Below are 124,095 nucleotides of genomic sequence, written 5' to 3'. Positions count from 1 at the left end.
ACATTTAAAATTTACATGCGCGCGCAGCTCCTGACTAAAACAATTCGATTGAACCGAATTGAATTTTTATTGATTTTAAAATAATTATATACCTTTGTGGTAATAAAAATAAAATAAAAATGAAATAAAAGCAAGCATGCAGAATGACACAGAATCCATGTAATTTGTTAAGGAAACGGTTAGTGTGTCAAAGAAACAATGTATTGAATGAAGGAGTGATTTTGTAATTGAGGCAACTCTTAAACATTTTAAGTAATATTTTTTTACGTAATTTTCTTTGATGGCTTGAATGAAAAATTCCTTTTTTCACTTTTGATGATGGCTGTGGCATTTTCATCTGCTTTTTTTGCAGTTCCTGTTCTTTGTTTATGAAATTCATGTTTACAATTGATGTTTCTTAATTAATTCTGTCGGCTTCCCGAAAGAAATTAAAAGTCTGAACCAAAGGACCCTCATCATGCACATTCGATCAATAGAATTCAAACGGGTATATGAAGGCGGTCATGAAATGACGTCATCATATGAATTCATATCGAGATAAATATGATAAAGTTGATTACTGTTAAATGCTCAATTGTCTTTGACCCGGGCACTAGCTGGTAATGGCAATGCTATCGCTTTACAATAAGCAGACTAAAGAGCGTCAATTGCAAACTCCGTCGTCTGGCTTATGGGGATTTCAATGAAAATGTCCTTGTACTCAAATTAGTCAGAAGCAGAAATGCCATCGAGTACCTACTCCTCAGAGTTTTTACTATTCGTACAAGCTAAAGTGCTTTTCTGTAAAGCAGCATTGTCCAATTGACAAGTCACATTATTTGACATTGATATGACAATACATGCATTAATGCAATTTGTCAAACGAACAATTATGACTTGAGTGCACTTTCTTTCTTAGGCTACCCTTCTTTGGATATGTGAATCAGAAAATCGACAACTCAGGTGTGAAAAGTGCGTTCATAATAAGCACGCAAAGGGTGTCCCGAATAAAAATTCTGATATCAGTTATACTGCATGATCATTGTAATAAAATATGCACCATACATGTAAATCATTCCAATGCTTAACGAATAACCCAGTACATTATAAGAATATAACGAACAGGAATCGATTTAAAGAAAACATAAACAATACATATGTAAAAAGGACATGAAACATGGATCCTTGAAGGTTGGATCAGTTGCGAAGAAGTAGTAAGCATCCTCTTTTGACCGGTAACACCCACCGTGAGCCTTTGAATTAATCAGGTCGTCGAAATTACTCTGCAGTCAAATTTAGTATTACTGTGAAATCTCTAATTTTCGTGGGGGTTTAATTTTTGTTGCTTTTGAGGTATGGAGAGACCTACGAATTTATGACCTTCAAATCTAGAATGTTATATGCATTACTACTAAACAGATTCCAACCACGAAATCAAATCCCCACAAAACAATATTTTTTCCTAAAACCTCGAAAATTTGACCCCACGAAAGTGTTATTTTACTGTAAACAAAGTCTACCCATTGATATGAAAAACGGCAGCCAAAATACCACCAATTGGTAAGTTATATTTGACAACTTAAAGCTGACTTAAAATCCCTGCAACACCAACTTTTTTCTTTTTACAGTAGAATCCCTTTGTGTAAAAATAGATCGCATTCAGAGCATGTTGCTTTGTATAGTATATGTTTGGAAGTTATAAACATCATATTCAGGTGCTTATAGAATATTACTACATAAATAAGGAGAGTTGGTCTTAGAAAAACTGAAGACATCTCGTTTGACAAACAGTTTAGTCCTTAGTTGGCTTTTGTTGCCCTATATAGTCAGTGAAACATCCAAATATGAATCAGACGTGGCGGATTTTGTAGTGTCTTATTTGAAGTTCACTTGGATATATTGAATCGATATATGAATGGAATTACAATTGTTGATTCATAAAACGTCATCCATTTATCTCTGAATATAGAATTGAAGACCTCAGCCGTTGTTTTCTACTCATGTTGAAGTTCTTTTAATGCATTCTATCACATAAGTTAAAAAAAAGCTAGCTGGTGAAAGAAGGTAATGAGAGCGACTAATACCCCATTCATACGACGAAAATTTACTTATGTGTGCAAATTTACATATAAGTAAATCTACACACGTAAGTAAAAGTTAATTTGCAATGCGTTCATATTGATGTACTGTAAGTAAATCCTTATTTTCATATAAAATAAGGAGATGGACAGAAATTTCTATGTATTTTCTTACTGTTTGGGTAAAAACCTAACTTTTGAATGTTCCTTAAAGACTACAGTGGAAATGAAAGAAAAGGAACTGAATGTTTTAATGACGAAGAATGGCATAAGAATTTACATACAAAGAAGAAGAAATATTAAAATTTTTCTTTACTGTAAGAGCCGTAGGATGTAAAGAAAAAGATGACTGTTGCCATCTACTGATTGACGTCTTCAGCAGAAATAGGACGATTGGAATCTTTTTGATGTTGGGAAATCTACAGTACATCAAATATGTGAGGCCATTATAAAATATCCTCTTAAATATGATACAGGAAGGATATGGAGAGAGAATAATATTCAATATCAAAGTCCATAAAACTGTACAAAATAGGAGCAGAGCAAACACGGACATCCAGAACATCAGAGATGGGATCACTTGCCATGGAGGAGTGAGCATCCCCAGCCGACCAGTCTCACCCGCCGTGTGTTCATTATCATGATCGGAAAATAACGGAAAAATCCGTCGTCAATTCAGTGAACATGTGTACACAATTGACTATCAATTAGTGTGAAAAACGTCAGTCATGTAATTATGTATTTTCAAGGGGAATGAATAGGATAATGAAAACTAATAGTTATCGATCTCAAAAAATCTTTAAACAATACAAATATGTTAAAAGGAAATGAACACAAACCCCTGGACATTATGGGGTTATGTGCCAAAAAGGATACTTACAAATGCTTACTTTCAACGAGTTTATTGAAATTCCTGTAACATTAACTTATATATGAGTAGCTTGCCTCGATTAAAAACAGAACAACTTGTACAGTAACTTATTGGTCCTAATTAGTTTATTATCTTTCAAGATATAAAAAAAGTTTGCCAGAAAGGGTGCAAGATGCCCTCGTTTTTGCAAATTCTAAAATTTATCTCATGGGAGATAATGGCTCATTGTTTAGAGTCTTGCCTTTTAGCCACCATGTTTACCAACTTATATTTTACGTACCAGTGCATACACAACCGAAACAACACTATTGATACGACAAAATTTACACACATGAACTAATAATTTGCTACAAAATGTATGCAAAAGTTAATTTGCACCTAGTCCTGACCAGGTGTAAATTTACTCCACTGTGCAGAATTTGCATATGTTTAAATCCGTTCATACGACAAAAATTGCACACGTGAGTTTTACTTATGTGTAAAATATACTGAGGTATGTAAATCATGTCGTATGAATGGGGTATTATACTTTGATTTACATACCTCAGTATATTTTACACATAAGTAAATTTACTCACGTGTGCAATTTTTGTCGCATGAACGGATTTAAACATATGCAAATTCTGCACAGTGGAGTAAATTTACACCTGGTCAGGACTAGGTGCAAATTAACTTTTGCATACCTTTTGTAGCAAATTATTAGTTCATGTGTGTAAATTTTGTCGTATGAACACGCAGCAAATTTACTTATGTATGTATTTTGTTTCGTTTATGGCATAAATCTCATTTTTAAGTGTTGTTTCGGTTGTGTATGCACTGGTACGTAAAATATAAGTTGGTAAACATGGTGGCTAAAAGGCAAGACTCTAAACAATGAGCCATTATCTCCTCTGAGATAAATTTTAGAATTTGCAAAAACGAGGGCATACCCTTTCTGGTGAAAGAAGGTAATGAGAGCGACTTAGTTTCCTAGACTATATTATGCTGAAGTGATCCCATCTCTTTAATGCATTTCGTATCTGCTCCTATACAGTTTTATGGACTTTGATATACGAATATTCCATATCCTTCCTGTATCATATTCAAGAGGATATTTTATAATGGCCTCACATATTTGATGTTAGATTTCCCAAAAAAAAGATTCCAATCGCTGCTGAAGACGTAGAAAAATTTTAATATTTCTTCTTCTTTGTATGTAAATTCTTATGCCATTCTTCGTCATTAAAACATTCAGTTCCTTTTCTTTCGTACCAATATATTAATTTGTGGATCGGATTTCCACTGTAGTCTTTAAGGAACATTCAAAAGTTAGGTTTTTACCCAAACAGTAAGAAAATACACTTTTTCTATAGAAATTCACAATTTTTAATCTGTCCATCTCCTTATTTTATATGAAAATATGAGGATTTACTTACAGTACATCAATCGCATTTCTTTTACTTACGTGTGTAGATTTACTTATATGTAAATTTGCACACATAAGTAAATTTTCGTCGTATGAATGGGGTATTAGTTTCCAAATACTATATTAGGATGTCGTCAGTGAGAAACACCAGCATCCTTTAAATATAAACTTCAGCGTACTTATGTTTAAATTCAGCGTACTTATTGCAAAAAAATTTGTAGATGACCATTTTAAAGATATGAAAATTTTATAGTTGATTTTTTTTTCATTGAAAAAGCAATTGTCTTTAATATCTACATGATCTACATACCTGGTTTTTTTTTATTTATCGTGAGGAATGTCTACATTACGTTTTAAAAAGTCATTTTGATGTTTCATTCTTTTGAAAAGTTCAGTGTTCTGAAATGTGTTTTGTTTTCAAGAATTCACATTTGATAAACACCAATTTATGAATATACTGTAGTACAGTTTGTCTGAAAATCCTCCTTTATAGCAGTTATTACAATTAGGGCGTAACTAGGCTCAAATTTTTATTGAGGCAAGGGATCTGGGGACAACTAAGCTGGCCCAAGGTGTTTCTGGGACGAGGTGGGGGGGGGTCTTGTAACCTTGGGTTTTAAACAATTTTATACACTCTTTGAAGTTTTCACATTTTTGATTATTTTTACTTTTTTTTCTATACGATTATAGTGCACCTGATGAGATGACCAATTCACAGAAAATTAAACAAAAGTTGAATGTCTTCATGTTGTACAGATACACAAAATTATTCAGGAAATCTCTAAAATTTATTGAGCCATTTACCTCATTTGCCTCTATGGTAGTTACGGCCTTGATTACATTCTTGTGGAAGGCTTTATAGAGCAGTTTAGTTTGAACATATTTTATTATGTAAGAAATACATAACCGGATTGGGCAGCAGGCATAGCCTATATAAGCCCTCTTTATAGAGCAGTTGCAGAACCCGGCAATGTATCTGTAAGGGTTTAATGAGGTTTACGAATCGATTACATGGGTTGGATATATTATATTGAACTCACAAGCTTACTTTCGTAGAATGGAATGTTAAAAGTTTTAAGGATTGAAATGCGATTTTGAACAATTCAGCATGTGAATAATGGTCTTATAATAAGTGTGAAAAAGCATTTGAGCAAACACGGACCTTCAGAACCTCATAGATGAGATTAGGTGCCATGGAGGAGTGAGCATACCCTGCCGACCAATCACACCCATCGTGTGCTCCTTGTCATGATTGGGAATTAACGGGAAAATCCGTTGTCAATTCAGTGTGAAAATAATAGCCTAACAATTAGTATGAACACGTCTGTCAGCATTTGACTTAATAAAAAATTGCATTTGATGACAAGATCATTGTATCGACCATAGAACTTACGAAATGATTACTTTAAACAAGACTGCTGATATTCTTGTCCCATCAACTTGTTTGTCAATAACTAACCTCGTTTAAGAAATTATTCATAGGTAGAGCATGCAGAGGCGTAGTCACAAACTTAAAAGTGAGGGGGCTCAAGTCCAGAAATTCTTTGACAAGCAAAAAAAAAAGAAAAAAAAAAATGATTAAAGTTCCCCAAACTCGAAAATCCTATTTCGTGGGGGGGGGGGGGGGGGGGGGGGGGGGTGGGGGGGGGGGGGGTGTGGACAACTTTTTTTTCAAAGGCAAGTTTTTTGACCCGCATTATAAAACTATATTACTTCAAGAGAAATGCTTACTCAGTTGTTGAACATAAAAAAAATGCCATAAAATGAGGTTTAATATTATTTCAAAATAGCTGTGATTTTGTTCTTCATTAAAAAGTGGGGGGGGGGGGGGGGGGGGGCACAGACATACTCTTGCCCCCCCCCCCCCCCCCCCGATCTGAAAGTGGGGGGACTAGTGCCCCTGCTGCCCCCTCTGTGACTATACGCCTATGGCATGTTCTTGCGGATCGAATCAACTGAGAGATATGAACCCTGTATGCAGGTGATGAAGGTTTATATTATTGCTGCGTAAGTAAAGTAAGGTAACTCGACGATAGAAAAGTTAAAGCCATCACGTTTATCATAGAACTTGGTTGTTAGATTACCATTAATGTCTTTTTCTAGTTAAATATCCAAATATGAAACAGGTGTATCAGATCCTGTGATATCTTTTTTTTTCAATTCAAGGGGATATATCATATCGACATAGGAATGGACATAATCAGTGTAAATTGACAATACGTCGAATATCTAAATATCAAGTTGAAGGCCCCAGTAAGTGTTTGCTAAATGTCGAGTTGAAGGCATCAGCAAGTGTTTTCTTTTAGTATAAGTTCTTAGGAAATTCTGCTTCATATGAATACAAAAATAGGTCTGCTAATAAAGCATATTGTCAAGCATGTTTGGGTACCATGGCACTGCTTCTAGCCGTTGATGACCATCATATTGTCAAAATCAATTTCATGCAATAAAAGCTCTGTTTCAATCCTAATTATGCACAACAAATACCCTGGTATTTTTTGATTGACATTAAAACATAAACTTATAACTTATAACTTAAAACTAAACACAGTGCATCAATGAAAAGGGTTGCATAATGACGAAAATCTATTCATTTATAATCAAAATTGAGAGCTTCAAATGTACATGTCAGGTGTCTTGTCGTGTTCTAGACCAGGATTTGCGTTGCACTTTTTAGTACAGCAAGTATGATTTAACATCATTTTTCTCTTTAAAATAAAATCTTCATGAATCAGCAGACAAAAAGCAGACAAAAAATCTAGAAGTGGATAAGAGTTGCAAAATAGTGAAGTGGCATGACTCTGTACTAGATCCTTTGCTTGCATTGTTGCTTTTGTTAAACAGTGCAACCTTTATTGGATACCTAGCACGGAACCTATCTGTTGCTTCTTTCCCCTATTATCCTGAGAATGGTTAGGGATGTGGATTTAATATTATAGCTGATACAATATCTTATGTGAGATACCAGGGTTATACTCATATCGTGACCCTTGAACCTGACTTTTTAACCCCCTCTCCCCTATTAAAGCTTTGAGGGTTGAAGAATAAAATCTACATGCTTTTGTATGCTTATTGTAAATCGATAGCATTGTTAAAACCCTTCCTATGTAGTTACCTTACTAGCTTGTTAATGTTAGATGCTTTCATTTCAAAAAAATGCATATACTTTATATTTATTTTAGTTTTAGATAAACTGTACCCGGAGAGTATGTCTTTAAAATTTATCATGCTGTTGCATGCTAATATACGAGGGCCGTTCAAAAATTACGCGGACTTGTCGCACAGAAGAAATATTTGACGACATAATCGGGCAAAATTTCACAAATAATATAAAAGAATCTTTACTTATAAGGTCTTCAAAATTTCATATCAAAATGTTGTAAATTGTTATTTATTTTGAGTGATTTTCAGGACATACCATTAAGTCACGGCGCAGCAAAATCTCCGACGTCACAAGCATTATAAAGAATATGTGATTGAGCTTTCATTTTCTAAAACACTTTCCCTTGAGTACCTGTATAGTTTGAGTTACCTTATCTACTCAACATCAAAACACTATTTCTTGTCAAGCTTAAAATCTATTAAACAAGTAAAGAATATTCTTAATTTGTTTTAAAACCAAAAACTACTTATGAGATATAGTGTGATATTGGTGACTCTCAATCACGTTCTTTACAGTCCGGATAAAGTTAACTTTTCGTCTATAATCTTCTTCCTGTCCTCCCGTATAGCCTTTTTACAGAGGTCTAACTGTCTAAAATTTCAATTTGCTTTTTGTGGGCGAATGTCACGAGTAGCCTAGTTTACTACATTGTACATGTTTTATTATTCATATTTTGGATCTATGTTGCCGATATCTCGAGCATTACACATATTTTAACAAAAGTGTGGTGCGCCGTCAATTCAGGAGACGTCATTTTCACAGTCGTTTTAACGGGAATTGCATCAGAGAAAAATCACTATATTTCTGTTAGTACTTCAAATATTACGTCGGAAATCTAAATACATAATAATAGAACAATTTAAAGGTACATTTGAGAAAATTGTTGAAAAATATCGCGAATTTTAGAAAATAAATGAGTTACATTTTTGAATCAACATGCTTTTGCTTCAATTTTTTTATCGTGCGCCGTACCTCTCCATCAAGGATATCAACATACCGATAATTTTAGTAGAATTTTTTTAAAATACAGAAATTTTGCCCCAAATTTATTGGAATCTTTAAGATACATATTTCTGTGAAATTTTATAACTATATGACGTCTGTAAGAGTAAATAATAGCACAGTCCGCGTAATTTTTGAACGGCCCTCGTACTCTCTTACTTGTATCATATAGGAAAAACAATATTATCACAGATAATTCAATTTATGCCGCTATGAGAAATATATTACATTTTACACTTAAGGATAATTCTGCATATCCCTGCGCAGTCTGCAGGATATGCGCCCTTATCGCAGCGCAATTATCATAGAACCTTTTATTGCGAAATCGCACCTTATTTTGCTTGACAGAGTTATCCAATCAAAATCCTTGATTTTGTTGCGCCATTTTTGTTAGCCTGGCAGTGCATTGAAGAAAAAAAAAATGTTTATGCAAAAAGGGACCTGTGTACATGTGGTCTAAGATCAATTATTGGTCAACTTCTTAGGGGAGAATCATCGGTGCCTGTAATTTATCAATTTTATGCCGTGGAAACTATCCTCGTATCGGGGAACCTATTTCGGTGGAGGCACAGATGGTGTTTTGGCAGTTGCTGTTTACTTCGACAACCCCCTATGAAGAATTTGAAACACGGGGACCGCTTTAGCCCATGCACTGGAGAAGTTCTAGGAATGCAGTGTTTGTGCATTCTCGTCAATTAAGGGCAGTATTGTTTTGGTCATTATAACAAAACAAATAATGTTTTAATTAGCAATGACAGGCATGCGCGAGTTATGGCACTTTCCTATTCTGCTCCATGCTAAATAGGTCATGTTTATAAGTGAATTAACAGCTTAAATTTCTGTGCATACTTTAATTTCTTGATTCAGATTAAAAGTTAAAAGACCATTTTGGATAATACATACATCGATTCCTGACAAAAGTGCGTAAAAAAATGCATAACACGAGATACTCGCACGGTTATATAGATAACAAAGACGTAATGGCGGCCATTATGTGAGAAAACCCTGATGTTATAAATAGGCATTATAATGCTTAAGCACGTGATATTAGACAGTCATATGAATGTTTTACGAAGGCTGAAAGATAGAGATTTCTAAAAACATCTTGGTTACGTAGATCAAGTCCCATAAATAGAAATTTAAAGCGAAAGTAGATGACATATCGTGTTCAACTTCGTTTCTTTCGTTAATTTGCCGTTTTGACAATACTTTGACAGCAATAAACAGAAGGAGAAATCATTTTTCTTTCATTTGGTATATAGTTTCTTAAAATAAATCGTTGCGCATAGGTGCGCAATGAGCTTTAACCAGTTATACTTGACAAAAACGTCGACATTTTTAACAGGGGCAGATAACTGAAATTCCCGCGCAACATCGGAGATTCTGAGGAGGCATTATTTCTAAGTTGTATATTTGTTGATCAATGTCAATCTCAAGCTGTTATATTCTTTCAATGCTAAAAAAAGATAATAAAGTAAATAAAATGCATGATTTTAATGAATCAGATCAGTATCACTGCATTCTGCAACTTTAGGATACCATTTGCAGTAATTGGTGTAATGTATGGATAATTATAATTATTATAATAGATCTATATGTTTTCATTTTTTTAAATTCATATATTTCTTTTAAACAATTTTTATAACAGAATATCAAGTGATTGAACAGATTAAGAGGACCTCGAGTTCATACTTGGAATTTCTTTTTCAGGAATTTTTTTTTTATCAGATTTATACACATGTACCAGTATATCGTACAGCTAGATTAGCATTATTTTAAAATTTGAATTGCTCTAAATAAAAACAATGACTGCTTATACTTTTGAAGTGTTGTTTAAATATTAGATTTATATATTAATCAAATTGTTTCAACAAAAAAGAAATAAAAATATTCTAACAATATTATTTTGCAATATTTAATAATACATTTTTATAACAACATATTTAAAGATATAATAATTTAAAATCCATGAGTATGTAAACAAAATCTAAATAATATTCTTTGCTGATGTGTACTTCATTAAAAGTACTCATGTTCTATCTTACTAAGTGCCTGGTTTCCCTATTTGGTATAACATTAAGTATAATTCCGAAGATCCTACAATTTATACTTATAAACTGAAAAATGATCTGGAATCAGGGGCTTGAAAACAAAAGTTTAATAGATTTTGCATTTGATTCTCAGAGTAAAATCAGCAGTAAATGCTGTCATTATTTAAAATTGTTTAAAATGAATATCAATTTACATTTCTTCAAGTGTTATTATTATTTTTTTTTACAACCGAAAAATTGGCAGAAAACACGAAATGCTACTGAATTTCAAATACTTATATCTTTTTTGTACATTGACCAATCTGAATAACCTTTACACCATTGAAATCCTTGTAAAATGATCTTTCTTTTGATGTAAAATAAGTGTGGTTTCAAAATTATTTTAAAAATTGCCTGTTATTGCTATTTTAATGTTTACATATTTGGACATGTGTTTGGAGCAGCTTTTAAATCATTATTTTATTCATACGTCATTATGGTTAAGCTGCATGCCTTTATAAAATACAGGCTAACTGGCGGTGCAACAGGGCAAATCATTTTCATAATTTATATTTTATTTACCATATGTACCTGTTACACTTCATGGGTTCTCCTGATGATTTGTCTTTCTGATGTTCAGTAAATACATAGTATGGAAATAATAGTATTTATGTCGAAACTGTTTTCCATTTAATTATTTAACCTGTATCGTTTCCCCCATTACGATACCCCCTTTTCATGGAGAGAATTATCAGTTGTCTCGGCATGTGAAATCTCGCTTGGGTACTTAATCTACATGCATTACAGTCATTCACTCATTGAACATTCCATTTGAATATTTTGCAGCTGCATCAAAATTGTGAATTTTATATGACTGTTCGATTCTGCAATTTTATCCATCCTGTTTACATTACTGGAGTTAATAACTTGCCTGATCGTGGAACCTGTTTACGCATAATTTATGGTATCCTGGTTGGTTTAGCGAATTATGTTTACACTTGAAATATTGGTTTGTTTACAAACACATGCACATGTTGAATCAGTTCAGCAGATGAAACTTTCTCAGATGGTTTAGGCCTATCTATGATAATTACTGAATTAGACATTTCTATACAGTGTGCCATTTATAATCGTTCCATCATTAGAACATTGGTTTTTTTTAACTTATGGGAATATATGTTGTGTCATTGTGATATGAATGCATTTCAATCTTCTGCATTATTCAGTATGCACATCTGAGAAAATAAAATAAACAGAGTGCAATAGATTATCTACACTAAATGTGTCAAAGGGGTTATCGCTCAATTAACCTGTCCGCTGATCTACACATGTTTGTATGTTTGGTTTTTTTTTTATGAATCTGTGTTCAAGGTCAATTGGGTCACCACGGGATGTCAGCTGCAGTATCGTTGATTGTACTCTGGCCTCACCAGGGGGTTCTCGGGGAGTCTCTCCTATCCTCTCTGATCCTGGCTTTGGATGGAGTCCACCTGCAGTAAACTTCATTCTTTGTCCAGCCTATGAGGAATGTTCTTTTGCTTGTGCATTTTATCATCTTTTCAAAGAAATAAGACCAGTACACTATTTTTTGTTCTATATTATTATTTTTATATAGCCTTAATTAAATTATGCTCAGCTCAGAGCTATATAAAAATTTGTGTACTGCTCCTTACAATACTTTGCATATCCAGTTAACAATTTAAAGAATGTTTAACACAGTTTCTCTAATGATGCAAAGATATCAATGAAGTTGATAATCATTTTTTGCAGCATTAGAAACAGGAAACATTTGGTAATTGCCATATATCTGAAGACATGTTAAGTTTATTTACTAGCTGCCTTACATATAATTCTTAAGAGGCATTATTATCCCTATAAGGAAGACTCTGCAATTTTAAAATGTATTTTTATGTTCAGTAAAATCCTTATTAGTGGGTTTTGCAACATTCAATATATCGTTTCTTTTTATGCTATTAGTAGAAACACTGGGAGAAAAATGGTTCCAAAAAAAAAAAAAAAAAAATCTGAATCAGGGAAATGTTTTAATATTGCAATCAATGTCAATTATATTTTCAATATTATATATTGTTTCACTTGTACAATGTGCAGTAGAAACTTTGGTAATTAATGTTTTCTATATTTCTTTTAAAATATTCTAACAGTACTATTTTCAATAGTATAGTATCAAAAAAAAAAAAAAAAAAAAGAATTTGGTATGAACATTAAGTATATGTTCAAGATACCTGTGAAAACATTCAATATATTGTTGCAATATTGGTGGAAACGTTCAGTATAATTTCGATTAGTTTTGTTTTGTTTTTGTGAATGTTTAAGGTTTTGATGGAAACATTCAGTGTAATGATTAAAAGTTTTCCTGGAAATTAAGTATTTTATACCAAAACTTTGGGAACACATTCAGTTCAATGTACCATTGTTGTTGTGCAAACATTCAGTATAATGTTTTAAAGTTTTTGAAGATACATTCAGTATGCTTCATTGTCTTTGTGACAACATTCATTGTAAATAATATTTCAAAGTTTTTGTCTTAAACATTCAGTATAATGTTTTAAAGTTTGTGTCAAAACGTTCATTATGATATTTCAAGTTTTGTGGAAACATTAAGTACAATGTTTCAAGTTTTTGTGGAAACATTCAGTATAATGTTTCAAGTTTTTTTGTGTAAGCATTTAGTTTAATGTTTCAAGTTTTTGTGGAAGCATTCAGTATAAAGTTTCAAAGTTGATGTTTAAGTTAAAACATTCAGTTTATTGTGTCAAGTTTGTTTTGGAAACATTCAGTAACATTCAGTTTAATAATTTGAGTTTTTGTGGAAACATTCAGTATAATGTTTTTGATTTTTTGTGGAACAATTCAGTATATTGTTACAAATGTAATGTGTAAGCATTCAGTAAAAAGTTTCAAGTTTGTTTTGGAAACATTTAATAGAATGTTTCAAAGTTTTTGTGAAAAATATTCAGTATCATGTTTCAGTCATGTATTAGTGTTTGTGGAATCATTCAGTAGAATGTGTCAAAGTTTATGTTTAAACAGTCAGTATAATGTTTAAGTTCTGTTTTGGAAACATTCAGTACAATGTGTCAAAGTTTATGTTGAAACAGTTAGTATAATGAATGAATTCTGTTGGAAACATTCAGTATAATGTTTCAAGTTTTTATGGAAACATTCAGTATAAAGTTTCGAAGGTTTTTTGGAAACATTCAGTATAACGTTTCAAAGGTTTTTGTGGAAACATTCAGTATAAGGTTTCAAGTCTTTGTTTAAACATTCAATATAATGTTTCTGGAAGCATTCAGTATAATGTTTCAAGTTTTGATGGAAACATGCAGTTTGATGTTTCAAAGTTTTTGTGGAAACATTAAATATAATGTTTCAAAGGTTTTGTGAAAACATTCACTATAATGTTTCAAACTTTTTATGGAAACATTTAGTATAATGTTTCAAAAGGTTTTGTGGAAGCATTAAGTATAATGTTTCAAGTTTTGATGGAAACATGCAGTTTGATGTTTCAAAGTTTTGTGGAGACATTCAGTATAATGTTTCAAAGGTTTTGTGAAAACATTCAGTATAATGTTTCAAACTGTTTATGGAAACATTCAGTATAATGTTTCAAGGGTTTTGTGGAAGCATTAAGTATAATGTTTCAAGTTTTGATGGAAACATGCAGTTTGATGTTTCAAAGTTTTGTGGAGACATTCAGTATAATGTTTCAAAGATTTTGTGAAAACATTCAGTATAATGTTTCAATGTTTTATGGAAACATTCTGTATAATGTTTCAAAGGTTTTGTGGAAACATTCAGTATAATGTTTCAAGTCTTTGAGGAAACATTCTGTATAATGTTTCAAAGATTTTGTGGAAACATTCAGTATAATGTTTCAAGTCTTTGAGGAAACATTCAGTATAATGTTTCAAAGGTTTTGTGGAAACATTCAGTATAATGTTTCAAAGGTTTTGTGGAAACATTCAGTATAATGTTTCAAAGGTTTTGTGGAAACATTCAATATAATGTTTCATAGTGTTTGTGGAAGCATTCAGTATAATGTTTAAAGCTTGTTTCAGAAACATACATTATAATGTTTCAAACTTTTTATGGAAACATTCAGTATAATGTTTCAAAGGTTTTGTGAAAACATTCAGTATAATGTTTCATAGTCACGTATTAGTGATTGTGGAAACATTCAGTCTAATGTTTCATAATTTGGTATAATGTTTAAAGTTTGTTGTAGAAACATTCAGTATAATGCTTCAAATTTTTTATGGAAACATTTAGTGAATGTTTCAGTGGTTTTGTGGAAACATTCAGTATATAGTTTCAAAAGGATTTTGGAAACATTCAGTATAATGTTTCATAGTGTTTGTGGAAACATTTAGTATAATGTTAATTATATCAGTAGAAACATTTTGTTTCATATTTCAATTTGATGAGGAAAGAACTTTCAGTATTATGAGAAACTTAAATAGATATTTCAATAATTCTTTTCATGCTGTACATGTAGCATGTCATCAAGTCTGTTCTGAAAAGTTCAATGTAAATTGTTTCTCATTTTGTTTGGGTTCCAGCATCTAAATATTCGTAGGCTTTAGTAGTGCATTACACTCGTACACTATTTACCATGGTATTCTGTTACTTGTAGCAGTACACCGATGCCAAGGGCCAACCTGAACTATAAAGGGATCAACACCTAACCTCAGTACCAACCAAGGCACATAATGGAGAGGCAATGTACCCTACAAATTTCAGTTCAGATGGCGGAAATTGTGCATTATTGGAACGTCATCCCAGCTTCAAAATTGAAAACGTGAAAATTAAAACCGTGAAATTAATCCCCTATACAGTATTCTGGACATGATGTCAGCTTCATAGTAAACTGTTGGAAAATGATGCCACCAAAGATTGAAACCCACACCATCAGGAAGGGCAAGCTACACACTTAAAATGCTCAAGCTCATCTTATGGATTCTATGTTGATATCTTTGTTGAATGGCAAATATCATTTTCTCCAACACGTACTGCCAAGGAACATCATATACAGTAAATCTCGGTTATAATGAAGTCGCTGGGATGCATGAAGTTACTTCGCTATATCTGTAATTTGTAATAACCGTACAAGAAATTTATAAAATTTATACAGCCTGGATCCAAATTGAATTCGCTGTATCCGTGAATTCGCATCATCCGTGTTCGTACTAAACGAGTTTCACTGTATAGAGTAGTCAGCACCTGTCATTCATTTAATGTGTAAAATAAGATTTTGCAATGTATTAGCTTCTTGTGTAACATTAATTGTTCTATCATTAATTTTGTAAATCTGGTCAGTAGTCCAGTAAAGTGTTTATCAAATATTCCACAATGTGCATCCTCTATAGGCATCAACTCTGTATAACTCAGCTAAATTTTAATGTCTTCATAATCGGCTTTCTAATATCAATGAGTTCAGCATTGAAACTTGCCTGCATAGTCTTTGAGCTACATGTAAGATGACGGCTACTCATTTAAATTGTATGTTGAAATCTGCCGGCATAGACTTGTGTTAAGATACATAGTTCAGCAGAGAGCTGCTTATGTAAATTGTGCTTCAAAATCTGCTTGCATAGTCTTGATTATGATACATTAGTTCAGCGGATAGCTGCTTATGTGAATTGTGCTGCAAACTCTGCTTGCATAGTCTTGAGTTAAGACACGAGTTCAGAGGATAGCTCCTCATGTAAATTGTTTGTTACAATCTGCTTGCATAGTCGAGAGTTAAGATACATGACTTCAGCGGATAGCTGCTCATGTAAATTGTATAATAAAAAAATGTGGCTTGCATAGTCTTGAGTTAAGATACATGGCTTCAGCGCATTGCTGCTCATGTAAATTGTGTGTTAAAATCTGCTTGCATAGTCTTAGTTCAACATACATGAATTCAGCGGATAGCTGCTCATGTAAATTGAATGTTAAAAACTCTGCCTGCATTGTCTTGAGGTTTGATGAAGACCTACCTAATTTAACATATATACTAAACATTCCTTGCAGTGATTTTGGCTTCTCTTGATCCACAATTTAACAGCTAACAGGTGAATGTTAATGTCTTTGTTGCATCAGTACTTGTTATTTGTCAAGAACACCTAGTCTAAAATGTATGTGATATCATATGAACTTCAACTTCAATGTTGTTTTATATATTTAAAAAAAATACTTCAAAAAATGCTGTAAATTTCAGTATTTTTACTATTTTTATAAATATGTTTTCTTTTGATTTTTTCTCCTTGTTTGGCGTCAACCCCTCACTGCGTGACACTGCGTGAGGGCTTGTGGCGCAATTGTTTGGACGCCTCCAAGGATTTACTCATTTATGTTATATTTTATGCATATTTACATGTACTCTGATATGTTCACTGCATGTAAATTTCTAGTCAGTCTCAGGGGGATCACAGTTGTACCTTTCACCTGTGTACATGTAACCTGTATTGTTTAATATTAGATGATCCCCCTTCATGATTTGTTATACATTTTACCATGTCATTAAATAAATGACATATTCGACAAAACTGCATATCTGTGTTTGGTTGTTTTTTCACTGCACTGTCAGGCTGATATTTCTCATAGGAGGCATAAAACAATATTATCACAGATAATTCAATTTATGCCGCTATGAGAAATATATTACATTTTACACTTAAGGATAATTCTGCATATCCCTGCGCAGTCTGCAGGATATGCGCCCTTATCGCAGCGCAATTATCATAGAACCTTTTATTGCGAAATCGCACCTTATTTTGCTTGACAGAGTTATCCAATCAAAATCCTTGATTTTGTTGCGCCATTTTTGTTAGCCTGGCAGTGCATTGAAGAAAAAAAACCACCACCCACCCTTTTGCCTTTTTGGGGTTTATGGTTTTATATTATTTTGCATTTTAGTCCAGATTTGTATTTTCCTAACTAACTTGTCATATGTTTCTTGATTGGCGCAATTGTTTGGACGCCTCCAAGGATTTACTCATTTATGTTATATTTTATGCATATTTACATGTACTCTGATATGTTCACTGCATGTAAATTTCTAGTCAGTCTCAGGGGGATCACAGTTGTACCTTTCACCTGTGTACATGTAACCTGTATTGTTTAATATTAGATGATCCCCCTTCATGATTTGTTATACATTTTACCATGTCATTAAATAAATGACATATTCGACAAAACTGCATATCTGTGTTTGGTTGTTTTTTCACTGCACTGTCAGGCTGATATTTCTCATAGGAGGCATAAAGGGTATTTTTTTCCTCTAAACGGTCATGTACGTATATCATGTTTTCATGTTAGATTTTTCAACATCAGTGGACTAACAGACCTCAGTCGGCGACCTTGTTTTCACATAAAATTAATGTCGTTATATTAAAAACATCAATTAGAATCTGTAGATATGACGTGACCTTTATACTATTGTAGGTAATGTATGTAGTGAAACTAATCCTTCAAAAATAAATTAATAATGGATCAATTAATTGAACATCAATCCCTTTCTGTGACCCGGATGCAAGCAATTTCCGGTATATTTTTTCTCTCAATATCACTCTTTAGAAGAACTTCCGAAACGTGGCCTTTTAAAACTATCTGGGGTATCTCTACAGAAAAAGGGAAAAAGTGACCTTTTAACTATGTACTGCTGCAGTGTACGTAGGATCGAGGAGCTGAAGTGATATCAAACTTAAGTCCGACAATATTCCTTAATCTGTGATGTAGAATTAGAACAAAATCCTCTTGTCCGAGTATGAGCATAATTCATCAGCTTGAATAGAAATGTTTTTAGATTGTGAACTAATACATTTAGCGATATTGATATTTTGCAACCCTTATAACAATATAGTATTTTAACGATATTGGTGTTTTGGTGCCCTTTTAAAAATTCTTCAATACATAAAATTAGTTTAATTTTTTTCATTTACTCAAATCAAATTTAAATGGAGAATTCAAAATATAGGAGTATAAACATTTCACATTTCATTTTGATTTTGAGATTTTAAACAGATTTTTAAAAGATTATTATATAGCAGTTGTAAACCTACTTTTGGACAAAACCTTTAATATTCTAGAAATATATGAGGGCATTGATTGTTAGATATGGAATTTATTCAACGAGTCGAAAGGATTTTTTAGATGAAATATTTGGAGAAAACGTACAGAATTTAAACTCAGAAGTCCATAAAACAATTCAGAATTTGTGCAGAGGAAACACGGACCTCCAAAACATCAGGTCGGATTAGGTGCCATGGAGGAGTGAATATCCCATGCCGACCGGTCACAGCCGCTGTGTATGGCACGCCAAATTCACAAAAATGAGATAAACCTAGTTTCACAATTGATAAACTAGGTTTATCGACTGTAAACTATAGTTTACAAACCGTAAACTATAGTTAAAGATTCGTTAAGTATAGTTAACGATTCGTTAAGTATAGTTTTCATCTGTAAAACTATATTTAACGGTTGTTAACTATAGTTTACGAATGATAATCTAAGTTTATCTGTCTGTAATAAGCGTTAACAATAGATTTTGTTGATAAACATAGATTCACGTTTGTAAACTATAGTTTACAATCGTAAACTATAGTTAAGAGTTGTTAATCATAGTTTCACAAATCGTGAAACTATATTTATCAGATCGTTAACTATAGTTAACGGTTTGTAAACTATAGTTTACAAATCTTGAAACTGTATTTATCAGATAATATATGTTTTGCAATCGCAAATGATTGTTTTCAGTGTTAAGTATAGGTTACGGTTGTGAAACATATATTATCGCGTTAACTATGGTTTATGGATGTAAAATATAGATTAACGTTGTTAACTATAGTTTACAGTCCGTAAACTATAGTTTACAACCGATAAACCTAGTTTATCGACTGTGAAACTATGTTTAGCTCATTTTTGTGAATTTGGCGTGCCATAGCTGTGTGCTCCTTGTCAGGATCGGGAAATAACAGAAAAACCCAATTAGTTTGAAAACGTCATTTTTTGACTTAAGGATAAATTGTATTTGCTGACAAGGTCATTGTATCGACCATAGAACTTGCGAAATGATGATTTTAAATGACTCTTTTGCGAGACTGCTGATATTCTTGTTCCCGGAACTTGTTTGTTAATAACTTAGTACCTAATTTTAATATTGTTCATATGTAGAGCATGCTCTTGCGCATCGAATAAACTGAGAGATTTAAACATATATGCAGGCGATGATGGTATATTGGAGCATAAGTATAGGGGAAGTCAACGATTGAAAAAGTTAAAGTCATGTCGTTTGTCATAAAGCTTGGGTTTTACCATTAGTGTCTCTTTCAAGTAAAATATCTAAATATGAAACAGACGTGTAAGACTCTGCAGTATCTTTTATTTCAAGTTCACCTGGGATATAGCGTATATAGACTGAAAATGGAAATAACCATTGTTAATTGACAATACGTCGTTGATATATCTAAAAGTCGAGTTGAAGGCCACAAGTGATTTCTTCGTTTCACGTATTATTACTAAAAGATTTTTGAAAAAAAAAATCTACTTCATATTAATACAAAAGTAGGTCTGTCCACGACGGGGCGAAATTGGTACCCATGGGAATTTCAATAGACGACTGGAAAACCTGGTCTCCAAAAACCACATTGTCAATCAGAAACTCAAACATCTTTTTAATAACAACTTCATAGTACTTGTGTGTACAATGAGAATGTTTTTTTTAAAATAATTTTGCGAATGACCAATGACAAGGCGAGTAAATTTACGAGTACCATTTTTATTGAAAAAGCAGATGTCAGTGATATCCAAAAGCTTTGACTTTAATTTATCTTGGGTAATGGTTATATATGGAAGACTCCAAACTGCGATGGTGACGCCAAAGTGCGATGGTCTCGCCAAACCCCGATGGTCTGCTCCAAACCCCGATGGCTCGCTGTCTTTACGGACGCCAAAGTCAGATGGTCACGCAGAAGTCCGATGACTCGTTTCCTATGAAACGTGTTGCGCTAAAGTGCGATGGTCCGATACGCCAAGGTTCGATGGTGTGGAAGAACAATTAACGTTTATGACGTCATAATAGTCCGACGTCATGACGCTGTCCTGCATTCAAAATTCATTGATTCAGTATTCGTCTCGCATACAATTGTACTGATTTTGCTTATTGTTTTCAACCGCTAGAGGTATTAGGGTTAGTCCTCGTATACAATTCGACTGATAAGGGTTAGTCCTTAAACGGTAGTATGTTTCTTCGAACCCAGAGATTTGGGGTTAATCCTCGCACACCATTGGACTGATTTGGATCAGCCTGCACCTACCCAAGATGTTTCTAATAGGTTATATAGTTGTTACGCGTTTTTGACTGATAAGTGTTAGTATTGTACCTACTACATGTAGTATATCCAAAAGATGAGAGTTAGTGTTTGTTTTTATGATGATTTGTATTTATTTCAAAAAATGGTACTTGGCATTGAGCGGCATTGCAGTTTGGCACAGCAGTACTATGACGTCATAAACGTTAATTGTATTCTGCACCATCGGATTTTGGCGTGTCAAACCATCAGGGTTCGGCGCAGACCATCGGACTTTTGCGTGACCATCGGACTTTGGAATCCCATAAAGTTGAAAAGTCATTAGTTTTACGAAATTTATTTTTTAAAATGTGAATAATACTTATACAGACTTGCAGGTTTACGGAATTTTGACTCTTATACCTACAGTTATTTATCATAGAATAAGATTTTATTAATTATACATTAAATTAAACTTTGCAGTTTTTGCAAAAAGGTTGTATACTGTACTTAAAACTCAGCTTAATGCCATGACTGATTTGTTTCATTTGCTTTCTTTAATATTGTGTTATGCCATTTTGTGGGCCAATAAACAAGAGGTATATACTCATCCTAGGCACCTAATCTCACCTCTGGAATTAAATTCGGGGATTGGTTTTTTATGCCCCTTTCGAAAATTTTTATTGTTTGAAGTTTTTATGAGATCGATCAGTGTTTGTTATTTTTACCCTTTATTATTTTCCATGCTTGAAAAAATGATAAAAGAGCTAAAATCATACATCCGAGCACACTTTGTGACTACTCTCTTGTACTTCTTAATAAAAGGACTCGAAATACCATTAACTAATAACTATGTATTTTAAGAAAGGTTAGAATCAGGAAGACAGCATCCAGCAGTTCTCACAGAGGAAAATTTCATTTTCGTGATTGTCCAGACATGATACAAATCAAAGATTTCTTTTAAGTGACATATGTCAATGGAAAAGACTAATTACTGAGAGTGGACCGAAGTGCATTGGTCTCTGAGACATAGAAAATGTCAATACACTTTTTGCTGTCTTTTATGACCGTGTTATGTAATTCGTGTGAGAGAGCCTGATATAGGCTAAGCATCTCTTGGCTCTTGAAAAAGAACGGAAAAACTAGGGTGAATGTCAATGTAGAAATTCATGACCAATTAAGACAACCATTTGCTCTCGTTTGTCCTCAGATAAAGATGAGAGTCTTAATAAAGGGATACTAAAAATGAAAAGTGGGTCACATTTTTCTTTTGATGATGCAAAAATGAAAAATAACCTTGAAGACATGTTACATAATGTAAGTAATTAAGTGAATACCGAGTGAATATAAAGTAAAGATCTTATAATCTCAAGTTGTCCTTGTTTGTTTTGAGTTTATGTAAAAAATTATCTCTCCACAATTTAAATCTCTACGATAGCTGAAATTATTTTATTTTAAAATGTTTTAAATTGATGTCAGCCAAGGTCATTTGAAGGTCAAACAATGTAAAAATTGTTTCACAGCACTTTTCACAATTGTTTTAAAACAAAAACTAGAGGTATTGTGAGCAATGAGCTCACTAAATGATACCCCCCGCCTCCCATGTGATTATAATGGAAAAGTCCATGTTTTGCTGTGGCCGGGAAACCCAAAATATGTGTCGGATCAAAAAGTAAAATAGGAGGTGCACAATGGCAATATGTAATAAAGATTCTGTGAAAGATTCATTAAATTTCACTCTGTGGTATAAGAGGAGTTGCGGATAAGAGATGGGTACCCCAAAGCGTAACAGACAAACGGACGGACGGACATACCGATTACAGTATACCCTCCCACTTTTCAAGCGGAAGTATAAATATCATTACAACAAAGCTTGATATTGAGGCCTATAATATTTACTGTATAGTCAGATTGACAATTACATGAGGTCATGGATATTTTTATCGTCGCATATGTAAAGTTCTCTGTGTTTAATTAGAGTTAGATCTATCAATTAACTAACATACAGTTTAGTAATCTATGATTTACCTCAGGGAATTTATAAGCACTAAGGTGAAAAGGATGATTAAATGTTGAAAGATATGTTGTTTTCTGCGAGTGACATTCTCTCATTTTATTGAAAACCAACTACCTTTTGAAGTAGACGTGTTTTAATTTTCCTCCTATAATATCACTGAATTGAAGGATTTTTTCTCAGCATTTCCCGATAGAATTACAGTATCACAGAATCCTTGATTCGAAATCTTCTTTCAAAACATAATCAGTAAAATTTCTCATATCTACTAGCGAACAATGAATATCTAATTGACTCAGAACTTATGGTTTTCTAAATGCGTGTGTGAACTTTTCACTTCGGACAGGTATTTTAAATCATAGTACTCCGTTATATAATTATTTTACCATTGTGATTTTTCTCTATGTAGTTTTTGTATTTCTAATTCAGTAATGACAATGAAGTACATCTTAATTAAGTACGACACTCCAAGCCAGTAGCCATAACTGTTGATAAAAAAGACAGATCTAATGAGCACTTTTCTGAAATAAAAAAGCAACATTTGTACATGGCGGGGCCTTAAACAAATATTAGCTTAAATGAAAAGTGATATTTTATGCTCTTTACTTTTTCTGGTCTGTAAATATTTTTCTTTAAATAAAAGATTGTCAGTTAATACTGGCCGGCAAGTACTTTAATGGGATAAAACATCTCGAATCAATAATTTCATTCTTACTGGAATTAGGACCACCTCGCATGTTGGTCGAAAGTCGGTGCCTTTTTAAGTGCCAGTATTGAAATCTATGAACGCGATTCACCAGAAATTGATCAGCTTTGAAATAATTTTATATAAATAGATATACTTGTATAAATTTTTCAGATATCATCAAACGAATAATTATTGTATATTTACCAGATTTAGAAGTTAAAACATCAAAGTGATTCCAGTATGTTCAATTTATTTACTGTATTGAAGTGTTTGTATCCTTTGTTTAGGATACTTAAAAAGTTCACTCGTCATTTCCTTTTTTCTCTATCTCTCTGTATTAAACGGAGAGAGAGAGAGAGAGAGAGAGAGAGAGAGAGAGAGAGAGAGAGAGAGAGAAAAAATAATAAAAATTTTATGGTCAGATTATATGCCATAAAAATTCATAAAAAATAGTGAAAAAAAGGTTATTATAACAAAAAAGGTATAGAATAAGTTTTATCTTTCAGCTTCTTAATATATGCTATATTTACATGATATTTTTTTACGCCCTCATATGGAAAAATAAAAGGAAAAAATAATAAAAATTTTATGGTCATCCAGTTTATCATAAAAAAGTAGTAATTAGATGACCATTAACCTAAAGACAGGAAATGCCGAAATGTGAATGCTCAGACTACGAATATCATAATGATGTTCATTATTTCAAGTTCTCTGGGATATATCGGGTTCACTAGGTATATGTATCGAGTTCACATATGAATAAAAACAATTATTGTAAAGTGAACCACAAAGAGTACAATATGAATATGGATTAAACAGCATATATTTTTCTCCATTTGAATATAACAAACAATACACACCAAAACATGAATAAATTAATATAAGAGAATTATAAAGAATACATGGTTGAAGAAAAATAGCTATATATAAAAGAAAAGAGAGAAAAGAAAAAAAAATGATGGAAAAAACAAACAAAAAATATATTTTTTTTTAGTGTTTTTTATAAAATTATGAAAAAAAATAAGAGATAGACGTAATACAATATTGACATCTCTTGGTATGTCAAAAAATTAAAATGTTCCTGTCATAACATGGGCATTGAAGAAAAAATGAAAAGTAAAACAATATCAAATTTTAAATTTTAATCAACTAAATTATGTCCAACTAAAAGATGAAAACAGTGGAGTATATTTAATTTTCTTTGTCCATAATTGTATAATTTGGATTTTGTTTTATCATTTTTATTTTGCATACACTGTTTAAACTTTGCTACACTTGTTACAGATTTTAAGCTATCTGAAAAATTGTAGATGGTAAAAAACTAAACATATGATTGGTAAGTGATACGAATTATTGCGTAACGCTAATTATGTGAAACAGAAACTGTTTCTAAATATTCAGGTGTATAATCATTAAGTATTTTGTACATAAGTGTAGGTTTATCTTCTTTCACTAAGTGTTTGCCATCCTAATTCATTATACAATTTTTGTTTTGAGGAACCCAGTAATGACATCCTCTGCACACTCTCTAATAGATTACTCTGTTCCTGTGTGCAATTATCCACTACATTTCCATATTCTAAAATAGGCCTTATAAAAGCAATATAAATACTAATAAGGGAATCTCTGTTTAATTTGTATTTAAGACATTTAAACACATGCTTTATCATATATTTTGTATATACAGTATATAAGTCCAAGGTGGCAGTGACTTTGCTGTTGTTCTAAAATTTACATATATAATAAGGAAAATTAACATTTACAGTTTTGCTAGGGTTAAAGTCTACCATCCATTGTCTGGACCATTGTTTAATTTTTTCCAAGTCATTTATTAAAGAGACGGCAGGGGCTTGTGTATCATCAATTACAAACAAAGAAGTTTCTGCAAATAACATAATTTGATTTTCTAAATCTTCAGATATGTCATTAATATATATCAAAAAGAGGAATGGTCCTAATACCGAACCTTGTGGGACCATTAACTTTCTCTAAAGACCCTTCTAATAAAACTTTTTGTTCACGATCAGTAAGATAGTTTTCAATCCAATCAAATATATTTTCGACAACACCATTCTGCTTAAGCTTATAGAATAACCCCTTATGCCAGACCTTATCAAATGCTTTTGACATATCACAGAAAACAAATCTTACATCTTTGCCTTGGTCTAAATTGCTTATAATAGTATGTATATTTCTAGAAGCTGATTTACGGTCCCCAGGTTGGAATCCAGACTGATATAAAAGATTATGATCCATCATATAGTTGTGGAGATATTTGAAAATAATTTTTTCCATAATCTTACAGAGAATACTAGTTAAAGCAATAGGTCTGTAGTTTCCTGGTTCTTCTGGACTACCTTTATTTTTATAAACTGGTGTAATATTTGATAGTTTCCATATATGGGGAAGCTGTTTGCTGGTTAATGATGTATTGTAAAGTGATGAAACGTCATTGATTTATATACCTATTTAATTGGAAACCAAGGGAAGAATTTTCTTCTGATGACATAGAATTTTAAAAAATTGCCTTATGAAGACATTAAAAGACATTAGAATCGATTGGAAAATAAAAGAGACTGATGGAAGATCAGGTTTCCAAAGACTACATAGTTGTTGTCAAATGAGGAATTCTAGCATCTTTTTTCTTTAATTGTCTTCAGAGTACTAGTCTTGCATTGAATCAGAATCAATATCTAACCAGTTAATTTTTAAATGACCACTCGATATGATATGATATGATAAGCTATGATATGAAAATAGACAGATATTGGTAAACTATAGATGAAGAAAACAAACAAGCTCACAAATCCATTAAACAATACAAACTTTGAACCAGAGCAAATACGGACCTCTAAAACATTAGAGGTGGGATCAGGGTGCCATGGAGGACCGACCGGTCACACCCGCTGCTTCTTGTGCTTCTTTTCATGATCGGGAAAAACGGGATGACACTATCCAGTGTGTAAATGATGGTCTAACAATAAGTATGAAAAATGTCAGTCAGCATTTGACTTAATTATAAAGTGTATTTGCCGACAAGGTCATTGTATCGACCATAGAACTCACGAAATGATGACTTTAAACGAAACTCCATTCTTGTTGTATCAACTTGGTTTTCAATAACTTATCTCGTTTAATAATTTAGTCATTCGTAGAGGATGCTCTAGCATATCAAATCAACTGAGAGATATAAACCCCGTATGCTGGTGATGAAGGTATATTGCTTCATAAGTAGGGGAGGTTGACGATTGTAAAGTTAAAGTCATCACGTTTATCGTAAAACTTTGATGTTAGATTAATATTAACATTCTTTTTCTAGTAAAATATCAAAGTATAAAATAAAGATGTTTCAGACAATGTGGTATCTTTTATTTCAAGCTCATCGGAATATATCATATCGACATAAGAATGGAAATAGCCATTGTTCATTGACAATACGTCGTCGAAATATCTAAATGTCGAGTTGAAGACCATGGCAAGATAAGTAAATTTACGAGTTCCGTTTTTATTGAAAAGGCAGCTGTCAGTGATATCAAAAGGCCTGCACTTTTATTTATCTTGGGGAATGGTTGAAACGTTTAAAAAATCATACGATTTTAAGCTGTTAAATATGGTAAAATCTTCAAATTTTTCAAAAGTTTCTTGGAATTTTTAAGAATTCACATCTGATTTACATCACTTCTCGAATATATTGTGCAAAGTACTCTTGAAGTTTTTCCTTCACAACTGTTAATATCTAAGTGAGGAGTAAAGAAAGAGGCTTGATTGAACATTTACTGGAACATGCTACGTATCTTTGTTTGTAAAGGTTTTTAAAGAAATTTCGGAATGCAATATAGATATGATAATTCAATTTCATTTTAGTTGTTTGGGATATTAAACATATTCAAAATTGACACATGACTCCGTAGAATTTCTTTCTTAGAAAGGGAACTATGGGCATAAGTTAGATTACCACTTGTAGAATTAAATCCAAGTTCTTCTAAAATACAATTCATATAATGAGCCTTACAAACGAAGATAATGTTCTTACCTGTTTTGTCAGCAGGGACCAGTACGTACTGATCATGTAATCTATCTAATTCATTTTTCGCTTCTGGATAATTGAATACAGAAGGATAGATAGTTTTCATATTGGTCCTCAATCTTTTAATACACGATTGTTAAAATTTTTTTTTTCATGCGAGATCTTACTAGAGATCTAAACAAATGAACATTGCAAATAACCAAAATACGGCTTTGGAAAGAATCAGTTGTAAAAATATTACATTACATTGTAGCTGTTTACAGCTGTAATGGCCAATAATGAATATAGACTTATCATAGTTATTATATTTTTTACATTTTCAAAAAGGCAATTTTTAGAATTTATTATCTTAATAATGTCATTCATTTTATTACATTCATCACATCTTCACCTGTTTCAGTTTTATACAATTGTTGTTAGTTAAAAGAATATTTTGTCAGAGCAAATAAAAATTTAAAAAACCATCATGTTTTATCGTTTTTTTTAATAAATGGTTTTCTTTCATTTGTTAAACTTTTTTTTCTTTTCTCATTGGTTACTTTAACATTATAATTATTTCTAAATGGAAGAAAAATAATGCATTTAAAAGAATTGAAAATGTTTACATATACAATTAAATAGGATGAAAGATACTGTCATTTACTGATTTTTATTTTCAAAGAAAAATCAGTATAAACGACAAAACTGAAAAACGAAGGATAACCCGAATATTTCAAAATGAAGCCTTTGAAAAATCCTGAAGTACACACCAAAATATTTGTTTTATTTTTTCCACTGATCATGTTGAATCATATAATGGAAACTTCCACTATCTGTAAAAATTCCCAAACAATATAATTTTTTCATAAAATTAATATAGAATAAGTCAAATAAAACATCGAACAGACAAAAACATACAACTCAAAATGATTTAAGAAAAAAGGAGTAGCAAAAAAAAAAAAAATAAATAATAATAATAAAAATAAAATAAATAAATAATAAAAATAAAAACAAACCAAACTGAAAATTAATAAGATCAAAAACAAATTTTAGATCGACATATTTTTTCATACTACACAATATTTAATTTTTTTAGAGTAATATAAATAGTTTAGATTCAACCAGTATTAATATAATTTTGGAAATTACCCCCTCCTTCCCCAAGAGTCTTACTTTTAATTTACTTTGACTTCATATATAGGGTACTCTGCAAACTTTCTAGTCCAGTAACTAGGGAGTAATAATTATTCCTAAGCAAATAATAAAAACATGATTTTCAAATAAATAGCAAAAAATAAAGATCGGTCAAAATAGAAAAGAAGTACTTGTCAAGCAAAACAAAATGAAGAAACTCACAAAACGTCATTCGTTTTCCCAGTAATCATGCTAAAATTCGCCGACATATTATGAGTGGCAGGCGGTTTTGTTCTGGGTTGTCGATATTATTCATACATTATTTAACCGTATGACAAGTTGGAAGGTTGTTGTTGCACCTATATTGTTGAACAAACTGCTCGCCATTCGCGATAACAGGAACCAGACGCACACAAGCCGTGAAATGACTGGGACCCTTTACACCGCTGAACTATTGTACCTGAAATAGTTTAAATGAAAACAGGAAATGCACATGTCGTTGGCTATACAAACGAAATAAACCACTAAACAAAAAAAAAATGAATATAATTTATTTTTTATTAAATTCTTAAAGCCAATAAACTTAAATGAGATCAAGGACAAATGATTTTTCAAATGTCTGACGCTTTGAAATAAAAAAAAATTTCGACCGAGACTCAGCCCGAAAATCAATATGGTTTTGTGTTAACTTGAAGTTAAACAAACTAGGCCCCTTTTATACCCGTTCTAGTTCTTTGTCCAAGCCTATCAATATGTATTCAACTAGTAGAAAAACCAGTGTACACGATATTGAATATAAAGGTTATCGCTGGCTCTGTTGAAGACTTCTTTATTCCTCGATGCATGATAAAATTTTCAGATTGTTTTACAGCACTGAGCTAATTGTCGAATGAAATATCTACAGGAGATATCTGTGATTTTGTTAAAGACCCGACATATATTTTTAAATGATATATATGTGAGTGTCAAAAGAGGGACTGCCATTTATTGAGGACATCCCGAGATGCTGCAGCGGAACGTGTATGGATTATCACATTGCGCATGCCCTAATATGGAGACAAAATGAAATTATTTTCATAAGGTAAGGCGGAATAATTATTTTCCTTAAAATAGGCATATTGTATAGTAGGTCTAAATAAGTAATATTTGCTTTTCTGATGCACTGCCTGTATTTTTTTTTCTTTCCAAACAAGGGTAAATCGCTTTTACGTACGTGTCCTTTTATTATTATTGTCTCGTAGGAACAATAAAAGTTGATCAAAAACTTTATAGCCAAATTTGGTATCTTAAAAAAGAATTGAAATATTAAAAAAAAATCTTTTGCCAAAGTTATCTTAGTACGGTTGAGAAATAACTCTTAGATTATTCTAATTTCAGTAAAATGGTCACTTTAAAAAGCAAGGGTTTACACTTAAGATTTCTGATAACGATTATAAATATGTGTTTGTCAATATTCACTGACCTCAAAAGGTCATTTAGAATCTAAATAACATTGGTCTTATTTTGAGAGGAAAAAAATCCGGTCCCTCAATGCAGGTAAAGAACATTGCGACATAATTGATGTCATGTCGGGTTTTACTTGGCAGAATATACATTATGAGTTAACGGACAAACTCATCTTCGAATTTTACCTAATTCTTCCCTCTAATTTTGAATTCATTTTAAAGCAAATATGAAGCATGTGGAATGCAGCATATACTTGCATTTTATGATTGAACAGTTGAAATCTGTGTAACCTGAACGCGTACCTGTTAAGTTTTGATATCAAGTATACTGTATAAAACTTGTAATAATTTTCATGTGGGTCTCATCGACCCCTATGAGACTGTCCTGCTAGGTATACTTCCGTTTTATGTTTTGTTAACAGTATCAAATTTCAGAAAAACTTATTGTCTTTCTTTTTCACTTTTTGTAGAGTGCTCGGGTTTGTCATTGTTTAAAAATTGTTTTAATTCGTTCTAAATGTTTTTACAGTTATTGAGCTTTTATGTAATATTTATTTCGTTGACTTTTTTTTTCAAATTATTATTAAATAAACTTAAATTAGACTAGCCTTGTTGACAAATGGATGAGTTTTTAAACTGATGATATCTGGAGTGAATACAATGTAGATTTATTTGATCTGGGGGGTGATTAGTCAGTGTGCCGTATTAACTGATTCAAACTTTGGGGTCTTGTTATTGTTTTGCGGGCGTCCCCACTATTGTGATTAGAGATACATGTGTACTTATATTCATTCAAATTTCGCCCTTATCGCCTAGAAAAATCTTTCTTATAACCACTGCACCATGCAAAATAAGCATTGGGATTTTTTGCGTAAATGCCAAATATTGTTAAATTTCAACATAATAAGATTGGGGGAATAATTTTAAAGTATTAAAAAAACAGATATAAAATATTCTTATAATTTTTGAGCTCTCAAAATGAGTGAAAAGATTTACATTTTATACCTAGCAATTCTTAATCGAAGGTAACTGTTGACTAACTTTAAATTTTATGCCAGAAATTTACCGACTAATTTAAGGGTTTATTTTTCTCAGTTGGACACTTTCTTAGCAAACATTTAACATTTAAATCATTTAACTTGATAAACTTCGTTTACAATTTCCCGATACCAAAGGAAAACGTAAACACAAGGATAACATTTGTCAGGCAGTGATTTCAGCCTTCAATCGTTTAAGTATTTGTTTGTGAAACGTTCATTCCGGGTCACCCTCCCCGTTTTATACCCCGTGGTTAAATATTTCGATAAGTTTACCGAGATTTTCATTTGTATTCTTGCAAACCATAGCTTGACGTAATAAATTCCGTTATCAAAACTTTAACAAATGTTTTCCAAAACCGGCAGAAAAATGCTATTGTAAAGCAGTTTTGAAGATAAGATAATATTAGCATTCGGTTCTAATTTTCTCCAAGCAAAGGATTGGTTCGAAGGTAAATTTTCGAAAATCAGAAAACCTAATCTCACGATTGATTTTTGAGTCAAAATAAGCTTTAAACTATGGCCCTTAATTTTTTTTCTTTTCTTGCGTACAGGTAAGATACTACATTAATATTGAAACGCTCATTTTAAGTATTTGAGAATTCCTTTCATAGTCCAGCAAAATATCAATAGAAAATGAACGCATATACAAGAGCAATATTTCAAACGATGACACAAAGATGTTTGAAGAAGTCTGAACACTGAATTTTTTCTCTATCTTTCCTTGTCCAATTTTTAGTACAATGATTTTATTATCCGCCTTACATTTTACTCAAGCAATGATATCTAGAACAGCCTTTTAACGAAAGGGCTTACTTGAAATTAAGTAAATAAAAAAGCACTTCTAGTCGAAAATACCTCACTAAAAGGGACTATAGGTCTAAACAATATAGCACATTCTTCAACTTCAATTTGTTTTGTTAATTCCTCAGTCTCGAGTACCTGTTTTAAGAAAACAAATAGCAATTTATGACTTTCGATAGTCAATTTCCTTTTCGATTATCGAAAATATAAGTTGATTTTTGTGTACACAACCCTATGCGGTTAACTTGTCAGTGACACTTTCACAAAACCGACGCAAGGTGCGCTAAAGTTAGTTGCTGGTCCGTATTGCTTTGGATTAAACTGTTAAAAAGGAAAGAATTGGAAAGATCGATACTTGAAAAATGTCGGACATGGTATTTTGTTCTTTAAAAACTCAAAGTTGCCAAATATGATATCAATCACGTTTGATGATTGTATGTTTTGATTATAAGTGTGTATTGTACAAGTGGTGACTATTCTTGATGAATATCACTACGATTTGTGTTCAGTCATCATGACAAAGTTATACTCAATTGCAAAGTTAATTCAATTTTAATAGTTCATAGACCGTTTTGATCGTGAATTTGTTTGAAAGGGAATTTGAAACCATGATGATTTGACAAGGCCGTTTAAAGAAGATTTAAAATTACACATCGTTCGTATGAGTATCATTCGTAAAAATCACATTTCTTATCTAAATCAATATAACCCAAAAACCGTACGACTTTAATTATAACTGTTTATACGATGCACCATCACAACAATCTCTTTGAATTTCGATGAGTGCTATTTTTAAAAGTGACCCATTACTCGGATAAGTCGACCTTATTGCGTCTACAGCAGAATTTATTTTTCAAATTCTACTTGAGAGGGGGCATGACATATTCGTAATTTAAGCAATATATATATCGACGTCGGTTTATTTTTTCCTTCAATAGCAGATTTCTTGCATTCATTGATTGACTCGGTGCATTCCACTGACTCATAGAGAGTCTGCAACCTTTGAATGAAACATGGAGATAACAAACAACATTCAAAATCAAAAGTACATAAGACAATACAAAATAGGAGCAGAGCAAACTCGGACCTACAAATCTTATTTGGATGTTTTACAGACTATAGAAGTTAATGACCATCTAACAACTAATCCGAATAAATACAATGTACTGGTACATGTATGTCATACTGCTTTCCCGCCGACAACTTTCTCTAGACCTATTATATACATGTAGAAGTTTTTCACATTACTTTTTAATATTTCACCATATTTAGTAATATTTCACCATATATAGTATTATTTCACTATATATAGTTACATTTCAACATCAACCCCTAATGATACTTATGTCTGTAAAATGATTCGGTTTCAAATAGCATAATTTGAGTACAATCACTCCTTAACAGAGTACTGACAAAGAAATTGATGTTTCTTGACTGTCAGCAATCTCGCTTCAAGTCAGCATTTGGCAAACTCTATGATCATTATAAAGAAAATGTTAATGTTTCTAAATAGAACCTATCACTGGGTCGAGTTTTGCCTGCCATGTATCATATTATTAGGCGATTGTTTTTATACCAATTTAATTTACGGAGTTCTCTGTTTTCCTAACCATTAACAAGGGTTTGCGGCGGATGTGTTCAGTCGGCAGATGCATGATGCTTACTTCCTTGGCAGTATATACAAATTCCGGTGTTTCCATGGGGTCTGTGATTTGACCTTTTCCTGATTCGTATATTTTGCATGATTTATGAAATTGATCATTGTTCGTTTTCGCCAAGCTTTCATTTATTCATATAAATATTCATAATCTGTATTATACAAATTTGACACGACCAGCTGTGAATTTTTAAAGCTCTTGTCTTTATTTTGATGTAACTTTTTAAAAAAGGATTGATATTATGTAGACCAAACATCGAGCGTTCGTATTTTATTAGAACCTCATATCGCTGTCTCTTTTCCCAATAAATCGGCATTGCATTAAAACGGATATCTGAATACGCAATAAAATTGTTAGTAAATTTACTAAACCGGCCAACAAAATCCTATACAAGACAAATAAATAATGTATTACCTAACTTGCATACTTTTGATTTAAATTTTTAGAGGACATATACGTGCATGTGTTGATATTTCTTAGCCTAGGGCATATTTTTTAATAGCATGTAGGTATGATATTTTAAATGAAAATCACTTATGTAGAATATTCCAAAATATTCATTTGATATTAGAGAGAAAGAGAGAGATGAACAATTTCTAAAACGAAGTGTGTACAAACAAACAAGTTGATGATTTTAAATAGCTCTTTTACCTTTCTTATTCTCTATATTGATAGACCGGAGAGCTACAGTGCCATCCATTGAAAAAACTATATTTATTGCGCACAAAAAAGTGCGTTTCAGATTTATTTCTCCAAGTTTTTAAAACTGTAATCTCAAAAATTAAAATGTGTTCCTAACATATTCTTTCGCTGTTTCCAAAAAACATTTCTCATAATTGTTGTTAATAGTCCTCCTGACCCTGATATTGTAATCATCGAACATTTCGCTTATTTATACTGCCATTTTGGTTTTAAAGATAATTCGGTCCAATACGCTTCGTTCAGATGTCAACTTCGAGAGTACTTAATTGAGGATAAAGGAATTTTTTGAAATTTTTCCTTTTTTGCAATTGAGGTAAGAATTTGTTAATGCTCTGCTCACTTTTTTGTGCTAAATATACAGTTTTGTTTGTGTGGCACATCTCCGGTCTATCAATATATTTTTTTTAGAGCTACTCCGTATATTTTTACATTTCTTCCTATGGTAGATACAATGACCTCGTAAGCAAATACAATTTATCATTGAGTCAAATGCTGACTGACGTTTTTCATAATAATTATTAGTCCATTCTTTAATGTTTATTGTATTTCCATATCATAACAAAGAGTAAAAAAATATATGAAATCAACCTCTGATTTTTTTTTAGATGTTTTGCATTTTGTATTGTTTTATGGACTTTTGATCTTGAATACTGACCATATGTTTCATGAAATGCAAATGACACTTTTGATATATAAAAAAATACTTGATCCTGATCACCTCTGTTGTAGAGGTCCTTGTTTGCTCTGATTTTGTATTGTTTGAATGGAACTTTTGAGCGGAATACCGTTCATTGTCACAGTTTATTTCATACATTACTTTTAAGAGTAAAAATTCTTGTGTATGGTCACCTTGCCATGTTTATTGTAATTCTGTTAATTAAAAAAAATATGAAATTAATTAAACACAAATTGTGCATTTAAAAGATACATTTATTTTGAACTGTATTGTCAGTTTGTGTTCATTACAAACATTAATTTGTTTTGCAAAGAGATAACATATATTTGATTTTCAAAAATAATTCAAAATAGCAAGATATCTAGAATTCATCCTAACATGTGTGTTCAAATTAAGAAAATACACACATTAAAAATGTAGTAATGTTCGAACTGTCTTTATATCAACATGTTATAACAAAGTTATTTTTAAAAAAAATTTTAAATTAAAAAATTATACACATGCATTTTCAAATTAGCTGAACAAACTTATGCTTATTTCTCTTTTATGGCAAAATATACCTTTACAACTCATTTTGTGTTGCAATTTTGTTACATTTTGATTTGGCATATTATTTCAAAATAAAATGACGTGGAAGGCGGATCCAGAATTGGTTTATTTAAAAGTATTTTAAATTTAAATTAGAAAAAAAAATTCTCATTGAGATGAGGAGGGCGGAGTTATAGCAGGTATTCTTTATGTAAGCGTACTAGTACGGAGAATTTTTTGTCGAGTTAGCTCTTATAAAGTTATATAATCTTAGCATATTTAAATTTATTACCACGCGAGGGGAGGGATCCAACTCCAGCATGCACGAGGAAGAATACAATTTCCATGATGTCTAGATAAACATTTATGCAATCGACACTAGTCTACTTGTTTGCCTTTTTTCGAATTTTTTCAATCAAACGGGATATCGGGGGTTGGAAATGTCATATTACTTACACCTGCTGGAATGTTTAATATGAGAACTTGGCAGGTTAAGCATTCATAATAAATTTGAGTTCCTTAATTACGCAATACAAACAGAGGACTCTATTTAGTATTGTCTAATAACGGATTAAATGTCGCGGGGACTGATAGACAAATACTTACTAAGCTTTAGCTATACAATTGTTGAGTTATTATAAGAGAAAATCACAGACTTTACACAACACACAGTTGTAGTTCATTTGATAACGGGTATTTACAATCTAACACCCTTCATGCCAAATTGAACATTTTTTCGATACATCGGTATCAAATTTAATTAAATGGTATAATGAAAGATTTTGCCACATCGTCGCTTCGATTAATTCCTAAGATTGTCCAAGTTTCTATGTGACTTTAAGGCGTGAATCACCCCGAATTGCGATTGTTTCCTAAACTACCGACGAACATTTTTTATGTAAATAAAAGGATATGGAACTTGTCAATATTCAAGTACATACAGAATGGTTTTATCATTCGGGAGAACCCCCGACTCTTATTGATTTGTACACTGAAAACATTAATTGTACACCCAAGACTAACACTTATTTAAATTACATTTATCTAGATTATTATTCGCGATGACGATTTTCATGTATTCCATCAGAAATCTAAATTTTAAGATCAAATATCTCAAAAGTTAGCGTCATCTTTATATCTATTTCACGTCTTTGTTAAAAAATAAAGTTTGATCTAATTTAGACATTTTTCAAAAACACTTTTTTCAGAAATATGAAAATGCATGACTTTCAGATGACCTGAAAGAACTAGAGATATGAAAGGATAGAAATTATTCCTGAATGTCTTCTATATTTTGAAGACCTTTTCGGCGGCAAAGCGATGCGATTATTCATAATATGTATGCATTTAAACATATAAATGAAGATATCGAATGACACTTAAGCATATAATTTATAACTACCCCTATGATTTAATAAATTATAGTATGCCTGAAATGTTGGTATCTGTATTTTTAATGACCTTTTTTGACCCTTTCTTCTTTTATTTTAAATTTTCACCCTGCACTTAGATTTTCTCACGCCAAAATACGGATGAATGAAAGAAAAATGGGTATCAAAAATTATTTAATGTCATTTTATCCCTAAATTATTTCCCTGACAAGTTTGAAGACCTTGGCACAGCGAAGCCCTGATAGCTTTGTCCCTGCTCCTCGTCAGGTTATATTTGTGATTACGATATATGAAATAGTCTTAGTTCAAACAATTTCTTGTATTCTGTACAAATTAAAGGCCAGGATTAGGTATCAAAAGAAAGCGCTTTTCTTCCTTTTAAAGATTAAACTGACTAGAGATAAATACTGTTTCACCTTCATTGAATCCTTTGTGGCTCACCTTTTCTTGGTCTGTAGGCATGTTTGTTCCTTATTTCAAAACATAGAATATAAAAAAGTATGGGTGAGAAATGCAGCAATCTTATTTATTCTGATGATGGAAGGAATACACTTCATGCTACAGGTATGCTTACAATTTTTGATCTGAATTGTCTAAATGATAAATCCTTACTTTTGCTGGAAATAAAGTTTCTTTTGCGGGACTTTTGGAAACGTAACGCATAATATTTTTACTAAACGATTAACATATTTTACAAGATATATAAAAGCTTCATTTTCTACAACCGCTGAAAATATGTCAAACTAAACAATTTCCAAATATATCTATTTCTAATTTAAAGAATTATACACCAAATTATTGAATAAAAGGAATTTTTTTTTCGTCTTGCCAAAATTATTTAAAATATAAGTTAACATTTAATTGTTGTCCTTATTTAACTTTACTGATCTTCGTGCTCTTCTTGAATTTTGATATTCTTCTATGTGTTAAAATAATATACAAGAAGCAGGTGCGATGAAATCAGTGGGTTTGCTTTAAAAAATTGTGTTGAAATCTGAGGAACCTAAAGCATTGATATAAGGGCCATAGATTTATTCATTACAGGAATAATTTGCATTTTAACGGATTTAGCTTACGTCACAATATTATAACGTTTATTAAAACATGAACTACAGATCACTTTTTTTTCAAAGAATGACCTTGGTTTTAATGGTTTTACGCAAGTCATAAAAATACTAGATAAAACGACAATCTTTTATAAATTTTATAGGTTAATGCATCTTTCAAGTCTTTGTGAAGGTTAACCCTGTTGTATTGAAACAATCATTTTATGATTAATAAGGAACTTGACTTAAAGAAATCGACCCTTAGAAGGTTATCAATTGCTCGCGTAATGGTAAAATTTTCAAAACTTGGCATGTAGTTCAAGGTATTTAAACACGCTTTGTAAATCTTCCAAAAGTTTGTAATATTTTCCGATAAAAGTTGATGTTACCTAGATCAAAGAATGCCCCGCTTGTGGTTCCATGGTGGGCAAAATTCTATAAAGACAAGTGGAAAGTCCTAATCATCGTATAAGTTTACACACATATTTAAATCATTTGGTTAAATAGATTGATTTCCACCCCTGTATGAAATGCTAGAATTCAAAAATATAAATGACATCCTCCGTACGTTCCATTTCATATTTTTATGAAGGTTTTAAAACTTTAAATAAATTTTTCAACAAAAAATGATTAAACCTGTTTTCTTTTTAAAATATCATACTGTCCTAGTTTCCATATTATATGTAGAACATTTGCACAGAGATTTTATTCTTTCAGTAACGGCTAGACAGGCCAAACTGTTTAAAATACTCAATTATTTACAGATAAGTTCTACTGAACTATCATCTAAGGCTTCTGTGTGGGCCATTCCGGTTAAATCTTTTATCCTGTGTATATTTACATTCGGTGTAGAAAACTCAAACAATTGTCTTCATCCAAATAAGGTCTCTGGTATTTTTTTTAGCACAAATATGAATGAATTCCTTACAAAAGTTCAACGGCGAATGTTTAAGAGAATTAGTTAAGTTTTGTTTGCTTTTTTCATGACATGTTTCGGTGGAAAATAAATGATGACCAGTCTCCAAATTGCCGAAGTGGTAAGTAATGTATAATTGATTTTTACCTCGCAGAATGTTGACATCTTTTACTGTTGACATATCTATAAAAACTTTTAACAAAATCCGACTGCTGAATACATTTAAACGGTTGGTACTATTACAGCGAATTTAAACATGCTAAAAGTACATGATTTGAGTTTGACATTTAACATGTCTGCATGGGCCCTGTATGTCTAATAAAAGCTCATTTCACATGGTCTCTACTTAATGTTTAACAGTGCAAACAGATACAAGTATACATTGTAGCACCCCGACCTGGAATTTTTTATTGCTGGACTACCCTGACTTTTATAGAGTTTTAATCTTGTTTCTGCGTGCTCACATGCTACGTGAGATGCAGAATGATGCATTTCGGTCTCCAGAAAAATGGCTTCGCGTCAGTAACCTACATGTTTATGTGTTCCTGGTTAATCTAAAATGTATCTTTAATTCTATTATACTTTTAAGATAATACAGTCTTAATTATGATGAAAGTTACATGTACATTGTTATTCAATGTTAATTAACGTAACTAATAATGTATCCAATATTTGAAATATATATATATATAATAATTATCAATAATTAATATAAAATATTTGTCTTCTTAAACAGAAGAAAATAACAAAATTACATAAAATTTATTAAACATATGTAAGATTAATAAAAGTACAAAACAATACAAAATAGAAGCAGGGCAAACACGGACATCCAAATATCTTGTTTTGCTAATAAAAAGAAGCGAAAATTCAAAATATAATTTTTTAAAGAGACAGAGAGTCAATAATTGAAGAACAATCATATTGATTTTATGATCTAAAGATGCAACTGTATGTATGTATAATGCTTTCCCACTGTTTTGTCTTAGGCAATCTTTTTGGTGGATAAAGAAATTAAGCTATGCTGAGTAGCTTACATTGTGCGTTCCTGACAAGTCGCTGTACTTTAGAAATAAAAGATGTCAAACTACCGTCCTTTAAACCTCCCTGTCCCTCCATAAAAACAATACAGCTGTCTTTTGATACATCTGAAAATGTCAGTTTTTAATTTTTAACATTGAAAACTACTGAGGCAAAATAAACTGATTTTATCAATGTCTAACCTACATTTAAACATATTGTTCTATCTAAGAAAGACAAAAGTTAGGTTTAGAATGTGACAAGACATTTGCCCTGATATCAGAAATTAGTCATCAAATTTAACAACTTTAATTAATCCGTGAAGTACATTGATAATGGTGTGTCTGTATTATTTCATAGCTATCGCATATATTGTTAAATTTCAGTGTTATGAAGGCTAATCAATGGTTGGTTTAAAATTTATTATAACAACATTTTAGCACAGTTGTTACATCAGTTATTATACAAAGCAATTTAAATATACCGGTATGTATTTTTTTCTGTCACGGTATGTTAAGGTCAGACGACACGTTCCTGAAAAATATATAATTTTCCCTAAGAATTGTCATTGTTGTTAAAGGAAAAAAAATTAAGGGTACTGTCATGTTGTAGATTTTGAATTTATCATGGCAGAAAGTTTGATAAAATTCCCCAGTTTTTCTTATATAACCCTTATTTCTTCTTAACTTATAACACAATTTTTGGTGTAATGATCTTTTTGAAAACAATTCAAATAGTAACTGATATGAATAATTTTTGATATCCAAGAGATACAAAACATTTTAAGATCATTATGCAGTTCTTTTCATCTCTCCATATATCTGAACTTGTAAAATAATTTACTAGAAAAATTGGTCATTTTGTACTTTTTTATTTATATGAAAAAATTCAAATTTACTATCTTTGACACATTTACTTAGAATGTGGTATTGCTATTATTTTTTAACGATCGATCTGTTGTTTGCCCTTTGTCTAATTCAATGTCCAATAACATGATCCTTATTTAGAATATTTAGGGCATAAGTTTTTAAAGGTAATCACTTTCAAACCTCTTGGATTCCAGTATTAAATACAGATATGATCAATTTTCAATAAATCCATTGATAGAAGCAGACAAATTTGAATATTCTATGAATTTTGTAATAATATTCATTTTCAAAATGTCATTTGTAATGTGTCATAGTTTTTCCCCAGTTTTTAAAATTCAAAAAATCATAGGTTTTAACATTATGCAGAAGTCAATGGACATCTTGCTCTACAAATTTAGCAAAGATAACCATTGTGTTTTGAAGTAGATGGATAGATTTTATTCAAGGACTTTGGGACTTTAAAATTCTTTTGTTATTTTTGTACTATAATTAGGGATACATGTAATAGAAATTGGTCATTGTCACACCGAATGCTCGAGTAATTTTTTTTTCGAAAGGTGGAAATTAAGTTTAAAAAATATGTAAGCACAGTCTCCGAAGCGTATCTATCTGATTATTTTTATTGTCTATACGAAAGAACCTAACGCTCAATGTCTGAATAAGATGTCAGTGGAAAAGTTTCTACATGGCTATGATTCATTTCAACAGATGTTTTGGAGGTCCGTGTTTGCTCTACTCTTATTTTGTATTGTTTAATGGACTTTTGAATACTGTTCGTCATCAAAATATATTTCATTGTGCAAAAAGGTGCATTCTTTAAAAAACTCTCTTTTTATTAAAAACTTATTTGATAAATGAATTCAGCATGATCTCCAATTTTTATTTACTTAAAAATGTTTGAAATTAGCTTACTTGTTTGGGAGAAAACGGTTTAAAGGGTTTGTTTTCTCCCGTTAATCCTATGTTTGTCATAGACGTCAATAACCAATTAAGACGACAGTCATATTTTCATTTAAAACCTTAGAGATTTTTTTTATTTTAAGCTTAATACTGTTCATTATCTCTATATATTCCAATGGTTCATTTCAATGACAAAATAATAATTTATCTATGACACATAAACTCAGCATGGGTAAACCCTATTAAATGTATGTAGATCAATTGTTTAACTTAAGTCAGGTTTCGTTCTAGTTTTATAACTTATATAGGGGGAGTTCCTGTATACTTGCTTTGTTAATTAAAGATGTTGATTTCAAATGAGGATCAATTTATTTAATTCCAGAAATAACATTACTTTATTAATCAGAAAGTTTGATGCAACCATTAATAGTCTTAAGTTCTATTTTTTTAAATGAAAATAAGCGAAAAGAATTATGCCTTTAAATAATTATCAAATCATCAATTAAGAATGAGGCTAGTGTTTAAATTTTCTGACGTTGTCCTTTAAAATTTCTTTTAGCTTTACATACACTCGTGGGTTGTGTACATTGATGCATTCAAATGATGAATTCAAAAGACCTATATCCCCTAAAGTTCGATGGGAGAGAGACAAAAATGATTACCACACAACAGGTGTGACCAGTCGGCAGGGGATGCCCACTCCTCCATGGGACCTGATCACACCTCTGATGTTTCGGAGGTCGGTGTGTGCTCTGCTCCTATTTTGTATTGCTTAATGGATTTTTGGGTTGGATAACTGTTTATTATCTCCATATATTACACTGTAAAACTTTAATATGGAAATATGGAGATATCAAATTGTATTCAAATCAGGAGCAGAGCAAACACGGAACTTTAAAGCATCAGAGTTGGAATCTGGTGTCATGGAGGAGTGTTTATAAGATTTTGAATACATTTTGCTTCATAAGAATATGCAATAGGTCTGCCAATAACGGCAGAATTAGTACCATAAATTTTCGACAGGTTGTTGAAAGATCTCAAAACTCTATTTATATTGTTAATAAGAAAATGACCAATGATATTACAAGTAAATTAACGAGTTCCATTTTTATTTTTAAAAACAATGTATCTGTCATCGATGTCAAAAAACCATTAATTTACTTTAAGGAACTTTTTCGTGGGAAAGGTTGCATAAAGTGTTGAAAAGTGGTACATTTTAATGTTATTGATTTTGGTGATCCCGAATTATAAGATGGGTTCCTTGGAGATTTTGTGTATCCAGATCTGATTTCTGGAATACTGCAGTATATTGTTGAACAGAATTCATGTAAATGTATAATAGGCATGCAAAATGCCATTTTTGGAAGAAAAATTTGTTTGTATTTTTTATTCGTGGTAGTCTTAAATTGCAAAACGAAAAATAATTTATCAAATTAGATTATCAGTGATACAATTGTGAGCAAAACCTAATCCTAGTGTAACTTAATGATGACTGTTTTGATCTTACTTTCAATCGGACAGATATAAACTTATAATTTTAAAGGCATGGGCGGGCTAATTTTGTGATAATTGAACACGTACGTACAAACTCTAATTTTCTGTATAAGAGTTTATCTTTTAAGTATATGATCTTCAAAACTTTCTTGTTCTAAAAGTGAATTAAAGTACAAATTCTGGATATTAGCCTCTTCGATGACACTGGTGAGTACTTAAAGTAGTTGTTTGTGTCCGTCTCTGATTATATTGTTTGTCGAAGACATTATCATTTCATTTAAAATCTTCAGACTTAATTTTCAACCTCCCGTGGTTAAATCAAGTGTTGTTTTTGATACCCCTGACAATATTTAGCAATTATTATCATTTTAAGATGTTCTATGCGTGAGAGAACTATGACTTTTCAAACATACCATTAGCCATTAGTACTACAGTATTTCAATCTCGTATGATGCATCAAAAGTTTTAAATTCTATGAAAACGAATACCATTCCGATTATATCAAAGATAAAGATCAGAATTGTTCTTAAAAAAATTATTTCAAATTATATTTGAATCAAATCATATTTGAATTTTGATTACAAAATTTCGTACAAGAGATTATTGCAATATTATTTTAAATATCATGAGAAGAATGGTAATAAGGAAATTGTATTTTAATCCAAGTCTATCCAAAATAAATTTAAATTGTATTTTCGTAATTTTTTGAGATGTGAGGTATTTTAACTTTTGATTTTAAATAATGTTTTTACTATTTACAAGCATTCCTTGTGAAGAATAAATTATTAGCTTTTTGGCAACATGGACACTATTTCTTTGATAAAATTACGCGGAATCTCGAAAGGTTAAAGTTTTTGTGATCAGTCATCAGCAAAGTTATTTTGTTGAGAAACACTCTAATTCCTTACAAAAGTACTCTGAAGTGATTTCAAAGGATGCTGGAAGTTTTCATTTACAACATGCATGTTATTATTCAAAATTAGATTTTCCAACAAACTGTTGAAATACATTGCACCATAGGATAATCATTGTATTCTGTTATCCGCCCTGGTTTTTTTTTTAATTCTTAAAATAGAATTTTTTAAATTTGCACTATGTAGAAACCGTCTTTATCAGGTTAAAAAAAAACTTGCTATGGCTTTAATTTTGACATTCGGATATACTGAGGACGTTTTTTTTTTCAATTCAAAATAGTTCTTCAATCTACAACTTCCCTTACTTTTGCAGCAATATACCTTCGTCACCTGCATTCAGGGTTTACATCTCTCAGTTAATTGAATAGGCAAGAGCATGTATGTACAATTCGTAAAACGAGGTAAATTATTGATAAACAAGTTGATGAAACAAGAATATCAGCAGTCTCATTTAAAGTAATAATTTCGAAAGTTCTATGGTCGATGCAATGAAAGGTCAGCAATACTATTCATCATTGAGTCAAATGCTTCCAACAATTTTTCATACTAATTTATTATTGTTAGACCTTATTTGCACACTGATTTGACAACGGATTTTTCTGTTATTTTCCGATCATGACAAAGAGCACACGGTGGGTTTGACAGGTCGGCAGGGGATGCTCACTCCTCCAATGCACTTGATCCACTTATTTGATGTTATGGAGGTCCGTGTTTGCTCTGCTCCTCTTTTGTATTGTTTTATGGACTTTTTAGCCTGAATACTGTTCTTTATCTTCATATATTTCATTACTTCTATCGACTCGGGTAATCCCAAGGAACTGGAGATGAAAACAAATCACAGAGTTTATCAGATCTATTTCACTTTTTATGTTTTACTGACCATAGTTTATAAGAGCAACTAACAACTATTTAAATTGTATGGCAAACGAGATCACTTCGATTTTATCATCATCAACTTTATTTTTACTTAAGGAATAACTGTCTTATTTTTCGAATTCATGAAGTGATCAATGGATTGGCTTGTGTGATAATTTGCATAAACGCCGAAGGCGTTTATGCATGAAATTGTCACACAAGCCAATCCATTGATCATCTTCATGAATTTGAAAAATCATTATTCATATTTAATTTATTTGGGCTCCAAGCCTTCTTCTCTCTATGTGTTGTCCCGCCCTGCACGTGGTTTTTTTGGAACCGCACCAAAACATTCATGAGGAAATCAATTACATTTACAATTGGTAATTTTATCTCGGACAAAGACATTGGAAATGTAAATATTACGAAATATAAGTATTATCCGATCTTTTTAATTCTATTTATTTCTATTGTCGAAACAACCTCCTTGACAGCAAGCACAATTTGTCATTAAGTTGAAAGCTGTCTGGTGTTATTTATAGTATTTAATTGTCAAGCAATTTTTAACACTCAGTCATAATTGTCTACGTATTTTTTCCGGTCGGCAGGGGATGCTCACTCCTCCATGTCATCTGATCCCACATTTCATGTTTCAGAGGTACATTTTTGCTTTGCCACTGATTTGTATTGCTTGAATGAACTTATAAGCTTGAACACTGCCCGTTTCTTCCCTAATTTATGTAGATTCCAAGGCTTCATGCAGACAAGCTAAAATAAATAACGGTGCTTCCTTTAATTCATATTTATATGTAATACATGACAACAAAAATATTTTAAAGGAAAACAGCAAAAATGTTTTTTTTGAACAAGCATGAAATTGTTCTGTTTGTCAAGTGCATAGAAAATAAAAGACAACTAAATTAAAACAACAGGATAAAAATACCCCCTTTGAATAAAGAAAGTGAAATGCCCTTTCTTATATGCTCTCCTGGATCTATGACCTCTCCCATTAATATCATTTTGTATTAAAGCGAATTCCTAAAAATCATATCTGAAATAAACAAGCTTTTGTGTTAATTTTGATAAACTGATCGATCCTTTGCGGATGCGATTTCTTTTCTTGCACGAAAACAAACTCTGTTATGTAACTATTAGATAATGCAGTAAAACATATCTTGACAGATGCCTGATTATCACTCTATGACGAAAATAAATTATCTGTCTCTGACACAAAGGAGGGGGTAGAAAATAGCTCTCCTTCTGAGTTGCAACCATCAAAATGCAATGTAACATATTATTCAATCAAATTAAATTGTTTGGAATATATTAACATCTAATTCATAATGTACTTTAATTATAAAAATTATTCAAAAGAATCGATGCTTGAAAGAAAAGTGTAAGATTACCGGTCTTTAAAAATGCTATATAAATTCCAAAATTTTAAATGTTTGCAAATTAAAATTTCTGTATTATAGAGTCATCATTCAAACATGTTAAAACTTTAACAATTTCTGGACGGGCATTTAATTTTTTTCTAAAATAATAAAAATATTTTTAAAATGTCTTACATAGGTCAGATTCAAGAGGCTACCAATTGAAAGGAATTCAAAAAATGATCAACTGGCCATTGTTGACAGAGAGCTAATTCTATACAAATTAATAATTTATACGCATGTCAAACATGTTATCTAGTAGAATTGTAATTTCTTGTTCTTAATTGACACAAGGGATTTTCTATTTAAATAACTGACCAGCTAGATCACATTTTGTCAGGTAGGGTTTAATTCTACTTCAATGAATTCTGCTGAATGTGAGAAACATGAAACTTCACAATGTCGACTAGCCATGCAATCGGCAATTCTTGAATCGCATATTTTTTAAGCAAAGACATGGTCTTAAATATCGATCTTAAAATCAAAATTCGGGTCGTGCGAAACAATACACGCAGACACCCATTCAGAACAATTAATAAATTCCTTTTGATAAAGCTTGAATTCAACACATCGATTAGATGAGTATCAATGAACCCCTAGAAAGAGGGCCTGCTGGCCAGTGCCAAAATCATTTTGTATACGGCTGTCAAAATCTCCGGTTACAATGAAGCCTCTCAAGTATCCAGACCAACAGTCCCGATCCGGGTGAGGCCCGCGTTTGAGGGAGCGCGGTAAGGGATATATGTGGATCGATTGTAGAAGAACACAAGACACGCTTCTGTTAGGAGTTCGCAGTAGTAGTGGATTTAAAAACTTGTCGATTGTAAAACGAGCGGGAAGATATTGACCAGAAAACCGTGAGGGGATTGTGTAAACAAGTTAGCTAATTTTTTGACATGGATTATGCGAAATAGATCTTCTACATGGATGTCTATTTAGTGAACATGGAGAAAACAGGTATATCCACTCAACGAAAAAAGTCCTCCGTAACCCCGTGTGAAACATCGTCGTTATTTTGTAGACCGTAAGCAATTATTTAGAAAGTGCCCCCTCGTCCTTGTATTCATTTTCAAAAGAATTCTTTCATAAATATATCGATACAGAAAGTAAATTATCGATTATTTATACATTCTTTTCACCAAAGACACAACAGTCTAGGCAGGTTTTAATTGCACAGGGTTTAATGATGTCAGCGCAATTACCCTTTGCGTTAAAACATGCTGTGTAATTAGTTTTCAGGACTTTGTTAAGAGATTCCTTAGTGAAAACCTGTCAAGCACTGCGGTAAAAAATTATAAAATATCTCGTTTTCGATGATAAAGATTAAAAATTGACGAGTTCTATACATAATCAAAAAGGATTTTTTTTAAATATTGTAAACATCTTTTTTCTTTCCTTTAGACATTGGGCAAATAAAGCAATATGTAACCACATCCCCGATATAATACAATTAATATCCTTATAATGAGAGATACATTGACGAAGAAGGTTAAAAACTTTACAAAATACAATTTCAAAGATAATTGAAAATTCAGGACAAGAGGCAAACAATTATTTACAGCTAATAAACAAAGCTTTAATTGTCTAAGAAGTGCCTCATGAGAATATCCCAGAGAAAGGCAACAACCACGTTAATTTTTTCCAACAATTTAAAAAAACACTTGTTGTATATCTTAGCAAAGAGGAACAATTCATCATTTATGATTTACAGAGGAATATAAATTTAAATGTTTTGGTGTTTTAAATAAATAAGTTTGAAAAACACCAAAGGATAGCATCAATCACTAGATGTTATACATGTAGCTATCTAAATCAACATTAAATATTCTTTTCTTCTCCGCCAAAATATGGCTGAAATATTGCCGACTCGGCGCTTAACAATAGCAATTAATCTTTTTCTTAAATATACCCTATGTGTTAATGCCCATAGTGGTAGTACGGTCTATTAATTATTACAATTAAGCAACCTCTAAAATAATCAATGAAATAAGTTTCTATGAAGCTGCTTCATACGACAGTCTTTGGTTGCTTTGTGTCTCAGGTCTAATATTAATTTAGTTAAAATTATAAAATTCAAAATTGAATCAAATCAAAATCGAAGAGGCAGTCATCTTTTTTCACATTCAGCGTGTTTAAAAATGGAATTCAAACTACACTAATATGTGATTTGAAATATATTTTTTAAAAAGTGCTCTAGTTTACTGACCTAGTAACTGGTCCCAGCTATAACTATGGTGTTGGCATAATGACGGCTAATGTTTCTGATTCAACAATAGGGAACAGTATATATAAAAAGACTGTTTTCTAATGCGGTCGTTACACAAGCTATATATTCACGTAATGACGACATAGACAACTTGCAATATGCTCAATTACTCAACAAAAGTTTGATTATGCTTTTGGGTTTGAAAAGGATACTTGACAAAGTAAGAATTAAAGTAATACATAAAAACTTCCTGAAATCTTTCAAACCTGGTTAAATTTTCAGCTATATTAATTTTTTGAACTGAAATTTAAAAGTTTTTTGCGCATAAAAACTTCATATATATATATAATTCAATCTTGAATAAGATATTAATGCATCCTGATAAATCAAGATTAAATGGCCCGTTGCGTCATGAAAGAAATCAGGGATATCTCTCTTAATTAAGTAAATTTATTATTCGTTCCTGCAAATACGTACGTACAATTCAACATTGCTTACTAGAATCCGATATCTTATATACTATTCATTAATTAGATAAAATTTATTTAATCACTTGATCTTGAATGCTGTTTATTTTCAAAGTTATACTTTTCACATGCTACAATTCTATGTTTTTGAGAGATACTTTTCACATGCTGGAATTGTATTCGTGATAAATGTCTTAAATTTATTTTATATTATATATAATGAAAATGCACTTTTAGACAAAATTTATATAATTTGTAAACTCCAAAAGGATCCAAGAAAGTTATGTCAATGAAATATGGAGATAACGACCAGTATTAAAGCTCAACAACCAGTTAAATACAAATCTGAAGGAGAGCAAACACGGACCTCTAAAAACATCAGAAGCAGGATCAGTTGGCATGGAGGAGCAATTATCCCGCGTGGGCGGTCCCTTTTGCTTTGTGCTCCTTGTTATAATCGGGTAAACGGAAAAATCCATAGACATTTCAGCACGTAAATAATGACCTAACAATTAAATGAAAAAGATCAGTCAGCTAGTATTTTAACTACCCTAATGAAAGATTGTATTTGCTGTATTTCATTATTGTTTCGAGCATAGAACTTGCATACTTATGACTTCAAATGAGACCGTTAATATCTTTGTTTCATCATTTTGTTGATTTTAACTTGCTTCGTTTTAATAATTGTTCGTGCATAGAGAATGCTCTTGTGTATCGAATCAATTGAGGACACAAACCCCATGTTAAGGTTATATGGGAATATTGCTACATAAAAAAAAATTAAAGCTGATGGTAAGAAAGTTGAAACCAACAAGTTTATAATACAGTTTTGTTGTAATATTATCAATAACGTAATTTTCTTGTAATATATCCAAATATGAAACAATTGTGTTTGACTCTGGTGTCAATATGATAATCCAATAACAGTGAAAAAGTAAGATAACTTAAATAAAAAAAATCATATGACAGTTACAAGTAATCAAATATTAAATATTAAAAATCTATGACAATTGTATAGCGCAAACATAACAGGAATACAGTATAATTTTCTATAGTTCTGAATAGACATACTGAACGACAATTTGAGTCTGAGGATAATAGTTTTCAACAAATAAATACACAAATTTATTCACCACTAAAATAAGACACACATATCTTATTATATATAAATGATAAAAATGAAATATTTCTATTATAAACAATTAATGATAATGATTTTCTATAATTATTTTTTAATATTATATAATAATTGTTTTACTTTCACTTTCTATCATTCAGCAAAATTAATCTAAATTTTATATTAAACATTATTATGATAAAAAGTATTATGAAAGTCTTCATGAACGAGAACGACTTTTACATGACAATGTAAAATAAGATTTGGTTATGTGAATTCTTTCTGCGTCCGTATAAAGTCTTAAGGTCAAGATCTAGTAAATGAAGGGTGCACAGATTTATCAAATTCAAGAAATGAATTCCTTTAATGATGCTTAATAACTTTAGCTTGGTCAAAAAATGTGTTTCGGGGCATAATTTGTAGGAAAATAAAAAAAACCATATTTTAAACTGTCATTTTCAATGAAAAATTAAGAAAATTAGTCATGAATATGGGAGTTTTTTCCATATCACACAAACAAAATATATCCAGATTGCCTACAGTCTTTCAGAAAACGATAATTTGTATGTTCTTGGTCTCTTCTTTTAAATAATGTTAAATTGAATATAGGTATCCGGACTACTTTTCAGGTTATTTCGAATTGAATTCCATGAAAATACTTTATTTTCTACATAATTCTATTAGAGCCGTAAAGTACGGGAAAAAGAAAGTTGAAAGTGATTATGACGTCATAATGGATCTAGCACCAAAAAGTTAGTCTAAAGTTATTTACTAGATCTTGACCTTAAAATGCATTCTTAATTAAAAATACAGTGCGTGCACTAATACTCATGTAGGTATTAAAAAAAAATTCTTCTCCTCGTTTTACTCATGTTTTGTCGTCCGTCTCTTTAACTATTCACTGTGCTAGACTTGTTAGACTTGTCGTTTTTTCAGCATATGCGTAAAAATTTGTCTCGCCTAAGTTTATTAGTTCTTTAAATGTGAGAAGTTTCTTATTAAATGAACTTTAATAAATGTACTTTTGATTCATTATCTTGTCAAAAAGAGAAGAGGGGGTCTTCAGATGAATGAGAGATATTTTTGCAAATAAATTTGTACCTGACATTTCTATACACGCTGAAGTATATATTTAAAAATATGCCTTGAGTAAAAATAATGAAAAAATAATTAAAGTAATAAATATATGAGAAATACATGTAATAAATTTTTACCCAAATAAAAGAAATGATAAACGTTGAATCAGAATAAGCAAACAACTCTACTGAATTCTAAAAACATGTATTTATATGATTGCTTTGGTTTAGGGTACCTTGTTTTAATAAGAAATGGTTTACAATATTACATAAAAAAATCTCAGCCACAAGTTGCTTGTAAGACAAATAAAATTTTAAATTTTATGGTAAAAACCATCGTGATTGACAATGACTTTCAGTGACAGTTATATAAAGTAATTCGATGGTAGTTTTTCTCCATTTGAATGCCTGTAATTTTACTCCTCCCAGGTGTCTGATTGCACTTTCAAAGTTTCTGAAAACCGCGTTATCAATGCTGATCACAGATTTGTATCGTTTGTTAATTTTTTTCCCATAGAAACCATCACTGTTCATCATTTTAATCTTTTTCATAAAATATGTAGTAACAAAATTCACATAGGATTTTATAAACATTTCGTTCCTGTGTTATCTGAAACATGAATATAGCAGTCTCGTTTAAAATCATCATATCGTAAGTTCTATGGTCTATACAATGACCTTGTCAGCAAATATAATTTATCATTAAATCAAATGCTGATTGATGTTTTTCATACTTATTTATAGGCCACTATTTACACACTGAATTGTCGAGGGAGTTTTCAATCATAACAAGGAGTACACGGCGGGTTTGTGACCGGTCGGCAGAGGATGCTCACTCCTCCATGGCACGTTATCCCACCTCTAATGTTTTGGAAGTCCGTGTTTGCTCTACTTTTATTGTGTATTGTTTAATTGACTTTTGAGCTTGAATACTGTTTGTTATCTCCATATATTTCATTTCTCCGGTTTGTATTTTTGCAGATATCTCTCTTGCTTTGCTTTTGTTATACATTCAATAAAGAGAGATCGTTGACATAAAATTCTGTTTAATATGGTTAGTTATAAATTGGAATTCTTTTCTTGGGGGGATGTGAGAACGAAATATGATGGCTCTTTTTCCGTACTTTCTCATGACTTCTTTGATTCCAATATGACTGTATTTTCATTTATAATGTTTAATCATAATCTGGTCAAAAGAATTGTTATAAACCTTACAATAGAGCCATTGCGAAACTATCCTTTAACATGGACATATTATTGATGGAAAATGCAATACACTGAACACGACAAAGGACTGTTGATTATAAGAATCCACGAGATAGAAATCTGCATGCGTCATTCATATATGTAGATAAATTGTGAAAAATTCATGTTACATAAACAGTAAAAGGCGTAGTCATTAATATCTGTATCCATTTGAAAGAATTTCCCGTTTCATTTTTTAAGATGTCTGCAGGTTGAAAAAAAAATTATATTGAATTTCTTATTCTTTGGAAAAAACATTGATCTGCTTTCTGCGATATTTTCGAATAGAAAAAAAATCTGTACGAAATCCTGATTCAAAGCAACCAAGCATAAAATTAATAGATATATTATGAGAAAAGAAAATAGTGCACAGATATTGTGACATTCTCATTTAATAATCTTCAATCTTCAAACCTGTTCTGATACACTGATAAATTTCCAGAGTCAGTATTTAATAGTCGGACTGGCTTTTGATTTCTTTTAGACACAGGTTATTGACTTAGTCATTTGTCTCTATGCAGTACCTTTCAATACCTCAATAACATCCGTCCTGCTGTACAAGTTATCTGTATTGGTGCATATTTGTAATCTGTAGAGTAGCAAAGGCTTGTAAACTCTTTCACTGTTAAAGTCTTGTTTAGAATCCTGGTTGTTAACTGGCTTGGGATTTTGTTGGAATTGTTGTCTTGTGGGTTTGGTCTTTTGTAGCACCTCAAAAGTCTAATATGGCGGTAGTTTGTAGAATTGGTAAGTGCTTTTAAAAGTTTGAGGAAATAAAGTATTAAACTGAGAAATTAAAATTTAAATAAGTTTCTACTTTTAATTTGTATCTGTACTTTCATTGAAGTTAAGGATTACGTTTTAAGTGATTGCAATAAGGAAGCTTCATTTACTTTTTTTCATTTTATCAGAGCTGATTTTTACAGGAAGTAATTGAATACGTATTCGAAATGAAATCACTCCTTCAAAAATCAATTTATTTTTTTTTTACTGAATTGTGCTTTAAGTTTAAACAATACGCATCCCTTAACTGAATTTCTAGTAATGCACGAAGTCACAGTTTATAATAGTTTCATATTATTCTTCATACTCATTATTGACACAATTGAGTAAATTTACAGTATATCCAGAATCATATTCTGACAGTTAATCGGTTGTCAATAGACTGTGAAAATAATATCTTGAAAGAAAGTTGCATTTTAATGACGGACTATTCTTACAACAGTCAGTAAGGATGGTGAACGTGTTATTTAAAAAGCATTAATTATTAACTACAGAAGTCGATATATTTTGTATAGTAAATCCGTGAAAACACCGGGTTATTAGTAATTTATTTGAACGTGTTATACTGGACAAGGATTTTTCAACATCAACTGTTTTACGGGGGCCTAATCTCGTGTTGTTCAATTTTATTGATTAAAGAAAATGTCTGTCCTCGCTATTGAATTCTTGTACATTTGTCTAGGTTTACATTGTTCACTTTAACATATAGTGCTTACTTCTCTCTCTTCAGAATTGTATATATATTTTTTATTCCACTTATTATTTTTGTATAAAGGTCAGGGGCAGGCATATTTATCTATATTGGGATTTGGCTATCTCACTATCTGTATTCTTAGTCTTGTTCACCAATCTAGTGAATATAACAGTTGCTTGAATAATGACTTGAAATACATTACTGACAATACCTACCATATCTTCTCTTTTCTGAATCATCAAATTAATGGTTTCTCGGTCATCTTTTGACTATGTGATTGTTTTCAAAAAGCCGCACATTTCCAATGACAAATCAAAATGTCGATAAAAGATACAGTGGGGATTTAAAAATGTTAATGGTCTAGACTAGAAAATGGTCAATAGGTCTGGTCGGTGGTCAGATGTCGCTCTACAAAAGTCAATCAGGTAGCATTTTACACAACACATTGGGTTAGCTGGATGGACCGTATACCTGACCTTTTTCTGTCTATCGATGTCGGGGGGTCGATGTTCTGCATGACTCTATCCAGAACCTCTCACTGCATTATTATAAAATGAACTTTCAGTTACCTCTTCTGATGAGAAGACGACAACCATGTCATTACGCAAAAATGTCCTGTCATGAAGTATACGTTAGTCCTTTTATTGTGTGACAAATTAGTCTCGTCTCCCTTTATATTCCTGCTGAAGATCTGTATCTGGATATAAAACATTGATTTCTCCTTTTTCAATTTTGCAAAATTTGCACCCTTTTTCATAACAGCACATAAATGATATTTATTGATAAAAGTATGCCAGTCTCATGATGTTTTTAGAAGGAGATTAACTTGACAGATATATGTTATTAACAAGGCAAATGCTTATAATATCTAATAGGAATAGTCGATACGTGAGTTAATTAATTCAACAAACCAAATAAGGATCTTAATGTAAAGAACGCTATACGGCTTCAGAATGCAGTCTTATCAAGGCTCAGAGCAAAGAAAGTCCTATGCTGAAAAAAAACATTTGAAATTAAATTTCTGAGGATTGAGTTGCCAGGTTTAAATCCATGGTTTACCCTTTAAAGCTTTTGGGTAAAGATATTTGATTTTGATTGAATAGATTGATGTTACTCTATCAAATAATAATATAAAAGCGGGTTAAATTCTAACGTTTTGATTTTCCTTTTTCAGAATGATTCCTGTCGATCTAATGAAGAGGATCTGTAAATAATCCTATAGACCAAGGAATGGGTACAGGATTTAGTGCGGTATGCTCAAGCAAACGGTCTGTCATTATTTCAAACAGCATAAAGGCGATCAGACAGGACCCGGATGTAGATTCGGACGACACGCCCGTCAGAATTCCGAGTAAACTCCATGCTTGTGAGTCGAGAGACTCAGGCATCGTCGAGAATGAGATTTCTCACTATCTTAGCTACAGTCGCCCGGATGTGAACACAGAGGATGAAATCTTCGAGGATGACAACCAGTCTGACAGCGATAATTCTAATAATTCTGATGACACAGTGTATAAACTTGAACAACTTGAAAACAAACCATTGCGACCCCATTCCTGTCGTCTCGGGAACCGTGGTAACACAGCAAAGAATAGAAAAAATGATGATTCTTACGTAGAGGAGGACAAATTGGTGCGCTTATTACGTCAATCAAAATCTTATAATACACACGTAGACGATGAAGCAAATGAACTGGATAGGGAAGATAGTTTTTATCAAGGATTCAGAGTAGAGTCTGCTCGTAGAGGAAATAAGCGCAAGAGCGCAAAAAGTTGTAAGAGCGATGGAAAAAGGTCTTCGAGGACAATCACAGATTTGAACAGCTCCTCTGATAATGAAGACTGGAGCGACTCGGAATTCTGGACGATTCCAGACGAGACAGACACGCTTTCACCCGGAAGTAAAGGAAGTGTGAACCGGAAGGGATGGGTAATGGAGGAAGATGCCATCACTCACGAATCGTCAGGTTCGACAACTCCAACATCAACCAGATCTGGACAAACCATAGACTATTACAAAATTGTAAGTGAGAGCTACCAAAGATATGATGCAAATCTGGCCAAGAAGGCAAGCGAGCGGTCCATATCGAGCATCCTACTAATGCCAGTTGACGGGTTTCAAACCCCTACTAACTCTGTGGATTTATTTGATACTTCATTTAATAGCTTTCCATTACCTTACCACTTGCAGCGGGTGAGTGCACCATAAAGCTAGCAGTAGTCGTTTTAAACAGTGTTTCTCAGCGTAACATTGATTCAGACTTTTGGTTCTGTTCAGAATTCTGATAAGTTATCCCCTACAAAAATTGTAAACCTCCATCTAATAACTCATCTCGTGTGCAGGAATCCATTGCATGGTGGAGTGGGGATGTGAATTAAGTTTGGATGAAGTTAGATGGTTCGTCTTTGTTTTGGGGGGTTTAACTTTTAATATATTACCTGAGAAACACTGACGCTTCATCACACTGCACATTTTATTTAGCAAATATATTTATTTCTTATTTATTGTCGTAACTTTTGGATATCCCAGTTGCAGTAACTTTTTTCACACATATTCTTAAAATATATTAATATATATTTACATTCCGTATCGCTTTGTACAAGTATAATTGTTTTTAAGAATAAGTTAAAATACAGAATCAACATTAAGTGCTATGACGAAAACTGAGTGCTTTTAAAAATATATTTCATTTTTGATAAGAGGATATTTAAAAAATTAAAAGGATACATGTTGGCTAATAGGAATCATTATACGGACGATTTTTCCTGGTTTATTTCAATAATTAATCTATATATTATGATTCAAAACTATCAAGTACTTTTAATAAAATGCGAAATTTTAAACATACTCGAGAGATGGAAATAAAATTAAATTATTTATGAAAAATGCATGCTTCAAAACGATATAGGGGGTCTATTTGAAAAAAAATATCGAGTTTCAAACTGTCATTTCTGTCATTATATATTATCATTAGTATGCAATTTAAGCATTCTCAAATAAGCAAAACTACATGGTAAGCAAATGGGAGTCTCTACATCATGTCTGAATAAGCCGCTATCAGATCAGCGCGCTATTACTGTAAGTAGAAACATTTCTTTTATTGGTGCACTTATAATGCGAGCATATAAATACATTTTTATATATCAGGTGTGCTGCTTGATTGCCCTTTATTTTATTCACAACAGATGTTGGAGGTTTTGAAATTTGACTGCTGTTGTTGTTGTACCATTATATATTTTCAATACGATGTTGTCTTCATTATTGGGTGAAGGGTGATGTTTTTGTTGTTTGCTGGTGAATTTACAATATTACAATTTGGTGTATAAATTTCAGACTTTCATCAAAATTTTATGATATGATTTTTTGAAAATTTATATTGCATTTATTTTTTCCCTAGAAATCAGCAAATGGAAACTTAATTGAAAATGATTTTATACTGCTGTATTTACATTGTACCTAGGATTCCATATTCATCATTCCAGATTGAGCTTATAAGAGCAGTTGTACAAAATTATCATATATATATATTTAAGAAATGAATTTAATTTTTGAAACTGCATGATACATGAACGTTGACGCTTTCCGCCGGCATATATAGTTAATGAAACACGTTAGCAGCCCATGATGATATGCAGACTTGAAGCGTCCATGTATCTTATGAATTCTGATCAAAAATTAATTTTATATCTTATATATCTACATTATTTTTCTTAAGTTTTTCAAATATTTCTACTATTCAACTGTTTTTATTTTTTTTTTTAATTTTGTCTTATTTTTTACTTCAATTACGTCTAAATGGAAATATTCTTAATCATCTCACGGTAGGACCACGAGAACGTTAACTTTTTCTAATTTACAAAGAATCTAATGGAAATTATTTAAGGAATGAAGCTTAATCTATGTTATACAACATTTGTGGCAGTTTACGCTTATAATACTTTCTAGAAAGCATAAACTGCCCCAAGTTATGTTATATCGTATAACATAGGTTAAAATAAGCTTCATTCCTTATAATTTAATTTCAGTGTAGACAATAAGACAATTTTTCCTCAAAAAATGTCTTCAAATTGAGCATATTTTAAAAAAATAACGTCAAGCGAAGTAATAAGTTTTAGATGTAACTCATTGTGACATATGCAAGTTATGTTATACAATATGAAATAAATCTTTTATCCAATCAAATGAAGTGCTACAACCAATATTAAATTATATAAAAATATTAACATTTCAAAATAATTTAATTTTAGTTGTAACACGTCATTTTAGTTGTAACTCGTCATTTTATTGGATAAAAGATTTATTGTTATAACTTTCCTACGTCACAATGAGCTTCACCGCTTGAAATTATTTTTTTTTTAAATATGCACAATTTGAAGCCATTTATGAAAGATATTTTTCTACAAAAACTACCAACAACTTCTTAGAACGTACTGATGTACAGTGCGTTTTTTCTCGGTCGGGTGTGTAATGCAAGACTAAATATAATTCACACTACCCTATCTAGTAATTAAAAACATACTTAAAGTAAATTCTTACAAAGAATTTCCCTGTTTTCTCCGGAATTATATTTTTTGAAATTTGCTTCGCTTTCAACGAATTTGTGTACTTTTATCAGTTCTATTCAATTTTCTATCTGAAGGACATTATTACTTGTGATAGAATCATTGACATGTCGCGCAATTAATAATTCATATGCTTGAGGATAGTCTGAGATGAAAAACGAGTTGACATATGTACGCTTTAATAATTCGGATAGATGTCGTCATTAATTGAAGTAACTAGACCGGGGACACCTTTGAAGTGAATCTGGCATGCATTTCAAACCTTATCGTATCCTAGAATGGAGGTCGCTGTTAATGATTTCTTGTTTTGTAACAAAATGTACGCAACGATCACATAACAATCTATCCTTCAAATAATATTAGTTATAGGCCCTCAGAAACAATACAATATTCCATTCCGTCGAAGAATGATTTGTGCTCTTTAAACATCCACGGGAAACAACCCGCTATTATCTTTTGTATTACAATACCTGCATCAGAACGTAATAAAGATATATAACGGAAAATGCATGATTGCACCTGTTTGAATATGTTAAGATTTTGAATACTAGTACTATAGGGAATTTATCTTCTGGAACCTAAATAAGTTACTTTCAAACAGGCTCAGTTGCTGCAGATTTGTCAATCGCTGGTCCGAAAAAAAAATTGAAACAGACAACCCGAGAGCAAATACGAACCTTAAAACACAGCATAGGTGGGATCAGGTGCGACGGAGGCGTTAAGATTCCGGTCATACCCGCCGTGTTCTCCTTTGTCGTGATCGGGCAAATAATCTATTTTTCATTCCAATGAACTGTAGCTCTTTAGCCGTCCATCCCATTTATTCAAGACCAGCGAGCTTACAAATCAGTCTAGTAGCTACCTGAATGTACTTTTAAGTATTATATTTAGGTTCAAGAATGTGGATACAGTATTAAAAATATTAATAAAAGTAAATGCAACCATGAAATGTCAAAGATAATATTTTGATAAATTTGGTGCTAGAGTTCAAAAAGGAAGGAAAATTCTACATGGAAACAAAAAAGGTAATTAAAGCAACATATTATTCGAACGATAAGCTTACGATGCTATTGATATTTGAATTGATAGGCGAGCAAGCAGTCTATCCAAGATATTGACATAATGCGAATTATAATGCATTGCTTCTACTCAGTACAACCGCAGAATCTCAATGCGGAATTATGAACAGTGTTTTTGTCATCTCTCGCATGTTCACTCGACTAGACATGGATATTGATATAACAAATAAGATTAGGTTTTCTGTGAATATCGCTTATTAAGAGGACGTAATATACTGTCAATATCCCCTATTACTAGAAGGGTATCAAAATGTATCATATAGAAAAATCTCATAGGATGATAGATTTGAATAATTCAGCGGCAGGGCGATTAGTGCAATGACAGAAAACCTTTTCTGTGTATTGGAAATCCTTACCTGTATCTCAGACTTTTGTTGAGTCCTGTGTCGTTAGGTGCATGTATAAAGTGTTCACAACGAAAGCAAATAATTAATTTGAAAGAAGTGTATTTAACTCTCTGCAAGAGTTCGCGTAGATATCTGTAATTAGAACTGTAGCCTTTGAAATACAAAAAACAAAAGGGGAAAGGTATAGTTATAAACATCACATATTAATGTTCAATATTATCGTTTGGAAGGTCTAGACAATGCGTCGATTAAGCGACCATTCGACAGAGAAGTAATTTCCCGCCCATAGAAGCAGCCGACATGCGTCACGCTTCCAGAAAACACTTTCCGAGCAGTCAATCAAATATCGGATTGTTTTAGCCAGACTAGCCTACTTTAATATTTAACTCTTTGATTTTGTCTTGTCTTTCACTTAAAAATAAACGTACATTAGGCATATTCGCATTTTTATTAGAATCGATCCTGAAAGCTCCAATTCGGAGCCACACATTTGAACACTTGGAACTCTCTGAGCGGCGTTAATAATGCTTGTTTTCTGTCGTTGTCAGCGGATGGATGACCTAGTTACAGCCTTCCTAGATGCCTTGCAAGAACGCCACGCTCAGGGTAGACTGACCCAGAGTGAATATCAAAACGTCATGAGAAATCTACGGTATCAGTTGGTGGAGTTTGTTTTCACGTGCATAACTAGTGACGTCACCCCAAGATTAGAGGTCACGGTACGTATTTACACAATACACGTGAAATAAATTATACCATATCTGAATGACCTCTAATCTTCCTGTTATGTAATACATGCAGTAAAAGTTCAAGATTCATTGTAACAATGATTGACTTTTTTCTTTTAAAAGTACATTTGTATATGAACTCAAGTTTTATTAATCAATTTAGTTTTCTAAACTTTATTCCTTATCTCAAAATGATGTTCAGATTTCAGGCTGTTTATTCTCTGTATTCTCGCTTTTCGATATTGATTATGATTAAAATAATAAGCACCTCAACAATTCCAAAATAAGAATATTGGTTTTACGGTTGCATGACATTTAATTTTATATTGACAATAAATTCCGAGGTAAAAATCATACACAAAACGTAAAAAAAACTGTACCAGAGAAAAATATTTATCTGACATGTATAAATATGAGACGCGGATTTTTTTTTTTTTAATTCTTATAAATTTGCATTCTTCGGTTTTGCTTTATTTGCAATTCTAATTATATCAATAACATGAATAATTTATATCCATATTATAATCCAAATAAAATCAGATTTTGGTATTTGAGGTCTTAAAGAAATATTCTTTAATGTCGTAATAATTAATACCTGTGTAATATTAAAGAGAACAAAGCGATCAAAAGATTAATTTTGGTAACAATTATAATCCATTGATTGCCAATGCCTTTTAAGACCCTCCTGATTTTATGTGTTGAAATTGCTGATAAGTCCCGAAGCACTCCGAGAGATTAAATCCTCTTTGGGATTAAGATATCTTCTGGCAAATCTCAACTCTCAAATTTACACGAGAATTTTTTTCTTAGAGGATACGTATGCCTCTGATGGAACAATGGTTTTGGGTTAACGTCAGGGTTTCTTTTGCAGGCTGACCCTAACTCTGGTGGCGAAGAGGAGTGGAGTGTTCAAATTCAATTAAGGCCCTCCGATGAGCACGTGAGTTTTGCTACAACGAGACTTCATTTATTTTCTTGTAAAACATGAATCATCAAGCCAGTATTACTTTTAACGTATAGTTATCATACTACTTTGGGGGAAAATGACATGAACACTGAACTTGAACTGTCTTTTCCCTTAAAGATTTTGCAAACATCTGAAAAACAACTTGCCAGAAAACTAGCTGAGAAGGGAAACCAAGTTACTCGAGAAGACATCATTTATTTGCTTGGAGATCATTTACGGACAATTGAGCAGTTACAGGTATGATTAAGCAATATTTAATATTCTTAGAAAGGCAATGCTTCACTTTTAGATTTTTTCTGCAGAAGTATAATTACCTTTTACATTGTCTACCGTGCGTTGTATAATTGTAGCACGTACGAGACAACGAACGATGTATAACAAACAAAGCCGATGAAGAAAGAAAGATAGGAAACCGGAATAAGTCTGCAACTGCAACACGAAAAGACGCTGTCATGAACCCTAAAAGGAAGAAAACCCCGGTCTTAGACTCTGGAAGAGCGAACAAACAGGACTCGGTCCCTTCTACTGCGAGATCAACTCCGAGATCAACCCCGGGAACAAAGTCAAGACCTTGTCATGCCAAACCGCCAAAGAGTCCACACAAAGATTTCCAGGCAGCCGATTCTGACAGTGATGCTACAATAGGAAACCAGTCTGATACAGACTTGAATTCACCGGTAACAACGCCGGTTATGAGGAAAAGCATGTCATTGGACGAACGAAAGCTTAAAAAGACCATTACACCGGCAATAAATTCCGTACGTTTTTTTTAAAACCAATTTATTGCTTCTTTTTTATGCCCATAATATTCCGCAGTGCTTAATAAGTGAACACAGTTTTTAAAAGGAATCAGATAACTTAATTATAAAAATAAAGTAATTCTTTTAGTAATTGGGGCCGATCAATTACACGGGTAGCTGCATTTTTTATGTTTACCTAAACAATAATATGAGTGGAGTGGAATAAAATCTGTAAACATGAAGGTAATTGATTTTGCTAATCAAGCGACAGTTATTTCGGGTTGATTTCGTGTCAGGTTTGTGCCTACTCGTTAAACGTTTGAGAGCGTATTTTGGGTCGATTAATGACATTATAGACTTTACATATCTCTTGTAGGCAGACAGTCAAACTGGCTTGGCTTCAGAGGTCTCCGGACAGATTTGGCGCGAACGAGCCAAACTGTCCGCAGACGACATTCTCAAACTTTTGAACAACACTCGCGACCGGATGTGCCGTCATAGTAACGAAGAGGTACGTTATTTCTGTCTTCTTTTATTTATCTATTTCTGGATTAAAGTGAAATTCTACGTCAGGCAGAATTTAAATGGAGCAGGATGTTTTATATATATCTAACTAATTGACTGACCTTATATAATTATTAACAAATATGACTATAAATAGAAATTTCTTAGAAATTTTGTTTTAAAACATGAAAATTCTCACTCAATTACTTTATGTACACCTTACTATAAAAAGAAATGTTAATGTTATAATACAATGTACCCCTTTTATCTTGACAATTTTATTTTCTGTTCAGTGTTTGCTAATATCATCACAAAAGTAAAATTGTTACAAATAGTAATCGTAAACCTTGTGACTGTAAATTAATTTTGATAAAATATAGGAATAAGTAGGAATAAACCTTCTTCTCAAGAACCACAGAAAAACTTAAACATATGTAGAATGTACACGTTATTGCTTAATTTGGTACGCAAAGAGAAGCAGAATATTAGTTAAGAAAATCGGGGGAGTTGCCTACCTTAGACTTTAAATAGAGTTAATTTAAAGTCGCCAGAGCTCAAAAACTTTTAACTGTTTTGAAAGGTTGAGTATCTTACATTGATATGGTTTCAAAAAGAATACCTTTATTAAAAGTGTCCTATATTTTTATTTTTTAATATTTTAAACAGAATTGTATGTCATATTATTAATTGTAATACGTGCAGAAATATATATTTTATAACAATCTATTTTATTTCAGAAAGTACTCCGAAAGTACATAAAACTCAAAAATGATAATTATGTACTTCAAAAGTACACGAAAAAATAAAATGTTCCGATTTTTATTTAATGGGATTCCTTAAGTTTTATCAACTTATATGGAATACATGTAAGCTGTGCAGGGAGAAAATTTTTAAAGTGTTAAAAACTAATTAAAATCCTCATAAACAAGTTTGTTAAACGATTTTGTCAAAAATTGAATTGTTAAACATCAAAGAAAGACATAAAAATCTGAAGAAAAAGCAAAAAATCGTACTTTTGAATTCCTCATATGATTCATAAAGAGATGTAAATCAGCAAACTTGACTAAGTATCTTATAATGCAAATAACAGCAATTAACAAAATTTAAAATTTGTCTTTTTTATCGTAAAAGAGAAAATTGGTATCTTTTCCTTCGTCTTAACCGGAGGCTAAAGTTCTGTGTAGATTCACTCAATAGCAATGTTAGTTCTTTTCATATTGAAATAAAAGAAATTAACAATGTTTAAAAGTAAATAGAAATTTGATACAAACTAGCTGGAATTGGTTGCAATACTTAGACTGTTAAGAAATTTGAATATTCTATATACTGTTAAAGTATATATTGTCTAGCGTTATTAGGGCATTTGATAGAAGTGATCTTTCAAAACTCAGGTAAGAACCTCTGAAAGATGACCATTTCACTACTTATTAGTAATTCTATATAGAATATACATGTATCTATAAATATATATTTTTCGGGTATTTATTTTCATTACCTATTTATAAGAAAACTTCCTAACATGAGGATAATTACCTTCGTGCATTTTGTTTAAGGCTTTAATCCTAATGATATGTTTAAATAAATGGTTATGATATTGTAATGCACCCTTTTCTTTTTAACCTTTTAACGAATATAACAATCTCAAAAAACTAACCTGAGTAAACAAAAAAACTTAAGGCCATACGGTTAAAATTTCCTGGCGGGAACATGTATTAATGAAACATTTCGACCTTCGTTAAACTTCTTTCAGTGTAAATGGTTGCAATTAACACCATTTAAAATTCCTGTCTGAGGTAAAACTGTCTACCATTTGTCACATTTAGAGGACTAAAGTACAGAATAGATTGGAAATAAAATGGACACAAATTCTTTTCACGTTCAAGTCAAAAAAATTAAAACATAGTGAAACAAACTAAGAAAAGATAGGACAGGCCTAGGGGCCCAAAGACTTGCACTGAAATATAGAGGATAAGTCTAAATCTTCTAATAAGCGACAAGACTACAACTTTCTCAAATTTCAATGCAAAAGTTACCATTTAGTGACGTTTCATTTTTTACAATGGCCCTCATGGTCTTGAAGAGATCGCAATGATGAAAAGATCGATATAGAAATATAAAGGGAAAAATCATTTTAAAATGTTTTCTTCTGGAAGTTCAAGGCTACAACTAAGAAATTAATACGATTGCATTTAGTCTAGATTACAAAGGATGTTAGAACTTATAAAATGTTCCCAAGTTCGAGCAAATATGCTGTTGAATGTCAATAAGGATACATAATGTAACAGAGTATCCCCATCTAGTTCTGATTCAGTACTGTTCCAAAAATGATCCAAAAGCAGGGATGGAGCCTCAAATGTATCATTCCTGTTTTTTTGGGAAGAGATTTTTATCATTTATTTCAAGGAAAAACTTTGATCAATTTTTGAAGTTCCATCCCTGAAATGATTTGAACAAAAATATATCTGCTCTGCTGTTCAAGATTAAGATTTTTTCTCTTTATTCCCAATGCATAATATAATCATTTATCATGGTTGCATCTAACCTCAGAGATCATGATTGGAACAAGCATAACACTAGTACCTGAAGATGATTATATATTGAAGTGACTAGTCATTACTTTGCTTTCTCTTTAGAAAATCTTATTGCTTTCCCCTAAATATTTATAAATAAAATTTTGATTTCTATTTAAAGCTTCTATCCTTGGCCAACCATGGTATACATGTATATCAACAATTTTTCCCGACCCCATCTCCCAATAATGAATTACAAAAAGCTTTTTTGGAATTAATATTCAAAACAGTTTGAACAATGTCCATCAGGGCAAATATTGTGTTAAAAATGATATCAAAATTTTAATATCATGAACTTTGGAAAAGAATAACTGAAAGCATTAGAGAAAGCGGTAAAAAGGTAAATAATTATGCAAGTCAAATTATAAAAAAACTCATGGCTCCTAATATTTAATAAGACAACATATGATTTAGGATTCAATGAGGACAAGGCAAGCTTCGTTTATTAGTTGTTTTTATTATGCATGGTGTCCAATTCTGTAAGTATTAATTAAACATGAAAATTCTATATTAACTAATTTCCCATTTAAGTTGTAATGGATTGCATGATAATTTTTAAATTGTCATGTTTTCATAACTTTACGCAGGAAATTATATTTTTAAAAATTACACATGATACGAAATACTTTAATCAATTGATCCTATCAAAGAAAACCGTGTTCAAACCAGTAGATCGCAGAGCCTTCTTGGATTTTTTTTTTTTTTTTTTTTTACATTAGATGGCTATCAATATCCGTTTACATTAATGAATAATATTAAAATATATATTAAAGACATGTAATTGTGAGATTCCAAGAATTAACCAACGAACAAAATGGAAGAATCTCTGAAAATTCTACGTTTGGAAAAAAATTATATTGAAAAAAAAAATCAAAACTTATCCATATCAGAATTTTCTTTGAAACCTTTTAAGTTATATACAGTTTTGCATAATTAAACATATTTGAAAAGTTTTCATCTAAAATTAAACCTACGCACACAAGAGCTTCCGCATTCGAAAACCTTTTAAGCAATCGATTGATTCTTGGCTCCATTGATTTGAAGGATAATGTTTTGGTTGAAACCCTCTAAAGAAGAACCCTGAGATACTCTATGTTATACTGTAATCGTAATTTAAGACAACACATTCTCAATCTGAAGTGTGGTTCTTCAACGGTAATATACTTGTAAATAAAGTAAATCATATTGATAGAAACCCTTGTTACACGATAGAATGCCTTTTAACACAGTACATACCCAGTTCATTTTCAGGACTCATCGGGGTAGATTTCAGATTTATTCACCTATGTCTACGCGTTGTTCCCCATCTTCTTATATTATTAATCAGAAACAATTATTTTTTAAAAAAGTTATAAAGAATGAAACCCGGGCATCGTGCTATGATCAATCAAAGCCAAATATATTAAATTAACTATTAATCAGAAACAATTATTTGAAAAAAAAGGAAATAAAAAATGAAACCCGGGCATCGTGCTATTATCAATCAAAGCCAGACATTAAAATATGAAATATACAAAATTGAAAATTATTAAAGACACGGCAATCACTAAAGGGTTTAATGTTACTACCCACTGTGGTCTCTCGAATTTCTAAAAACAAAGCAAAAGCAACGTGCATGTAACTTATTGGTGTCGAAACGCCAGTGCAACGTCACGAAATGGGTTTTGTGGAAGCAACGGGGTGAATAAAAAATGAATGAAAATGAATTCCGTTTTAGGACACGCGACATTATGGCAAGTCTTTCAAGATCAAATGACTGTTATGCGATAGTCTACAGCAGATCGAAGATCAATAATCGTCGAGATGGAGACTTAGATATCTAGTTGTACAAAGAGCTGTACTTTCGTTCTTTTCTGAATACAAAGAGAAGAGAATTGTAACACTTATCTTGTGAGATGATCAAAAATATCTACAGTGTATATTTCAAGAAAAAGTAAAAATTAGAATAACCTACTTGACCGATTTTTTGTGGAATTTAAAAACGCACTATCATTTCGAAAACTAATCTAATGGTGTCTTTTCTTAAAATGAATGATGATACCAATTTTCGATGTTTATCAGCACGATAAATGAGTGCATAAATTAAATATTGCAAGTCTCCACAAGAAAATAGGGCAAGATGATGCCTATATTTAAAATGTTTATCCCATGAGCGTTTAAGAGATACTGTAGGTGGAAAAAGCTTTAGCAGAAGCGATTTGATATTACACCTTTAGTAACCTTTGTAGCAATTAATTGGTGGAGCACTTTTAGCAAAACTCCAATATTCTTATCGTTAATCATTGATGTAATTGCAAAAGAAGATTCAAACATTTCAGTACAAAGACCTGGTTCAATGACAATTATTCACATGACGTATATGAAAGAAGAAAAAACGAAGAAAGCCTATAATAACCTCGTAAAAACAGCAGTTAAGGTCAATAGGGAACATTTTCATGCATTGTTCTCACTGAGGTTTAGTGAACGCGGCGGGGGATGTTTTAAACTGATAGATTCTGCGATAACGGGCCCGTCATACTTAGTGCATCCCGTGGCTTACAGTAAATCCATTGAATGGCCGACACAAATGTACTACCTTACCATTAACCTCCCTTTGACTCCCTGTACAATTGTCTTTTATTCTCTGTCAACATCTAAACGTCGATAAGGTTTTATAGATACTGCTAATTGAATAATATCGGATGACAATCATATACAAAGGAAAATTCACTATCTAATACGTTATAGAGATTTTATTTTTATGTGGTCGCCCACTCTTTTACAGTTAAGAGAAATAGGGGTGAAAATGTATGCCCAGGACAGGAGTTATGGTTCTTTAATGAGTTTGAAACTCTGCCTCTTCATTAAGTTTGACTAAACAGGGTTCGTTCTTATAATCTTAAGTTTAATTGCGCAATCCATTATCATTGCAATCCAGTCCGATACTCAGTTGATCTCTAAACTACGGATTTAATACTTGAAAGCACTTATAGTATCATTATCTATGGCGCTTAGATGGGAGATTTTTATAGGAAAGCAAACAAGTAGACAACACTATCTTGAGTACCCCCCTAACAGTACGGGTAACCTATTGCCAGGTTATATGTCTGGTCATCAGAAAATACAGCATATTACCCGTTTCATTGTTTGCTTACTATACCGCGTAATACATATTGAACCAAACTGCAAAAAATATGGGCTGAAACTAGAATGTAGCATTAAGTTATTTCAGGATTGTATTAAAATTATCATACAATAATCAATCATCCTCTATACTGCTGTACCTATATGACCTTCTTCGTAGAATTGAATTGACTGACGATAGACAAAATAGTAGACCTGTCACTTTTTCTGGTTTATGAATACATATTGTCCACTTTATTTTGAACTATTTGTAACTTCTTTGTTTGAAAAATTACTTACTTTATTGTTATTTTCTTAAGAAGGAGATACATCACAGTTGGACTTGTAGGATTATTTCTAGTGTTAATGGAACCTCTGAATATGACAGCTACTTCATGCATTTACCGGTCATTCATGTAGTATAAAGAGATGTCAGAACCGAAGTAAAAGTCTGTGGGAGCCCACTGTAAATCAATGTCTTCCTACCGTAACCCTCTGTAAAAAAGAAGTTTAATCCAGACCATAATGGTTTTCGATTTCCCAAGGCATTAAATAAAAGGTCGATTTTTAGATCAAACGTATAAAACATTTCTTGTGAGGGGTTAGGTTGCCTTTTATCTTTAATTTACCAAATATGAAAATAAGTTTGATAAACAAATGAACGGTCTTGAGAAAATTGTTTTTATATACTGATGCACGAACAAGGCGCTTGAGTAAATGCGAATAACCTATGTCCTTAACTTCAAAGATGTTTGTTTTTGTAGAAGCCAGGCAAAACCTCTACAAGCAATGAAAATACAAGACCTCATACAGACGGGATTGGAAACAATGTAAGTATTGTTTTTATATTTCATAATGACAAAACTTGTTATGTTACTTCTCCTTGTCTATGTGTATTGCTCATTTACTTATATTATACATTGTTGTTTTGCAACACAGTAAATGAATTTTATAATATTATATAAAATTGGACAAATTGTATATCTATGCAAACATTAAGAACCAAAATGCAGAACGATAATTAAAGTGAATTAGAATATGCATTCTGCAATTACATTTTATGTCATTTGCAAATGCACTGTTTCGCCTTTTGTCATGCTTAACATTTTCACCAGAGTGCAGACTGCAGGGATGATGACTTTTGAAAAATAGTTTTAATGTTTAATAAACCTCAGTTCAATGACAAATTAGAATGCGTGTTAAAAAGAACAATTAGGTATTTTGCAATAATTCTGTTCTCAGCGAATGTTGCAAACAAACTAGGACCAAAATTTAAAATATTGCTTGAACAAATTCTTATTAACCTCTCTCTATATAAAACAAATAAATGAATTCATATCATGAAAGTTAAGAATTAGTTAAATAAATTGATAATAAGATAAATAAACAGGTTCCTGAAGAATTTGTGGGTATATGAACAAATATTTTAACAAAGATTCGATATCTGTACGATAAATATTTCATACGATATATTAAGTTATCAAAATGTTTAATTACTATTATCTGTATTCAATACTGTACCAATATAATGCTAATTTAAAATCGAAGTTTCAATTTATAATAATTCAAAATAGCTAAGATGATAATCTTAATTATGAAGAAAGAATGGTCGTACAATCAATAGAATTATGTATTCTTGTTACGCATTGTTTTGCTCTTATCAAGAATTAATGTCTTGTAAACATTAAAAATGAGACGACACTGAATGGTCAGTAATTCAATGATAAACTGAGTTGATGGGTTCCAAGTGATTTGATTGGATTTGCAGGAGATATAAAAAAATAAGATTGATCCTTGCCGTAATAACTTTGAATTACCCATGCTAAGTTTTATCTCTTAAGTTTTGACTTTGATAAAATAAACATGTCCATCGGCAAAACATTCTAGGTCAAATTCACGTAATTATAGGTCAAGTCACTATTAACGCTTGTTGAATATACTTATCAGATATATATTACTACGTATTCTCTGTAATCAGGTAATACAAAAAGAGACTTGTATTGGATTTGCCGATTTCAAATTCAGATCTGAGTATATTTATACTTAAAATTGCCCCCACATTGTAGTTGTAATCATATTTAAGTTTTTCCTTTATAAATTCAAATTTAGCCGTTGACCTTATTTTCACCGTAAAAGTTGATATCCCCTCAAGTTACTCTGTATAGGCTGTCTTATCCAGTTTAAATGAAACTTTGATCCATTCTTAAGCGATTATTGAACAATAGGCTGTTTTTAAACTTTGAACTAAATCTCCATTCAAGGAGATAATATTGTTCAATTTTGAAGTTTTACTTTATGAAAATCGTATAATCTTGTATCAATAATTTGACATCAATTTCAAACTAATTGCAATTCTTTTGACCGCAAAATATAGCTAGCTGTTCCATATTTTAACATGAAATGTAGCAACTCTGACTGGAAAGTAATAATTGTAAAAATATCTAAGTTTAATCTACATCTGAAAAAGATACTTACTTTAAATATATAAATTCTTTTAACAATAACATCATGATGATTTTTAAATGGATAGAATTTAAGAAACATTAAAATCGTATTAATTTAGTTTTGGTACGACGCAGTTTTCAATGTAATAACTTTCTTTTACTTAACAAAGAAATATCTTGTTCAACGTTATATAAAAAAAAATTGACTGCCAAAAAAACTTTAAATGGGAAACATTTTCTTAATTCACTTAATAAGTACATAGATATATTAAAAAACTCAATTTAATGTTATAGATATAACTGACTTTAGATTTCCTTGTAATGATTTTAGAACATTTTTATGTAAAGGCGGGGGATATATGTAGATTTAGGTAAATGTTGCTATGAAAACCTTTGATTTAAGACAAATATATTAATATTATTCTGAACGAAGCAGATAAACCATAAAGTCCTCCGCTAAAAATGAATACTAGTAGTACCTTGATATGGAGGGACACACTTAGTATCTTGAGGAGGGTTTATTCAGCTTATCCAAGCACTTAAGAAGATAAAAACATCAATCATATAGCAATGATTAAAATAAGATGAACTTCTATGGAAAGAATTGAGATGCACGACATGAACGAGAAAAGAAAATACTTTTAAAAGAATTGATAAGTTTTGATAAGTTTTAAACAATAAAATGGTTAACTTACAGTTCAAAACCAAAATTTACATGTATTTACAAAAAAAATAAACTTGTCTATTCCCCTGTACTGAATTGACCATGTTGATAGTTGCTGAAGATGGCAATTTTATTGAAACATGATATACGTGGCATTTTATAGAGAAGTAAAACTATGTAAAGTGACATTAAAAAAATATTTTCAATACAAAATTTTGATTAAAGCATAAAACACGGGTCCCTGGAAGTTCCAGAGTTAGGATCAAATACCTATGAGTAGTAAACATCCATTTCCAAGCGATCACACCCGTCGTGAGTCCTAGATGATGCATATGATCAAATAAATCGAATAACCTTTTTCAATTTTATATAAAAACGTACCATGGTCCTACAATAAGTATGACCCGAGTTTGATAGTGCATGTTTTATTCACTGGACTCAATATTAGGTTGCATTTGTAAACAATGTCATTATGAAGACGAAAGAATTCTCGAAATTGTGATTTTATCGTTGGAATCCCTGTAATATCAACCCATTTGTCGATGGGCCACCTCGAGTTTTAAAAAATGATTGACAAACAAGTTGATGAAACAAGGATATTCATAGTTCCGTTTGAACTCATAATTTCGAAACTCTTTGGTCGACACAATGACATTACATATATCAACAAAATAATACAAACTATCATTGATTCAAATGCTGACTGACTTTTTTCATGCTAATTGTTAGTTCATTATTTACGTCCTGAAATGCCTACTGATTTTTGTCGTTTTTCCCGATCATGACTGACAAGAAACACACGGTGAGTGTGACCTGTCTGCAAGGGATGCTTACTTCTTCCAGGCCCCTGATCCCACCTCTTTAGTTTTAAAGGCCCGCGTTTGCTCTACTCCTGATTTATATCGTTTAAATAGACTTTTGACCTTGAATATTGTTCATTATCTTAATAAAGTATATATTTCTCTAAGGGTATGTTTCGTGTATCGAATAAGTTGGAAATCATAAAAACAACATGCAAGTGATGGTAGAATAGTTCGACTTAAAATAGGAAATTGATATTGCGAGTAACATTTTGAAAAAGTTCCCTTTTTTGTGCTGCTCTTTTGTGCCGTTTTTCTACAGATTTTACACTCTTTTGATGAAGTGTCATTCTGTTTAAATATGGCAACTACGTTTACAAAACGGATATCTGTGATTAAGAAGCTATTTAAGTGTCATATCTATATTTTCATTTTTACTGGCCTAATTTGTACATCCAAACAATCATTGAAAACATGCTAAATCAATATTGAATGTATGCTCTGCCGTTTAGTGATTACTCTGCAGGTTTTTAAATGCTTGATATGGGGTTTAAGAAACAATTCCTTTAAGCAGTAATTCATAAATATACAGAAGTGTGCATATACACTGATTAAATTTTCCTTTAAACTACCAATAATGTATTATAATTTGTAGCTTGAAGGTAAATTTGTGCATGTAATATTTACCAACATATGGCTAATTCTAATGTTCATATTTTAAGTATGCAATTGCAAAACCCCCTAGTCAATTGACAAGGTGAAACACCTTTAAAAGAGATTTAATACTTTAAAGTGAACATAACGATTCCATGTTGCTCTCTGCCATGTTTCATTCTTGAACTAAACTTACCCCACCTGGGGTCCAGTTTAAATTATGCTTCATCACGAATGATTGTATGTATAAGGTGTTCAAATGCCGCAAGCAGAAAAAAGTGTAACAAGTGTTTCACCTCCCCCAAATAAAGAGTATCAGTTTCATTTTACCTTTTCTTAGACCTTTTATAAGATAGAAAATGGTAATTTAACAGGTGTCACAGAATTTACAATGCTTGTTTTATTTTTTGGCCATTCTTTTCATAAATGCATGGCCTTCGCTTGGACTTTTTTGGGGGTGCAAAATTCTCTAAAAGTTTGAATTACGTTGCAATTGGCCTTCGAAGAGATTATATCTCCTTTCAACAATGTTATATTAACATAATAAAAAACAAATTCTTTTATACCTTTGCAGTCTGTCTGCATTCTAATCCGATATCTTCTGTTTAAAGTAAACAATTTAATACGATTAAATACGGCAGAATGGTTCCGATCACCCTTTTTTGCATGTATTAATGAACATTTCATTTCTTCAGATTGGAAGTTATGAAACAGACATTTTTTTTAAAATCCCAAACTTCATGGTCCATCAGTATATATTCATTGTTCTATTATCGTGAAAAGAATGTGGCCCGTTTGTTCTTTTATTCTTTAAAAATAATGGAGAAAATCTCTCTCTCCTCATTCCCCCAGCAGGATGTCGATGGGGCGATCGCCGATTAAACTTATCTAGTTACGAGGGCTGTTCAATAAATAATGTCCTGAACTGACATACAATACAGATATCATATGACATTAAACTTGACTTTCTCTCATTATTGAATCTTTCATGAATTTATAACAGTTTATGTGACCACTTTTCATCACATAGTTTCATCGTGAGAAGCTGGGAAACAAGGGCTTTTCGAGACACTGCATTATAAATGAATGGTAAGGAATCAGTAAACTAGAGTGAAAATAAATGCTTCATTAAAGCTGCCGTAAAACCTGTTGAAAATCCCAATGAAATATTCACTGAAATATGTGTCATTTACAGCAACCAATGCCTGTTTTATAGACAAAAGAGCAGGTGGATTTCAATGATAAAAAATTATATAATGGGCATCAAAAATGGGTACCGTCCTTGCCGACAAAAATTATAACAACTTATGTACTGTTCGCCAAATTTCAACAAATAATATTTGATGATGTATGATTGAATTTAAGACACATAGCAAATTTGATAGACATCATATCGGGAGTAGTTTACACAGTTTTAAAAAAACGTTTGACGGTAAAAAAGCTTGGTACTCAAAGGTCACCTAATATTTTGAAAAATGAGTGAAAATGACAGCATGTACAAAATTCTTAACAATTATTTTAAAATATCAGTAATTGTAGTTATCCACGTTTGTTTCATTTTCAAACAGATATTGGAACATGAATCTATTGCTAAAAACCCTAAAAACAAAATTTACCATAAGATGTACTTGATAAAAACAGCGAATGTCTGACGAGAGCACAGGTATGCAAGGGCACAAAGACAGATTTATATTTAATTTTCTTAAAAATTAGTGGTATTGTTGTTCAAATTCGTATTCGGAGAGACAGTTTCATTTCTGGAGGAGTCTAGAAAGCTATTTTTTTGCAAAAAAATCAAAAGGTTTATTAAAGGAAGGACCCAGAATCAGGAATCCACTACATTGAATTTCTTCGTGACAGCGTCCAAACCCGCATGCCCTGAAGAGTAAAGGGGTTTTCGGGATAAACAGAAAGTTAATGTTTTTTCACATTAACAATATTCGCCAGATCTTTGACCTTTTGACTTGTTCCTATTTCCAAACTTGAAAAAAAAACACCTTTCAGAAGGAAGAAACAAGTCCGGGAAATCATTGGATCTGCCATTTTCCAGTATACTAAGGGTCATACCCAAAAATGAGTTCTAAAAACAATCAGAAACTGGATCAAAAATGTTACGGAGTTGTATTTTGCTTAAATGAGATTAATAAGTAAAATCATGAAGACTAAATCATTGAAAAGTGTCTTTTGATTCTTTCTGAGCACCGAGGACATTATTTATTGAACAGCCCTCGTAGATAACAGCGCTGCTTATTTTCATCATACCGACCCTGTGAATTTGATTTTTGAGACTGAATTCCGGTTATGTTTATTTAAGCTTATTTGTCCAACCTCTCAATGGGTCTAGTAGTTATCGAGAAAACCTCACTCTTTGTTTTTGGGGACCCCCGAATTCTCAAAAGCAGTTTGGTGGGTGTTACTCATATCGTGGTTGTCATTTAACAATGTGAGCGCTCATACTGAGTCTTAAGAAGGAATTTTTATGAAGTGATTGATCATATCTCACACTTGGTGTACATTTTAATTCTCGTCCATGTTGAATACACAACTTGATCTGGCTTACTGCCTTAATCCGCTAATATTACAGAAACCCCACGCGGGCCCTTGTGTCATACTGGGTAGCGCAAAAATTACGATAACGGCACTGCCTGGAAAAGCTCAGAGCGATATTTAGTAATGATATCAGTGTGGCCTATTCCTTAAGCTCCTTTTTCTCTTGGTATTGTCGTTATTATTTACCTATTTAAGAAGTTAGACTTGATTTAATTTGCCTACGGTCAAATTGAATCGCAGGTGTCGGTCGTTGAATTTTTGTTGTGACTGAGAAGTGTTATGTTTGACAAACTTAGTCAGTTATTCTCACTTGAATCAGCTGTATTCATCAATATGGATAGAATCAAAGCGGGATTATCTTTAAAATACTTTGCTCGTTAAATTTAATTCAAATTGATTTTTATTTACATGCTCCTAAGGAGGGTATTATAAATCCATTTTAAAATTTAAAAGCTTTTTTGCAGTCGAAACAAAATTTCACTTAATATTATCGATACTCGACCGAATTAGTGAAGAAAAATAAATGCACAATATTTTTTAGAGCTTTACATCTGTGATCGACCATGAATAGAGAAAATGTCAGAAGAATCCTCTTCAAAATGTATTATTCATGTGTCCATAAAATAGAAATATATATTGTGTTCCTAGAAATTATTGAGAATTTTTTAGCCAAATATTTTTTTTTTTCAAAATATTTCAAAAATAAAATATTTATAATTTGAAATCATTTCTTTAAATCAAAGGACAATACTTACAACTTCCTTATTTTATATGCATATTTCACGTTTTGTATAGTTCCGTTCGTTTGCTAATGTCAAAAGTAAAGTTTTTGTAAAAGAATGCCTATCGTAGATATTGATTTCTTAATTATCAAAAAGGTTGCTAAATTCGAACTTGATATTTTATATTGGATATTTCAGCATCTACTGTTAACTTAATATAAAAATATTGAAAAACGGAGAGGAATATGGCTGTGGAAAGAGCTGGTAGGGCTAGGAATACAACACCCCATTTTTCTACATTAAGTGTTGTTTTTCATTACCAAATATCCAACCTTCTTTGATAGTATGTGCATGTTAGTTTACTAGGCCTGCAATTTCTTTTCCTTAACTAAATTTCTCTTCTCTTTTAATGGTTTGTACCAAACAATGAAAAGTAGATGGCGAAATACTCAGCATTTCCGAAATATCAGCAGATTTAACAACCCTTAATTAATGCAACGCTTAAATACAGGATTTTAATTTTCGAAAGTAGTTATTTTTAATATCAAAAGACAACAGATAATATGTAAAATAAATAGGGAGGACTGTGGATATAAACGAAAACTGAATGTATCATTAGAAAGCAAGGGTCAAGTCATTTAACAAAATAGAAGGTTAAATTATATTTTATGTTATTGATCAAACATTTTAGGTATTTAGTTCCCGGAAACACTTTTTTCAGTTTTTTGAAATTAGTTACAAATATTTTTATGTTGCATTTACTCTTATCAGTTCAGATACATTTTTATGAATATCTTGACATGCTGGGTTTTTTTTTTTGGTATTTGTGCATTGAAGCTCTACCCTTGACTCTATAGAGATGATGAATTTCAAGAAAATGATTCCTATGGTGGTAGAACCATATCCGAAAGCTAAGATCACGTTTAAATCATTGATATCCATTAGGCTTGACAGTGCTATATTGTAATGAAACATGGAGATAACAAACAGTATTCAATATCGAAGTCCATAAAACAATACAAAACAGGAGCAGAGCAAACACGGACCTCTAAAGCATCAGAGGTGGGATCAGGTGCCATAGAGGAGTAAACTTCCTCTGCCGACCGGTAACACCCGCCGTGTGCTCCTCGTCATGATCGGGAAATAACGGAAATTCAGTGTATAAATAATGGACTAACAATTAGTATGAAAAACATCAGTCAGCATTTGACTCAGTGATAATATAAATTGTATTTGCTGACAAGGTCATTGTATCTATCATAGAACGAAATACGAAATCATGACTTTAAACGAGAATGCTAATAATCTTGTTTCATCAACTTATATTTCGATAATTTACCTCGTTTTAGAAATTGTTCATACGAAGAGCATGCTCTTCCGTAACCATTCAACTGAGAAATACAAGCGCCGTATGCAGGTGATGAAGGTATATTGCTGCATAAATAAGGGAAGTTGACGATTGTGGTATCTTTTATCTCAAGCTCACCAGGATATATCGTATCGACATAACAATGGAAATAACCATTGATAATTGACAATACGTCGTCGATATATCTAAATATCGAGTTGAGGGACACATCAACTGTTTTCTTCTTTTCATGCATAAGATTTTAGACAAATTCTGCTTGACATATGAATACAAAAATAGGTAACAACATGGAAAAATAAAGTGCCAGCGAATGAGTCCTTGAAAAAACCTTTGAGTTGTTTTCATTTAAACTGCTTGGGCATATTTGTCAAGACCCCTTTCCATTCTGACTGCTTTTCAATTAACACATCATTCATACGCATATGCATAATTTTAGTTAACTTTTTTTTTATTTAATTGCGTAAACAAGAAATTCCATGAATCTGATCAGTATACAAAGCATACGGCGGGCGTGTACAGGTTACAGAGGATGCTTCATTCTCCGAGGCACTGATATCAATTTCTTTTGAATTTCAAAGATATATGCGGTTTATTGCATGTTTTATGAAATCAATAAATTGTATGAGAAATATAAATTAACAAATTTGTATAGCTTGCAAAATTTTGCTTGTGTGGGATCATTTGTTTTTCGTCATCATGACCTTTTTCATTATTAACCAATTTAAAAGAATTCGAAAAAAAAAATATAACTAGGAATCGAAATTTGAATGTTCAAGACAAACTATCATACATTTTTAACTTTTGATTAAAAATAGTTGTGAAATTCAGTGTTATTACCGAATAAAGTTCTTTGTATAGCTTGCAAAATTTTGCTTGGGTGGGATCATTTGTTTTTCGTCATCATCACCTCTTTTATTATTAACCAAATGAAAGACAACAACTTGTTTCTACATTTCAAACTTTTGTTTAAAATAATTGTAAAAGAAAAAAATTCAGTGTCAAGTATCATGGTATCTAGGACAACAACTTGTTCATATATTTCTTGTCGGGACTTCTATATAATGTATGATGGGTCTTTTGAAGACTGGGGTTATATCTAGGAGGCCTGGTCGTAAACCTGAAACATCAGAGACCCGTATTTATAATTAATCAAGCAGGGATACCTCTTACTTTATGATCCTTGGAGGATATTATCTGCTCTAGTTGTTTCGGATCAATGATGGTTCTACTTGAAAGGCAATTGAGCACTTAAAAAGTACCGAAAGCTTCTTATACAACTGCATCATATACACTGCACGTATAAGGCAACGACGGTTAATTCAATTCCTGAATAGTTAAACTTAAATGCACTTGGGCATAAAGAACAACTTTTTTTTTTGTTTTCATTTAGCATACTGATATCAAGTGAAAGATTTAATAAAGAAATTTAAAATTGAAAAAAAACAGGAAAGAGAACAGTATTATAACAAACAATTAAAGATAAAATTAATACTCTAAACTAGAGTAAAAAGATCCCGAGAAATTGACACAGCAATCAGAAGTCACAAAACCATGGGAAATTAGGTTTTTCATCAATGAAAGTAAAATCAATGACTAGAAAGTTTTAGCTACAGACGGTGTATGGCTCAATTAAGTCTCCCACGCTTTGTTTTGTGATATAATTGTTAAAATAATCATTGACTCTCTATCCTTTAGAGGTCTTTAAACTCTGTTCTTTAATAAATTAAAATAAATAAAAATATTCAATGATTTTAGGAGCGTGAAGCATATAACTAGTCTAGGATGGTTCTAGTGAAGATATCAAAGATTATGCTGAAATGATCGCGGCAAATCAATCGATTACCTTCTAATGCCTTGTTTGAAATTTGACCAGAGACTTTCATTTTTGCCTTTCACATCTATTATTTACCCCAATATTGACTCATTTTTTTTATATTCCGGAATACCAGTAATCTTTAAGGTAAATATTAATGGGTATATATACTCAAAATGTTTAAACTTAGTCACACCAATATCGACCTCAAGGTATAACACTTATTTAATTCGCCAAAAATACACGACAAAGACTTCAATTTCTGATAATAAGTTACCTAAACACTCTGACACACTTGTCACCATTCTGTGAAAATATCAGAAAAATTCCAACTTAAAACAACGCCAGAAGACTTTATTAGTCACATATTTTGATCTTAAAGTCTGTAAGTAAATTGTCCAACATTCCTTTGGAATCACTGGATCACTTAAAAATACAAATGAAAAATGTATGCCAGTCCAATAAATGCTTCCATTTGAGAATTTTTAAAATTTGATATTGTTTCAGTTTTATAGATTTACAATAAATAAAATATGAAAACAAATTTAAAGACATAGTTTTTTTTTTTTTTGAATTTTGAAATGATGTATATAAAAAAAACAAATAAAAATAGGAATCTCGGAGTTGATTAAAGTGATAAGTGCACACTGTATTAAAAAATATGGCAATATGCGAAGTTCAAACTTCAGAAACGTACTTCTTCAGAATTCTCTTCTTATGAAGAATTGTTGAATTCCAGTCACTACATGACTTCTCTCTTTGTCAACCTTCCAAGCCAAGAATCGTTACGATGAACTTTGATCATTTTTCATTGTTGGACAAGCTGCAAAAAAATTATATAGAACCTGTTAAAACAAAGTTCTCATATCATGATAATTCGTTAAATTATGAATGATTGCCTGAACTTTTTAATCTCGTTTTGTATTTGGTAATTATTTGTTATCAATTTTGCTGGCGCCAGCTTTAATATTTTCCAGTCTATGAATTATTGTGAATTTTCCAAAAACTACTATATTTCTTAAAAAAAATCTGCATTTACTTAAACCCGTGGTAGTACATGTATAGCCTGGGTCAAGAAAAATCAAGGTGCAAGTAAAATATATCTCTGTGATCTTTTTTCTTTTATTTGAGGGGAGAAGGGTAAAATTATCGATATGCTGGATGAATGTTGTAAGTTCTAAATGACACGTGCTAGGAATATTACATTCAATATCGTTACAAAAAGTGTCTCTTCGCTATTGATCTTTAAATAATTTCAGTTTGTAAGCCGATTTTGGCAGGTTTTCCTTTGCTAGATAAAAGAACACGTCTACAATAGAAATGAAATTTTAATATACATATTAAACCAATATTTTCAATTGTTACCGCAATATACATATGGCCTTTTGGTATTGTTTTCTTTCACCTTTTACACACAAAGACGGTATTAACCAGGGATTTGCTATTGTCTGTAAAAACCCAAAAAGAGAATTATTATCGGCTAGTACCTCATAAACGCTCCGATGATTTGAAACGAATGGTGAAAGTTTATAGAACTTAAAGTGGAAGAACTTTACCCAGTCTAACAATGTAATTAAAAGCGTGTGCACCTTCAATGTTCTTTTCAGCCACGGAGTATTCATGAACTTGCAACAATTCTGTAGGATCTTTAATTAAAGAATGCAGTTTAACTTGTGATTTTGAGAGGGAAATAAAATTGGATTTGTCCTCTAACAGTTCTTATTTGTACAGACTAAACAGACCACACTTTATCTTGAAGATTGTGTTTATCAGTCTACATATGATTACAATGGCCGAGACTTTGAGCAAATTATGAAGAGAAAAACAAATGGATACACACTAATGTCTCTAGCAGCTACCACTAACAGGTGTCTTATAAATATTGTCTTGTCCTCTTTTAGGAGCTTCTGAGACTAGATAGGGAGTTTATCAAAGAAATACGCCAGCTAATCCAACGGAATGCCATCACAAGAAAGGATCTAGAAAGTCAAATAGTGGCACATATGAAGAAGACGGCAAACGTACGGGTAAAGGCGATATCAGTGGGCCCCGCTCCCCTGAAACATACACGCAGTCTCAATGATGCTGTTGGTGACACGCGCGCTGAATCTTCTGCTAACAGCAACAGCAGCAGACGAAGTGAACCGGACATGCGCAAATGGAGGAAAGACCTAGATGAGGTGGGTATTGTGTGGAAATAAATTATAGGCAGACAAGAGACACGTTTCGTGACAATTTTTTACTCTGAAAATTGGAGAACATTATAGAGTAACGAACTTAAAAAATACCCCATAAAACATACTCAGTTGACAAGAAAAAAGATGTTGATATACTATGCCGATAAAGAGTTAAACCCAAGTTAAGACTTTAATAAGCTGTGCTTTACCCTGGGAGTGATTTTTGTAGAAAAGGTGAAGATTTAACTTTTTCTTGCTTTAAACAGCTGTCAAGTCCTTCCCTTTTCTCCATTATGCCGAGATTACGTATGACATTTTTTGACTAATAATACCAAGTCCTTTTTAAAAGTCACGAAAGAGTTGTTTCATATCAATACTTAAACAAATGTTCTGTGTTTGCCCAGTATTTTCTCCAAAAGTTAAGTGTAAACTTTATTTGACAGCTGTGTTTCGTTTGAAAATATTCCAAGGAAATGCTCCTCTCGAACAGTTTCAATATTATACGACAATAAATCCTACCCCAATGGAATAAAAGCATTTCAATTTTAGTAGAAAAATACGGGATAAATAATTGATATATAAATAATAGATATATTAAATAAGGCGTTTTTAGATTGAATATTTTTTAAAGTGATGGAATAAGTTATTGTATCCTCCTGGATGAAATATGAAAAGATAAATTGATAAAAAAAATCCATTAAAGGGAAGTCCTGTTTAATAAAGATCCACAATAAAACTGTACCTTTAGAGAAAAAATGGCAGCGTGTTACCCAATGTTTATATTCTTTTGTCAAACAGAATGACACATGACTTTTCCTCTTTAATACGATGAGAGCTTTGGAGCATTATTGCCAAACAATATTACATACAAGTCTATTATAAATCACTATGTAAAAATACCCGGTATTGCTGTATTGCTTCCCCGCAGAGAAATGAATGATTAAAGGACTACAGCTTCGCCTGGCAAGACTGGCTGCAATATGTATTTGAAGTGCTCGAGTCGTAAATAAGAGCAAATTTCACCCATTAAAACGTCCTTATTACCACATCGAAATACTTTCATTGCAGAGGAAATAATAATATAAGTAAGATTTAGCTATATACGGAATTTGAATACAATCGACAAAACAGATTGTACGAATTGCATACAGAACGACTGTTTTTTTAATGGTCAAATTCTTGCATTCTACACTCCTTAAAAATAAAGAACGCGTTCATTGAAGCAAAAAAGTCCTGATTTCTGGCTTTCTCATTGTAATTATATGGATATGTTGATATGATATTCAATCTGATTTCTTTGATCAAACTGTGATTAATATGTTTTCTTCACTTGCCACTTAAAAAATCAGCTGAAGAATTTAAGAGGAGAAAAATGACGAGAAAATTAAAACAACAAAACACTTTGGTATTGGCCAGTCCTTCCCGTAATGAGATTGTTTCTGTGAACCGATTAACCGTTTTGATCCGAGTCTTTCCCGGATTAAGTCCCCTGGCCTCAGACAAGCTGCTCCATATTACCAATGGAAACCAAATTCTTGAACTACCTCCAAAACTAGGGATACTATTAGCACTTTAGAATTAGAGACGAATTACCCGGTTCTCCTATTTTAACTAATTCCTTTTTTGTTTCAGTGAAAAATGTATAAAAGGGATTAAATAGAATTTTGGGCTCATAGAATGGAAATTTACAATGAACCTTCCGTTTGCTTTTTAATTGTTAAATATAAAAACAATTAATCAATCTGACTTAAACGTTTCCTGACAAACTAATAAAACATAAAAGACAATGTATTTCATTAATGTTTGTAAATGTTCATGCTACGTGACGTCATAATGAAGTTCACGTTTCCTGCGTAATTAATTATTGTTTTAATTGCCATTCACACAGTTGCAACCCAATCTCACTGTTTGGCACACAATAGCTGTTGAATGTAACATTGCGTTTTTACCCCCAAGGCGATTTAAACAGAAAGTCTATGAATAAACCCGACAAAATCTGATAACTGTGTGCTTTAAGACAAACCATATTGTTTAAAGATCAGAAAACTTCCATTCTTTGTACTGTTCTACTGTAATGACAATAGTATGTTCTAAAAAGAGATTTATTTAGTAATCAATTAAAACACCTTATTCACTTATTTGGAGACAGTCATGCTTTCATTTGCGGCCAGACACTAGCAGGCACAAATTCAGGACGTGGTCATCGTTAAACATGATTGTATATGTGTACCGTAAGAAATTGCAGGTTCTGGAAGTCTATATTGGTATTAAGAAAAAAATATAAATATTCTAAAAAGTTTTTCGGAAAGGTATTTTGCAAATAGTGAAAAAATAGTTCGTATTTTGCTTAAAAAGTTTACAAAATATTTTATCATCCTGTTTTTTTCCCAATGCCATGCAATTTGTTTAATGACTTCCAAATTATGAAAGCAAGTAAAATGTTAAAAGTATTTTTTATTGTTGTTTTATTTTCCAAATTTGCAGAACTTATAATGAAAACTACGCACCTTAATTTGAAATCATTATAGTAATTTCAACGTTCCTGCCATCACATTTCGAGGGGTTTACCTTATATTAAAAATTTGACAAATTTTAGAATGTTACACCTGAAAAAGTTTAATTACAGATAATTCATCAATATTAATGATCTCTCCAACAGTTTTTTTCTCTGTATCAGGACAAAGGAAACGAATTCAGGGGACCATGGAAAAATAAGTGATTTCACACGCGACGAAGTTTACGACTAATAACCGCTCCCACGTTATATACCTCCGCGGTGTTCTGTATACTCTTTAAATGTAACGAATTAGCCGAGCAAGTATTTTATTGTTGACATAAAGCGCTAGGGATTCTTTAAATGAGTTTCATGGCTAAAGGGTTGATTGTCAAAAAGCCCCAGGTTCTCTCAGTGCATACCACCAACGGACCGTTTGTCACGAGAAGTGGGGAGTACACGATACATTTATACCCTTGAGGAAAGAGTCGTTTAACAGGTGACGACTTGACCCTCAATCTGTTCCGGTGTTGGGTTGATTGTTCATCGACTCATGAAATTCATCCTGTATATATAAAAAGTGAGCGGAGATAATGTGTTTGATTTGACACAGCAGACTTACCGGGGATTTAAACTCGTCAAAATGATGTTAACGGTTAGGTCTGTCGATTACCATGTAAGTTTGCTTTCATATTTATGATTTTGTAAATTTTGATTTCAAAGTCCTCATATATAAACTTTTAAATTTTATTTCTTTCGATTGAAATATCCGCATTTCACCATTCTTTTGAAGAAAAAAAATAAACTGAAAAATTACCGATAAAAGAGACGATTGTGATGGAAAAAATAGAGCCTTTTAAAAGTGCATTTTTTGTTTTTCAAAAAAATAAAGGCTTTTTATTTCAAAGAATCAATTGTAGTATCTTTGTTATCTTTTAAAATAAAAATTTATTTAGTTTTTGTTAAAATAAATCGACAATTTTCGGAGATGCATATTTATATTTAAAACGTGCGTACCCCTAATTACATGCAACAAATGCCTTATTAGCAACTTGAGTCTCTTTGGAACGTGACATAAAATGTCTCGATTGCTGAAATGTGCGTAAACAAAATCAGAAAGCACTTCAATAGCGAAATTTCAATTAGAGATCTGAGAGCAGACTTTCAAGAATCGTTTAAAAGGTAGACGTATTCAGAATGCGAGTATTAGTATGCATATTATTCTTTCAAAGCCATTTATATCTCGAATCATTAAGTTTATAAAACATGAGATGATGTTTTTGGGGACCTGGATCAGTAAGAACCGTATTAACGTCACAGGACTGCCAACAATAGCTGTAACGGAGAGAATTTTGATTAACTTGAAAATGTTTGAAATTTGTCTCTGAAAAAACCTTAAGCTCTCAAGTGAAGGGTTTAAATCTACAATAAGAGCACACAATCTAAATGCATTAGTCTAGTGAGTGACATCCACTTACCAGCAGACAATGTTTACCTTCAAAACGTAATATCAGTGGTCAAACGGGGTCAAGCAATTTACACGACTTCTTCCAACCTCAGCATGATCTTCGTTTTGTAGACAACAACATCAGATCGTCGTTCAATTTTCTTTTTAAAATGGAGAACAAGTGAAATATTAACCGGGTGTATTTGTTACAGAATACCCGACAGAATGGGATAATGAACCAGAGGGTGATGACGGGGAAGAGACGAGCGGGTGCCCCCCAGATGACGGGACTAGCGCCAATGGAACCCCTGTCTGAAGGAGCGGAGGAACATCATATACTTACCAGAGTAGAAGAGGTATAGCTAAACGATTCTCTGTACGTTGTTTGAAATTTGTCAGAAGACATAGAACAGCAATCATGCTTAAAATACTGTAGTAGGGAAAAATGCACATAGTGTGTATACACCATAAAGGCTATCCTTTTATTTGTTTATTTACACTAGTTTTGGGCAAATTTTGGATGTAGGGTAAATGTCATTTTGGGTGTTGCTTATAACTTCTTTCGTTTGTAAGGAGTACTTGTATCTTTTTATTGTAAAAATTCCTAAATTCTTCAAAGATGCATTAGAAGCATGAAAGATATTTCTACAAACGAAACACCCATGTTTTAATATAGGAAATATTCTAATTATTAAAAGTTAAAGTTTTGTGCAATTGTCCCATTTAGATTGAAGGTAAAAGTAGTGTAAAGAGTCGTCCGGATAGTGGAATAGCTGTCAGCATGTCTTCCGGAAGTTACTCGAGCTACTCAAGTTCTGAGGCCACCAAGGAACCGGAAACGGACGATATAGACGAAACTTGTTTAACGGAAACACCCGAGATGATCGATCGGGTGGAGAAGGTAATTTAATACTTTATTACAGTATTTTCTTTCTTTTTTTTTTTTTTTGGCGTTTTGTTCATTTTCTCAAAACGAGCAGTGGACGTTTCACAAACATCTTACGGTTAGGAAAAAGTTTTCCCATTTTATGAAAAGTATCCGATAAGCTACTGGAGGTAGCAAAAATCTTGTTTTTCTATTACACTTGAATGAAGCATGAGTAAATCTTTCATACTAAGAAATTATTTAAAGAATACTTTAATCTTTGTCGGTAGAAGTTGTCATGGCTGTTTCACGCATGATGTTTTAGTATTACATAAAGAAGAATTATTAAAACTCATTTCACGGCCATTTTTCTTTGAAAGGTAAAGCCCGAGAGCCACGGGGATGTGAAATCTCTCGTTGCTGCTATAACGAAAGGTCTCATGACACAACAACTTAAAGCGCATGCCCTCTACTGCTGGGTCACAAATCTCGACCTATGTAAGCCTCCAAAGGGCAAACATAAAGCAACTTCTCCTGCGGCCAAAGTGAAGATGTTAGCTGACAAAAAGATGACATATGCACAGCTTTACCAGGAGCTTTGCAAGTAAGTAATGCAACTTTTAATAAGGAACTATCAAGGTTCCTCGAACAGAAATTATAGACGTCCTTAATTTTCCTGCTGGTTACAGTCAAAACATGTACACTTCTTATGATATCATTTATTGTTCTGCAGGGCGGCAGGAATAAAATGCGAGAAAGTTGAAGGATATGTGAAAAGCCAGGACTATTTGCCAGGAAATACTGTTCAGTCATCTAAATTCCAGCACACGTGGTGTGCTGTTCAGTTAGACGGTCACTTTCGATTGGTGGATCCTCAATATGGCGCCAAACGTGATAGAGATAATAAACACGAAAGATTTTATATGGACCACTATTTTATGACCTCACCTGATAACTTTTTGCTTTCTCATTATCCAAAAGAAAAGAGGTGGCTTTTGATGAACCAAACGTATTCAATTGAAGGATTTGAGTCCATGGTCAAAACTTGGCCAGCCATGTTTCACTTTAATATCCGCCCATTAAGCATGAAGTCTGTGATTCGGACTTATGATGGCAAACTTAGCATTACTGTTTTACTCAGAAACGTTGCAGTGAATCCGTCCTTGGAATATTCCGGTCCAGGACCGGAACTTGATGCATATAGTCTGAAAGAGAACATTATTGAGGAAATAAGAGACGCTGAAAACGCCGAAACCTTCCATATTACTTTGCCACAAGAAGGAAATTATTATTTTACTTTAGACGCCCATGTTTTAGAGGTGGAAGTTGATGTGCCGGTATTTCAGTGTCGAATTGAATATGTTGATGAACTGCTATAATTTTGCCATATTTAGATATCTACATTATATTTTACGAAGCGTGAACTTAAAATCAAATATTACGTGTACGAGACTGAACCAGATAAGAATGAGTATATCATCTTCCAGTGAACAGTGTCTTTCTGAAAGACTGTTATATAATTGATTTATTTTGATATGCCCTAGGCATTGCTTGTTGAATATTTATTGTTGTAGCGTGAAAGATTTTTCCATCTACCATCATCAATATTTATTTCATCAAATTTTCATTGACATCACTTTTAATTTCGATTGTGTTACAGAAATGTTTTGAAAAAAGTGAAAGTATACTAGTCTACCGAATATATTTCATTATATGGAAGCTGAGGAGGGTCAAATTTTTACCAACAAGTGCTGTGTTATCATTTAGTATTTTTGAAATTAAGCTAGATTTGCTAGAGTTTGTTTATTGATATTGTTGAGATACCAATAGAAAGCACAGCTAATTTCTTTTGTACTTTTTGAGAGTTTGTTATCATCGGAATGAATGTTTTTGTTAGAAGTGCATATTTGGTGCCATGCAATATTTGTTAAGTTTTTTTCTACTTGTGTGTATATAGTTATATTTTTTCCGAAATCTGGAACAGGGACGGGTTGAATATTATTTTTATCTTAAAATAATTAGCATCTTTACCACCACAGTATTTGAATATGTAAAATAAACGTCTTGAGTGCTCTTGAAGACAATATACAGTCAATGCAATATTGACGGAAAATGAAGTGACCCTGATTTTGTAGAGGTTCACTCGCAAGAAATATCCATTGACTGTACATTGCTTTCGCAATTTAGTGTGTACCTTTTGATAAATTTTATAACAATGTATTTCGTGTGACTTCCCCTTCTAGTAGATGATAGCCGTAACAAAATTTTTAATACATTTCACATTTCTGTTTTTCAATTTGAACACACGCAACGCTATACCTTTACCGTGGTTTGCCAAATTCATGTTTTATGTTGTTTTTCAGATACAGGTGCCTGTTAAAAACTTTTGAAAAAAAAATATTGTTTGGGTGTTAAAAAAAGGGCATTGAAATGTTTGAATGTTACATGAAAGAGCACCTGTTAATCTAAAAAGAGTGAATGTTGAAGAAAAAGAACCGATTATTCGATGTGATTGTATAAACTTACAATTACATTCGGAGAGACGCACAGTCCGATTTGAGACTCACTTAATCGGAAATCTAAATAAACAGCATTATTTTACAACAGAGTTTATGGTTGCCCTTTGAAATTTAGTTAAACGACATGGGTTTTATTGTTCAGTAAGAGCAGAATTCAATTCAGAAAACATTTACAAAGAGTGCTTGAAGAATACATTACATTATACCTCGCATACTTTGTGCTACATTCATAATTTTGAAAATAGAAATCATGTGATTGGTTGGTTAATTTGATGAATACATCGTTGTTCTTTGTTTATGCATTTAAGATTTTGTTTTCCTTACGAAATACCTTATACATTTACTTTGAAATACGTCCATTACTGTGTTGAAGCTGTGATAGAAATTTGGTTATACAAATCATTGTATATATGAAATGTTATCATTGAATTGTTGCTTCAATAAACATATTTTTCATAAAAATGCTGTTGTTATCCTCTGTTTTATTCACAAGTTTGCGCATATTATAAGGATTATTATTATTTTTGTTCAATCTATAAATTAAGTTGGAAAGACAACAGATGAATAACAATAGAAATCTTGTTTTAATAAAAACAGAAAAGGACAGTAGAGGTCTCGTCCTCCATTTGGAGTATTTGATTTTATTCTAGCTGACGTCTTTTTAGATGTAACGCAAACGAAAATGCATAGTTTCGTTCCCTGTTGCTCTATTTATGAACACAAATTAGGCATTGGAATCCAAGTTCTAATTACTTTCATAATGTTTTTATTGTAATAATGATAGGGATATTAATATAACATTTAGACAGAAAAAAATTAGAAGTCTTTACTGATAAATACAGATCTAGTGCCAACATTTATGCCACGGCCTGTTTGGATTAATTGGTAACGGCTGAAATATTGTCGTATTAACTTTTGCCAAAAACAACTCACTGATACAATGGACCACAACTAAATCGTTAAATTATAATCCACTTATAGTTTAAATAGTGTTTCTCTTACAAAAGACACAATTCATGGAGTCGAGCCAGATTTAGAAAGTTTACAAATCTAGTTCAATTAAAATGCTCCTTGAAGTATTACCTACTTATATGTACACTGTACTAAGTTGATTTAATTTGTAACTTATTTAAAATATTTTAAAAAATATAATTATGAAATTAGATTAATCTTTAATGATAAACGTGATTTAATTAAGGTAGGATTCTTCTCTGGTTTCTGACTAGATGAAACATTCAAAGTATATTTGCTTACATGTCTTATATATTTAGGTGTAAGGGGTTTAAAAGACCATATTTTTCTTTCCTCATCATAATTGTACAACTTTAAACAGAAATGGTAAACTGCGTTTGAAAACTAGCAGGGACTATATTTTTGGCGGAATTGTGGCGTATGAAAATATCTTCTTTTCTGCCTCTCAAAATTATAATAGAACAATGAATTTAGTTATAATTTTTAAACAATCGAAGACTTTGAGAAATTTTCAAATGAAAGTTAAATTAATAATAAGGGACTCAACTTTTAAAATACATCAAATAAATATGATTTTTCAAACAAACTAAAACTTTGTTAACTATTAAACGCTTCCTATCAAAGTGCAGATTTAAACCAAAAATCCATAAAAAGTATTTTTTCTCTCTAAGTAAACGATCAAAACCTTTTATTTTTGTATCATTTTGTACATTTGTAAGACTACTTTATTATATGTGAAAATAAGAAAAAGTTGAATATAGGAAGCATATGAAAATAAGTTATATATCCTAAAAAATCAAGAAAAACAGAGAAAATTCGGATTAGCCAATATCCAGTTTAGTTAAATTATTTATGTAAATTTGGTTTCTCTAGCGGCCCCCAGTAGCTTACTCTTTTTTGAACTCCAGAGAAACGATCTTTTACGTGCCAATTGGGTTGTCATCCTTGACACGGGGCATCATGCTATAGACCCAATATAAAGTAGTATCTTTTTAGGCAAAAAGAACAATCTTTAAATTTTGAAATAGAAGTAGCATCACAAGATTGGAAATATATACTATATATATATATATATATATCTTTATGTCAAGGAAAAGATAATGACCTTGATCTGACCCTGTCTCTAATATAAAATGGTCAAACTTAATCTCACTGATACATCACTTACTGATATTGTCTTCTTGATTCTGTGAAAATTTCATTAACTTTTAAAATACAAAAAATATGAGAAGAACCCTGCCTTAAACTCTAATCTAAAACGATACAATTAAATATTCAATGGAACATTTCGTATTTTGAATTATTATGAATTTATGCATTATATCTCTAATATTGGTTCTCTAATGAAATTTTTAAAAAAATCTTTGAAAATTCTAGAGAATTTTAACGTTCTCCGCCGAATATTTTGTGGTTGTTTTATTGAACCCCCTTCTCTGAAGATTGCAATCGAATAAGGATAATTTTTAACCCAATGTATACATGTACACTTAATTAGTATACTTCGAAATATTTCAAATACAAAAAAAATATGCGTTCGAAAATACCTATATATTATTTTCGAAAAACCTCTTTTACCGGACAACCCTCGTATACATGAACACTTTATCAGTAAACTTCGAAACATCGATATCAGTCTCTTTGTAGCCCCTCACCGGCATTTATGATGGATAGTAGCAGCTAAAAATTAAATTATATTGTTTTTTGATATTTTAGTACATATTAGTCTCAGTAGAAACCTTAATTCACAAAGATGGGTAGATTGAATCAGTAGAATAAAGGGATACTGATCACCTACAGAAAAGACGCTGATGTTGGATAATTTTAATAAAAGTATCCATTACAGGCACTTGTTTTGTATACAGAGCACCCCTTAATTTTTTTACCACAAAGTACCAAACTCATTTTTATACAACCCCGATTCTAACAAGTATTTCACTGAATTTTCACTCATTTTCATACTTTAACGAAACATAGATTTTTTGAGATTTTTTTTTCTTTTCTATTAAATCGTTCCAGAATTTCTTCGTAGAATCCGTATAATGTTAACAAATATGAATCAAAAAATATCTCGAAGCGAACAATGTCTTGTTTTTAGGTTGATTTTTGATAAACTGATAAAATACTAGCTTGAAGTTGGGGTGTCTGAAACTGAGTTGCCTACCTTGTGGTAAAATTATGTAAGGCATAACATGTAAACGAAACAAGTACCCGTGATACCTATGGAATATGGAGATAACAAAAAGTATCAATGCTCAAAGTTCAATTAACAACCAAACAGTATTCAAACGCAAAGTCCACAATACAAGTCTGAAGTAGAGCAAATATGGCTTCTAAAACATCTGAGATAGGATAAGGTGCCTTGGAGGAGTGAGTATCCCCTGCCAACCGGTCACACCCGCCGTGTGCTCCTTGTCAGATCGGAAAAAAGGGAAAAATACAAACACAATTCAGTGTGTAAATAATGAGCTAACAATAAATTTGAAAAACGTCGGTCAGTATTTGACTTAATGAAAGGTTGTATTTGCTGACAAGATTATTGTATCGACCTATAAACTTGCGAAATGATGGTTCTAAATAGCTGCAGATCTGTAGCGTTATGGTTTTATATATTTTTTTATGAAATAACGCTACACCTCATTGCAAAAAATTGCTTTAAACATAGAGCAATATTTTTTGCTCTTTTGGGTATTTCACCACTTTCCAGCATCGTTCAGAGACTACCTTTCAACCCCTAATTCTAGACACATTATTTAATTAATCTGTATATTTTATCCATCTCCCAACCCTTTATAGTCGTCTCTACAAGTGATAAACTCGCTTGATTAAAATTATCTGTTAGATTACTGAAAATTCATATCCAGCGAGTTTAAAAAAACTATAAATAATTGATATAAACTATACATATTGGCTACAGAATGTGTAAAAAGTGAAAGGTTATTAAAAGCTAGGAAGTGGAGAAATTCTCCCCAAAAGAGCGCAAAAAATATTGCGCAGTAAATTGCACCTTTTTTGCACTACGGGATCTGTAGCGTTATGGTCAAAGACAAATATATAAAACCATAACGCTACAGATCTGCAGCTAGTTCTAAACAAGACTGGTGAAAAACGTTATTTTATCAAATAGCTCACCTCCTTTCAGATATTGCTTAATCGTAGAGCATGCTCTCGAGTACTAGTATCAAATCAACTGAGAGACGTAAACCTCACATGCAGGTGAACAAGGGTATATTGCTGCATAAGTATGGGACGTTCATCTCGGGAATTGTTCACTCATATGGAGTTATTCAATTTAAAAATAAACATAAAAATAATTTAATAATATAAATCAATGGAAGATGTTTATCATAATAAGCTTTATATAAAAAAAAGTTATTGAATTTTATTGTTGAATATTATCAATCGTTGCTGTAGCAATACACGCAGTCCGTCCATGCTTGTGCCTTTCTGCAACCAATTAGTACCTATATTTACCAATAAGATCACCTATCCTATAATGTTTGATACAAGTGCAAAATGCATTTTGACTGATCCGAGAACAAAAAATTTGCCGTTTAACCGAGAACAACAGTTTACTTCGGGAGTTCAACAAAACAGAATCGTAATGTATAATTTTTATTTATTTATTTATTTTATTTTTTTTTTTGACAAATTTTACATTGAATGATACCTGTTTTATAATAAATTAGTATATAAAGAATTATTACTATTCCTTTGATAGGAAAAGGGCAATGGTTGCGAGATGTTTAATATCAAGTAAACAATGCTAAAAATGTAATAATATTAAAGAGTAGAGGTAAAGCAAAATATCGGCAAGAAATGGTCAAAACAATATTAAAGCTTACGAAAAGGTCCTGCATGACAAACTGCGAAAGCCGTATGATAGGGGAACGGCTTGGAATCTCCACAAGGAATATAACCTTGTTATATTAATGAGATACATTAAAAAATGACGTAAGACTTATGTAGATAAACAATCTCTCATAGGAAGTCATGGAAAAATTTGGTAAAAGTAACTGAAAAAATGGGTTAATGCTAAATATTACAATTTTGAAACTCTCCTTAATGATACTTCTTTTGTGCTCGTTTTTTTATTACCCTGAACCGAATACATTGGACAAGATATTAAACATCTTTGTCAATATAAAGATCCCTGGGTCTTAACAACTGACCTACTTTCAACAATGCCTGAAACCTTTCAAAAAAGATATAAATATTTAATCAGTCATTTCATTCATCATCCTTTATATACATCAATTTTTCATCATCGCAGTAAAGAAATTCTCCCTAGCTGGAGGCAAGACCCATGCACCTTTATTATGTATAATAAGCATGAAAAGGGGGATTTATTGGGGTTTAGCTTTTAGGAATGTGCCGAGAAAGACAAAAGGTATATCTTCAAAAGACATTTTTCCCTCCAAAATATAAAATGTGCACACAGAGAGAGAGAGAGAGAGAGAGAGAGAGAGAGAGAGAGAGAGTTCGAGAGTTCTAATTTTTTTTAGGTAGAAAGATAGAAAATGTCATAAAATTCATAAAATGCTGCTTTATTTTGTAAAAAAAAAGTTTCAGTGAAGATTCTATCTCATACAAACAATAAATATAAACTGTTTGTAAATATGTTACGAGTGATTTATGCATTTTTGGCAATGAACGGTTTAAGTTAAATATGCAATTTGTCGGACATAAGAACCAAACTGCATTTTATAACGAATCCTGCTCTTGTTTAATAGACTTTCGCGAGAAACACTGACTTTAACAATCGACAGCACACTTTTACACCAGGAAAATATGAGAAAACTTTTTTGATGAAATATATGGAAATAGCGAACAGTATACGAGCTCAAAAGTCCATTAAATAATACAAATCAAGAGTAGAACAAACACAAATCTCTAAAACATTAGTGTTGGGATCAGATTCCATGAAGAAGTAAGCATCTCCTGCCGACCATTCACAGCCGTCACACCAACCGTGTGCTCCCTGTCATGATCGGAAAATTTGAATGTAAGGTTATCATTCAGTCTCTTTCGAATTAAATATCCAAATATGAAACAAATATATCCAACTTTCTTGTATTTTGTTTTATTGTTAGCTCAAATGGCATCAAAAGAAGGAATACAAATGTAATGAAAATCTTGTTTTTTCAGTGGAATAATGTGCTTCTCGTTGTTTCCGAACATAAATAGAATCTGTTTTCATCCAGTTTCATAAACAGGTACTTCCTATAAAGATGCAATTTAATGATTCAAGTTCATTGAAAGATTGCTTGGATCTTGCAGAACAATAATTACATGTCCTTTTTTTTTTACTTACCCCGGTGAATTGAATTAAAAGAGATATAAATGTAAACTTGTATAAAATTATGATAGTAAAATCTAGTCATCCATTATAAATCCCTTCCCAAACTGTGTTAAAGGTTCAGCCTTACAAGAGTTGCTTGGTTCCAATGATTACTAAGGGGAGAAAATGCAAAATATGTAAATGTGTAACATGTGACATCACAGCAATCGCTGAGCTCCATATCATTTTCTTTTTACGTACCCCGGTAAATTTAAGTGTAAATTAACTGAAGAATTTTAATGAATTATAAACCAGTTGAGCCATTTTCATCAGCAATTGTTCTACTTATACTTATAATATAGTTATCAAATTTGTAAATTGAAATTTTAATCCTAAAGTAACATTCCATCCCCACCAACGCTCTTTGTTGTCCGTAAAACATGCATGCCCTTTTTAGAAAGATAATTGATAAAATACGAGGGTTGTTCGAAAAGTTGGTGGACTCCTGTCATATCTTTTTCATTTAACTTCATATGCTGTCCAAATTTGGTAGAAATATTCTAACAATAAATCCAAATGATTTGTATTAAAAACTTTTAAATTATCATGATTAATTTCAAACCTATCCAGATTTTAAACTGCAAAAATCAGACCGCGGGGCAGGTCAAAATTTAGAAATTCACAAAAAACAATCGGAATAAATATGTCAATGGCTGAAGTCATATTCTCTGTAAAATGGAGCAGAAACTGAAAACTTCCTAAACTTTGAAAATAAGAACTGTTACATTGATTTATATTCAAAATTATGGCTTAATATTTTGATTCGTTGAAAAGAAATCAATTTGGGAAGATAGGTAGTTCTCATTGAAAGCGACAAAAATGATGACGTTGTTGAACGTTACAGAGTAGCAGATAACGATGCAATTTTGTGTTATATTCGTGAAAAATCCTAAATAAACTCTAAATATGTTAAAGGAATCACAAATTATGTCACAATTAAGTCGTGCGTGTGTTTATAATAGTACAGGCGGTATTTGAGTTACATAGACTCTGTATCGGACGAGGACAATCTGTGAAAGAACGGTTTATCTGGTAAAAACTGATCAAAATCTTTAAAAATTTGGAACGTCATGGAAAGACGTAGTGCTTCCGAGTTGCTGATCTTGTGAAAGCACAGTTAAGTGGTAAAAGAAATTAAAACATTGACAAAGGAAATTATACAACGAGAACAGTTGTTAGAAAAATTAATTTCAAGTGTTAGAAATTCTTGACGCTATGTTTTTGACGTTACATCGCCGTTAAGTATGCTCCGCGGGTGCAAAACATGTTGATTTTAAAATGAAGTGAATTGATTTCTATTAAATCGAATGAAACGAAACTTCACTCATAAACAAAACAATTGTTTTTACACAGGGTATTGAGCTTATTTTAGATTTCTTGAAAGTAGTATAACGAAGATTGACATCGTCCATGAACTTTTCGAACAACCCTCATACAGTATATACCTGATAATGTAGCATTACTTAACTGAATATTTCCTGCGGGCATTCGTTCTAGAAAAAAAAAACTTATATGTTACATGAAATACTTAAGTTAAAAAATGTGCTAATTATAAAATTCGCACGTTTTTATCAGTTGACATTTATGACATCATTGTTATATGATCTAAAAAAATGTATCCATGGGAAAATACCAATATACAAGGGGAAGAAATGTAAAAAAGACAAAACAAAGAAGGGTATTTAGATATAAACTGGCTTTTTTTTTCCTGCTCAATATTTGATTTCGATCATCCAAGTAATAAAGTAGATTGTATAAATAGCAAACATAACCTATAATTTGGTTGTATTTTCGCACGAACTTTTTGTTTAGCCTTTGCTTTAAAAAATAAATTTTTACTATTGAAAGTTCCGTCTAGCTGATGAATACATAAGGCTCACGTCGGGTTTGACAAGGGATGTTTACCCTCCTAGGCTACTGATCATCCCCGGAAATTTCCAGGAGTCCGTGTTTTATTCCCTTTTTACATATCTATATATATTGTTTTAAAAAATAAGATCGATTATTTTTCGTCACCACTTCTTACATTTAGAGCGTTCTGTAAGCTATTTTCTTAATCAGAATCGATGCTTTATGTATTTATTTGAGGGGATCATAAGGGGACTGTAATGTAACCATGGTATTTTTACGTAGCTTAGGGGGGGGGGAGGTTGGTAAATTTGTGTTAACAATCATTTTGTTGATGACTCAGAGTTTGATAAATCACAAAGCTTATAATTTCTTGGAGCACTTATTTTCAGTCATTTAAAAAGTTTTGGTTCCTACTTTGTTTAATGTATTTTACAATTATATCAACTTATAACAACCCAAAACTAAAACCTTGTTCGCGTTTTTCTCCGTGTTTGAGATTGTTTCTTTATTACAATACGCTTTTCTCTATATTCCATGCTGAAATGCAGCCTATGGTCATTATTTATGCCTTAAATTGTGTTATTTATTATATTCAGATATTCATAATAAGGTCAACAAACCTGTATGCAGTGATAACATCGATAATTAAGATCATTTTCTGATAGGCTTCAATAAGAACTGATCCAGCTTGTTAGAATACATGTAATGATTTTCAATAAAAAAAGGTCAATGAACCTTTCACTTAAGGTTACAATGAATACTTGGGGAATATTCCATTACTTGTGAATACAGTTCATGTTCCATAATATATTTTCACTGCAAACAATGGTTCCTCAATGCAACAAACCTATACAGTGATATATTTTACTTCCTCCTTCCAAACTTACGTGGGTTGTCCGTAAAGTTCGTGGACAAGCTAAAATTTGATCTAAAATGGTTTCATTAATATTTATTATCAGCATATTTATAATCCTTTACTAAATGTGAATTATAGAATATAAAACTATATTCAATTTCAAATATATAATTACAATAATGGCTTCATTATTAGACCTGGGATGGTGACCCGGAGCATTACAAAATTATCTTTAAAAAGCTATTTATTACTTTATAAATTTCATTACTATTTTGCAAAATTCCGCAAAAATACCGATTGCTTGCACATTATGAGGTTGACAAAAGTTATAACATCAAACTTGCAAAATTTGAACGTTCAGATTTTAGAAATAGCTGAGAAATCGAGGTTATAATCTTTTGAGACAGGATCGGCATTATTCGAAAAAGGGACGTTTTTGGAAAAGGTGAAGCAGAGAGCAGTGATAAAATTATGCGTAGACATCGGAAAAACACCAACAGAGACTCATAAATGCTGTAAACATTCAGTAAAGTATAGTAAAGGAAGCCGTTCTTTAGTATTTAAGTGGAATATAAGTAAAATTTTCGGACAGGAGGAACAGTTTACAGGATGACATGCCTGAAGGAAGACCATCATTCCGAGATTGCAGTGCTTTAAAAAATGAATTTCGTAACGTGACTTTGCCGTATTTACGTAAATTAAGTCGTTTATTCGCGGACAAAGGTTTGATGATTTGCAGGATCTGAGATAGGAAGTGTTAAATAGTACTAGTATTTTACATACGAAACCTGAACAGTTTGAACACATTTTTGACGACTATTTCAAATGACATGCGTAAGAAATGTATTGAGTTAAACGGTGACTGTGTTGAGAAAAGTAACATGCATCATTAAGATTTTGACGTCGGGTTACGTCAAGAATTTTCGTTTTTAGTGCTCCGGGTATGAGTGTGTGTCTTTTTTGTATCTGATAAAAATTTATCTATTTGTGCTTTGTTTTTGTTTAAATATAATTGCATATGTATAAAATGAAACATTAATTTAATGAAAATAATAGTTTCAAATATTTTATCAATGTTTGTCAGTAATTATCAGTGTTGTCCACGAACTTTACGGACAACCCTCGTACACACAGAAAGACAAATTATTGAATCAGAATTTATGAAAAAGATTGCAACCAGCTTGGCCAAGTAGATGGAGAATATCGTGTTGATTTTCAAAATATGCCAAGAAAATAGCAGTTAATCCATCAAAAGTTTTCGAGTTTAAATCAAGACCTTGCAAAGTTAGAAGGTATTCAAGCAGTTGCTTATTCCCTGTTTTAGCAGCCTTGTGTAGAATTGTCATACCAAACAGTTTCTCCCGATCATTCACATCTGCTCCATGCTTTAGCAAAAGACGCATGACAGAAAAATGCATTCTGTCTACAGCTAAATGTATGCATGATTGGCCGAAATAATTTGGGATTGATATACACTTCTTAATGATTTTTCTTTCTACATTCTCTAATAGTAGACATACAATTCTATCAAATCCATAAATACAGGCGATATGCAATGGAGTGTTGCCATTTTTATCTACAATTAACAGGCTTGCACCGTTTTTAATCAGTGCAAAAACTACCTTTACATGATTTTCATGGACAGCCAAAGAAAGAGGTGTTTGTAAATCGTTATTTTGAATATTTAACAGGTCTGCATTGACACCAGAAAGGCTTTTTAAAATGTATTCAGCAACAGGAACTAAGCCGTCTATAATAGTCATATGAAGCTCGTCGTCACTGCGTAGCATTTTCTGTATATTTGGATACGAAATAGCGTATGGAATCTCAACACCTGTTTCTGCATGATTGTCGTCCGCAATTGTTGAAAACTGATGGGAATTTTGACCTTCTTTCGTGGTTTCTGATACTCGAAACCTTTGTTTTGAACTTGCATTGCATGAGAAAGAGCGGTGATCTTTTTCTGGTGATTCCAATGCTTGGACGTTAAAAGATTGGGAATCTGAAGTAGAGGGGTTCTGTGAGTGTAATGGAATTCCTCCAGATCTTGGAGCAGAAAAATAGATCAAGGTATGATCTGTTTGAATCCCGGACAGAGACTCGCAGACACCGCCATCAGTTTCAAGACTCTGATCTGGAAGCTCATGAAAACTGCGACTTCCTTCATCCATTGATCCTTCTGTACAAAATAAAATATGAAAAAACTGTTATTCAAATTAAAAGTTATTTATCCAAAAGAATCGTACAATTCTTAAATCTAGTATTTTACAAATATGCTATGAATTCAAGTGCATGAAAAAAACTTTTTTTTTATTTTCGATGAATAAATAAGAGTACTTAGACATAATAAAAGAACCATTATCCATAGGAATTCACCTTTCTGTTTAAATACATCAACATACTATCCGACTTCCTGAGGATCCATTTTCTTTCTTGTAGAGTTTCCCCAGATAACCTGTGTGGAATTAAAAAATTCATATCTCTTTCACAACTAATCAACACAACCCAAAATAATTTTTTTAAAAATAGAACATGAACTTTTTCAAACTTGATCACCTTCAAATTGAAACTTAATTTATATGTCTAAGATACTTTTTAAATATATATAAAAACACATATGTAACAAATACGTTTTTTTTTAAACAAACTAAGTGTATAATACATTGAAATAAGTTTAACCATAAGAATTATATCAATTGTCAATAAATAAATCTTACGGCCATATCTAGTTATGACATTCCTCTGATACACGTCATTGGAAGTTACAGTGTACTTTCGATTTAGATATACTAGTATTTTTGTTTTGAACTCTATTAGGTGCAATATCAATGGCTTACTAAACATACCTCAAATAAATTCATCGTATCAAATTTATTATATAATTCAAATGCTATCAATATGTACTGTCCTTTGTACCTATTTTAGTACAAGTACCTACATACCCGGAAGCTTCAGAATCAGCAAAGATTATTACTAGAAATAGGTATCCAGTATGTATTTTTGGGTTCAGTAGGCTACTTCTGCACAAAAGGAAGTAAATTCCACTAAAATTTATTTTGAATAAATATCTGTAAATTTATATCAATTATAAAACATTTGCCAAGTGAAAGATATATTTGATACATTTTTTAAAAACAAAATCTGCTGAATTTCTTCCATCTTAATGAAGATAAAGATTATGTCAATTTTAATAGCAAACAAGTTTTGGTCAAACGTATATAATTCAGTTATATTATTCAGTATTGTTACAATATCGAGGCTCATAGTTTATTGAATTACATTACTTTTTCGTTAATTTTCCAGGAGCGTGTGAAAGTTGTTTATAAACAAAAAACGTCAGTCAATTACTTAATGATAGAATATGATTTAAAGATGTATTTTAAATGCAAATGAGAAATTTAAAAAAACACGAATAATAAATTAAAATACAGAAATGTAATTATTTTTTTCGTGTAACTATTCATCTCACAACAAACTAAGTAACACATAAATGTGGTTAATTATTTTTTCTTATAATAATTCATATGAGAACATAATTTACAATCATAGAAACAAGACTTAAAGATGGATGACATTTTTGCTCAGTGAATTAATCAAGATCCATAACTAATGGCTCACAATTATTTTGAGTTAATATCATTGATGTGGTGTCTTAAAACCTTTGCCGTGTCACAGAATCCCAGTCTTTCTGCCAGTTGTAGGGCAGTTTCTCCAGCATAAGACGTAGCATCCAAAGCAATGCTTTCCAAACCTAACACGTAGTCCAGTAACTCAGAATTGTGTTTTTGAACAACACAGTGAAGTATGGTATAATTGTACATGCCATCTTTAATGTTGACACTGGCACCACTTGACACAAGCAATTTTAGAACACTATGATGAAGACCGTTAGCTGCTATATGAAGACAGGTCTGTCCATAATAGTTGAGTGTCTCTATGCAGCTTAAGACCTGCTGTCTGTCTCCAGTATCCAGAACCGTCCTCACTATATCGTCGTATCCTTCTCTGCTTGCGATGTGTAACAATGTATCACCCTGGTCATCACAAAGTCTTACATCCGCTCTCTCTTCTATAAGCAACGCAACGATTTCAACCATTCTTTGCAAAGTTGCAGCATGCAGTGGTGTCTGTAGCTTTAAATTAGGAAAATCCAACCATCCCCTATCAACAGAAACTATGCATTCTATAATATAGAAAACCGTCTGTATTTTCTTTTGCCATATAGAAGTGTGGAGTTGAGTGTCACCGTCTTTATCTCGACACACCATCTTTGAGAACTCTTCATTTTGAATTGCTGGAGAGAAAGAGCTGGATGAAATGTTCAATTGCTTTAAAGGATGACTAATTCCTGGGCTTTCTGGTGTTTTTCTAGATTCGGTTGGAGGTTCAAGCAGGCGTTGTTTTGACAAGCTGAGGCTTTCTTCTTTCAGGCTTACGTTAGAAATTCCAGAAAAATACCCTGACTCTGCGTCCTTGTTAAAAAATAAGGGGCAGCCATCCTCTTCTAAACTTGCATAGCTCATATCGCCCTCCGTATTTGAAGTTTTTAGGTCCATGATCTACAAAGCGTAAATAATGTAAATTAATAACATTTCTAAAATAAAAGATTATTTTTTAGTTCATATGAAAATATTTTACTAACCAAGTGCAAACGTGGGCGTCAAAACACAAAAAATCTTTTAAATACTAATATTATGAAAAATATAGATGAAAATTTTCAGTTCTATAATTAGAACTTTTGGAAATCCTACTTGCGTTTTATTAAGAAGCACGACATGTTTGAATTTATATTGTTAGGTATATATTTATATACATTTTTTTTCTCAATATAAAGAAAAGAAAGCCTAATATAAAGTCATTTAGTATTTTCAAACAGAGAAAAAAACAAATTTTCACATTAATGGTGTATAATGAAGAGTTTCCTGTTGACAACAGATTTTACATAGGAAATTAAATAAAATATTCGAGAGGAAGCTTGTCTACTTTTGTTTCGGCAAAAATTTACATCTGTTAACAGACTTTTTTAATCTACAACCAGTTAATAGAGTAAGATTTTTTTCAGAATAATTAAAAGTATATTTTAACCAATCAGATTAATTATCTCTTAATTATCTGTTTATTTAAAAAAAAAAAAAATTAGTGATTGTTTTCTTTAATTCTATGATCTATAGTCTTTTGATATTTATAATAAAAAAAATTAAGTGTAAAACATATCACCACCTACAATCCCCGTAAATTATTTATGTCTGAGTATAAATTTGAATAAAGATTACTTTAAATCGGTGAATATTATAATAGCATTCATACAATTCGATTTTATTTTTATAATAAAAAAAGGCCTTTGAGAGAAACCAAAACGTAGGCCTTACATCATTTGAGGAATACAGAAGTAAAATTAAAAAGATGACGTTCAAGAAAAAAATAAAACCTTCCTTTCCGAGATTTCAACGCATACTTCCCTGTGATGCTCTTTTCATTGCATGTATGTAGTTTGTATCTAAGAAAACAATTATAAAAATCCATGGCCAACTTAAACTTTCACCAAGTCATTTTTTCAAAGAAAAAAAAATGTCTACCGTATGTGAAGGATTTCTAAGAAAAAAAAATGTTGCTCAAAATACGTGAGCATGTCATCGCATTTACCTAAAACTCATTGTATGTATAAAACTTTAAAACTTCATTATACTGGGAAATGTTATTATTTATATCGTTTATTATTCTGACAAATATTGATCAAAGTGTATACATTTCATTAAAACAAAACTTGTAGATTTTGACCTTGTAATATTTGGTTTTGAACATATCTTTCATTTTTGTTATTATACAATACTAAAACCACTCAATATAACTACAATACGAACAATAACAATAGATTGAATTTTTATATTCTTCAGGATGACCTGTCCCTTCCTCGGGATAACATAAAACTTAGACATTCATAAAACCAAATGATTGGAAAAATTAAAACAACTCACACGATGACTGGAATATTGAATCCTATATATTTACATTTTTACACGTTTCATTGTTAGGGAAACAAACATTTGCTTTGAAATAATTCTAGACATTTGTGAAATACATCCGGTGAAATCTAGTGAAGCACGACTTACAAACACGTGTAAATAAATGATTTTTTCTTTGTCCGGGAGGAGGAACAAAGTGTCTCAAAATTTGACAGTTTCCTTTCCTTGTGTCGTTGGTCACTTTTATTTTCCTGCCCTGCCCAAGAGAAGATACATCATGTATTACTTGTACTTTATTTTCTCTAAATGAATTGTAATGAATTTGTAAACACTGCTATCATTTTCTATTTTTGTGAAGGATCTTATCCTTTTGTATTTATTTTACAAGAAAATAGAAAAAAAAACAAAGAACAAAATATCAATTACTTTTATGTTTGTTTGCTAAAACTGGTAAAAAAAATTAATAGAATATTAATAGAATATACTGTATAAAAATGATTTTAAAGAATAATTCAAAAGATTGCAATTCGTTCTTTAAATAGCAAGATTAAATCATGTGTACGTGTACAATTTGGTATAACTTATATAACGTGTAAATGTTCAGTTTGTTATAAGTGTATGAATTTATGTCACTGATTAAAAATTGTCATGTCACTACTCATGGTTACTATAAAGTTTTCTAGAGAAGGTCATCAATGAAGGAAAAGCACCCACTTATACATCGCCAAGGACCCTCTTGTTATAGAGCATTTATAAACCTTTCAAATAATTTGAAATAAATAAGACTCGTAAATAACACTTGATTAATTTTCGGATTGTTATATATTAAATAGTTAAGATTATGTTCAATTCTATTTCTATTCATTTGTCTTATCGGATGTAAATCTACCTGGTTCATCTTTCACGCCTTTTCAGACAGTTTAATCTACAATTAATCTACTCCACTGAAAACACATTATTGAATATCTAAGAGGCTCATTAATTTCTCATCAGTTTTTATGAATGCAGTGACAAATTAGGGACAGGGTCTCACTATCAATAGGTCCTGTACTTTTCTTGCTATGCAGACCTTCATTTTATTTGATTCCAGTCTTGTATTTTAAATCATTACAAATGTGAATTATATGGTCTTGTTTTTGTACATTGAAATCCATTTAGAAAATTTTTTCTTTATATTGGTGTTTCAATTCAGCTAGCCCTTTGACCCCTATGCTATGCTTGCATTTTCGCACAATTTTATATCCTACAGCTAAGTAAAATTCAGCTGTTTTCTTAATTTGGTTGATGATTATTTTTATTATTTTAAGGTATATTATAAATCTTTAACGCTTTTAAAACTGAATGATTATTTCCACTCAGATTTTCTTTAATGTACAAATCAATAAAATACAGATTGATTGTGTTTTTATTCCAAACAATTGCACTGGATTTCAAATAAATGGTATATATATAAGTAGATGTACAAAATTAACTATAAAATAATATAAACAGTCAGATGGTGGTCGATTACAATTAAGAAGAAATGTTGAGTAAATGATATTTAATATATGTACTTTGTTTGAATAGCCATTCAATGAATAATTTAAACACTTTTCTGTAATAACTTTAAACATTTTTGCTACACCACAAGAATATCATGTAGAAGTATAACAAAGGCTTGGGAAAAATCGGGTTGTCTACTCATTTAAATATATTATAAGCTAAATAAGAATAAACTCTCATCAAAGTTCAGTATGCGATTGCTGAAATGTTTCACCCAGCATTTCTAACATATGCTCTTAAGACGTTCAACAAAACTTGTCAAATATGAACAGTTACTACGGTACATAACCTAGGTACTGATCATCTAAAACAAAACCCTTCTTTAATTAGTTTTCATGTTCTTCCTCCTTCTTTATTTGTAGTTCTTCTAGGCACTTCATTATTTGACATTCTGATGTCATTGAAGTTGAAATTTGGAACCTGAAATAAATTATTGAAAAAAAGTCTAAGATGTTCATATCTTGTAAATGGTCACAAAACGTCGTACTTTATAATAAAATATGCAAGAAGATGATCTAAAGGAAAAGTAGAAGACTGTTACTTTGTCAGAATGGATTAAGCGCTGTAAAGTTATACTAGTATCTATTTTATATTTACTATATTAGAACGTAAAACTTATGAAATTGATACTTCCTTTTTTAGGAGACTGGGTGTATTAATAGAAGTAGAATGACTAAATAAAAAACACTACTATCTTGTGGTTTTAGCTGAAAATACATAATATGTTTGGAAACTCAATAATACAAAATGGGTTTGAGTTTAATTCCACAATTTTTGAGTTTGAGTTTAAATTCACAATCTTGAATCAAATTTATTTACCTTTTCCTTTCAATTTCGATTTCGATCCAAAATTGCTATTAAAAATCATGGTATCTATTCCTCAAAAAAATTTATAATAGTCTTTCAATTGCTTAATGAAATGAATATAAAGATAAAACGGTGAGCGATATCCAAAACTACAGACTATATTTATCTGTTAATGAGGCTAAAACCACAATCACATTTCCAAAAACGACCAACGGCCGACGGCTTTTGAATGGGATTCCTCGGGTGACAGTGGGCAGTTCATCGGCCGTTGTATTGCATGATTTTGACCTATTTTTGACTTTGTTATTTTTTTTTTGTCCATTGGTCCAAGTTATAATTTTTTCTGCACAAACCCCGAAAATTTCAAAGATGCCAAAAACATGACGTCCGCCTAAGCCCTATGTATTGATCAATGAAATATATGGAGAAAGTCCATTAGAAATTACAAAATAGGACTGGAGGGAACATGGACTCCAAAATATCGGAGATGCGATCATGTGCCTTGTATGGGTAAACATCCCCTGCCGCCCAGTCACACCTGCCGTGTGCTCCTTGTCATTATCGGGAAATATCGGAATTTCCGTTGACAATTCAGTGTATAGGTATTGGCCTAACAATCAGCATGAAAAACGTCAGTGGGCACTATTTCCCAGCTGAATTTCATATGCAAATTACTATAGTAATTCAAATAAATTGACTTGTCCAAGATACGACCAAATGATAGATTATAATTGTTGACAAGGTCATTATAATAACCTTATAATTTTGAAATGGTGCTTTTAAGTTAAATTGATAAGAGAAGATAACTATATAAATTTTGGTAACGGGTTGAAATATAAAGAGAATATCTTTTAAAATAGCGAACATTAAATTATTCGTAAAATAAGTCGTTTCTACGTCATCATTTTTTTTATCAATTGAAATAAGTACTTTTTGTTTCATTTGAATTTGTAGGATTGGAAACCGATATCTTAAATTTTTATTGTAAATTTTCCATGTATGCGACAGGATCTGAAATCTATTATATCAGGTGTAATGACATGACAGATCATATTATCCGTAAAGTAAAAAAGACATTGATGCTTTTTTTAAATGTATTAGTTCTGCCTTAAGTAAATTGAAATGAAGTTTAAATGTATATACGACGTTTCTTTGAATTTAGTTTGTCCGTATGATTGTTTTATAATTGTTTGATTCGGAGTATGTTTAATGGCTCGTATATTTAGAATGCAATCTGTCATAACCTCGATGTTGGTTCCATTAAATCTTTTTAACAAGCAATATTTGGTTGTATTAATAGAAATTAACAGGATTTAGTTTTTGTTTTGTTTTTGGTTTTATTTTTGTACATATATCGCTGAACGTAACTGAAGTTGCACAAAAATGCCGCAATATAAATAAACGTAGTTTTCCTAGAATAGATATTTTATTCTATATTTAGTTCAAATTAGGGAAATAAAACAAGAAGAGTTTGTTCCAATTTGTCTAAAAATAATTATTGAAAATTTACTTTCCTACCTCTTTCTCTTTGGTGGAAAAATTAGCATTATTTAAAAATTTGTCTTACATATAGAAAGATTTGCATGTCGTTGAATTTTAAGATGCACGTACACTGATTCTTAATATGAACTATTTTTTTTTTATTAATACATGTTTCTGAAATGTAACAAATATAATGTCGCTAAATAGGTTGCATTATGCAAATATTCATCGAGTATATCCATTAAAAATTTTCCGTTAAATTTCAAGAAGTATGTGTTGAACCTCTTTGCAAAAAGCAGATAACTTTCAAGTTAAAAGATTGAAATGATACATAAACCGTATACCCCTTAAAGCGCTATTTTATAATGCTGAAATACATATAAGTGAAATTAAATAACATTTCAAAATATTAACACGTTTATATTTCCATCCAAGTATATTGCAAAAGTTCATTAAAAATTGGCTTGAACACTGTCTAAATAATTTTCCATTTACAAAATAAGAATTTTCCATACCAACAAAATATAAGATCTGGTTAACCTGTTTTAAAGACCTCATGCAGAGGAACGTTTGGCGACAGGGTCGTGGGTGATGTCATGGGTGGATACGCTTGATTAACGAAAAACATAAGAACTGTTGTGGGAAAGTTGTCTGGAAAAGGTTGTCAGACGGTTTAATTTAACTTAATACATTATCTTGAATTTCATAAAGATATTGTATGATTTTTTTCCTGATTAATGGACAAATGAAACGATTAAGGCCATATATGTGTATTAATAGAAACTGGGATGTACAATGTGGATAACTGTATTGTAATTTTACTCGGAGACTATTTTGGGGTATATTAAATACACCTCTGATAACATTAATGTAACAAGGATGAATAAAGGTTTGGTCAAAATACCCATGTATATCTCAATGATTAGTCCGAAAAATCTGACGTTTTCCTGGCTTTTTTATGATTTTGTTATTTTACATGCCAGGAAACCGTCAGAACCGGCGCCATTACGTAAACTGGGAAATCGCCGCCTCCAACCAGAGGCGGCATTCTCGAGTTGATTTTAGATACATGCGAACTGAATTAAATTTCAAAGTCAAAAGTTATCAATAGTACAATACTTAAAGAACTTACCAATATAGTTTTTATGGTTCATTTATGAAATGAATAATCCTTTGAAAAAGGTTTTATCACACTGTCGAGATTTGTCTTCAAATTGTGCATTTTAAAATCTTGGAAGTCCTGTTACGAAATGTGGAGTGATATTTTCTGTTCATGTATATTGGTATATGACTTTGAAATATATTTAGGTACAATATTCATGAACAAATTTCATTTGTTTTTATGTTAAAATATCAAAATCGTAAAAAAGCCAGGAAAACGTCAGAATTTTCGGACTACTCAATGATCTGATCAAGTCTAAATTCAGTAAGCAATATGCATGCATTTAACAAATTTCAGTATATGTGTAATGTATATGTTGTTACATTTCAAGAGAGTTCAAATATATGACTTTGAAATATACTTGATATTTGAACAATCATTTGTTTTTATGTTTCAATGAGATTAAGGCATTCTCGAAAAATAATTCTGATCTATTTTAGATCTAGGAATCTATTCTTCTTCTAGAAAAATGAATTAAATTGTCAGTTCGTGAATATCCTTGAAAATACCAAATTAACATACAATAACCACCAGTAGGATCTCTTGATATAACATTTCATACGTTTTTCTTCGATATTTACTCTAAGAAAATAAATTTACATTCCCCCATCTAAGGCTTCATTTTTACACAGTTGGGAATGAAGATTTTATTTAATTGATAACGTTATCCTTAACATTTGAAAATAGAAATCGCTGTGCTATTCTTATTTTGCTAAAATAATGACCTCTTTATTTCTCCGTAGTCACGAACCAGACAATCCATTAATATTGAGTAACAAGGAGAAATTCATACTCATCAACTCTGTCTGATCCTTCGTGAAAGTGGAGGTAGGGTTACATACTTTTCTGTAGATTCTGTTTCAAGATAAACTTGAATTTTAATAGATATTTACATTGATACCGGAATAGTTAAGATAAACTCAATTCGATTTTTAGAATGCTTTTATCACGGGGATTAACTCTGACAATGCGGTCAAAATTTTATATTTTATGGGCACCATTAAACGTCAATATCATGGCAACACGACAGTCATTTAAAATGTTTTCGTAAATCATTCAAATCATTATAAATCTAAAATATCTTACATTGTCTAATGCTTTTAAAAAGAATTTCGATTTTTATTTATAAAAATCGTTAATTAGCACAAACTTGTTGCAAAGCTAGGTATATTTACAATTTACTCTGATTAAAAATTATGATTAGAAAATTTGGCAACGGTCTTAATTCTGCACTAATTAACGGATTAAACTTATAATTTAAGGCCAGGTCAATAGTAAATCCTTGAGCCAGATGTGTCATTTTCTTCTGGTCTCAATGGCAGCAGTGCTCTGGTTTCCACATTTTATGTTCTTAATTGACCCATACATACTAGGAACCCAAATAGGATAAACATTTAACAGTTCTTTTATTTCATCCATTGGACAGAAATATTTTGTTTACATAAAAGGTGTTTTTGATACCATCATACTTTAGGAAAATATTTTTTTTGGTTCCTTTTTTCGTCTGAACTTCTTTTGTGTATTCAGTTCTAAGAATTCCTTGTGTTGTTTCGTGAAGAATGAAACAGACTGATGATAACTTACAAACTCCAAACAATAAAATTGTTATGTGAAAAGAGCATAAGCACGGATCCCTGCAAATTTCAGGGATAGGAACAAGTGTATTGGAGGAGTATTTATCTCCTGTTGACCGATCACACCTGCCGTGACCCCTATGTATTGATAACAGAGACGGAACATTTCATAGTTTAATTAAGTATAAAAAACAAAGGCCTAATAACTTGAATTAAACAAAACAAATCCTATGATAGGTTTTATTTTGCATATGCGTTCATTTAAACGACCACGACATAAATATTTTCAAAAACGATGACTAAAATAATCGATTTTGTTGAAACATTTGTAACCTCACTTATGTGTGTGTAGCCTGCCTCTGTTCATTCTAAGAGCATGTTTTGAGTAACAAATAAGAAGGGAGACATACGAACACCATATGCGGGTAACTGAAGAATACTGTTTGATAAAAATAGGAAAGTTGACGATGGAAAAGCTGAAGTCATCCCGTTTATCATAAAGTTTAGTCATTAGTTTGGCTTTGCTGTCTGTAGTCACTAAAACATCCAAGTATGAAAAGGATTTGACAGAATCAGTTAATTGTGATCTGTATTTAAACTTCACTAGGATAGATCAAGTCGACATATGCATGGATATAAATATTGTAAATTGATTAGATGTTCTCAATATGTCTAAGATAATATCAAATATAAGATTTATCCAATATAATTATATTTGTATCAGTCAGATCTTGTTTTGGCCTTAATGCAAACCGCACTTTACGGCTATTGGTTCATATGAACTAAGTTTATATACATATTTCTTGTATTCCCCAGCTTGTATAGTACATATTCGTGCCATCATGGAAAGTTTTTATCTAATTGCCTCATGAAGGTGTCTCTTTCAAACACTCAAAATGTACTTGCATTTATGAACTGTAAATTTTATAAGGGTAATCCAAACGACTGGATATTTTTTAATGACTCTCGCTCTTTTATGATGTCCTTCTCCGTAAAAGTGAGACGCGTAAAAGGGCTGCTCAAAAGGTCCAAGTGTAATCTTCGTAAAATTTGTTGCCTCTAGAATAATTTATTTTAAGCACACACTCGTAAATAATGATTATAAAAATCTTATTCAATTATACACCTGTTTCAACACGTAATATATTTCTTTTTCTCCTTTCGTTAATTACATATCAAAAGTTTATAAAACCATTGAATAATGCTTTAAATTTTATCGTTTTTCCCGCCCATGACAAAATAAATAAATTTTGTATTACCTAATATGGGGATGATAATAAAATATTTTTTTTATCCTAGCGTCTACTAATATTTCAGTTAAGAATTGAACCGACCCACGGGTTTTTATCTTAACACAATATATAAACTTAAGACATTCAATGTGTCCGCCTTTTATCAACCTATAAAATAAAAATAATAATAAAATACAGTGATAAATTTCAACACATGTTCAAACAAGATATTTAAGTTAAAACCAGTTGATAAATCATTAATTAAAATCTATTAGGGGGATAGTCATTGCATAATGAAATTTTAAATTATCTGATCGATGATCTGAAAGTGATCTATTTTTCTGATACGTTTTTGTTGAGAAAGAACTGGGGAGGAAGAATTTCTCTACTTTTGAAACACGCTGATATTGACACAATTTGAAAGAAATCACAATCCTGAAATTTTAATAAAAAAGTGCACTTTTAAGAGTTTTGCACCTCCTGCCATTCTCTACGTGTGATTTTTCACAACCTCAATTAATCTCGCTTCTTCCTCGTCATAATGATGGCTAGGGAACGTTATGAAAAAAACTGGTAGCGATAGGGTGCATTATATAAAAAAAATTCAAAAACACTAAACACATTTTTTTTTAAAACGTTACCCCCTTTTATTCACTTTCTAACAACATCTGAACACACCCATTTTAAATTATTACAATTTTTTAAATTTGTTAATTAACGAATGTATATGTCACGTATGCGACGAATGGCAAACTCAAGACAACCCGACTTGAACCAATTAACCAGTCTTATTATGTGAACTTCGTCGTCTTTTTAAACCTGGCATGACCTCATTATAACCCGCTGTTAGGTGCAGCTTGCAACTTCAGAGTTAAATAGTTTGTAAGCGTTTGTGGTAAAAATTACAGTTCCATGAACTCTTGTTACAATTCCAGTACAATTCAGTTAACAGCCTCTTGTATTTATGTCGCAACTACGTATCAATTCAAATTCTATTGATATTGAAAAGAAAATCATACTTCATTCATATTCGTGGAATATCCGCCCAAGGAAAGTTAGGCAATTATTCATAAAAAGAAAATTGCAGATCATGATCAAGAGAGAAAGTCTGTGCTTTGGCCCGAAAAATTAAACAATTATATTTTCAAGTACAAAAAAAACCTTTTTCTTTTAATGAATTAATAAACAAAAATGGAAACTTGGAGGGGGTTTGCTTACTTAATAAAGAGAAATTAAGTATTTGAACAAATGTATATACAATTTATGTAAATACAGTATAGGGGCATAGCCTTGGTTAAAATTAAATCAAATGAAACTGTGAAAGACGTCTGAGAGACTTTGAGTGCATTTTTAATTAGAGTGGGGCCCCTTTGGTATTGCCTCCCCAACTTCCTGTTTAATGCATCTCATAACTTAAAAATAATTGCTTTAATGATTTTACAAGCAAATAGTAAAATATTTGTATACTGTCGCCATAATATCTGGCAAAGGTTATGGAATATATATATATCTTATTTTTACCTGCTACTTGTATATGTTAAATGCAATATTTAATTTGTTTTTACCTGCTTTTTGTTGACAAAATTGTATATATTAAAAAAAAATGCATTATTAATTTTATATAACAAAAACTCCGGTTTTAAGAGCAATCACAAAACCAAAGATAAAGAGTTGTAAACGATCTATTTTTTTAAAGGTACAAATTTGTGAACAGAGCATATAACACAGTCCCCTGGAATTTATTTTTAACCTGTGAGATGATGAGGTAGAAACTAATTATTTGTTTGAAACATATAAGCCATATGCAATTGATTATATATTTGATTATTGAATATTATTACAACATATATAAGAGACAAAGTAGATTTTTGAAATCCTTTGACATTAACTTTTCTGGAAAAATTGAGAGCTTTCAATTTTCTTATACGCAGAGAGACTTCATATAAACTCAATATATGCAAGTGATAGCGGAATATTACTACAAGAGAAAAGTAACTTTATATAGATAACTTTATATAATCTGTCCGATGATATTTAAATGATAAAATGTTCTCTTTGGTTGTTTGTACGGGTGTTAATATCGCAACTGTTGCAGAAAAAATACATACATGTAACCCGCGTAAGTTATGTAATTTTTTTCTGTAGCCGCTACGTTAGTTCCCGTCCTAACAAAGAAAGACAATTTATATTTTACAGCTGTATGAAAAACATTCAGTTTATCATTGAGTCAAATCCTGACTGACGTTTCTATACTTCTTTTTAGTCCATTATTTATACACTAATTGACGACGGATTTTTCAGTTATTTCTGATCATAACAAGGAGCACACGGTGGGTGTGACCGTCGGCAGGGGGTACGTGCTTACTCCTCCATTGCACAGAATCCCACCTTTGATGTTTTGGAGGTCTGTGTTTGCTCTGCTCCTATTATGTATTCTTTTTTGGATTTCTTTTTTTTATCTTAAATACTTTTCGTTATCTCCATATGTTTCAAAGTAAAATTAAATTCCTGGCACCTAAATTAATGAAGAAACGTATACGTCATATCTTTTTTGCTTTAGAGAAGATTGAGTTATATCTTTATTGTAGCTTATTTAACTTTGAAAAATACGAATATACATGACAGGGATGAGCTGATCCAGTGTCCTTCGTGGTTTGTACCTGGTGTATTTTAAGTAAAAGCCACATTTTTGGACAGAGAGGTGTGTATTTCTCAGGTATTGGTTAGCGTTTCCCTTTCATAATGTTAAAAGCGTCAGGTTGTATAATACTTTGTTAATGATGCAAGTAAGTACTTTGCAGTATAAATTAGACACTTCTTTTTTGTGATACTCAATCTGGTCGTTCCATAGCACATTAGCAAGTTAGAAAAATTAACAATAAATAAAACGAGAAACGGATTTCATAACTGTAAGAATGAGAGAAAAGAGAAGTAACTCTCTTTTCAACACCGTCTGATTTAAATTAACAAGTGTTTGGTAGAGGGGTTTATTCAGTTAATAATGTTTTTTTTATATCTCAACCTAGATTATTACAGGACACCAAAAAGAGGGTACAGCTATGGCTGTATTATGCCCTAATAATTTAATTTTCTGAAAAAGTTATGAAATTGGCTTTAACATGATTTGAGTAGATGAATATAATAAAAATTATATATATATATATATATATATATATATATATATATATATATATATATATATATATATATATATATATATATATATATATATATATATATATATATATATATAATCACGATGGATGGCCATTCTGCAAATATGACGTCATTAGTTTGATGTATTTCTTGGTTTTATGCAGAGAAGCTTCAAAATGATTAACTTTGTAATTAATTTCATTCAGAAAATAGTGGCCACAGCCGTCGTCCATCTCGATTTTTTGGACAGATTGTGTAAAATGATTTGAAAAATCAGATATCAAAAAATTTTTTGGGCGATGCATGAGCTGTATGTTTTCTGATAGAAAATTCTACTGAAAATTTGTCTTTTGCAACTTTACAAGAAAATACAGTGTACGAGAGAGTGCACAAGGTCATGGCACCACAAAAAGCATTTACAAAGCAGTTTGTATTTCTTTACCGCATGGAGTTTAATTATTCAGAAAGGATTAATTTTAATTTCGTATATCACTCCTAAATTATAGAAATATACAGGGTCAGATTTGTATTGAAACCTTACCTTGCTCTTTCTTTTGTAGTCGTTAAATATACATGCAGCAAAACGAGAATTTTCAATTTGAATTTTTTTTCTCTTAAGAAAGTATTCACATCTATTATTCAACAAAACAATGTCAGTAGTTTCCAGTCAGGCAATTTTCAGTTTCAAAATTTAACTTCTTCACATCTTTTATATTGATACATAGAAAAATAAAACTTACTCTGTACAAAGAAAAATAGAAAACAAAGCAAGAATGGTAAACAGTAAAAAAAATCCAGGGAGTAAAAAATAATATACAAGGCAATCTTTGACGTTTAAGATATAGCATTGAATAAAATTCATGACGGTTTTGTAGAGTAACCTTTTCCTCAAGGGTCTATAAAGAAATGTGTAATAATGGTGATGGAATGAAGATTATGAAAAAGATCGAACAATGACTGAGAGAATCATCAATGGTGTTATAAATTTAAAATAACGAAGAATAGTTTGTCAATTTGTTTGTAAAACCTTGCGAAGGAGACTGATCTTGTTTTTGCTGAAATATAAGGAGATAACGAACACTATTCAAGATCAGCCGTAAAGCAATACAAGATAGGAGTAGAGCAAACAGGAACCTCCAAGGATACATTTTAGAAATTAAGAAAGATGAAGAAAAGTCGATGTAAATATGGTGCTGAAAAGCTGCCATACATTATGGGGCTAGCGATGTATATATTATCAAAGACACTGAAATGATTTGGGCACCGTTTAAACCTACCATTGATTTGTTAGATGTAAAAGAGTTAAGGCTCTTACCATAGGAATCCATGTTTATAGATTTAATGCTTTATATTGCTTAAGCCACCGTATTATATGAATATTGCATGAAGTTGAATGTAACATTGAAATTTTCACCCCAAGAAAACCATTGTCAACCGAGGCGCAGCCCTTTTAAAGAATTCATTAAAATTTCAATGTTACACTCAACTACATGCGATATTTATTATATTTTACTGAATGTGTAATACAAATACATATAACAGTGAGCCGTGAGCGCATAAATTCTGCGCAGTCGCTATTTCTTTTTTTGGAATATCACCCGTCGTCAAGCAATGTTGACTGTTGCTACGCCGGAGGGCGTGGCTTCATTATTCAGCAGGTAATAGTGTTTTTTATCAAATGTTTCTCGACGAATCAGATTCAAGTAATTTACATGAAAGTATAATATTAATATTTACTCACTTTGCGTAGAATTTGGAACTAATTTCATAAGAATATAAACACAATGTACTGTAATTTTCTGGGTATCTTTGGTCGAAGACATTACACAAACAAAAAATCCTATATTTTTATGCCTCTCTGAAATACCCTGGTATTTTTTGTAATTTTTCTCATTTTATTGTCCTTTGCTCCTAACAAAAACATTAATTTCTATAAAGGAGAAACTTCAGACGTACTGAGCTACATCATGGTCTATAAATAATTAGAATCAGATATCGATTCTCATAAACTCGAAAGAATATTTATAAAATATTATATAAATGTATCCATGATTATCTTCGCTCCATTCAATTTTTGCTCTTTATTACTTGCAAACAAAGTTTTGCCCCTTTTTAAATTCGCCCAGTTATTCTTCTGTTAAACAAATTTAAGTGTTCAATAATTTCACCACATCTTAAATTCACCCGCCCACCTATGCGTAGGGCGAACGTTAACGATGCGAAAATATAGTGTATACCCGTATTCAGTATCATTTTCGTAATATAAATAACATCAATGTTTCTTTTTCATGCTTTAAAACTACTTCATAAAACATATTATGGAGATAATGAACAGTATTCAAGATCAAAGGTCCATAAAACAATACAAAATACTGAAAATAGGAGCAGTGCAAACACTGACCTCCGAAACACCAGAGGTGGGATCAGGTGCCATGGAGGAGTGAGAATCCCCTGCCGACCGGTCACACCCGCCTTGTGCTTCTTATCATGTTCGAGAAATAATGGAAAAATCCGTCGTTAATTCAGTGTATAAATAATGGACTAACAATAAGTATGGAAAACGTCAGTCAGCATTTCACTCAATGATAAACTGTATTTGCTGAGAAGGTCATTGTATCGACCATAGAACTTTCGAAATGATGACTGCTGATATTCTTGTTTCATCAACTTGTTTGTCAATAATTTACTTCCTTTTAGAAATTGTTCATACGTAGAGCATGCTCTTGCGTATCAAATAAACTGAGATATATGGACTCCGTATGCAAGTGATGAAGGTATATTACTGCATCGGTAAGGGAAGTTTGCGATAGAAAAGTTAAAGTCATCACGTTTATCATAGAGCTTGGTTGTTAGATTACTATTAACGTCTTTTTTAAGTAAAATATCCAAATATGAAACAGATGTATCAAATTCTGTGATATCTTTTATCTCAAGCTCAGTAGGATATATCGTATCGACATAGAATAGAAATTACCATAACGATTGTTAATTGACAGTACGTCGATATATCTAAATGTCGAGTTGAAGGCCACAGCAAGTGTTTTCTTCTTTTCACGCAAAATAAATTAAAGCAATATGAGCTGCATTTTTGGGAAATTTATTTTGCTGTTAAAATGTGTTATAATGATTAATCTGTATGTAATTTAAACCTTAATGTTCAAGTTGACTAAATTAAAGCATTAAATTATTTCAGAAGACAGACTTCTGTACAACCAAAATCATAGTATTATTTCAGAACTCTTTATTGTAAAGGACCACAATAATGCAATTTTGCTTCAATCATGGCTAATAAAAAGTTCCTTCATCGCAAATATGAACAACAGAGTATAATAAATGTTCTATTTCTGTTTTCTTGAAATAGTTAAATACATTTTTGCTATAAAAATATCCGACATTAAATTTGCATCTCGTATTGCTTTAAAAACTAGGGATTTTTTTATATCACAGCCAACTGCTTCTTCAATAAATATGGAACTAGGAAATTTTAAACACCTTTATTGTTAATAATCAGCATCAAAATTACTTTGTAAAAGATTCTTATTGTTTACACGTTTTTTTACGTTGACGTTAAAAGTTGCTGGCGTTTCTCTCAGTTGATTCGATACGGAAGATCATACTCTAGGTATGAACATTTTTTTAAAAAAACGAGGTAAAGCTTTGTCAAACAAGAATATCAACAGTCTTGTTTAAATTCATCATTCCGTAAGTTCTATGGTCGATAAAATGACTTTGTCAGCGAATACAATTTTTCATTGAGTCAAATGCTGACTGAATTGTTTTCATTCTGATGCTTATGTTATTATTTACACACTCAGTTGCCCATGGATTTTCCCTTTTTGCCCAAACATGACAAAGAGCACACGACGGGTGTAATCTTGGCAGGGGATGCTCACTCCTCCATGGCACCTGATCTCACATCTGATGTTTTGGAGGTCTGGGTTTGCTCTGCTCCTATTTTGTATTGTTTTATGGACTTTAAAGCTTGAATACTGTTCTTTATCGCCATATATTTCACTGTTTTTGTTCCCCAAGGGCAGAGCGTTTGCTCTAAAATCTCAAAGTAAGGAATTGATCCTTGAGCGTGTTTTCCGATCATAGAAACCGAGTTCCAATGTTGCAGTAGGTGTTAAAAAAAGGACCCTAACTCACATTTGGCACGTACTGTCAAGTCAAAGTCTAATTTCTTTGTTCTTTCCCGACAGGTGGTGGGTTACAGTAAAAGTGATGAATTTGTAAACGAGCTCAAGAGCTCACTGTAAGAACAATCACTTTTTAAACTGAGGTTCCCTCCTTACATTAGTTTATGCAAAGTATAAACTATCTGCATAACAAAAGCCGTTGCCATTCCCTCAAACTCCGGGTTCATATTTTATTACGCCTTAAATACACATAGATATTTGTCGAATTTTTATTTTGTTAAATATGTAATATTCTGTCAATTCCACCTTAAAGATTTTCGTTGATCAAAACATTTTTGGTAGTTATTGTTTTATATGATTGCTTTGTGTTTTTTCGTGTATATAGCGTTTCTTTTTTTTACAGCAATTTTTTTTTCATGAAGATTGTACAATCCATCCTTTTCCTAAGTGTATTTCCATGCTTCTTAATACACAATGTTTTGTCCAATGTTTATCGCCTTAACTTATACATGACATGCATGCACTTTTAAATAGTTTTTATTTCCTTATTTTTTAACAAAACACGTAACTTTATTATAATTTATTGACAACATTTTTATAGACCTGTGACTATCATATTAAAGTAGACGGAAGACAATCCCTTAGTTGGCACTTTTCGACAGCTTCTGTCGCTGTACAATATCTCACAACTTATTTGAGAGAAAAGTGTCATTAGACGGATTTGTCTACTTAAGTTATTAAAAACAAACACAATTACAGGTCGAGATTACATTCCTGGACATAATGACACTTCATTTAATCTCATCAATGTGAGCCTGGCACTTTACTGACTTCTAACTTCGCAACAGGAATTTACGTAAAATCAGAATGAAATGGTAAAGCATGAGAAAAGGGAGGGGATGTCTATAATTACGTCTTACTGTAAGATTTAAACAAAAAAAAAAATAAAAGTGCATTTGGTTCGTTTGTTTGTATATTGTTTAAGGTCCCTCTTTAGAATTTTTCTTTCATATGCAGACACCGTTCACGGTAGTTCAGTCGGTAGAGCGCTCGCTCCGTGATCGGGAGGTCTTGAGTTCGTATCTCGGCCGCGACTGACCCAGTCGATAAAATGGGTAGCAACTGTTCCTTCGCCATGCGCTCGGCACTTTGAAGTGAAAGTTGCGGGTCCTTCGGATGAGACCTTTAAAACCGAGGCCCCGTGTCAGCGGCAGGCGCTGGCACGATAAAGATCCCTCACTGCTCAATGGCCCTGAGTGCCGAGTAAAGGTCAAAATTTGAAGCCCTTCACCGGCATACGGTGACCTCTTCATATGAGTGAAAAATTCTCGAGAGGGACGTTAAACAATATACAATCAATCAATCAATCATATGCAGACTCCATCACTTGCTGTTGGAGAGCTGCAATTTAGATCGTATACTCGGAACTAAGAGCCATTGAGCAATGAGCGGTCTTTTTCGTGTCAGCACCGACTGAAAGACGGGGCCTCGGTTTATACGATCTCATCCGATGGACCAGTTTTTACGTCCTACAGTATACAGGTGATGAAGGTATATTGCTGAATAAGCAAGGGAAGATGATGATAGAAAATTTAAAGTCATCAAGTTTATCATAGAGCTTGGTTGTTAGAACACCATTAACGTCTTTTTCAAGTAAAATATCCAAGTATGAAGCAGATGTGTCAGACTCTGTGATATCTTTAATCTCAAGTTCAGTAGGATATATCGTATCGACATAGGGATGGAAATTGCCATTGTTAATTGACAATATGTTGTCGATATATTTAAATGTCGAGTTGATGGCCACAGTAAGTGTTTTCTTTCCTTCACGCATAAGATTTTGGACAAATTTTGCTTCATATGAATGCAAAAATAGGTCTGCTAATAACGGGAAAATGAGGTACCATGGGAATTCCAACAGATTATTGGAAAATCTGGTCTCCAAAATAACAATGATATTGTCAATCAGAAACTCAAGCATCTTTTTGATGTCAACTTCAGAGTGCTTGTGTGTACAATCAAAATGTGTTTTAACAAAATAATTTTGCAAATGATCAATGACAAGGTAAGTTAATTTAAGAGTTCCCTTTTTATTGAAAAAGCAGCTGTCAATGATATCAAAAAGCCTGGACTTAAATTTATGGAATGGTTGTGTATAAAGTTGAAAAGTCGTAAGTTTTTAATAAGCAGTTGATTTTTGGTAAAATCTTGTGATTTCAAATTGTCCAAAAGTTCTTTGGAATTTTTGAGTATCCACATCTGATTCACACCACTTCTTGAATATATTGTGGCACAGTACTCTTGAAGTTTTTCCTACATTACTTTCAATATCTTAGTGAGGAGTAAAGAAAGAGGCTTTGTTGAACATTTACTGGAACCCGCAGTAAATCTTTGTTTTTAAGGATTCTTATAAAGTTTCCGAATCCAAGATATATATGGTAGTTCAAATTCATTTTTTCTTCGGGATATTAAAAGTATTCAAATCTAGCTATTATATGATTTTGAAGAATTTCTACCTTAGAAAGGGAACTATAAGTATGAGTTGGATTACCACTTGTAAAAATAAATCCAAGTTCTTCGAATTCTAAAATACAATTTATATAATGAACCTTTCAAACGAAGACAGTGTTGTTACCTGCTTTGTAAGCAGAGACCAGAAAGTACTGATCATGTAATATCTAATTCTATTTTCACTTCTGAATTATTTAATACAGAAGGAAAAATAGCTTTTTTATTGTCCCTCTACCTTTAAACTCGATTTGAACATGGATCTGATACATTTACTCTATTCTGACAAAGTGTCAATGTATTCTTTTTCATATCTGGCCCATCGTCTGGCGAAATCTTCAATATAATCCATAATATTTATGAAATTTCGATCGGGATAACCTACGTATATTTATGACCTTTTAAATCAAGCTATCTAAGGCCTTCATTATAAACTATATTTACATCACCTGTAATAACATTTACAGCAGGTCTATAGTTATATGGTGAAGAAGAATATGAACACGATGGGGGATTTTGTTTAAAAATGTTTCAAATCAACAACATAAAAGCTTTACGACTTTGCAATTTGTTTTATACAGCCATCCCTAATGATAAAAGAAAGGGACTATTTTTGATTTCATTGACAGATGTTTTAACAGTATGAATGATATGCGTAAATTTACTTACCTTGTTGATATTAAAAAGATGCTTGAGCTCCTAATTGACAATATCTATTTTGTTTTGGAAACCAGGTCTTTTAACAATGTGTTGGAATTCCCGATGGTACCGAGTGCGCCCCGTTATAAGCAGACCTATATTTGTATTCATATAAAACAGAATAAGTTAAAAATCTAATTCGTGAAAACATGGAAAAGATCACTTGTTGTTGCCTTCAAATCAACATGTGGTTACATCGACGAGTATTTTTAATGGACAATGCTTATTTCAATTCATATGTCGACACGATATATCCCGATGAGCTTTGATATTGAGTCCGACACATCTGTTTCATATTTGGATATTTTACTTAAAACATTAATGGTAATATAATCTTATGAAATGTCTTTATGATAAACGTCGATGAAACAAGTGTATTAGCCTCTCGTTTAAGGTAGGATTCTCCTCATACAAAAATGTATTTCTTGTACATATCAATTAATGAAATTTTCAGAGAATCAAGAAGACAATATCACTAAGTGATGATATCAATAAGATTAGTTTTGACCGTTTTATATTAGAGGCAAGGTCAGGTCAATGTCATTAACTATTCCCTGGACATTAAGAATAAAAAAAAATACTGCATCCAATCATGCGAGACCTTCTTCTTTTACAGAATACCAAAGGGTTTTTTTTTTGCATAAAAAGATATTACCATATATGATGATATTACCAAATTGACATAAATAGTTTAACAAAAATGGTACGAATAATATATTTATCCATTCTATATCATATCCCAGCAACAACCATTTTGCTCCTATTTTTCAAAATGACAGTATTGGATTTGGCCAATTCGAATTTTCTCTATTTTTCTTAAATAATGAGGATATATTAGCTATATGTATATGCGTCTTATATTTAAATTTTTCTTATTTTCACATATGATACAGAAATTATATAGAGATACATAATGAAATAAAAAAAGTTTTGATGATTAATAACAGAAAAAAAATATACTGATTTTTGGCTGAACAGTTTTAAAACCTAACATAATTGTAAGTTGCTTGAAAAATTACAAATATTTGATATATTTTAAAACTTTATTCCAATATTGTTGATTTAACTAACAGTTCAGAAATTCTTCAAGTCTTTACTTGCATGTGTAAAAATTAAAACTTAATTCATTAATTAATTGTTTTGGTATTTTGAGAATCAGAAAGGAAGATATTTTCATACGTGCGATCGGTCGGAGCGGGATGCTCACTTCTCCATGACACATTATCTCACCTCTGATGTTTAGGAATCCGTGTTTGTTTTGCTCTTGATTTGTATTGTTTAATGGACTTTTGAGCTTGAATACTTTTCATTCTCTCTACATATTTCCGTTTTTTATTACCTATACAATGGTTAGAATTTCAATTGCTAATGTTATTTGAATTGAAATTATTAAAGAATTTTAAGCCTTTGACATCAGGCTTTTTGGTCTTATTGACAATTTATGTTTCAGTGCAAATTGCATTAGATTTATTTACCTTTTCATCGTTCATTTGCAATATAATTTTGAAACTAAATAACATTCTGATTGTACATTCAAATACATGTACTCTAAAATCTATAATAGTATATAAGATTTTGAGTTTCTGATTGACAACATCTTTTAATGAAGAATTTATTCAAATCTTATACATGAAAAGAAAACAACACAGATACTTGCCATGATTTTCCATTCGAAATTTAAGTCGAAGTATTAACAGTGGTTACTTTTATTCACATATCAAATGGTTACGAAGTAACAATGGTTACATTTTTCACATGT

At 31.7% G+C, this 124,095-nt stretch overlaps 3 protein-coding genes across 4 annotated transcripts; 1 reads left to right on the top strand and 2 right to left on the bottom strand.

The window, feature by feature from the left end:
• The first annotated feature begins 47,074 nt into the window (after positions 1 to 47,074).
• LOC134250849 (uncharacterized) lies at positions 47,075 to 89,457 on the top strand. Of its 2 annotated transcripts, none has more exons than XM_062733189.1 (13): positions 47,075 to 47,307; positions 55,113 to 56,131; positions 60,475 to 60,645; positions 61,526 to 61,594; positions 61,739 to 61,858; positions 61,972 to 62,379; positions 62,738 to 62,872; positions 69,302 to 69,367; positions 81,455 to 81,733; positions 85,884 to 86,027; positions 86,399 to 86,572; positions 86,917 to 87,140; positions 87,270 to 89,457. In XM_062733189.1, the coding sequence occupies exons 2-13, from the start codon at positions 55,169 to 55,171 to the stop codon at positions 87,913 to 87,915; spliced, it is 3,399 nt and encodes a 1,132-aa protein (XP_062589173.1). In that variant the 5' UTR covers positions 47,075 to 47,307; positions 55,113 to 55,168; the 3' UTR covers positions 87,916 to 89,457. The 2 variants fall into 2 exon arrangements, with proteins under 2 accessions (XP_062589173.1, XP_062589174.1); XM_062733190.1 differs by having other exon boundaries at positions 47,077 to 47,307; positions 55,113 to 55,960.
• Positions 89,458 to 99,095: 9,638 nt separating this feature from the next.
• LOC134250892 (NF-kappa-B inhibitor alpha-like) lies at positions 99,096 to 101,045 on the bottom strand. The gene is made up of 3 exons (XM_062733251.1): positions 101,015 to 101,045; positions 100,475 to 100,527; positions 99,096 to 100,251 (listed from the first exon to the last, which is right to left on the bottom strand). The coding sequence occupies exon 3, from the start codon at positions 100,241 to 100,243 to the stop codon at positions 99,224 to 99,226; it is 1,020 nt and encodes a 339-aa protein (XP_062589235.1). The 5' UTR covers positions 100,244 to 100,251; positions 100,475 to 100,527; positions 101,015 to 101,045; the 3' UTR covers positions 99,096 to 99,223.
• Positions 101,046 to 101,515: 470 nt separating this feature from the next.
• On the bottom strand, positions 101,516 to 102,833 carry LOC134250884 (NF-kappa-B inhibitor alpha-like). The gene is made up of 2 exons (XM_062733241.1): positions 102,715 to 102,833; positions 101,516 to 102,631 (listed from the first exon to the last, which is right to left on the bottom strand). Exon 2 carries the CDS (start codon positions 102,626 to 102,628, stop codon positions 101,693 to 101,695), a length of 936 nt encoding a protein of 311 aa, XP_062589225.1. The 5' UTR covers positions 102,629 to 102,631; positions 102,715 to 102,833; the 3' UTR covers positions 101,516 to 101,692.
• Between the last annotated feature and the right edge of the window lie 21,262 nt (positions 102,834 to 124,095).

Source organism: Saccostrea cucullata, unplaced genomic scaffold (assembly GCF_032062105.1).
Source record: "Saccostrea cucullata isolate Sc308-1 unplaced genomic scaffold, CSIRO_AGI_Scuc_v1 ctg15, whole genome shotgun sequence".
Taxonomy (NCBI): Eukaryota; Metazoa; Mollusca; class Bivalvia; order Ostreida; family Ostreidae; genus Saccostrea; species Saccostrea cuccullata.
The sequence above is the reverse complement of the archived record's forward strand: the minus strand, read 5'-3'. Positions and strand labels throughout refer to the sequence as shown.

What these genes read in the sequence shown, in the direction of transcription:
- LOC134250849 (XM_062733189.1), top strand. Translation starts at nt 55,169, where the DNA reads ATGGGTACAGGATTTAGTGCGGTATGCTCAAGCAAACGGTCTGTCATT. An exon ending in TACCTTACCACTTGCAGCGG is followed by an intron (nt 56,132 to 60,474) that starts GTGAGTGCACCA and finishes TGTCGTTGTCAG; the next exon opens with CGGATGGATGACCTAGTTAC. An exon ending in CAGACGGGATTGGAAACAAT is followed by an intron (nt 69,368 to 81,454) that starts GTAAGTATTGTT and finishes GTCCTCTTTTAG; the next exon opens with GAGCTTCTGAGACTAGATAG.
- LOC134250892 (XM_062733251.1), bottom strand. Translation starts at nt 100,243, where the DNA reads ATGGATGAAGGAAGTCGCAGTTTTCATGAGCTTCCAGATCAGAGTCTT.
- LOC134250884 (XM_062733241.1), bottom strand. Translation starts at nt 102,628, where the DNA reads ATGGACCTAAAAACTTCAAATACGGAGGGCGATATGAGCTATGCAAGT.